At 41.8% G+C, this 144,179-nt stretch overlaps 4 protein-coding genes across 4 annotated transcripts in view; 2 read left to right on the forward strand and 2 right to left on the reverse strand.

The window, feature by feature from the left end:
* Positions 1-5,965: 5,965 nt before the first annotated feature.
* LOC311036636 (striatin-3-like) lies at positions 5,966-21,967 on the forward strand. The gene is made up of 15 exons (XM_084045467.1): positions 5,966-6,066; positions 6,285-6,355; positions 7,405-7,486; positions 8,856-9,005; positions 9,285-9,414; positions 9,732-9,870; positions 10,792-10,934; positions 11,019-11,197; positions 12,091-12,138; positions 12,347-12,468; positions 13,400-13,567; positions 14,354-14,494; positions 15,070-15,168; positions 16,557-16,643; positions 19,531-21,967. Exons 1-15 carry the CDS (start codon positions 6,038-6,040, stop codon positions 19,698-19,700), a joined length of 1,758 nt encoding a protein of 585 aa, XP_083901593.1. The 5' UTR covers positions 5,966-6,037; the 3' UTR covers positions 19,701-21,967.
* A 24,182-nt stretch (positions 21,968-46,149) lies between these two features.
* LOC311036136 (ubiquitin-conjugating enzyme E2 N-like) lies at positions 46,150-58,188 on the reverse strand (the record flags this gene model as incomplete). Its single annotated transcript, XM_084044660.1, has 2 exons — positions 46,150-46,519; positions 57,734-58,188. The coding sequence occupies 2 exons, from the start codon at positions 58,186-58,188 to the stop codon at positions 46,150-46,152; spliced, it is 825 nt and encodes a 274-aa protein (XP_083900786.1).
* A 7,243-nt stretch (positions 58,189-65,431) lies between these two features.
* Positions 65,432-66,550, reverse strand: LOC311036137 (kelch domain-containing protein 3-like; the record flags this gene model as incomplete). Its single annotated transcript, XM_084044661.1, has 2 exons — positions 65,432-65,744; positions 65,901-66,550. 2 exons carry the CDS (start codon positions 66,548-66,550, stop codon positions 65,432-65,434), a joined length of 963 nt encoding a protein of 320 aa, XP_083900787.1.
* A 59,537-nt stretch (positions 66,551-126,087) lies between these two features.
* The window catches only part of LOC311036138 (proton-coupled folate transporter), a gene marked incomplete at both ends in the record, with an annotated part of 62,444 nt that continues 44,352 nt past the window's right edge, over positions 126,088-144,179 (forward strand). Inside the window, 5 exons of the mRNA XM_084044662.1 lie at positions 126,088-126,204; positions 133,681-133,879; positions 136,304-136,475; positions 140,153-140,268; positions 142,675-142,811. Coding sequence (XP_083900788.1) covers positions 126,088-126,204; positions 133,681-133,879; positions 136,304-136,475; positions 140,153-140,268; positions 142,675-142,811 — 741 coding nt within the window. The remainder of the gene's footprint in view (positions 126,205-133,680; positions 133,880-136,303; positions 136,476-140,152; positions 140,269-142,674; positions 142,812-144,179) is intronic.

Below are 144,179 nucleotides of genomic sequence, written 5' to 3' on the forward strand. Positions count from 1 at the left end.
TTTTATCGTCTACTCAGACACGTCCATTTTATCGTCTACTTATCAGACACGCCCCCTTCCTATACAAACCCATTGTAACTTCAAACTCCATTTTAACCATGTTAGTTGCATTTACTGTAAATTCAACAACCAAACAATTCAGAATGTATAGCACCGTATTATGCCAAATTAAAGTAAACAAAATTAGAATGATGTATAGTGAGACTATCTAAGCTAAACTAAACTTAAAAGGGGCATTTCACTTTAAAAGACTTCTGTCTGAAATGAGCAACTGAATATGGGCTCAATGTGAACATATAACAGAAAGTACAATTGTAGATTGGCTATTTTTGCTACTTCTGCCTGGCTGACACTATTGTACGACGAAGTAAGGGATTCAAAAACATACAATGTTGAAAAATAGAGGTGCAAGGTTTCTGCCAAAGGGCGAAATGATGAGCCTTGCAATCGTTCCAATACAGAGTGGACTGTAGTGTATTGGCATCTCCACCAAGTGGCAGTGTAACCGTGGGTATAAATGCTGGGTGTCCTGCGTTGTACTGTATCTTTAAAAACATAAACATAAACACACAGGATTCGTTGCTCTAGGTCAATATGCCAGCAAATCAAACTTGACAGAAACGGGTGAAAATCAGTTCTTAAAGAATTGCATTGTGATGACCCTTGCTGTCATTATATCCACTATTTTCAGATGTGGATATGTGAGGACCGTGAGAGGTCAAATTCAAGATGGCCCATAAAACAATTGAGAAAATGTGTTTAGATCAAGGTCAATGAACACATTTGTGTGTGTTGAATTCAGTGTTTTAGCTTGTCTTTGAGCCTGTGACAGATGTGGTGCATTTGATACTCAGCTTGATTTGACTGTAGAGAAACGGATTGACAACACCAGACTGAAAAACCATGTAGAGGTAGAGGTTTTGGTGCTGTGTGGGATTTTAGGCACTGAGAGAATGCTTTCTCTCTGGTGGGTGAAGAGACATAGAAGAGAGGGATTGACATTTCCACAGAGAGTTTATATAAATGAGACAAGATCTCACAAGGGTACCAGATCGTATAAACCTGATAGGAGAGATATACTGTATTTGAATTTAAGGATCTGAACCCGGGACCTCTCGCACGCGAAGTGAGGATCAAACCCCTAGACCATACATGGGCAACTGGCGGCCCGGGGGCCACATGCGGCCCCCACCTTCATTTAATGAGGGCCCGCAGGTTGATTTCGGAATACTGATATATCATTGATTTCAGCTGTTCCAATTCCAAACATGCAAACATGACCCGCTTCAATTACTTCACTATATATTAGTAGCTTAATGACTGGTATTACATTTCTATTGTCTTATTTATGTCCAATGTATTTGTATTTAAGTTCATAAAGTTAACATAAGTATAACTAAATGCATTTGAAATTGAATAAAAATGTAACTTTTCAGGATTCCAATTAAAAAGTAGCAAAAATAGCAGATTTACAACCTTTGTGTCATAGAATGGCAAAGTACGGCATTCATTTACGGAAAAAGTACGGAGATAAGAGGTGTCTGCCCAACAGTATATATGCAATGTGGCCCTCTGGAGTGAGTGTGGAAATATAGTGGCCCTCTCCATCATCAAAGTTGCCCACCGCTGCCCGAGACCAACAAGCCCCATCAGGACTATCAGTCACCAGAAGCAGGGCTGTGTGCATTCAAGGAGTCTAACATGGAGTTTGAAGTTCAATGGGCTTATAGGATGGAGGGAGGCGTGTCTGATGAAATGAATATGAAATATCTAAATATTGAATGAAGCAACTTAAAGACTGTGTGGGTGGGTCCACACAAAAACAGTCTGGTTGGATGTAAAAATTACCCCATAGGTATTTTAAATTCCCCATAACAGCCAAACATTTTCTCTCTCTCTCTCTCTCTCTCTCTCTCTCTCTCTCTCTCTCTCTCTCTCTCTCTCTCTCTCTCTCTCTCTCTCTCTCTCCACACATTGTCTCTCAGACACACTAAAGCCGTCAGAGTGATGGTGGTTTATTGGATCCTAAATGTGGTCGCTCAGTGAGGCTGTGATTATCGTGATTATACTCTGGTATACACGCACCCGCACACGCACACGCACACACACACACACACACACACACACACACACACACACACACACACACACACACACACAAAGTTTAATGCTCTGCTATTTAATTTGTCAGGCCATCAAGCAGAGACTGTTATCTGTACACCACAGCTCTTCTCTCTCTCTCTCTCTCTCTCTCTCTCTTGCTCTCTCTCTCGCTCTCCACGCACGCAAGCATTTTGTTATAATATTCAAAATCTCTCTAATAATCTCTCTTAGTAACTAAAGTTTCAAATAATTGTAGTAGAGTAAAAGTACAATATTTGCCTCTGAGATGTAGTGGCGTAGAAGTAAAAGCATTGAAAAATGGAAATACGTAAGTAAAGTAAAAAATCCTCTAACTTTTGCTATAGTACAGTACTTGAGTAAATGTACTTCATTACTTTACACCACTGGTCACAGAGAAGCCTCCTGTAGACACATTTTCCCCATATGTTTAAGTTCAGCAGCACACATTCATATTTCAATGTATTTCATGCTGCTTGTTACTTGTAGATTCCCAGTCACACAGAAGGTACACATTCTGTTGTGACTGGAATCTCTTTAATATCTTTTTGGTTTATCTGCACAGGAAGACGCTGTAATGGGGGAGCGGCCTGTTGAAGCCTAGCTGTGTAGTTGGGTGATTGGTGCCTGAAGATCTGATTGAGGAGGAGCCTGTTAATCCTGTTAGCTGATTGATTAGAACATATTGGCTGGAAGGTTCGAATACTGTGGTTGGTTGATTGGTAATAAGGGTGGAGTCTGCAGAGTATATACAGGAAACAGCTCAGTAGAAGAAGTGTGGGCTGCCATGAGGAGAGGGTGACACTTTGTTTTTCCCCATTCATTTGCAGTGTTTATTGATTGGTTGAATACTTTAACAGTTTACAAAAAGTACAGAGGTACAGTCATGCAATAATGCTAAAAGGATAACACAGAAAGCCCAGATTTCTGAGTTGCAAATTGTTTGCAGTTTCTTGTCCTGGCCTGGATCCAATAAAAAAATGTATATTTTTTGCTGATCCTGATCCATCTTTGAACTGGTTTTCACTGACTTTGTGCTGATCTACACTCCGAGTGCCACGCTATGAGCTTGTAGATCTGCCATTTTTGAAAAATCATAAATTTGTCCAAATCTCTGAATATCTATCTTATAATAAATGCACCGACTCTCTGTATGTATGTAGGTCTCAGGACTCAGTCGGATAGGCGGTTGTGCAGAACCAGCAGAAAAGGCTCTGGCTGTGGCCTAAATGAGCCAATTGATTGCCATGTCAACCCCAGCCCAAGCTTCATTTGCCAAATTCCCCACACCTGCCCAATTCCCCACACCTGCCCTTTGATTAGTTAGTCAGTCCACTTCTCAGTCAGTTTGCACTCTTCAGACATTCTCCACAGACGTTTTTACCACTCACTGCACAAGGACTTTCCACAACTGCTGGTCCCCCCCATATGCCCATAATAGAGAACATCAGGGATCTCCATATATGGCCATAAAAGGGATACAGGCAGACAGACAGGTGCAGAGATCTCGGGTATAACGGGTATTGCATAACAGGGTGGGGCATGCATTCCCTATTTCCATCGTTCCCAACTTGCATCGTTCCGAAGTAGGCCGGTGTCCGATGGGCACAGGTCTAGTATTTTTTAAAGCGAACATTTGTAACTCAAATCTTTGCTTCTGGGGGGTCCCTGGAACTAAATATTTTGAGATGGGGGTCCGCGGTCAAATGCATATCTAAAAATGTTTTCTAAATCCTAACCATATGTTGCCATGTCAGTGGTGCTCAAACTTTGTCATGTCAAGGACCCCCAAAATTATGACCAAGGCTGATTGACATGGCAGCCAGGAGAATGAGGCTGGTCGGTCACTGCCATTGACACCTGGAAGCTCCAAGCAGGGGAGGAAAGCACTGGAGAGCTAGCCAGATGTATGGAGGATGGAGATGACTGGAGACGGCGCTGGAGGGCTCATCTGAGGATGAATTAGAGATTGCGGGGCTCTATCTCTCTATCCAAAGTTTGACCCTGGCCATCACTTACACAACTGAATAAGTCAAGTAGAAGACGGCTCAAGGTAGGAACCTTTTTTTTCTTTCTTTATTTTTTAGATTTCTTTGGGTGATTCAAAAATAGCAGATCTACAAGCTCATAGCTATGAGCTTGTAGATCTGCTATTTTTGAAAAATCGTGAAAATTTGTGCAAATCTTTGAATATATATATATATATTTAAAGCGAACATTTTTAACTAAAATCTTTGCTTCTGAGGGGGAGGGGGGGGGGTCCCTGGAACAAAAGGTTTTCAGTTGGGGGTCCGCTGCCAAATACATATAATTTTGGGAGGTCCTTGACATGAAAAAGTTTGAGCACCACTGAATTTTTTTTTGATAGGATTTAGAAGACATTTGTAGAATCCCCAGGAGCAATAAGATTTGAGTTACAAATGTTTGCTTTGAAATATATATACATATTCAAAGATTTGCACATATTTTCACGATTTTTCCAAAATAGCAGATCTTGAAGAAGCTTTTCCACAGAGAGTTTATATAAATGAGACAAGATCTCACAAGGGTACCAGATCGTATAAACCTGATAGGAAGCTTGTATATCTGCTAATCTTTTAATAGCCAAAGAAATCTATTGAATCAACTGTAGTCGTGTGATTGTTGTTGTTTCGTAGGAAGATCTGTAGACGCTGATACAGTAACACGTCTACTTGAAGATGAATGCACTGACAAGTTTTTCTGCTGAAACATAAGTCCTTCAATATCTGTTGAAGCTGATAGAAGGCTGACTACTGTATGTGGTACCATTCTTGTGCCTTTGTATATCTTCATCCTTTGTTACTCTTATTTAACTATGTATAATAACTGCAATTTGTAGGAAGCTTGCTCAATTATTTCACCCAATCAAACGTTTATACCTGGTTTAAACTTGATGTAACAAGACTTCAATAACCTGAAGTTAACGTTGTTATTGGCCAACCATAATGGCCGTGTTATTATTGGTGCAACAACCCTACTGATTGTAGAGCCCCACCGATATATTGGCCAGTCGTTGGCCATATGTCGGTGTGTATTATTGATGTAATGACCTTTAAGCTGGTCATTATCAGCCGTAAAAGCACAGGGGTCCCAATCGTTTCCATGCCAACGACCCCTAAACAGGCATACATAGTCTCGATAGGCCCGCTATTACAGAAAGAGCTTTAAAAAAAGATACGAAAAAGAAAAATCTACAAGGTCACAGCGCATCACATCGCATCATTTTTTAAAGAGTCCGCAAATGTTATATTTTAATAGAGTCCAAGGTGAAGCATGCACATCCAAAAATAAAGCTGCACAGGTGCTGGACGACAACTTACACTGGAGAGAAGAAGCACACTGTACAACAGCTCCAAGGAGATAGCTTTATTGAGGACAACGTTTTCGACCCCGCACAGGTCTTCATCAGGTCTACATCTAACAAGCAATAGGCATTATTATCGTTGCTGTCGGGCAGAAAACTCCTTAATCTAACTTTTTGTTTTTCTCCCGTAAATAAATGCCCTACTAGGATCATTACTACAGCATCACACAAAAGTGTCAAAAGTAGCTCTAAACGCGGCACGTTTAGGGATGCCAGTTTGATGTAAGTGCAAACTGGGACAATAATCTTATGAATTGAATTTGAATTGAAACAAAAATTATTATTATTATTATTATTATTGTTATTATTATTCTCCCCCATTTTTCTTTCCTTCTGCCCTGGTTTGATAAAAAAAAGTTTGAAAACCTTTGAGCTAACTGTCTCTCACTGTCCATATGTCTGTCTGTCTGTCTGTCTGTCTGTCTGTCTGTCTGTCTGTCTGTCTGTCTGGTCCAGGCGAGGATAGCGTTCCTCCAGGGAGAGAGGAAAGGACAAGAGAACCTGAAGAATGATTTGGTCCGACGAATAAAAATGTTGGAATACGCTTTGAAACAAGAGAGGCAAGTTACAGTAACAAGCATTCATCATTATAACAATATATTGTTGTGACAGTGTCAGACATATTTCTGTAAATGTATTATATGAAGTGCTGCAATGTTATATATAGTATTTGTATGGATGTCCAGATACTATACATAAAAAATAATATGATTAATAATTATGATGATTAAAGGTGCTCTAATATTATTTATATGAACGTTTTGTGTTTTCCCCACAGAGCAAAATATCACAAATTAAAATATGGAACAGAGTTGAACCAGGGAGTCAAAACGTCCAGCTATCAGACAGGTAGGAGATCAGATCTACATAACTGTACAGAAAGTCTATGATGCTGACCTTGCTGGCAGCATGTACATTTTTCAGTGCAGTTGTTTGTGAGATTAGCCCCCGGTCAGACTCACAGACCCTCTTCTAGATGGCTTAGGAGACCTAAATGGCTTTTTGATTTTTAGTTTGTCTGTTCACGTTGTATACTTTTTGAAATGTTAAACTTTATACTTTTATAATGGAGTCATAAAGTGGCTCTGATCAGGCTGAAACCTTGCCCAAATTTGGAGTCATACGTCATAGATCATTGGTTCTCAAAGTGGGGTCCGGGGACCCCCAGGGACTCTTGGTGGGGTACCAGGGGGTCCCCAGCTAAATAGGTTAATGCATGTCACAATCATTTTAACCACTTTAACCATTATTGTATACTTTGGCTATTCAAAAATAGTACAGCTTGTAGAGCTGCTATTTTTGAAAAATCTTGAAAATTTTTGCATATCTTTGAATATATAATATATATTTAGCCAACATTTTTTACTCAAATATTTGCTTCTGGGGGTGGCAGGCCTATCGGGGAAACAATATTTTCTATCAACATTTATGAGTCAATGAGAAAATAACTTGGAGAATACTGAAGACAAACTGTATAGCTTAACACGGTGGTGTTCCCACCCGCTAAAATGTTTTTGGACCCCAGAAATTGTTCTGTGCACGTGCCCTATCTTGTCACCTTTTTCCACCCCTGCTCTGCTTGCATGCCTGCATAGTATTGATGTCATAGATGACTGACGTCTTAGTACTGACGTCATAGATGACTGATGTCTTAGTACTGACGTAATAGATGACTGAAGTCATAGTACTGATGTCATAGACTAGCCAATGAAGTCTCAGATCCACATGGAAGCCATGCCATTTCTTTTGGGGTAAACAACATTGTTTTTAAATAATAAAAAACGGAGGTCGGTTTATAGACCGTGTTTACATTACAAACAGTACAACACCATACATCCACATAAAATGTGCCCTCTCCTCTCCTCTCCTCTCCTCTCCTCTCCTCTCCTCTCCTCTAGAGGAATATAAAGACACAGAGGTGTCAGCAGTTCCTGCCAACAGTCAGCTGACATGGAAACAGGGAAGACAGCTTCTACGACAGTAAGAGACACACACACACACACACACACACACACACACACACACACACACACACACACACACACACTCTGTACACACGAAACCACTCTGGCGAATGGATAGGGTGAAACATGAATGACTCTAAGTGCAAAAGCTTGTTTTGTGCGTGTGTGTGTGTGTGTGTGTGTGTGTGTGTGTGTAAATAAATATGAATCATTAACCAATGTTCTACAGCATGTAGAGGTATTGTTTAACATGGAACAAGACACATTAGCACTAGAGCCTGAGCAATATATCAGTATATTACATTTTAGGACAATATCGATATCAGCAACTATGCAGCTGATGTGTCCCGATTTTTTGTTTGGCATTATAGGTGAACATTATGCAAATGTTCAAACATTATGGAAAGGTTTCACAATCTGTCGTGTTGTGAGCTTCTAGATGAGCTATTCTGTGTTTTTGTCGTTGTTTAAAACCAGGGGTCTTCAAAGTTTTTCAGGCCAAGGACCCCTTAGCTGAGAGAGAGATGAAGCAGCCCCCCCCCCACTACATTGTGTTGCAGATAAAACATTTTCATACATTTCATAGATAGCCCCATAGACTTGTTTGTCAGCACTATCATCAGTGTTTGTGTGTTTACACATCTTCTTTTCTAAAGCTGGAGTCCAAAACCTTTTGTGTGTTTGAAACATTACTATACTATACTGTACGTTTTATACCTCTCATGCCAGGAACACATCTGTGTCATTTTAGATGTTGCTATATATATATTTATTTATCATCCTCTGTAGCAGATATACACAAAAAAAACAAAAGAACATCCAAGCTTAAACCTTTGGCTATGACTGAAACTTATTTCCCCTTATGTTCATTAGAAATACATTGAAAATAATCAATCAATAGTCAAATAATCAAAGGAAATACAACAAATCATTATGAATTCTATAAATCTCTCTATATATATTTACTTTTTAATGAACTAGGCCAAATGAAAGTAATTTTCAGTAAAAGCCAAAAGGATTTTTTTTAAATTTCATGTTCCCATCTGCTACAGAGGCTGAGTTTTTCAGAAACGCATATGATTTTATTTTATTTTTAATCGGCTTCTGGTCTAAATTGGTTAACACAATATAACTGGTTCATGTGCAGTGTGGTCTCCCTACTCCTCCATTGACACGTTTAGATCCTATGGTCTGGTAGGACACCCACTGGTTGACAAGAGGTACTGCATGTTATACTGAGAGTCCAAAGAGAGTCTCAGTCACAGCTCAACAGTAGACATTTTGGCAGGAGATACACAGCTACACAGACACTATCCTAGACGTTAATGTCTCTCTCTCTCTCACTCTGTCCCTGTCTGTCTGTCTCTATGTCTCTCTCTCTGCAGGTATCTTCAGGAGGTAGGCTACACAGACACTATCCTAGACGTTCGTTGTCAGAGAGTTCGTTCTCTGTTGGGTTTGTCGTCCTCTCAGCACAACGGCGCCCTGCTCATCAACGGAAACGACGCCAAGAGGAAAGAGCAGGAGCTGAAGAGGTACACACGCACACACACACACACACACACACACACACACACACACACACACACACACACACACACACACACACACACACACACACACACACACACACACACACACACACTCCAGCCACTGAGGAGAATCGGGCAGAACAGATTTTTTCACACCACTACAGAGCTTTAATTAATTATAGGAGGATATCCCGGCCGTGATTACTGTAATATCTGTGAATATGTATTTATACACTGTGTGTGTGTGTGTGTGTGTGTGTGTGTGTGTGTGTGTGTGTGTAGGAGTCCTGACGTGTTGGAGACGTTTAACTTCCTAGAGAACGCCGACGACAGCGATGAAGACGAGGATGATGAGGGAGACATTATCGATGACATCACAGATAAACACAGACCAAAAAAACACAAAACAAAGGTACACACACACACACACACACACACACACACACACACACACACACACGCACACTATATGAATAGTCATGTGATTAAGAAATGATTCTTATTGTTTATTCATTTTGCAGCCGGTGTGTAAAGACCTTAAGTATAAAAAAAGCATTAGGTATAATGTGTATATAATATCGTTGTTCTCCATTTGAATCCTGAAATGTAACAGTTTTGGACATATGAGGTTGCCATCCTACAGAGACGATACGAATTGTGTAATACCGTGTGTGTGTGTGTGTGCGTGCGTGTGCGTGTGCGTGTGCGTGTGTGTGTGTGTGTGTGTAGATGTGTAATGAGGGTCTGGCTACGGAGCAGGGTGATGATGAGGAGGAGGAGGAGGAAGTGATGAAGGAGTTTGATTTTCTGGAGGGGGAGGGGGAGGGGGCTGGAGAGGCCCGCAGCTCTGGAGACGGAACGGAATGGGGTGAGACACACACACACACACACACACACACACACACACACACACACACACACACACACACACACACACACACACACACACACACACACACACACACACACACACACACACACACACACACACACACAAAACTGTATGCTATAACAGTACACAGGGGTAGGGAATCGGAAGGTTCCCTGTTTAATCCCCGGCTTCAAAAGGGTTACTATGTTACTAAAGTCAGTGGTTCTGGTTCTCAAACTTTTCCATGTCAAGTACCCCAAAATGTATATGTATTTGGCCAAGGACCCCCATCTCATCATCTTGTTCCAGGGACCCCCCAGAAGCAAAGATTTGAGTTACAAATGTTCGCTTGATAAATTATATAGTCAAAGATTTGCACACATTTTTTACGATTTCTCAAAAATAGCAGATCTACAAGCTCATAGCGCGGCACTCGGTGCCACGCTATGAGCTTGTAGATCTGCTATTTTTGAATAGCCAAAGTGTAAAATAATGCTTTTTAGCTAAAATCTGAAAATGACACAGATGCGTTCCAGGTCTTAAAACATTTACAAACAGTATTGGGCTTACAGTTTGGCCGAAATTAGCCGATCTACAAGCTCACAACGCGTCACAACGCTGACACTTTTTCATGTCAAGGACCCCCAACATTATATGTATTAAGGCCCTCCTTGACATGAAAAGGTTTGAGAACCACTGGTCCAGACTGTTTCACGGAAACGTTTGAAACTTGTGGGAGGCAACAGTCTGGCTCGAGAGACTAAAACCAGTGGTGTAGTGGAGAGTATATACATTGTTAGCCAACTGTTATACAGTCACTCAACTATCACAGTGACATCTCTGCTCTGTCACGTCAATGAGATCTCTCTCTCTCTCTCTCTCTCCCTCTCTCTCTCTCTCTCTCTCTCTCTCTCTCAGTGGAGCCGTTGTCCTTCCCAACAGGAAGTGGGAAGTCTTTCATGTTGGGGGCGGGGCCAGACGATGTCCTAGAGAGTGTCCTTGGATTGGGTGAACTCGCTGACCTCACCGTTACCAACGACGAAACAGACTACAGCTACGACGTAAGACACGCACCACACACACACACGCACATACGCGCACACTGTTCACTTACACACAACGTGTGACATCCTGCTCCTCTACAGCTGTTGTCCAATAAGGAGTCTTCGTTCCGTAAGACGTGGAGTCCTCAGTTCGTCCTGCGGAGTCACTTTGACGGAGTCCGGTGTCTAGCCTTCCATCCTGTAGAACCCTGCTTGATCACCGTCTCTGAAGACCACACGGTTAAGCTGTGGAACCTCACCAAAACGCTACCTACTAAAAAGTACGTAGGTACTAATGATACCGTTACTACCACTATTTATTACTACTACTACTACTATGACATCTATTCAGACAGTAGACTATACAATAGACCAGGGGTCTTCAACGTTTTCAGGCCAAGGACCCCCTAGCTGAGAGAGAGATGAAGCAAGGACCCCCTCTATATCGTATAAAATTGTGTTTCAGATTCAAAAAAAAATTGTTTACGTGGTCTGCTCTTTTTTACCTCTACACCTAAGCCTCTTTGCCAAAAATAGCCGATCTACAAGCTCACAACGCCTCGCAGTGTAGATCTGCTATTTTTGGCCAAAGTTCTCCTCAGAAAAGGGATGCTATGGGGTTCAAGTGGTTAAGGTAAAATAAAAAATCCTATCACACTAAGATTTGGCGGACCCCCTGTAGTAACTCTGAGCCTGTTGAAGACCCTTGCAATAGACACTACATTCATTCACATAGGGGCGTCTGGGTGGCGCAGGGATAGAGTTTCTGCCCTCCTATGTGGAAACTTGGATTCGATTCCTCTGCAGTTGCTTCCGCTTCCAGCGAACATAATTGAAGCCAGCAGGGGAGGGTGATCTCTGTCACTGCACCTGTCCTGCGGGGAACAGAACAGGGAGGGATGGCGTGTTCCTCCACATGCGTTACGCAGTCCTAGTGAGACTGGAGACTTCTAATGTGTTACCAGGGGGACTGGTGTGGTTGTCTGTGCCTTCCCCAACACCAACACTAGGGGTCAGCAGTGACAGGGACTTCACTATACACATGAGGGAGGGTTGGCATAACGACTAAATTGGGGAGAAAATGTAAACATTTAATTGTGGTCTGATGATTATAAGGATGATGTAATTTGTGCTAATGATGATGATATTCATGAAGGTGTCTGTGCTTTTATAGAAGTGCCTCATTCGATGTGGAACCCATCTATACGTTCAGAGCTCACAGGTATGCATCAACACACTCATAGTTTTTATTAGGCCATTTCCACGCACACGCACACGCACACGCGCACACACACACACACACACACACACACACACACACACACACACACACACACACACACACACACACACACAGAGCGACAATACACATGCAAAATCCTCCTAATGTGATAAGTGAGAACTGAATTTTAACCTTTGTGTTTTGCTAGCGGAGCAGTGTTGTCGTTAGCGGTTAGCTCCAGTGGAGCTCAGTGTTTCACTGGAGGAGTGGACTCTACCATCTGCTGCTGGAACGTACCAAGTTCTACTGTTGACCCATACCAGAACTACGGTAGGGTATACACACACACACGCACACACACGCACACGCACACACACACACACACACACACACACACACACACACACACACACACACACACACACACACACACACACACACACACACACACACACACACACACACACACACACACACACACACACACACGCACCTTAGTGGATCCAAGCACTCCATTTCAGCAGAAGATTGAACCCATTGGTTAATAATAAATCATATAAATGGGTCTGTTGTGGACTATTATTCTGGGGACGTATATGTTGGATCAAGCCTTTCCCAACATTCCAGACTACAAAATAAGTAATACAAACGTAAAGATATAAAAGTATGCTGCCTGCCTGATATCAGTCAGAATAGAGAGACAGAAATACATGCTGTTATCGGATTGATATCGGTATCGACCGATATAAAAAAAAACAACTAGGATCGGTATCAGACGAAAATCAAGGCTGCAGTTTCGGTATTGGAAGTGAAAAAGCTGAATCGGGACAGCCCTACACACGACACACACGCACACGCACACACTCTCACTCTCACTCTCTCTCTCTCTCTCTCCAATTTACGATTTAGGCATTTAGCAGATGCTCTTATCCAGAGCGACTTACAATAAGCAAGATAAACACATACATCAAATGCAGAGAGACAGTTAGTGTAGTGCCTCAGTTAACTAGGATCACAGGTAAGCCAGGAACCTAGCATCAGTCTGAACATTATACCGTCAAACTAATAATCTATACATTGAAACTATTGGATACCGGGTAAACAATGAAGCTAGCATCTCTCTCAGTACAAACAGTGAAATGTTAAAGGGGCCGTACTAACACAACAATACAATGTAACAACTTTGAAATATATGACAAAACATATGGCAAATGTAACCATTAAGTCAACCACGCCTCCCCTTTCTCTGTGGTCCAATCAGACCCCACGGTGCTGGCGGGCTCTTGGGCGGGCCACACAGACGCTGTGTGGGGATTGGCTTACAGCGGCATTAAGAACCGCCTCCTGTCGTGTTCTGCGGACGGAACGGTCAAGCTGTGGAACCCGGAGGAGAAGGACCCATGTATCAACACCTTCTCTGCTAACACAGGTTGGAACTTTGATTGATTGATTCATTGATTGAATATTTGATTGATTCTTTTTTTTAAATGACAAAAAAGCCAAAGCACTGTGGTCCAATAAACATTCAGCAGTCAAACAACTGCAACTAACGACACAAAATATCAAATATATATCAAATTTATATCAAAATATACAGTTAGAAACAATTCATGATCATATATTTTGTATATGTTGGTCAACTGAAATACAGAATTTCACACTTACAAATAAAAATAAAATGTACTGTTGATATGGTTGAACATTTTTAAAAGTGTAAATATACTGTATGTTTATGTGCATTGCATTTATATGTATAGGGTTTATGTGACTCCATATGTGTTGAATCTGATATAATCGCATCATATACTGTATTTTTGATGACAAAGAAGTTTGTGAACAGCCAAAAAAAGTAGAAAGAAACAGTTCATGATAAATCTGCACAACATCTGTAGAACATCTGTAGAATGTGACACTAAACACTAGAGAAGTGTTTCTCAAACTTTTTAATGTTTAATAAAATGCAGTTCAACTTTAAGTGTTGAAACTGTTCCTCATTTTGCTGCGGACCCCCTGGTCCCAGAACGAATGTCCTTAACCATTGATTACCAATATATTGAACCGATATTTTGTCAAAAAGTGCAGTTTTCTAATCAATTTAAAAAATGTAGATTTGATTGTCGATCTATAAGATCACAAAGCTTCAGGCTCGTAGATCTATTTTTACATTTTTTTGAATATTAGAAAAATGGCTCTAACTGTGTGTCTGTGTGTGTAGAACACGGCATCCCGACATCAGTAGATTTCATCGGCTGTGACCCCGGCCACATGGTGACGTCATTCAGCAGTGGAGATATCGTGACCTTTGACCTGGAGACCTCTCAGCCAACCCTGGTCCTCCACGGACAAGGAGACACAAGTACGAACACACACACACACACAGACACACACACACACTTTAGTGTTACTAAACTTTGAGGACACATCCTGAATCTTTTCCCAATTGTAAGTCTAAGTCTAACTTTAAACTAATTCTAACTAATTCTAAGTCTAACTTTAAAAATCATTTTGAACTATTGGGGGCGTTGTCCACATAGAACGCCTTTTGAGCTGGCAGCGCCAGTCTGCCATGTATGCATGTATTTCTATGGTGAAGACAGTCTGACATGTATTTCTATATTAAAGACGGTCTTCCATGTATTTCTATATTAAAGACGGTATTCCATGTATTTCTATGGTAAAGACAGTGTTCCATGTATTTCTATGGTAAACATATTGTGGCGGGTATAAACCATGTTGTGTGTGTCATGCTGTGTCAGGTATAAACCATGTTGTGTGTGTCATGTTGTGTCAGGTATAAACCATGTTGTGTGTGTCATGTTGTGTCAGGTATAAACCATGTTGTGTGTGTCATGTTGTGTCAGGTATAAACCATGTTGTGTGTGTCATGTTGTGTCAGGTATAAACCATGTTGTGTGTGTCATGTTGTGTCAGGTATCAACCACATCAACAGGGTGGTGAGTCACCCTACACTACCCATCACCATCACAGCTCACGAGGACAGACACATCAAGTTCTTTGATAACAAATCAGGTGAGACTTTGACTGCATTAATCACATACTATCTCGTTTCCACACAGCTGTGTGTGACAAAGGCTCAATTGACCCTTTTGTCAGTCTTCTGATTGGTCCCTGACCGACCAAAAAGCAGGCTCCATCCTCCTTGTTCTGCCCTCGTTCGGCCTCCTTCTGGTTGTTTATGCTGAGTTTGCTTAAAGGGCAAGACCACTTTGGTAGAGGTTTGGGTTGTGTAGTTACCTTGTCATGTCAAAACTCCAAAGGTGGACAAGAAATCTAAAATAATTGCTCCATTGGTTAGAAATTGATAATTCAAAATATGCTCCTCATTGACTTACATTATACGCTGAAACAGCCCTCAAAGTCACTCTTTTAGCAAGTAAACGAACACAAACAAAGTCGATTCAGTCAATATAGAACATCACCAAACCCAGTATTGTTTGTGTTTTTTAATAGAATTTGAACTTCCTGTTGATTTTGCTATTTTTATTAAGAAGAAAACTCGGACTGGATCCGTAGATCGGGATTTTCAAATAATAAGATCAGCAGAAAGTTAACACCTTTATTTAAAAAAACAGTTCTGGGTTTGGTGATGTTCTATATGGTCTGAATCAGCTTTGTTTGTGTTCGCACCCGAGATGTTCCTCTTTACTGAGGCCACGTTTAAAATAAGAATTGAATACATTTCAACTGAAAAAACACGTGGTAATGGATGGAAAGAGACGATTTCTGTCCAACCAAGCAACAGCAACTAATAATGGCTTTGACGGAGGGGCGAGACCACGGGCGGGTCTTGACAAAGGGTCAATAGAGCACCGAGGTCTGACGTAATTTACACATCCTAGGTTTGTCTACCTGGTTCGCGGTTTTCCACCCCCATTCTGAATCCCTATAGACGTATTTAATATCGCGTCAAATAAGAACTGTGTTCCAAAAATAAACAAATGACCCTGGCGGTTTTACTCTTATGGATATGAAGCATCAACTGACGGTGAGAAAACGCTAATGTTACTTCCGCCGAATTAGTTACATTTTCGCCAGAAACTGTATCAAATATAAGTGACTGACTATCATAAACGATACAGAACCTCCTCCCTGACAATGTCGCCAAGACAGTTTGTTTATTTTTGGACCACAATTCGTATATGAGATGATTCTATGATGACCCAATGTTATTCTCCATAGAGAAATTACTTTACGAACCTGGGGATGAACAAGTGGGACTTCTGTACTCTATTGGTGTAACAGAAAGAAAGAAAGAAAGAAAGGAACGGAAAGAAATGCTACATTTACGAAAATGAATGTGGTTAATAAGTGTGTGTGTGTGTGTGTGTGTGTGTGTGTGTGTGTGTGTGTGTGTGTGTGTCTGCGTGTGCGTGTGCGCGTGTGTGTGTGTTGTGCAGGGAAAGTGATCCATGCCATGGTGGCGCACTTGGATGCAGTGACCAGTCTGGCTGTGGACCCAAACGGCATCTATCTGATGTCAGGCAGTAAGTGACCAATCAGCACTGAGATCTATTCATTAATCTATTCATTGATCCGGGAACGCATCTGTGTCATTTTAGATTTCTTTTAGCTATAACCGTTATTTTATACTTTGGGCTATTCAAAAATAGCAGATATACAAGATCATAGCGCGGCACCGAGTGCCACGCTATGATCTTGTAGATCTGCTATTTTTTGAAAAATCTAGAAAATTTGTGCAAATCTATGAATATATATACATTTTTTAAAGCGAACATCTTTAACTCAAATCTTTGCTGTTTTCGATGCGTTCCCGAATTGAATGGATTAAAGCAGTGGTTCTCAAAGTGTGGTCCTTGAGGGGGTTCCTGGGGGTCCCCAGCTAAATGATTGATAGTTTAGTAACCAAATGGACCCTTACAGGTCCATTTGGTTCCATTTGTACACTCTCAGAGTTATGGGGGCTACCCCACTCCCCCCTTTGTTTACAAATTATCTTTGTTAATAATAAGTTGGATTCATGTTGAGATTTCAGTGGTGACATTTCTACCATAGAGTTAATAAGAATAAACCTTCTTAAATCAGAGGAGATGTTGAAGTTGGCCTTCCAGGCAGTACCACTTGTCAACCAGTAGGTGTCCTACCAGGCCACAGGATCTCAATAGAAGAGCAGAGAGTGTACTGTGTTCAAGTGTTCAATTTACTTTACTAGAGTATTTCCAATTTTCAATACTTTTACTTCTACTCCACTACATATCAGAGGCAAATATTGTGCTTTTTACTCCACTACAATTATTTGAAAACTTAAGTTACTTTGTAGATTTTGATTATCATTACAAAACATATATTAACCACTTCAGCCCGATGCATATTTAGGCTATTTGAAAATAGCCAAAGCGACGTGTTGTGAGCTTGTAGATCTGCTATATTCAAAGCATTTTCATACATCTGGAAACTTCTGAAATGGGACATTTTGCAAAATGAGTACTTTTACTTTCACCATCCTTACTAAAAGCAAACTGGGGACCATCACTATTGTGTCGGGTGGGTCCATCATAGACCCACCCCACACAATAGTGGTGGGGGGTTCATGCACCATTCCATGGGTTAAGATTCAGTTTCTTTTTCTTACTTGTTACTCACTAATCACAGTCATGGACATTTTTTTTTTCAAAGCATTTTTATTATCAGTAAAGAGCAGGGATATCATTTGGCAAGCACAACATTGTTGTTGGATATACTGACACATTTGAATGCATAAACAATTTACAAAAGTGTCTTCTCCCTGGACCAAGCAGGACAGCCCAAGTCCTCTCTCAAAATAAGTCCCTTTCAGTCAATCACACAATTGTGTGATGTGAGACAAATGTGCAACACTGAAGACACATTTCACAGCAGGCTTGACACGTTTCTCTTTTTTTTTCTTTTTTACATTTCTTTTTTTCTATCCACAAGTTTCCTAGGGCGTTGTGGGCATCACTTCCTGTCAATTTGATCCAATCAAATCCAATGAAATCGACAGGAAGTGATGCCCACCACAAGGAAACCCACTCTCACACAGGTAGGCTGTTGCAAAAGGTAACAACAGACACTTCATTGCTTTTGCTTTAAGCTCTGGGAATTCAGCCTTACAACTCATCCAGAACTTTGCAAGGGGCTGTGTTTCATACGTGTGCCTCCTAACAGAGTCTGTGGACATGTCAATGAGCTGATCCTCTTCTGTGGGAGTTAAGCTTGAAGCCTCTGCTGCTGCATCACTGAATGGGAGCAGGATCCACTTGCTGTCACAGCGTCACTGGTCAGACTCAGCAAAGTACTTTTCAAATTGAGAGACAAGCCTCCTCAAATGGCCACTGATAATGTCTTTAATGTCAGTACTGTCAGTATAATCCTCAAGTGATGGAAACATAGCCAGGTTTTGTGTCCGGGTAGCTCAGTCGGTAGAGCTCTCGCCTATAGACCACAAGGTCTTGGGTTCGATCCCGGGCACCGCCAACTCAGCGTATGAGTAGCACGGCTTGGCTTGGAGCTGATGGTAGGTGTGGAGCTCCACCTCAGCAATCCATCTCCCAGGGGTCTAGCGCATTGTACCGGGGACAGACTCCCGCGTGTTATGGGCTGTTACCGACAATAAGCCACTCCCGACCTACTTATATTACCACTCTCCACCTGCTGTATCCACCTTTTCATCTTTTTAATAAATCCCTCAAATTTTCCATACAGCTGTAAAACGTTTGAATCTTCCTTGCATGGAGCTGTTCAGCTTGTTGAGCTCAGCAAAAATATCTGTGAGATAAGTGTCCATAGACGCCTTAACAGACGACGTCACACTGATAAGAACCAGTATGCGCATGCAGGTCGGCAGCAAAAGAACCCAACCACTCATAAGATGCAATGTAAAAGTGGTCACAGCCTCACGTGTAAAAATGCATCCCATCAAACTTTCAGATGCTGTTTTTCTCCCAGTGTGGAGGAAGAATGCTTAGGATTTTTACTGTGATCTCTCGCTCTTGAAATATATAATCCTTGGTTTCTGTTGTGTGTAAACAATAATAGCATTTCAAAGCAGTTGTCCCCCAAACCCCACCTCCAGTGGCTGTCATAAGAACGGAGGGAGCGCTCTATGATTATGGCACCAGAACCGGCTCTTGCTCGCACAGCTGCAGCCCGTCAAGATTAATGTATGCTCCGTCCCGCGAAGGTGTCACGCGCAGAGAACAGCCGAGAATAGCAGACACACAAGAGTGGGTTGAATGAACTGAAACCAGCGCACCCCGAAACAGCAGGTTTGGGGATCTGTTGGGAATTGATTACATGAAACAGTCACCTGTGCATCCAGTCTCAATGTTTCTAAACAAATAATTGGTCTATAAGAGGTTGTAACTTCTTTGTTCTGTGTCGCCCCCCCCTCAGGCCACGACTGCTCGGTGCGCCTGTGGAACCTGGACAGCAAGACGTGCGTTCAGGAAATAACGGCGCACAGGAAGAAGAGCGAGGAGGCCATCTACGACGTGACCTTTCACCCCTCCAAAGCCTACATCGCCTCCGCGGGGGCTGACGCCCTCGCCAGGGTGTACGTGTAAAAGAGCGCTGGTTTCTCAACGTCCGGTCCGGGGGACCACCAGGGGGTCCTTAATGGACTCTTTAACACGGGGTCTGTAACTCTGGGAGCGTACAAAAGGAATGGGTTTCTAAGCGTTCCAAGAGTGAGATTAACACTGAGGATTTCTTACAGTATAGATATTAAAAAATTGTGGCGTGGGGGTCTAATGCAGTGGTTCTCAACCTGTGGCTCGGGACCCCCCGGGGTGGGTGGTCGCCAGATGACGGTAAAGTGACAATGTTGGGACGTTAAAGACCTTTTTAACGCCTCGAAAAGAAAAGAAAAAGTCAAGAAAAAGACCATTACTGCATCAAAAGTAATCAACAAACTATACTATAGAAACTGGTCAAACATTGGCCAAATTGTCAAATAATACAAAAAAGAGGAGGAGAAACAATTTGGAAATACATATCTACTGTGAGGCGTTGTGAGCTTGTAGATCTGCTATTTTCACTATTTATCTGTGGAACCGAGTCAAACTAAATGTAATGCCTCAACTCCTACAATTCCAAGTGCTTGTCAGGGTGGGGGCCCAGTTCAAATATGATTTTTTGGGGGTGGGGGTCACATCCTGAAAACGTTGAGAACCACTGGTCTAATGCATATCGAGCTGGGGGTCCTTGAAGTTTAAAAAAGTTGAGAATCACTGAACTAAACCATACTGGTATCCTAATCTATTCTGTAGACTTCATTTAACTCTGAGAGTGTGCAAATGGAACCAAATGGACCCGTCTTACGGGTCCATTTGGTTCCATTTGTACACTCTCAGAGTTACAGACCGACCGCAAGGGTCCATTTGGACCGCTGGTGGACCCCCCGGCCGGACGTTGAGACCCACTGGCGTAGAGGACAACACGAGGACCCTTCACAAAAACACTGCTGCTCCTGAAACGCTACAGCCTATGGGACGGGGAGGAGGACACGGTTACCACGGCCACGGTTCCATCCTCCGGGTGGGTGGGTGGGTGGGTGGGTGGTTGGGTGGCCCTGCGTTTTAAAGTCCCGCCCCTACTCGTCGTCAATGTAGCGGAAAATGAACTGTTTTGGCCAATCATTGTCATCCTTTTCAAGCATTATTTGCATATTTAACATATTAGTGTAAAATAAAGTGTTTTTTAAGAATCCTCTCTGCTATAGCCCCGCCCCCGCACATCTGCCTACACCTGTCTCACTCGCACTGCAGGACTGCGACCTGTCTCACACACTGCAGGACTGCGACCTGTCTCGCACACTGCAGGACTGCTAACTTTCTCACTGCAGGACTAACTGTCACATTGCAGGACTACAACCTGTCTCGCTCTAGGACTGACTGTCTCACTGTGGGACTGACTGTCTCACTGCGGGACTAAGACCTGTCTCATTGCAGAACTAAAACCTGTCTCACTACGTAACAAAAAACTGTCTCACTATAGAACTGTTTCACTGCAGAACTAAAACCTGTCTCACTTTAGGACTGAATCCTGTCTCACTGCAGGACTAAAACCTGTCTCACTTTAGGACTAAATCCTGTCTCACTACAGGGCCAACTGTCTCACTGCAGGACTAAAACCTGTCTCACTTTAGGACTAAATCCTGTCTGACTACAGGGCCAACTGTCTCACTGCAGGACTAAAACCTGTCTCACTACAGGGCCAACTGTCTCACTGCAGGACTAAAACCTGTCTCGCTACAGGGCCAACTGTCTCACTGCAGGACTAAAACCGCTCTCACTGCAGAATTAAAACCTGTCTCATCAGTCACAACCAAATAGTTACCATGGCAACAGTTGCCAGGTAACGGGCCAGTGTGTGTGTTGCTAGGGGGGCGTATTTTAAGGCTCGTACGGATTCATAAAACCTTTTGTTTTATTCTGTAAAACCATTTTATTTTCAAACATGCTAAGATGTGTGGTGTACCAAACTACATTTTTGTTTGTCTAATTGCATGATTAATACCACGATCAAAGAACCACCATTAGTACCATCAAAGTATTTTTTCAATCTTCCAAAACGAGGAGAAAAAAAAACATTCTGATCAGTTTGGTGTTTTGTACTTTTATTTGTTTTACAAACGACAGGTTTGAAAGATTGTGTCTCAAAGAAGCAAAACAAAAAAACGGCTGAAAAGAAATGTATATAAAATGTCTATAATATTAAATGTTGTAAACTGTACTCACAGCCTGTTCAGACTCTGGTTTGTTCTGGCTGATGAAGATGATGACATTTCCCTTTTAAAGGTTAATTATTAAACGGTTCTATTTTAACAGAATCATTCCAGAGTATTTTCAATACGTCGAGATCTCTTAATTCTTCAGTGTTTTGCTGTTTTACTGCTTTTTAAGTTGTTGTTCTGCTGTGATGTGCTTCTGTACCTTTTCTGATGAGTGTACTGGGAACAGATATGACTGAACCACTGTGTTTTATCCATCCAGGTTCTAGAGCCACACCCATATGCAGTGGTGTAAAGTAACTAAGTACATTTACTCAAGTGCTGCAATTTTTTTTGTTATTTTTACTTTACTGGAGTATTTCCAATTGTCTATACTTTTACTTCTACTCCACTACATCTCAGAGGTAAATATTGTACTTTTACTCCACTACAATTATTTGAAAACTTTAGTTACTAGTTACTTTGCAGATTTAAATTATTATAAAACATACATTAACCACTTCAGCCCTATTTTATACCAAGGCTATTTGAAAATAGCCGATCTACAAGCTCACAGCGTGTCGCATCGCGACGCGTTGTGAGCTTGTAGATCTGCTATTTTCAAATATTTTAGTACTTTTACTTTTGGTACTTTAAGTACATTTGGATACCAAGACTTTTGTACTTTTACTCAAGTAAATTCTTTATTTTGGACTTTTACTTGTAACAGAGTACTTCTACATTGTCAGTATTGATACTTTTACTTAAGTAAAACATTTGAGTACTTTTTCCACCACTGCCCATATGTCGGTTTGGCCGGTCTATCATAGCCTGGCATGGCCAGACTAATATTAGTCTGGAATCTCTGTGTGGAACCTGCATTTCCAAGGGGCCAATTCAACAGATGCCACTGGTGATAAGCCCGGCCCAAATGATTGGTCCCTCACTACTTCGGCGGGAGTGAAATCCAATCACAACTGAGCCGTGCCAGACCAAACCTGTCGAGGGCAACTTATTTTTTGCAATGGCAGATTAGTCTGGTTTCCAGGCTTGGTAAATCAGCCATACCATTATTTGACTTTTTGTTTTACAACAGCGGTATCATGCAGTTAATGTGTTCTGATGTTTAACCACTTTACGCCTGTCGTTCCTATTCTAGGCATGTCGTTAAAGACGGGGTGCCGTTTCCCCCCCCCCTAAAACATCATCAGGTATTATGGTTATGCTAGGAGGAAGATTTTTTTCAAAAAAGTGTACAGAAATTGTTAAAATTATGTTTTTATCTGGACACGCCTCCAGTTCATTAAGTATACCTGGTTCTCACCTTAGCACCTCCTCCACCACCTTAGCACCACCCACCTGTCCTAGTCCCTCCTCCTCCTCATGCCCACACCTGTTGTGTTATGATAATGAGGGGGAGGGTACATTTTGACTATGTCACTAAAGGGCTGTTTTTCTATTAGCACGTTTGACCCTCAAGGTTTCAGCCTCCAGGTAGAAACTCAAAATAGTCAGAGAAGACATAAAACACCATAAAAACATCACCAGGGGGCTTAATGAAGTTCTATCAACCTCATACACATGAAAAACAGAAAAAGTGCAAAACCATGGCACCACCTCTTTAAAGGAGAAAAAATAGCCGATCTGTTGCATTGTGAGCTTGTAGATCACAATGCTTGTAGATCACAATTTCATTTAATGTTTTGCTTTGAACTCTTTCTTTCTCCCACTTTTAGTCCTCATTGATTCCTCCCCACACCTTACTGTGTGTTGTCACTGCTGCTGTATCATACTGACTCACCTGCCAGTGAGGAGCCCCACGGGGAGGACGCAGAGCCTTCGTCTTACCTACTCCTCCCGCCCATCACTCCCCTGCTGACAGGCTCTGCTTGAGCTTGACAAAGCCGGAAGCACCGCGATGGATTCTAACCCCCAGACTCTACAGAGATCGTATATATGTTTTACATTTTTAAATGGGGCCTAAAGGGATAGTTCACACCCCCCCCCCAAAAAATCTATGGATTAGTCACCCCATGGAGACTTGAATTCATGGATATTTTTTAAAATTTATATTGCGTTCCTAAGGCAATAATTTGATGACCAGCGGACCGGTAGGCAGCGGTCCCGGTAGGAGACACAAAGGAGACACTTTTGTGTCCTACCGGAACCGCTGCTGGTCATCCAATTATTGGTTTAGGAACGCGATATAAAAATTAAAAAATATCCATGAATTCAAGTCTCCATGGGGTGACTAATCGATAGGAAAAAGAGTCATTTTGGGGGAGAACTAGTGGTTAAAGAAAAAGTGTTTTGTTTGTTCTATTGTATCTATTGTTCTGCTTATAAGTTCTGTAATAGAAACTTGAATCAAATCTAAGTTAACAAAATGTTGCTTCTTGACAAAATGTGGGTCAAATTTAGGACTCACACTCCAAATTCGGGATTGGCATCAGACCCAGAAATCTGGCATCGGTCGGGCTCTACTACTATGTTAATGATAATGATTGTCTTTATTTTCCCCTCAGGAACACTGATCTTCACAGCCTGTTCCAACAGAAAAACACATCACCATATAGCACAGAACAACATAACACCAAGACACAATACATGAAGTCCCCAGTATACACAAAAAACATCCCATATCAGCGAGGCAGTTTGTGTAATGCTGCAATGGCTGAAGGGACAAAACTCCTACAAAAACAAACTTTTTTTTTCCCATTTCAAAGTTCTGTATCTTCATCCAGATGGCCATGAGCAGTGACTATGTTGTAAGTAAGGGATGATCAGTGTCATTTTCTATTGAAAGTGCTAAACGTGTGATGGCCTTATTGTTCACATCAGAAAGTGTGGGTGTGGTAAGTCCAGTAATCTTGGAGGCAATACGGGTCATACTGTAAAGTCTGTCTCTGTTAGACATGGACAATATAGTGAAAAAGAATCATGGGGAACAATACAACAGATCAGGTTGAATAATGCTTTTGTACAGTAATAACAGAAGGTGAGGGGCAACAGGCAATGTTCTTAACTTAGGGATAACATGAAGACTATACGTTCCCTTTAACCCATTCACTCCGGGAAAGTATCTTTCGTCATTTTAGATGTCTTTGGCTATTAAAAAAATTGCAGATCTACAAGCTCATAGGTGCCACGCTATGAGCTTGTAGATCTGCTATTTTTGAAAATGTGTGCAAATCTTTGAATGCATATTTTTGGAAGCGAACATTTGTGAAATATTTTATTCCAGGGACCTCCAGAAGCAAAGATTTGAGTTACAAATGTTCACTTTGAAAATATAAGTATTCAAAGATTTGCACACATTTTCACGATTCTTCAAAAAATAGAAGATCTACAAGCTCATAGCGCGGCACTCGGTGCCGCGCTATGAGCTTGTATATCTGCTATTTTTGAATAGCCAAAGTATAAAATAATGGTTCTATAGCTCAAATCTAAAATGACACAGATGCGTTCCCGGATTGAATGGGTTCAGATGAGTGTTACTAGAGAAGTACAAACTCACCTGTCAGGTGAAAAGAAGCAGCCTTGATGACATGCTTATCGGAGGAGACGTGTGGTTGTCTCTACGGGAAAAAAAAACATATATTATATTCAAAGATTTGCACAATTTTCCAAAAATAGCAGGTATACAAGCTCAAATATCTGCTATTTTTGAATAGTCAAAGTATAAAATAATGGTTAAAGTGGTTACACAGATGCGTTCCCGTTTTTTAATGCGTTAATGTAGGTTTCAATGCTACTGTAAATACTCCAGAACGTCACGTCCTGTTATCTTCTCATGGACTTGTCTGCACTGACGTCTCATCAGCTTGTATGTTGAAACACTTAAACCCCATATACCGTACATAGGCTTCGTCCACACGTACACGGGTATTTTCATAAACGTAGCTTTTTATATGCGTTTTGGGGGGTTCGTCCACACGCAAACGCGTTTTTGCTCCATGTAAACGCATCTTTTGGAAAACTCCTGCCACAGTGTAGATTTTTAAAAACTCCGGCTATGTGTTCCCGTGTGGACACGGTAAACGGAGTTTTTGCATGGGTCGTGACTGACTTAGCCGTTGTCGTGTGGACAGAGAGATTTTTTTAAACAGGGCCGTGTAGACGCGGAGGTTTTCAAAAACGAAAACGAAATATCTACGTTTATGAAAATACCCGTGTACGTGTGGACGAAAGTTGACCGGAGTCCCCCAGGGCTCTATGCTAGGTCTGCTCCTTTTTCCCTCCACCAAATATCTTTAATAAAAACATGTTGTGAGCTTGTAGATCTGCCATTTTTTGATGATTGTTCACAACAGAATAACGATGTTCATGTGAAAATCTCGAATGTTCAGGTTCTTAAGAACTTCCTCCTCTTCCTGAACACTTCCAGAAGGCCTGTCACAGCCTGTCAGTAGGTGAGGAACACACACGCACGCACGCGCGCGCACACACACGCACACGCACACGCACACGCACACGCACACGCACACACGCATATAGCTGGACTGACCCAACTCCAAACAATGTCTCAGTTTTTGAGAGGCCAGTCCATCTCCTTTTTGTTTCTTTCCTTTGTTTTCACCTCAATATACACACTCCAGGTTAGGTCTTGTTGTGACACAAGAAGCACTTAAATCCCTAGACCAGGGGTCTTCAACAGGGGGTCCGGGACCCCTAGCGGGTCCTCAGAGCTACTACAGGGGGTCCGCCAAATCTTTGTGTGATATTTCTTTTTTTTTACCTTAACCACTTGAACCCTAGCATCCCTTTTTCTGAGGAGAACTTTAGCCAAAAATAGCAGATCTACAAGCTCTCAACGCCTCGAGCTGCGAGGCGTTGAGAGCTTGTAGATCTGCTATGTTTTGGCAAAGAGGTGTTTGGTGTAGAGGGAAACAAGAGCAGACCAAGTAAACAAAAAAAGTTAAATCTGAAACACAATTTTTATACAATATAGAGGAGGGGGTCCCTGCTTCATCTCTCTCTCAGCTCGGGGGTCCTTGGCCTGAAAACGTTGAAGACCCCTACCCCTGCCCTAGACCTTGTCTAGTCTGTAGCACCGGTTAGTTATATTTCATAGGGAAACCACACAAAGTTGGACATCATCCTTTTTGTCTCTTTATAGATTTCTACATAACAAAATGCCATCAGGCCTGCAGGACTGGAACATCTGGCCATTTCCACTGCGCTTTCTGCAGTAAAACAGTAATCAGAAGGGAGGATGCACAGAGGCACTTGGAAACGTGCCGGACACTGTCTGTCTCCCAGGTGCATATTAACCCTTCTTTCTTTCTTTTTCCCTTTATTTATTCAGGGAAGCCCATTGAGAGCAAGCTCTCTTTTTCAAGGACGCCCTGATAGCAGCATATAAAATACAATACATACATAATGAAAAACAATAACAAACATTTGAATCATATTACAGTGTCACAGATGCAAATACACATAGAGTTACATGAAGCAGGTGCAGTCACTATGTAGTGTGTCCTCGAGAAGCACCCTAAATGTCTCAATTGAGACCAATCGACACCAGTTTCAGAGAGTCCTGAAGTTTGTTCCATTTGTTTGGAGCATAATACATGAAAGCAGTCTTTCCTTGTTCACTGCTCTTACGAGGACTGGTATGTCTAATGTGGGTTTGTGAACATGTTGAATGTCCAGTAACCTTTTGGTTTCAGAAGCGAGGATAGGTACAAAGGAAGCTTTTGTTGCTCTCTACGCACTGCCAGAGATGGCCAACCCACTTTATCATATAAAATACAGTACATCTGGCACAGCTGGGTGTTTTTATTCCCCCACACTATTCACTTATTGTGTTGATCATTTTGCTGTGTCCAATCCATTCTGACAAGATGGTGCATTTTCTTTCATGTTAGATGTTCAAGCTCAGCTCCTGCAGTACGTCTAAAACACACTGTGCTGACACATAAGTTGCATTAACGAGGATTAAGGGTCGAACCAATGTACTATACATATAAACAAAAGATTGCACCTTGACCTTACACAAAAAATGCCGCGCTACGAGCTTGTAGATCTGCTATTTTTTGTAAAATCGTGAAAATTTGTGCAAATCTTTGAATACATATTTTTTTTTAAAGCGTTAGGATTTAGATTTTAATCGGCCTCAGGTCTTAATGGGTTAATTGTGCATTGAAAACCCTTGTCAGAGATTAAACTTTTTGACTGTTTTTGTCTCAGGTAGAAGAGAGACCTCGAAAAAACAAAAAGCTGAGTGATGATCCCATCCCTGGCGGACAGGACGACGCATCTGATGACCGCAGCGGACAGGAGGACGACCGCAGCGGACAGGAGGAGGACTGCAGCCCTGGCCTGGCCCTGGACAACCCTCCCCGCATAGTGCAGCGGGCAAAATCACGGACACACAGTAGCATTTGTCAATACTGCAATGTAGAGATGCTTACAAAAAACATGAAGTTACACATTTACAGGAAACACACGGACACTGCTGTCCGAGACATCAACGCCGTATGCAACGGCCGACCTGCCAGTGTCCCACCCTCTGCATCCCAGGCTGTGGGCCCACCCAGTGACGAGATCCCCGTCCAACCCTCTACCAAACGACCTTTGTATGTTGTATGTTGTAGTTGTATGCATTATACCCATTAGAACCGCAGGGAAAAGCATCTGTCATTTTTTGTTTTTAAGTTGGCTATTAAAAAATAGCAGATGTACAAGCTCACAGCGTGCCACTTCGTGTCACGCTGCGAGCTTGTACATCTGCTATTTTTGAACATTTTTGAAAAATCTTGAAAGTGTGAGAACTACTGATTTAGAAGACATTTGTAGAATCGACCTCAGGTCTTAATGGGTTAAAAACAATTACTGTCCATCTTTGTGTATTTTATTTTGAAAATTGCTACCGGAAGCCTGTTGTTTATTGCTGTCATGAGAGAGTTAACTTTACCATAACTTTATACTATGATAACAAACTCTATAGTGTTCAATGAAGCTACTGCTGTTATTTGGGTTTTAAAGGAACCAAAGGGTCTGGACAACGGTTAGAGAGATGCAGCAAGCCGCAATGTTGGAGCCAGTGGTCAAATTAAATTACACAGAATAGGTATGTAGTCTGTCTGTGTAGTCCATTCTGTCCACCTGCCTGCACTATTGCAAAGTCTCTGTGTCATCACAGTATCACACCCTGTGCTAATAAGGCAACAACACAATCACAGTGCCATTGCATCACATAATACACTGATATTTCTGACATGACAGTGTCAACACTATCATCAGATTGATTTAACATATCCAGGTTAAAGCGTAATCCATTGAGACTGGGAAAGCATCTGTGCCATTTTAGATTTGAGCTATATTTTAACCACTTAAACCATTATTTTATACTTTGCCTCTTAAAACATAGCAGATCTACAAGCTCATAGCTTGTTATGAGCTTGTAGATCTCCTATCGTGAAATCGTGAAAATTTGTGCAAATCTTTGAATATAATATATTTGAAAGCAACGTTTTTTTACTCAAATCTTTGCTTCTGTGGGTCCCTGAAACAAAACCTTTTTAAGATGGTGGGGTCGGCGGCCAAATACATATAATTTTGGGGGTCCTTGACATGAAACAGTTTGAGAACCACTGATATAGCAACATGGGTTTTTTTCAGAAAACTGTTGGGATTTAGAAGACATTTGTAGAATCGGGTCCTCAGTTCTTAATGGGTTAATCCGTGTGAGTGCAACCCACCCAAGAAATCATCACTTTAGGGAGTTTATTGAGAGAAAGTTGCTAAATAATTGAGGATTATTTGTGAAACCAAAGCTTGCAAAGACAAAGAGGATTTATTTACCCAAGCTTTCCATAGAGGTGCAACCTTTTTGGGTTTATCGTCGTTGAATACAACCAGATAGGACTAGAGCAGTGGTTCTCAAACTGTTTCATGTCAAGTACCCCCAAATTGATATGTATTTGGCCGCGGACCCCCATCTCAAATATTTTGTTCCATGGACCCCCAGGAGCTAAGATTTTTCAAAAATAGCAGATCTACAAGCTCATAGTGCGGCACTCGGTGCCGCACTATGAGCTTGTATATCTGCTATTTTTTAATAGCCAAAGTATAAAAGGTTAAAATTACTATGATGCTATATTAACACATTTGGCTGGGGACCCCCTGGAAACCCCCCAAGGACCCCTGGGGGTCCCCGGACCCCACTTTGAGAACCATTGGACTAGAGGATACCCTCTGAGTCGCTTGCAGCTACACTCACTGACATGCAGAATAAGTATGTTAGGGACAGTTTTACCATCTTCACTGTTAAAGCATGAGACTAAAGTTAATTTGATGCAGTGGCATTCTGGTACAGTTTTACTGTGTTAAATTCTGAAAACGGGTATGCCACGTTCAGGACACCTGGGACTACAGTACAGTTAATGCACAGAGCCTAGTGTAAGTCTGTAGTAAGGATGGCAGTTTTGGTCAGTTCAAACCACTTTGAGACGGTTGGGTGTAGCAGCTATGCAATGTTGTTCAAGTCCTTATTCAACCCTTAATTCCAGACCAGAGTGAGATATACGGACTGTGGTTGGAGGTGGAGAATACTCCGGACCCGGCCACAGGCGTTTCTGTTAAACAGGAGGAACTTGAAGGCCACCCGAGTAAGCCCTTTCCCCTACTTTATTTACAACTTTGACTTAAACACATTTTACTTCCAAACAAGAAATCTCAAAAACTACTACTGTCTAGGTTGCCATGTAATGCGCTGTGCACCTGCATGCTCAATAAAGGGTGCCGCGTTTCAAGCTTGTGCATCAGCTACTTTTGATGCTTTTGTGTGACGCTGTAGTATGATCAAGTCTGGCATTAATTTACGAAAAACACAAAAAGTTAAAATATGGAGATAAGAGGTTTCTGCCCGACACCAACGATATATAGCAATATTTTGAACATTTTGAAGAAAACTGTTCCAGGGGGTCCCCAGCTTAGTGATTCATAGTTATGAACCAAGTGGAACCATTGAATCGTCAACTAAAATGACGTGATCCTGACAAACCCTATAGGTCAGCAGGCTTGACTTGGACAAGGAGCCAGAGGACATCCAGGCCGTCGAGCCAGAACCGGTCTCACCACCAGCCACCGACTGCCATGGCTGCCTCGACTGCAGGGAGTTGTTCCGTACGATGGACAGAGAATCGTTGAGGCTGGTGAAGGTGAACGACCGGTTGAAGGAGGCATGCAGTGCCGCCCGAACGAAAGAACAGGAAGGGGTGAGTCTGTCCTTTTACGCTTGTGTTTGTTCAGTAACAGCGGTCTCCTCGTCTCTCCAGCACTTTAGTAAACAGAAAATACTTTCTCAGGAGAGACTATCCATATATCAGCTTAAATTGTATCATTATTTTATTTTTTTAAGTTTTTATTTTTTGTTTCATCTCCAATTTCACTTGTTTATCCTATTTTCTGTTTACTAACGAGCAGAGACGGGGAGACCCCTGTTACTGAACACTCCATAGCAATGATTACTATTAGAATACAGAGCTATTTAACACTTATTTTAACAAAAAAATTAAAAAAGTTACAAGGCAGGCACTCCGTCAGAAGTGGACTTTATCTCCGCCAGGTGTGTCTGAGCGAGTCACCAACTCAACACCCAAGCGAGCGCTCTCACTCTCACACCCACATCTGTCAACTCGGCACTGTTTTATTTGCATACCGATAGGGGGACACAGTTATCATACTCTAGTCTATGTCAGTGCTTCTCAAACTTTTTCATGCCAGGGACCCCCAAATTGATATATATTTGGCCGCTGACCCCCATCTGAAAATATGTTGTGCCAGAGACTCCCAGAAGCAAAAGATTTGTGTTAAAATGTTCGCTTTAAAAGAAATATATTCAAAGATTTGCGCTATGAGCTTGTATATCTGCTATTTTTGAATAGCCAAAGTATAAAAGGTTACAATTATTGTGATGCTATATTCACACATTTTGCTGGGGACCCCCTGGAACCCCCTCAAGGACCCCCGGACCCCACTTTGAGAACCAATGCTCTATGTCTTTGTCAACATGGGACGTGACAGGCTGTCCTTGGCGCAACCGACGCAAAATGGTTCCTTGTAACGAAGGTCAACGTATGGGGAGTTGACTGCAGTCAGTGCAGATACTTCTGCAGACAGGGTTCATACACCCAGGTGCATTCATTTAACCACTTGAACCTCAAGCTATTCTGGGGGGAACATTTGCCAATAATGGCCGATGTTCTAGCAGTGAGCTATTTATTTAAATTTTACGTCGCAGGACCACATTGGAAATAAGTGTTTCATTACGCTTTTATGTGTATATCCTGGGTTTAAGTTAAAGTGTGATTACTTGTATTTATTTTACCAAAATCAAATAAAATCAAACACAACAACATTGGTAAGCAGTGGAAGGAATTAATAAACCGGGAAAGCATCTGTCATTTTCGATTTTTGCGTTAGCTATTCAAAAATAGCAGATATGCAAATTCACAGCGCGTCACTTTGTGCCGCGCTGCGAACTTGTACATCAGCTATGTTTGAATATTTTTGAAAAATCTTGAACTACTGATTTAGAAGGACTTTGTAGAAGTGGCCTCAGGTCTAAATGGGTTAATTGGCACAACTAAAATTGGGGAGAAAAGGGGGGGGGAATGATTGGCTACTCTAAACACTAGTGCACTGTATATTAGTTCTTTAAGTATATAGTGTTTAAGTGGTTAATATTTGTCACTGACAGGAACACGTTGAGACGTCCTCCACATCAGCCCCGCCCACCTCTAAGGGGAAGCAACAGTCAGCTCCAGAGGAAGAGAAGGATGAGGTGAGTCTCTCTGTATTTATCCCTCTGTCTGTCAGTCAGTCTTTTTGTGTATATATTTAATATGTGTCACTTGGACAGGAACGTGTGATGATGCCCTCTCTTGCAACCACCTCCGGGAAGAGGAAGAGACAGCAGGCCTCACCCTCTCCTAGCACTCTCCCTCCTCCCTCTGTCTATCTTCTTATCTGTGGCCCATAGGGCATTGGTTCTGAAAGTGGGGTCCGGGGACCCCCAGGGGTACTTGAGGGAGGTCCATTTGGTTCCATTTGTACACTCTCAGAGTTAAATTAACATTGATTTTACAATATGAATTGGGGTTGGATTTTTTGGAATTTGGGAGTTTTGTTCCAGGGACCCCCCTGGAACAAAACAAACATTTAAGTTACAAATATTCGCTTTAAAAAGATATTTTCAAGATTTTTCAAAAATGGCAGATCTACAAGCTCATAGAGTGCCGTGCTAGGAGCTTGTATATCTGCTATTCTTGAATAGCCAAAACAATCTAAAAATGACACAGATGTGTTCCCGGATTGAATGGGTTAAAGCTGGAGTCCAAAACCTTTTGTGTGTTTGAAACATTACTATACTGTACGTTGTTGTACAACACGTCTGGGTCATTTGTTGCTATTATATACGATACGATACGATACGATAATACTTTATTGTGGCTGTCCAACAATCTTTGAACAAATGTTCAGTTGCTGCAGCAGTTGTGACTTTAAGGCTACAGACAGACATCCATACCAGGTGGTACTACAGTACTGGAGAACACTCATTATAACAGAAGTGAAAAACAAAAGAAGAATCTGTCTACTAGCACCAAAAGATCTCAAACGGCGAAGGAAATAGACTCTTTGCTTTGTCTTCTTACCCACTGATTCAATCTGTTCTTTCCATGACAGAAGGTGGTCAATTACTACTCCAAGGTATATATACGAACATACCTGGTTGATCTGTTCACTATGAATAGTTATGGGGGATCTGTGTATCTCTAGTGGGGCACCAAAAACAATCTCCTCTGTCTTTTTTGTGTTAATGATAAGAGCGTTGTTATCACTCCACTCCACCACCGTATTTACTCTGTGTTGGTGCAGTCCAGGATCACTGGAACTATCCAAAAGGGAAATCAAAACTGTACGTATCGTCAGAGTACTTTAGAATGTATTGGTCTGGTTTGTCAGTGCGACATTCAGACAGACATTCCTCAGTACGACAGCTGTCAGTATAAAGGGTGAAAAGTACAGCTGAGCTTACGCAACCCTGGGGAGCACCAACATTAGTAGTTAATGCTGCGGAGAGGGTTCTGTTCACTTTCACCCTCTGTACTCTGTTAGTAAGGAAGGAAGCATACCAGTGAATTAAGTATGGATTCAGTTCCAACTGTACCATCTTTGACACCAGAATATCAGACTGTATTGTATTGAAAGCTGAAGAGAAGTCTAAGAACAGCACCCTTGCATAATTCTTATTAGACTTATCTAGGTGTTTTGTAATGAAGTGGACCAATGTGACAACCGCATCCTCTGTACCGCAACCTTTCTTATAAGCAAACTGACAGGGGTCAAATTTGTCTTTAGTTATACTTACAAGATGTTGCAACAGTATTCTTTCCAGTGATTTCATGATCACTGAAGTGAGAGCTATGGGTCTATAATCCTTATGTTCTTTTGGACATTGGATTTTGGGTAGTGGTTTTATGTGTGAGGTTTTCCAACACAGAGGAATTGTGTGTGTGTCTACAGAGGTTTGAAAAATTGGTTGCCACACAGGAGCCAACTCAGATGCAAAGTTTTTGAGGAGAAAAGCACTGCACTCGTCCGGCCCATTAGCTTTCCTTGTGTTAGTACACCAAAACACTTTTCTGACATCCTCTTCAGTGATGACAATTCTGTCTGAGGGGGCAGGTGTTACAGCCTTGAGTATTTCAGTGCAGAGAGGAATCGCCTAATGATTCGAATCTGGCAAAGAAAGTATTTAGGTCATTAGAAAAGCCAAGTTCATTATCTGTCACAATAGGTTTGGTTGGGGATGACATTCCTGTCATGGATTTCATAGTATCCCACGCCTTTTTGTGATTTTTGGCTTTAAACGCATCCTCTAGATGCTGTCTATGTGTCAATTTTGCCTGCCTCATTTTTGTTTTTAGCTTTCTTTCCGTCAACTTAAGTGCACCGAAGTCTTTGTTTATGAAGGCTATTTTCCTTTCATTTATTACATCTTTTATGTCCTTGGTCACATATGATTTATTGTTCGGAAAGATTTTAATTTCCTTTGTAGGAACAACCAGCTGTACACAAAAATTAATATAATCATTTGTAACATTGGTTATTTTGTCCAATGAACCTTCTCTAAATGTGTCCCAATCTGTACAGTCCAGGGCTCCAGGCATGCTTTTAGTTGTTCCTTGCTTTCATTTGTCCATGTCCTAACTACTTTCTTACTTTTTTTCAGTTTTGACTTATAGACTGGAGTCAAGCACACGACATTATGATCAGAGGTCAATATAGGCGGCCCAACCGTGGCAACATATGCTTTTGGAATGTTCACATACTGTAACACTTGTCCAGAATGTTATTTTTCCTAGTCGCATCCTTAACATATTGTTCAAATCCTGGCAACACGGTGTCCAGATAGCACTGATTTAAGTCCCCAAGCACGATGGCTGGTGCCTCTGGATACTGCAGTTGCAGTCCGTGTACACAGTCAGCAATGGTTTTTGCTGCTTGTGCAGCTCTTCCTGGCCCTTTAGGAGGCACATATACTAGAAACAGTAACATGCACCCAAATTCGCGGGGAAGATAGAAAGGTCTTAAAGTCATGCCTAGGATCTCCACGTTGGGATCGTCGCATATCCTAAGTTTGACGGAGAAGGATCGACACCAGAGATCATTTATGTACACACATACACCACCGTAACCACTCCCTCCACCTCTGTCCAGTCGTACCATAGTGAAGTCCAGTCGTACTTCATAGAGTGAGTCTGGTTTTGATGGCTGTAACCAGCTCTCAGTGAAACATAACAGTGATGCCTCACGAAAATCATGATTGTACCTGGTGTATGTCCGTATCGTGCCTATTTTGTTGTGCAGAGAACGCACGTTGGCCAGAACGATAGAAGGGAGCGGGGGGCGGGTGAATCTCCTCCGTAGTCGGTTCCGAATTCCCCCTCTTTTCCCTCGTCTCCTCTTCCTCTTTCCTCGGATCAACTCCACGGGGATGTTATCAAACACGGGTAGGTGGACGTGGTTTGCCGTTGTGTTCGGCTCCGGCGGCCGTAATGCCAGCAGTGCAGCTCGGCTGTACACACAGGCAGTCCTGGTCGCGCCGTCTTCACGCCAGATGTTTGTGTTGAGTTGAGTCTGTTTGACCGACAAGCAGGAGTTGATAGTCCATAGGATCAGCAGCAGAGTTATTTCTACCGCTCTCATTTTGTATCTCATAACATGTAACGACATATAGGCACACGGACAATACAAATAACGAAACAATAAGGCATACAAGGCCCTCTGAGGTCGCGGTGCAGCCGCAGAGCAGCGCACACGGAAGCAGCAGCTCTGCAGAGCAGAGCAGAGCAGAGCAATATATATTTATTTATCATCCTCTGTAGCAGATATATACAAACAAACTAAAATAAACATTTGAGAGCTTAAACCTTTGGCTATCACTGAAAATTACTTTTCATTTGCCCTTATGTTCATTAAAAATACATTGAAAATCTAAATTATAATCAAAGGAAATACAACCAAATCATTGTGAATTCCATAAATGTCTCTTTATTTTATTTTTTTATTGATTTTAAATGTATTTCTTAATGAACATTAGGGCAAATGAAAGTCATTTTCAGTAAAATATGTTTTACATTTCATGTTTCCATCTGCTGCAGAGGCTGAGAAATATATATATTTTTAGTGTAAGTTGACAATTATATAAAGTTTTTCAGAAAATCTTTTGATTTAGAAAGTGTCATTAGAATGGGCTTCAGGTCTAAATTGGTTAACACAATATAACTGGTTCATGTGCAGTGTGGTCTCCCTACTCTTCCATTGACACGGTTAGATCCTATGGTCTGGTAGGACACCTACTGGTTGACAAGATGTACTGCATGTTATACTGAGAGTCCAAAGAGAGTCTCAGTCACAGCTCAACAGTAGACATTTTGGCACTAATGCAGGGAGATGTGGGTTTGAATCCCTAGCAGAACACAAATCTTACAGATTGCAGCTTTAAGCTCTATTTTATACTTCATCATAAGATGGTATTTGTATATCTGTTTTAATGGGTTAATGTAGGTTTCAAAGCTACAGTAAATACTCCAGAACGTCACATTAGTGTCCTGATGTAGAACACCTGGCATGTGAAAGTGTCGTCTCCTCTAGGACCGTCACGATTACACATTTTTGTTGACGATTAATTGTCACACAAATAATTGTGATTAACGATTTAATTGTGTTTTTGGCATTGGAACATATGAGTACAATTTTTTTTCTGTTTGGTTTTTAGGCTTCATAATCACAAATTGCACAGGAAAGAGTGTTTAGTTTAAAGTCTTCTCCATGATGTGCGTTTTGGTAAATATGGCCCCACTTGTTTTTAAATTCATTATGAACAGGCCGACATCCGGTCTCTACACAGGATCGTGGGTGGTGCCCCCAGAGGCAAATTGAAAGGATTTTTTGGGGGGGGTGCCCAGATGTTGTGTTGCTGACATCTGTCTTGCCTAAATATGGGGGGAGGGTGGAGCGTGTATCTGAGAGTATTTACAAATGGGGGTCTGCAGCCAACATACAACATACTAGTTTAAGAACCACTGACATTGACCCTTCAAGCTGAAGTGAAGATGTGACAACACACAGGTCTCAGCTCTGTACAGACAGGTGGGGGCTAATGACAGCATGTGGATCTCATGTGGATCTCATGTGGATCTCATGTGGATCTCATGTGGATCTCATGTGGATCTCAGACTTCATGTTGTCTTTCTATGACGTCAGTCATTTATGATGTACTGTATCTACGACGTTTGACTCCATATTTGGGCATGCTCCTGAGAGATCAGAGGATGTTGACCGTTGGCATTTTTTGCTGTGTCTGTCATACAAGCCCTCTGTCGTACATCAGGTACAATGGGTATTGAATGACCGGGTGAGGAATGTATTCTCAACTTGCATCGTTCCCGAGTGGGCCGGTGCCCAACAGTATAGTCTATTAACAAACTAGAAAAAGTGCTCCTTGGAGCACAGGTCTCCGCCAGGTCAGGTAGGTTATTGTGGCCTCCTGGTGGCGCTATAATAAGCCAACGTGAAAAGGGGTGCCACTTCTTCTTAGGCCTTGCATTCATGATTTGACATTGCGTTCATGATTTGAGGCAATTTGTTCCAAAAATGTGTTTTGCTAAATTAGACCTGCTGGTGGCGCTATAACAGGTCAATGTGAAAAGGGTGGCATTTCTTCCTCGGCATAGTGGGAATGTGCGTGCACAATTTCACGGAAATCGCATGCTGCGTTGATGATTTGAGGCATTTTGTTCAAAAAGGACCAATCCTGCAAACTTTGGAAGCCAATCTTAGCCAATCAGGATGGAATATGGAAAATCGGACAGATCCGTGTTGATCACATGACTATAGAGATACTGTGTACCAATTTGCGTTATGTTTGGATAAAATCTGTAGGAGTAATATAAAAAAAAATTGCACAAATCGGCCTCCTGGTGGCGCTATGACAGGCCCATGTGAAAGATTTGGGGCAGAGGTTCTGAATTGGCATTCAGTGTGTGTGCACAGTTTCGCAGGGAGCGGGCCAACGGTGCTAGAGATTAGCTGTTCACAGACAGATGGACACACGGACGGACGGACGGACGGACAGACGGACGGGTGCAAAACATACTCTCTCGCCATGCCTTTCGGCCTGGCGTAGACAATTATGCAAATCTTTGTGTGTGTGTGTGTGTGTGTGCATGCATGCGTGCATGTGTATCTGTCCTTCACGTATCTCGAGAACCATCAGACTCAGTACATGCATCGCTGAGTCCCAAGCAGGCCTGGAACTTTGTCATTTTGACAAATGCCATGCAGGGCAGGAAGGCCATCAAACAAAACAATGATTTTTAATTGCCAAAAATGTAATTTAGATTTAACTTATATATTTTTTAATACATTTACAAATGATATATTTTCTGTAGAGTCAAAGGTTCACTCATGCTCAACCCAGAATCAGAGTCACTGGACTCGTTTGAAGATGTGTATGGGGTAAGAATTCAAAAGACACTGGTGTTTAAAAACATATTGACAGGAATGAGGCAAAGGAGAAATGGTAGAATCAGGTGGGGCAGTGTGGGTCACTGTGGACTCAGGGGCAGATATTCTTTTGAGGGGCAGAAGGCTTTGACATGTTTATTCTCCATGTTGACAATTTGTTCTTTGATCTGTGCCCATGTGACACAACAGATATAGCTAAACTGCCAAATAGATGTTTGATTTATGTTAAACTCAAAGACCTTTTATTTGTGTTATTTATTTCAGATCAAATATATACAGTAACACCTATTATCACCCCCTGAAACTCCTGTATGCTGGACTTATTTCATTTACTAAATAACCCTCTGATATAAAGGACTCTCTGACACGAATCATTTCCATAGATTGCATACCAACCCATAATTAAGAGCTTACACTTAAAAAGTTGCATTTTATTTTAGTTCGTTTTTTATGTCATGGTAAACTCTTCATCCCACATCAAGTACATTAAAAGTAAACGACACAAGTACAAAGTACATACAGAGAGAGAGTTTTATTGACATATAGTTCAAACCCAGGACAGATACTGGTACACTGGTCAACGTTAAATTTGTCCCCCCCCCTCCCCAAAAAAGAAAATACAATGACATTTGGAAATACATTCCCCCCTCCCCCCCCTTTTTTTTATTTCTCCCTTCTGTACAGTTATTTTATTTTTTATTTTTTTTCTATACATTTTATTTGTGTTTTTTCCCCTATTTTTCCCCCTTCCCACCCTTCCCAAGGTCTGTCCACCCGTAGGCACAGAATATCAATAGTACTGATAATTTTGGCAATAATATCCACAGTACCCATAAGTCAGAGACATTGAAAAATGACATTTGAAAATAAAACAACATACTGACAGACATTTTAGAACAAATAAAAACATAACAAAAACAAACCCTGGCCACGTTTTACATGAATAAAAATAAATAAAATAAATTAAGATGAGGCTTTTTGTGTGTTTCTCTTTGGCATTTTTTTTCCTTTTTGTCCTCCTCTACCCCTTTTCTAACAACTATTGGCACCTGTTGCTAGGCAGAAAAAAAAAAAACGGGTCTCCCTCCGCCAGGAGCCCGGCCCCCGCCGGCCCGGTGCAGAGAGATCACCCATACAGCGCACAGGGAGGGCCCCCTCCCCTTTCATTAAATAAAAACAGGTAGACCAGGGTTTTCTACAAATGTCTTCTAAATCAGTAGTTCTCAAACTGTTTCGTGGCAAGGACCCCCAAAATCATATGTATTTGGCTGCGGACCCCCCCATCTCAATTTTTTTTTGTGCCAGGGACCCCCCCCCCCAGAGGAGAGGGTTTGTGTAAAAAAAAAAATCAAGATTTTTCACTTTTTTTTCTAAAATATCAGATGTACAAGCTGCAGCGCGGCACGAAGTGACGCGCTGTGAGCTTGTAGATCTGCTATTTTTGTGGATCTGTAGATCTCCTTTTTTGTAGATTTTTGTAGATTTTTTAGTAGATTGTAGATTTTTGTCGATCTGTAGATCTCCTTTTTTTGTAGATTTTTTTGTAGAGAGACAGGTGCACCAGGGTTGAAGAGGTTAACTCATCTGTGTGTGTGTGAGATGTTTCTCAGAGGTGCACCTGTCCTGCAAACTCAATTATTAACCATCAACTCTCTTAAAGCAGACTTGGCGGCTGGCGTCGTCTGCTGTGATGATCTGGTTCATCCACCCGGCCATCGAGGTGACGTTGCCGTACAGAGAAGGATGTCTGTTCAAACCCGAGTAGATGATACCATTCAGCGTCCAGGAGGCATCGTCATTCTCACACATCAGTGGTCCTCCCCCGTCATGCTGAAACAAAAAGAAGTTGTGTTTTTCAATGTGTGTTTCTATGTGTAAATAAATAATAATAAATATAATAAATAAATATCATGTTAATGTTTTCATCTCTGTGTTACTCACCACGGAGGGATAGGACTTAGAGGCTGCAGTACAGAACGTAGTGTTGGTGATCCATTTGTCTGGTTTAGTCCAGTCACGTCTGCATTGATCATTGGTGATGATGGTGGCAGAAGTCTCATGGAGCAGGTCAGTGTGGTATGATGGTTCTGGAGGGAAAAAACACACAGGATTCAAAGTTGAGGACTTTGTACACACTCATCTATAAATACAGAGGAAAATTCTATTCCATTACAAAATACATATTTTAACCACTTTTTAACCCTTTTTTTTTGGCATGTCATTATAGGAAAAAAAACGTACGTATGTATTTATTTATTCTTCACATATTTTCAAAAATAGTGAAAATAGCGATCTACAAGCTCACAACATGCTGTGATGTGAGCTTGTAGATCATCTATTAACACGCTGAATATAATATTGAGATTATGAATTGCCAGTGAAGTCTCTAAGCAGAAGTACAGGAAGTCCCGCCCTAAAGCCCTCAAGGAAGTTACGTTAATGCTGTGCAGATCTGTTTACATCCCAGGACATGAATGTGTCTTTATGTTGTTTCCTCACCTGGGTATCTGTCCCGTCCCCATCCAGTGAACATGCAGGTCTTGCCAGCAGGGGGGAAGTCACCAGCCTCAGGGACACACACAGGTTTAACATTCTTGTTAAACTTCACAGGGCTGGACAGTTTGGCCAACCACATGCCATACTGAGGCCAGTTGGAGTCGGTGTAGTTGGGGTGGTAGAAGACCTATCAGAGAAATGACAGACACATGTTTAGATTAACCACATAAGATAAAATATTGATAAAACCATCTGATTCCATCCAGAGAGCCCAAACATCAGATTTGGTGTGTCAGTGTGTACATAGTGTTAGTTGTGTAATATGTTCTGACACATGTTTGATGTAATTACCTGTTCAACCTTGATCCTCTGAGTGTCCTCAGTGGTAGAGGAAAGGTCATGAGCTCCCAACACCACAAACTCACCAGGACTGGAGAAGACAACAGGAACAAATGATTATTTCACTTTCATTCCATTATCAATAAGTAACTATATTAATATGTGTCCATAAGTAGCAGAGCTACTGGTTGGTTGTTACATTTGACATATTTAACCACTTTAGCCCTACATACTGTACTTCATTGTACAATGAATAGCGAAAATAGCCGATCTACAAGATCAAAACGCGTTGCTGTGGCACATTGTGAACTTGTAGATCAGCTATTTTCGCTATTCGTTTGAATGTTTTTGTCCATTTTGTGACATCTTGCACCTATAATGACTAATGACCAGAATAGTGAGGCCAGGTTGAAAGAGATGAAGAGACAGTTAGAGTGATAATAAACTGTGTTTACTTATATGTCATGAATATGTATGTTTGTATTACCTGGCCGAGAAGGTTGCAACAAAATACTGATTAATCAGTGATCCACCCCCACGAAAGCGTCCATCGGACCTCTGAAAGATAAAAGGTAATGTGTGAATCAAAGGAAGACATATTATGGAGCATAAATGAAGCACTTCTCCAAGATATGACCTTGTTCTATTAGCTCAGTGGTTCTCAAAGAGGGGTCCGGGGATCCCCCTGGGTCTCTGAGGGGGGTTCCAGGGGGTCCCCATCCAAATGTGTTACTATAGTATGAAAATTAGCTCCAACACTTTATATACATTCTGAAAATAGCTGATCTACAAGCTCTCAACACGTTGTATAAAGTATATTTATATGTATAATGTATATTTACCTGGAGAGCCACCATCCAGGGCCAGGAATGTGGAGCAGCCACTTGACCGTTCTCGATACGTACATCTGCAGCCTCGTCTCGAGCCTCGTCCTCGTCCTTGTCTTGTCCAACTGCAGGCGGCCGAGTCCCGCACTCTGGAAGTGGATCTCTCATCTCTACACATGATAAAACACACCAGGACAGCTCTAAATACATACAATTAAATTGCTTACATTTAATGACACACACACACACACACACACACACACACACACACGCACACACACACACACACACACACACACACACACACACGGCATTGCTTCAATTGACAGTGTGCCAGGACGTTAAAACATGAACACACCTTCAATGGCAGAGGTGATGAACTCCTTGCTGAGCGTCCAGTAAACGGTGGGCACGCCTGGAACGCCACAAGTTCGAGGTCCACGTATCACAAACCCTGCCATCACCGAATCATCTCCCTGTTTGACGATGAGAGCACCTCCAGCGTCCCCCTGATAAAACACAAGTAAAGCATTGCTAACTCTCCTAGCGCTCAGTTACTGTTGAAGCACACTGTTACATTCTTACAATGTAAAGTCTTTACAATATCTTACATTTATTGACTCTATTTCAGCGTACTAACTTTCCAGGAAGAGAGAAAGGCTGTAGTAATTGTGAAGTGCTCCATTAACCCATTAGGACCGGGGACGCATCTGTGTCATTTTAGATTTCTTTGGCTATTCAAAAATAGCAGATATACAAGCTCGTAGCGCGGCACCGAGTGCCGCGCTACGAGCTTGTAGATCTGCTATTTTTGAAAAATCGTGAACATTTGTAACTCAAATCTTTGCTTCGATCTGGGGGTCCCTGGAACTAAATATTTTGAGATGGGGATCCGCGGCCTCAGGTCTTACTGGGTTAAGATTTGAATGGCATTCTTACTTTGCACGTGTCCTGGCCTCCTTTCAGGTTTCCTGCGCAGATCATGTTGCGATCCACCCGTCCGCCGTAGATTCGCTTGCAATCTCTATGGTCGGTTACGGTAACGTTGACGCCTTGAAGCGCTCTAGGTGGTGGCAGTTCTCCTATAAATATGAACAAACAACTTTCAACCCTGCGACCCTATTTTGGGCATGTTATGATTGCAAAAACATTTTCAGAAAATAGCAGATCTACAAGCTCACATTGTGTGACAATGGCTTAAGTGTTTACCTACAGTGAACAGTGGAACCATTTAAAAATGGAGACCTTGAAAAATGTCATTATTTATGCGATTATTGTAGATCTGCTGTTTTCACCTAAATGTTGGCCTATTATAACATGGTGCCATTTTGGGGGTCCCGTGCTTACCTGATTCGATGTCACCCCAGCCGTACACGATTCCTTTGGTGCCTGTAGGAAACAAGCTGCCGTCGTCTGCCAGGCATACAGGTTGGATGTCTTCAGTGAAGACGACCGGAGACGCCATTTTCAGCAGAGCTTGGTCGTTGCGCCACCGTCCGCTATAGGAAGATGAGAATAATCCGAGGTAAATATACATTATACATATAAATATACTTTATACAACGCGTTGTGAGCTTGTAGATCGGCTATTTTCAGAATGTATAGAAAGTGTTGGAACTGATATAGTTATTAATAGCACAATAACAACTTTGATTTTGATTAGCCGTGCACATCCTTACTTTTCATCCCACTTTGGGTGGATCCTGAAATCATTAACGCGTCTGGTCTCACCGCCCTCGTCATCCAGGTTGGTCCTTCCAAACTGGACTATCAGGTCAGTCGTTGGGTTGAGTTCCCTGCAAGAAAAAACAAATATGCCATTTAGTGATTGTCTTTTTTGCCAGACCCAGGGGGTCGGCCTACATGAGGCTTTGTCGGTCGGTCAGTCGGTCTGTCCCTCTTTTCCTCTGCACGCACGTCATGCGAAGTGTGTGGCCATTCAGATTTCAACCACTAGGGGTCTGGCAGTACCAGGTCTCCTTGTTCAATTGTTCAATTTAGACGGCTTTAATCCATGCCATGCATCTATTATATTAATTAAAGATAGCTGAATGAACTTACTTGAGGCATTGTGCAGGAAGGTAAATGTGCTGGCTGTCGACGACGTTCCCACTGCAAATATGATTTCTAGATCCTCCACGGACTCGTTGAACGCTGACAGCAGACGGAAGCTTTGCTGGTATTCCGCCAACAATGAATACGTCCTGATTCGTAGTTACACCTGCAGCCACCGCACACACTGGAACAGAGATCAGACATATAATTAAATTAACCACTACCTACGATTAGGCTATTCTTTGTTAAAAAAAGAACAAAATTAGAAGTGGAATATTAGATTTGCCTTACCGCCGAGTGCAAATGACACACCAACGATGATGATCAGAATGGCAGCAGCCACGATGTGAGGACGGCTCCACCATTTGGACTGGGCTCCTGACAGACACACACACACACACACACACACACACACACACACACACACACAGGGAGAAAGAAAGTAAGTGGGTTTCACAAGCTCACGATGCTCTCCAAATGTTATATATATATTATATTATATATATATAATTATTAAATTAATAAATAATTGTACAGGGGCTTACCTCCATTTTCAGCTTCCTGTTGGTTGAATGGCTGGTCAGCCATCTTGGCACAGAGGACAGCAGATATCTGAAATAACAAGGACACTTTGCTTCGCTCTTAGAGGTAGTTGATGTCTTTGGTATCACAGATGAAAGAGAATTAACTATTGGATTTCATTTCATTTATACTCTTGGCTGTGGTGCTATGTCATTTGGGTGATGTCAGTCATATCCATATATGGAGCCCCAATGTCAGTAATGCCCAAATAGGGTTTGTGAGGTCAGGCTGACACTTGTGTTCTTTCGGTTAGCTCCATATATGGGGCTCTAGGAGGGGGTCTCTGATGGCAGAGCTTGGTATGTCAGTTATCTCCATATATAGAGTTCCTGGAGAGATTCTGTGATTTCAGACTTGGGTAGGTCAGTTATCTCCATATATGGGCTGCCGGACCACCATCGAGGAGCCTAGGAGCCAGCTTCACACGATACACCACCTCCCCCACTCTGTCGACCACATAGCAGGGCCCAATCCGTGCGCTGTCCAACTTGGGACAGCGGCCCTTCACTCTCTTGGGCCCATTCACCCAGACCAAGTCCCCAGCCTGGAAGTCCTGACCTTTGACGAATGCGTCATGGCCGCGCTTCTGACGGGCTCCCGCCTGTTCTGCCTGCTGCCTGGCGAAGCCATGGGCCAGTTCCATCTGGTCCTGTAACTTTCTGGCATATTCCGACCCAGCTAAAGCGTCTGGCGCATCGGGTTGCCGTCCATAGGCCAGGTCAGGTGGCGTCCTCAGCTCCCTGCCCAACATCAACAAGGCAGGAGTACAACCAGTGGACTCTTGGACAGCACTTCGACACGCCATGAGGATAAGTGGTATCTGCAAGTACCAATGACTCTGATCAGCGGCAGCGGAGATAGTCAACTGGGCATTTAGGGTCCGCATGAAACGCTTCAAGAGGCCATCGACCTGTGGATGAAGTGGAGTGGTCCTAGTCAGATCTCCCCACCCTCTCTCTCTCACTGGTAACAAGGCCTGACAGACAACCTCGCCAGCTTGTAGGTTTTCCGCTTCACGTTGTTCAGCTTGGTCACAGTGGCCACAGCCTGGGGCACACGGTCGGCGTGAGAGACTTGTCTGCATTTGCGTGGCTCACACCCGCTCTGTGCTGTATGGTGAACTGAAAGGCCTGTAGCTGCTCCATCCATCTGGCAGCTTGTCCCTCTGTCTCCTTGAATGATACGAGCCACTTCAAACGCAGCATGGTCAGTACGGATGGTCAATGGAAGGCCACAGAGGATGTGCTTGAAGTGCTCCACTGCATCGATCACCGCCAACAGTTCTCTGCGAGTGACACAGTAGTTCTTCGCCGTTTTGTTGAAGGTGCGACTGTGATAGGCAATAACATTTTCCCCCTCCGGCGTCAGATGCCAGCTCCACTGACTCTTTGACTTAAGAAGGAGACCTCTTGTTGCACTTCGCAGGGTGAAGTTTCAGGCCTGCGCACTTGATCCGCTCTAGCATCTCTCTCAGGTTCTCAAGTGCTGACTCGAAACTGGGGCACAGACATTTACGTTTCGTTTGGATATAAGGACATAATAGACACTCTCGGAACCGCGGATACAAGAGGCCGTTCGGACCTTAAAGAGGGGCTGTTTATTATTGTTTGTAATGCGAGTAAGCGACCGTCCGTGATAGCGCCCTGAATATGTAACTGATGTTGTGTCTTTTGTTTGTTACCTGTTTATATAATGTCATTTGAAATGTATTTGACCCCTCATTTATAAGATATATAAATGTAAAATCAAATATGAAATAATAAAAAAGAAACGTAATAGAGTATGTGTCCCTTTTATGCCCATATATGGAGATCTCTGTATCTGTCAGTCCATGTACCTTTTAAGCCTATATGGAGATTGGAGATCCCTGATGTCATCAGTATATACCCATAAATTGTCATGCCCATATATGGGCATATAAGTCAGATCGGAAGTTCTGGACAACTGGATATCCATAATGCCTAATAATGGACATTTCGGGGGCGTGGCAGCTAAAATGAATATCAAATATCTAAATAGTAAATACAAGCAACTTAAAGGGATATTTCACTTTCCCCCAAAAAATTGGTAATTTGTAACTTCAAACTCCATTTTAACCATGTTAGTTGCATTTACTGTAAATTCAACAACCAAACAATTCATAATGTATAGCACCGTATTATGGCAAATTAAAGTAAACAAAATTAGAATGATGTATAGTGAGACTATCTAAGCTAAACTAAACGTAAAAGGGGCATTTCACTTTAAAAGACTTCTGTCTGAAATGAGCAACTGAATATGGGCTCAATGTGAACATATAACAGAAAGTACAATTGTAGATTGGCTATTTTTGCTACTTCTGCCTGGCTGACACTATTGTACGACGAAGTAAGGGATTCAAAAACATACAATGTTGAAAAATAGAGATGCAAGGTTTCTGCCAAAGGGCGAAATGATGAGCCTTGCAATTGTTCCAATACAGAGTGGACTGTAGTGTATTGGCATATCCACCAAGTGGCAGTGTAACCGTGGGTATAAATGCTGGGTGTCCTGCGTTGTACTGTATCTTTAAAAACATAAGCATAAACACACAGTATTCGTTGCTCTCTAGGTCAATATGCCAGCAAATAAAACTTGACAGAAACGGGTGAAAATCAGTTCTTAAAGAATTGCATTGTGATGACCCTTGCTGTCATTATATCCACTATTTTCAGATGTGGATATGTGAGGACCGTGAGAGGTCAAATTCAAGATGGCCCATAAAACAATTGAGAAAATGTGTTTAGGTCAAGGTCAATGAACACATTTGCCAAAAAATAAGCAATCATTGGAAATGTGCAAATGGCAGGTGGTGTCCGTGTGTTGAATTCAGTGTTTTAGCTTGTCTTTGAGCCTGTGACAGATGTGGTGCAGACACCAGACTGAAAAACCATGTAGAGGTAGAGGTTTTGGTGCTGTGTGGGATTTTAGGCACTGAGAGAATGCTTTCTCTCTGGTGGGTGAAGAGACATAGAAGATGAGGGATTGACACAGAGAGTTTATATAAATGAGACAAGATCGCACAAGGGTTCCAGATCGTATAAACCTGATAGGAGAGATATACTGTATTTGAAGTTAAGGATCTGAACCCGGGACCTCTCGCACGCGAAGTGAGGATCAAACCCCTAGACCATACATGGGCAACTGGCGGCCCGGGGGCCACATGCGGCCCCCACCTTCACTTAATGAGGCCCGCAGGTTAATATCGGAATACTGATATATCATTGATTTCAGCTGTTCCAATTCCAAACATGCAAACATGACCCGCTTCAATTACTTCAGTATATATTAGTAGCTTAATGACTGGTATTACATTTCTATTGTCTTATTTATGTCCAATGTATTTGTATTTAAGTTCATAAAGTTAACATAAGTATAACTAAATGCATTTGAAATTGAATAAAAATGTAACTTTTCAGGATTCCAATTAAAAAGTAGCAAAAATAGCAGATTTACAACCTTTGTGTCATAGAATGGCAAAGTACGGCATTCATTTACGGAAAAAGTACGGAGATAAGAGGTGTCTGCCCAACAGTATATGCAATGTGGCCCTCTGGAGTGAGTGTGGAAATATAGTGGCCCTCTCCATCATCAAAGTTGCCCACCGCTGCCCGAGACCAACAAGCCCCATCAGGACTGTCAGTCACCAGAAGCAGGGCTGTGTGCATTCAAGGAGTCTAACATGGAGTTTGAAGTTCAATGGGCTTATAGGATAGAGGGAGGCGTGTCTGATCAAATTAATATGAAATATCTAAATATTGAATGAAGCAACTTAAAGACTGTGTGTGTGGGTCCACACAAAAACATTCTGGTTGGATGTAAAAATTACCTCTCTCTCTCTCTCTCTCTCTCTCTCTCTCTCTCTCTCTCTCTCTCTCTCCACACATTGTCTCTCAGACACACTAAAGCCGTCAGAGTGATGGTGGTTTATTGGATCCTAAATGTGGTCGCTCAATGAGGCTGTGATTATCGTGATTATACTCTGGTATACATGCACACGCACGCACACACACACACACACACACACACACACACACACACACACACACACACACACACACACACACACACACACACACACACACACACACACACAAAGTTTAATGCGCTGCTATTTAATTTGTCAGGCCATCAAGCAGAGACTGTTATCTGTACACCACAGCTCTTCTCTCTCTCTCTCTCTCTCTCTCTTGCTCTCTCTCTCGCTCTCCACGCACGCAAGCATTTTGTTATAATATTCAAAATCTCTCTAATAATCTCTCTTAGTAACTAAAGTTTTCAAATAATTGTAGTGGAGTAAAAGTACAATATTTGCCTCTGAGATGTAGTGGCGTAGAAGTAAAAGCATTGAAAAATTGAAATACTTAAGTAAAGTAAAAATTCCTCTAACTTTTGCTATAGTATAGTACTTGAGTAAATGTACTTCATTACTTTACACCACTGGTCACAGAGAAGCCTCCTGTAGACACATTTTCCCCATATGTTTAAGTTCAGCAGCACACATTCATATTTCAATGTATTTTATGCTGCTTGTTACTTGTAGATTCCCAGTCACACAGAAGGTGCACATTCTGTTGTGACTGGAATCTCTTTAATATCTTTTTGGTTTATCTGCACAGGAAGACGCTGTAATGGGGGAGCGGCCTGTTGAAGCCTAGCTGTGTAGTTGGGTGATTGGTGCCTGAAGATCTGATTGAGGAGGAGCCTGTTAATCCTGTTAGCTGATTGATTAGAACATATTGGCTGGATGGTTCGAATACTGTGGTTGGTTGATTGGTAATGGAAGGGTGGAGTCTGCAGAGTATATACAGGAAACAGCTCAGTAGAAGTGTGGGCTGCCTTGAGGAGAGGTTGACACTTTCTTTTCCATTAAGTTGCAGTGTTTTTTGATTGGTTGAATACTTTAACAGTTTACAAAAAGTACAGCGGTACAGTCATGCAATAATGCTAAAAGGATAACACAGAAAGGCCAGATTTCTGAGTTGCAAATTGTTTGCAGTTTCTTGTCCTGGCCTGGATCCAATCAAAAAATTTATATTTTTTGCTGATCCTGATCCATCTTTGAACTGGTTTTCACTGACTTTGTGCTGATCTACACTCCGAGTGCCACGCTATGAGCTTGTAGATCTGCCATCTTTGAAAAATCATAAATTTGTCCAAATCTCTGAATATCTATCTTATAATAAATGCACCGAATCTCTGTATGTATGTAGGTCTCAGGACTCAGTCGGATAGGCGGTTGTCCAGAACCAGCAGAAAAGGCTCTGGCTGTGGCCTAAATGAGCCAATTGATTGCCATGTCAACCCCAGCCCAAGCTTCATTTGCCAAATTCCCCACACCTGCCAAATTCCCCACACCTGCCCAATTCCCCACACCTGCCATTTGATTAGTTAGTCAGTCCACTTCTCAGTCAGTTTGCACTCTTCAGACATTCTCCACAGACATTTTTACCACTCACTGCACAAGGACTTTCCACAACTGCTGGTCCCCCCCATATGCCCATAATAGAGAACATCAGGGATCTCCATATATGGCCATAAAAGGGATACAGGCAGACAGACAGGTGCAGAGATCTCGGGTATAACGGGTATTGCATAACAGGGTGGGGCATGCATTCCCTATTTCCATCGTTCCCAACTTGCATCGTTCCAAAGTAGGCCGGTGTCCGATGGGCACAGGTCTAGTATTTTTTAAAGCGAACATTTGTAACTCAAATCTTTGCTTCTGGGGGGTCCCTGGAACTAAATATTTTGAGATGGGGGTCCGCGGTCAAATACATTTCTAAAATTGTTTTCTAAATCCTAACCGTATGTTGCCATGTCAGTGGTGCTCAAACTTTGTCATGTCAAGGACCCCCAAAATTATGACCAAGGCTGAGTGAGATGGCAGCCAGGAGAATGAGGCTGGTCGGTCACTGCCATTGACACCTGGAAGCTCCAAGCAGGGGAGGAAAGCACTGGAGAGCTAGTCAGATGTATGGAGGATGGAGATGACTGGAGACTCCGCTGGAGGGCTCATCTGAGGATGAATTAGAGATTGCGGGGCTCTATCTCTCTATCCAAAGTTTGACCCTGGCCATCACTTACACAACTGAAGAAGTCAAGTAGAAGACGGCTCAAGGTAGGAACCTTTCTTTCTTTCTTTCTTTCTTTCTTTGCTGCTGCTGCTTGTGTTGTCTGCTGTTTGTATACTAATGTGATTCAAGCTGTTGCACCATTGCTGTCATTTTGAGACATTTTGGGACCCAATGACCGGGTGGCAATGAAACATGTTCAGTGACTGCCGTTGTCAAGGCAGTGAGTTGTAACAGGAAACAGTATATGTGTGTGTGTGTGTGTGTGTGTGTGTGTGTGTGTGTGTGTGTGTGTGTGGCTCTTGGTCATTTCAATTATTCTATGAGTGAGTTTGCAATTTCCTTTTAAGTTCAAGCTAGAGGTTTTGACATAACAGCCATCATTTCAAAGATGTTCATTTGGAATAGGCTCTTTGCACATCAGCCATATTGGAAACAATTTGGGCCTCTTTCTTCTCAGGTCTTACCAATTATACAAACTGCTTCTTTCTTTCTTTCTTTCCTTTGCAGTTCCAACTTATTGTGTCCTTCACTCGTGCTAAAACAGAATTGCATAACTGTTAAAAAACACAACCTTTCCATCTACTGTCTGTGTATTTGCAGCTTGTATGGTCATGGTGCCCTATAGGCCAGTGGTTCTCAAACCTTCTCACGTACAGCACCCCCAAATGAATGTTGGACAATGCTGTGGAACCCCTTCAAGGACCCGTGGGGGTCCCCAGACCCCACTTTGAGAACCACTGCCCCTAGACCAGTGGTTCTCAAAGTGGGGTTTAGAGACCCCTCAGGGTTCCTTGGGGTGGATGATCCAAATGGACCCTTGCAGGTCTGTAACTCTGAGAGTGTGCAAATGGAACAAAGTGGACCCTTACAGTATACCATTTGTACTCTCTCAGAGCTATGGGAAATGCCTTGAAATTGAAATCTTTGAGAACTACTGCCCTATAGAGGTATTTGTATTTCTGGGTATTGCCTTTCAAAATAACCACACACATGAACCAATTGATCAAACACAAGACACTTTAGGTGCTTAAATCTATATAGTCGCTGTCGGACACAAACCTTCGTATTTCCGTCTGTCTGTGGGTTTTACAAATATTGAACCAATGAAAAGTATTACAAAGCGCTTCTGACTAAACCTCCTAACTCCATTGGATCCTCAAACTGTCGGCCAAACCACCTAACTCCAACTCCAGGTCATTCATTCATTCTAATCAATGATGAACATGACTATCTCCACATTAATGTTCAAAAACCTCCTAACTCCACTTGAGATGGATGTGGGAAAAGTGGTGATAATATAATGAAACTGTCAGAATACCAACTTTGATGAGATGGTATTGTGTTGTTTTAAAAACATGTTCTTTTCTTTTTTCATTTCCTGAAAAGTTAATATTTTGGACATAGTTGGTTTCTGCCCGACAGCAGAGATATAATATGTAATGCCCTAGATTCAAAAACGGGTTCCCTGTGCTGTGCGGGGGAAATGTTCAGAAGGGAAAGGTTTCAGCTCTTGCGTTTTCTTTTCCCTCATCTAACAGGGTACACATTATTATTATTATCATTATGACCTTCAGTCAGTACCACTTGTCAACCAGTAGGTGTCCCACCAGACCACACGATTGACATTTCTCAATAGAAGAGCAGTTTCCTTTTTTGTCCTTTTCTCTTATTCTGTTTTTCTTTGACATTGTCAGTCTTGTTCTTTATTCTGACCTTTGGTTGGTGTGAATGTGCTTTATAAAGTTTGAGTTGAGAGGGAGACCAAATACAACCAACAGTTGTGTATTGTATTAACATACTCCTAACATGTTATTCACAACAAACAAAACTAAAACATAGTGGAACTTTAATTGTGAACTAAATCATGCTTAAGCACAATAACAGAGGCAACAGGTGCATCTGTCCTCCACATGTCATACCAACATACGTAGGTCCATATAACTAACTAACAGACAGACAGACAGACAGACAGACAGACAGACAGACAGACAGACAGACAGACAGACAGACAGACAGACAGACAGACCGACCGACCGACCGACAGAGGTCCATATGATAGACAGATATAGACAGACAGTCATACCAACATACAGTAGGTCCATATAATATAATATACAGTGATTCACATTTTAATTTCGAGGACCTCTGTTTGTTATGCATAATTAGGCCACAGCAGTGTGGAGAAAGGTTCTGTCCAAGGTGTTTTGGAGCCTCGGAGGCTCAGAGCATGTAGGCTGTCTGGCGTACGGTGGAGGGAACATATCCTGTAGGTCAGTGCGTGGGACAGTGGTGGGTGTGCATTTTGTACAGCAGTGGTTCTCAACCTTGTCAGGCTGCGACCCCCCAAAATCAACATGTTTGAACTGGGGACCCCCCAAAATAATCATATTTGAACTGGGGACCCCCCAAAATAATCATATTTGAACTGGGGACCCCCCCCCAAATAATCATATTTGAACTGAGGACCCCCCAAAATAATCATATTTGAACTGGGGACCCCCCAAAATAATCATATTTGAACTGGGGACCCCACGAAATAATCATATTTGAACCGGGGACCCCCCAACATAATATATATAATATAATATTTGAGTTGAGGCATTACATTTAGTTTGACTCGGTAGATGTTGTGAAAATAGCCGATCTACAAGCACACAACGCCTTGCGTTGTGTGCTTGAGACACACAGGTCTCAGCTCTATACAGACAGGTGGGGTCTAATGACAGCATGTGGATCTCATGTGGATCTCAGACTTCATGTTGTCTCTCTATGACGTCAGTCATTTATGATGTACTGTATCTACGACGTTTGACTCCATATTTGGACATGCCCTCTGTCGTACATCAGGTACAATGGGTATTGAATGACCAGGTGGGGAATGCATTCTCAACTTGCATCGTTCCCGAGTAGGCCAGTGCCCAACAGTATAGTCCATTTAAACAATTATTATGCACATTTTGTGTGTGTGTGTGTGTGTGTGTGTGTGTGTGTGCACGCATGCGTATCTGTCCTTCGCGTATCTCGAGACCCGTCTGACCGATTGACTTCAAACTCAGCGCATGCATCGCTGAGTCCCAAGCAGGCCTGGAACTTTGTCATTTTAAGGGCAAGGCCACTTGACTTTTGGTGTTGTTTGTTTTTTGAGCCAAATGCCAGGGCAGGAAGGCCATCAAACAAAACAATGATTTTTTTAATTGACGGAAATGAAAAAATGTAATTGAACTTATAGATTCTTTAGTACCTTTACAAATTACACATTTTTGTAGGGTCAAAGGTTCACACATGCTCAACCCAGGACTAATCAGAGTCACTGGACTCATTTGAAGATGTGTATGGGTAAGAATTCAAAAGACACTGGTGTTTAAAAACATTAACGAGAATGAGGCAATGGAGAAATGGTTGGGGCAGTGTGGGTCACTGTGGACTGAGGGGCAGATCTTCTTTTGAGGGGCAGAAGGCCAAACTGAAGGGCCGTGGCTTTCATGACCTCTGTGAAATTCCTGCCCTGGTCCCAAGGGAGAGCTGTCCCCGGTGTAAAGTTGGTCAGATCCAACCAATATGCCCATATATAGGCATATATCAGGGATCTCCACGTATGCCCATACGTGGAGATCCCTGATATATGCCTATATATGGACATATTGGATATCGTCACCTTATTAAACTAATGGCCTAAGTCATTTTTTGAGGAAATGATATTTTTGCCTAAGTCAGGTCCTCATGACACTGGCCACCTCTGGTAAAATCGCCCAACTCCTAATTGAAAAGGATCATGCTGTTCACGCCCCTTTTAGCATAATGGCCTAACTCCCTAGTGTGACTTAGGACAAAATAGGCCTTTTGTTTGGCCTAAGTCACATGTTTTTGTGACTTAAGCCAAATTATTTACTGATTTAGGCCATTTTGTAATTTGTTTTGCTTTTTATTTTGGCCTAAGTCAGATTTAATCCTATTTAAACCTATTTCAATCTCTTATGTTACATAACTGACAGACAGTGTTATTTCTATTTAAATAGTCATAATTTGTTATAAACATTTTGGGTGAAATGATTAAGAAATATCATATAGTTTTGTTCCGGATCAGTTTTTTATTTTTCCTGAAAACCTTGAAAAAATGACTTAGGCCATTAGTTTAATAAGGTGACGATATGCCTATATATGGGCATATCGTTTCATGCCCATGAAACGGACACATACAGACAGGCGTGTACAACATATACTCTGACACTGGGTATGTTGTATTTTCTGTCTACACCGAATCTCTGCGGCACCAAATATGGCCAGAAGGAGTTCATCTGACCTTGTTCCCCCAAGATTCGGCTCAAACATGGGACAAAATGCATTCTATATGCTGCCACTAACATGTGGATTGATTGATTTAAAACTTTATTAGAGACATTTGAGCTAAAACGATAACACAAAAAAGTCCTGGGACTTTCCATTGTGGTCCTCCTATGTATTCAATTCATCAACATGAAAATAACACCAAAATACAATATCATCAACAAATATAAAACACTATATGTACAGAGAAGAAAAAAAGGTTAAAGGAAAAGAACTGTAGGCAGTGAGTGCCATCATCACCTTTCTATGGGGGAAGTGAGTTTACCTCCTTCTTTGGCCTCCTGAGAGATGGATTTTTAGGCCTGATTTGAAGGGAGCCAGAGATGCAATTTTTTTTAAGGGACGGGGTCAGGGCATTCCACACTTTGGTGGCAGTGCAGTAGAAAGATAATTTACCGTGTTTGTTCTATTGGAGGGTGGTATCAGATCGTTGTTGTCGCTCCCTCTATTATTGTGGCTGTGGATGTCGCTCACTTTAGTGAGATAGTTAGTCAGGTATTGAGGGTAGAGCCTCTTCGGCTATCTTGAAAACAAATCCCATTTTTAATTGACCCATTGTCAGCCTTCTGATTGGTCCCTGTCTGACTAACCAGCAGGCTCTTTCTGCCTTGTTCCAGCCTGGTTCCTTCCTGTGGTTGTTTATGTGGAATTTGCTAAAACTTTTAAAAACATCATTTATGCCCAGTCACTATACTGCACCTGAGATGTTCCTTTTTACTCAGTTGCTTCGTATATCAATACGAAGCAACTGAAAAAGCCGTTATTTCAATGGTAGCAGATGGAGAGAAAGGGTTTTTGTCCAACCAATAAACGGCAACCAATGGGTGCGAAGAGGGGCACAACCACGGGCGGGACTTGACAAAGGTTCAATTGCTTAACCCTGTCTGCTACTCTGAGCCATGCCAGACTAGCAAAATGACTTTGAATTATGTCTTTTTTATGTCTTCCAAAAGACATACAGATTCTCGACTCCCTAACCTCAAAACTAACCTAAAATAATTCCTGTTCTCAACATACAAGTGGACATGGATAAACCCCTTGAACATCCTGATAGTAGAATCCACCGCTTTCTCTGCAAATATACCATATGATTCTACTGAGCGTTATCCCAATATGTTTTTTACTCTATTGTATGTATTACATGTATTATTACTGGTGAATTGAGTACAATGGACCACAATGTGAACAAGCCCCTAGGGAGTTTTTTAGCATATCTTTTGACTGTACTTCCTGTACAGTACTGTTAATAAATAATCTTGTTAAGGTGTTCAATCAATAAATTCAATCAACCGACCAAAAAAAAAAGAAGCTGAGGCTAATGTTCCCCCCAAAATATAGATGCTTGGGTTCGAGTGGTTAAACCCTATACTCCTCTGCCTGGTGTCCCCCATGGGGAAATAAGAGGAGGCCAGGTTTAGGCCCCATGGGGCCTAAACCTGGCTCCCTCCTTTCCCCTCTACACCAAAACCTTTCACCGAAATCGATCTACAAGCTCACAACACATCTCAGGGAAAAAAAAGGGGGGAAAAGGTGGGAAATAACATGACATCCAGTTATTCGTCTTTTCCAAAAGCACTCATTGAAGCAAAGTCCCCGGGACTGCGAGGAGTATTAGAGCAATAGAATTATTCATTGAAATGAATAGGTGGGGGCGGGCCGACCGTCCTCTAGGTATATTATAACTCTATGATTGAAGCAGGTTGGCAGTTGCCTCCCAAAAGCCATGGACAAAGAAGGCCAAGTAGAGTAGATTCAAAACTAACTGCCCATGCATTTAAACAGTAGTGAATTAGTACAAAGACACGTCTCTTTTTGTAATGCACATTTGAAGTCATCCCCTCATGTCTTTAAAACAGTGTCATTTAACCACATGGAACCCTAGCATCCATATTCTAGGGAGAACATCTGGCAAAAATAGCCTATTTTCGGCAGAGAGTTTTGGTGTAGTCGGCCTATTATAAACCCCTGGGGGGGATCCAGTCAACAGAGTATATAGGCCTTTAAGTGGTTAAGAGCAAATGAAGTAAGAAGAGGTCGTGGGAGAACATGAGAAGCTGTTGTCACTCGGCCTCCCCATGTTTCCCCCACTTGTTGCGGCAATTTACAGTTTGATATTGTTTCCAGCATAAATCCTGGTCCATGCCTTGGCTGTCTCTATGGCTTGAGCTTCATTGGTCTTCCACTGCTCCGCGACATCGTTGGCCAGGGGATCGTCGGGGTTGGGTGCGTTTAGTAGCGCTTGGATGGACAGCAGCACCGTGCGTATCTGCAAGGCCGGAGACCACTTGTCTTTCAAAATGTCCAGGCATATTCTTCCCAGCTTGTCTACGTTGGGATGATATATTTTGGTCATGAAGCGTACCTTGGGAGCAGCCATGGGGTATTCCTCTGGGAGAAAGAGTTCGAGTTTGAATATCCCCCCCGCGAAGGGTGAGTCCTGGGGTCCAGCAATGACCACATGGAAGTAGCGGGCGTTCCCTTCGTCCGGCTCTGCTTTGATACCCGGGACGGGCTCTGCGAGCAAACGCTGCGTCTCCTTGATAATTCTGCGATCTGCCATCATGGATCTACCTTGGCCCTTAGCAGTGACTGTAACTGCTTCTTGCTCTCACCAACGTTTTATTTATAACCCAAAGTCTTCAACGTCAGAACGTCACAGCTGCACACTGATTGGACAGGGTACTTTGATGGTATCACGGTTGCTACGGTAGCAGAGATAGAATCTGTCTGAACCAAGCCCCCAGAACTCAGCGGTTGCATTGAAGCGCATTGGACATGCTGGCCATTCATAGGTACTACAGCTTAAAGCGGCCTGGGGCCACTGCACATGAGCGAGCGAAAACGGTTTCGACCAATGGGCTCGACTCACAAGCTTGCACACGGGGCTGCGCACCTCTGTGACGCAAAACGCGTCACCGAGGTGACGCAGAACGTGTCACAGTGGCCCCAAATAGGCCACGGCCATCACATTATTTTCCAACCCGGAAGAAGCGGTGATTTCGCCTCGTGCGCTGGGTGAGCAACTCCATGCAAGTGGATGGGAGGGAGGTGATTTCCGGTGCCCTCTCTATTCTTTTTTGCCAGACCCAAGGCGTCGGGCTTACATGAGGCTTTGTATCTGTTTTCTCCATACATGGGCATGGTCACTTTGTACCCCGGCCCCAGCCAAAAAAGTCTGTGCCCCTTTCGTCATAGAAGGGACATAGAAGGGACACACGTCATGCGAAGCCCGGCCATTCAGATTTCAACCACTATGGGTCTGGCAGTACCAGGTCTCCTGGTTCCCTTGTTAACTCTATGGTCTGAACGCGGCTCCGGAGGAGGATACACTGAATGTATTGTTGATGCGTACATTATGGCTTCCCTGACTGGCCAACCAAAACCATCGGCTTAAATGATCGGCCAAGCCTCGCGTAGCGTTTATGCCACATGGTCGATATAAGTGACAGCGAATGCAATGGAACATAAAACAGCATCAATAGGCTTCACGGGTTGGTGAAGTGTCATGTCTGTTTGTGCCGCTTGGTCTGTATAAGTCCCTGATTGGCCAACCCCAGCCGTCGGCTTAACCGATTGGCCGGGCTTTGCATGCCGTTTGCGCTGCATAGCCAATATAAGTGACAATGGGGCTAGGATTGCCCACATTTAGGCACAGATCAAATCAAATGTATTAATAAAGCACAAAGTTAAAAAAAAAAAGACAACTGTCATTGGCCAAAGTGCTTTACAAGGAGACATACAGCAGCATAAACAGTAGGACATAAAGCTAAGGGAACAATAAACAATCATCAATAATCGGAGTAAGAACATAAGTAAACATTAAAAGCAACAAAAGCAACCAACGGTGTGGTCTGCTACATCAAGAGGATTTATAAGCTAGTAGCGAGTCTTGAGCCTGGACTTAAACGATTTCAACAGAGGAGGAAGGCAGACGTGATGGGAATGCAAAGGCATGGTCACCCCTGAGCCTGAGTTTATGGGCTCTCTCTTCCTAGTAGCCTACACGTCAACAGCCTGGCTGCAGAACTTTGGCCCAGTGGTAGACGGGACAGGGAGGCACGCCAAGGTGATGGATGGGGCCTGAGATGAAGCCTTGAGGAGAGACACCACAGGAGAGACTAGCTGGGGGAGAAGAAAACATGCCCATATTGACAGAGAAGGTTCTGTTGTTGAGATAAGAGGTGAACCAAAAGGCTCTATGGACAGTAGCCATTTTGGAAATAAAGTTGGCCTCTTCCTTACTTCCTTCACAGGTGTTACCAATTAAGGCTCTGTTCCATTTAGTGTAACACAGTGGTTCTCAAACATTTTATCTTCAAGGACCCCCCATATCTCTGAGTGTACAAATGGAACCAAATGGACCCGTAAGGGTCCATTTGGTTCCATTTGTACCCGAGCCAGACTCGGGTGCTATGATATGCCTTGAAACATGACTGAAATCTTACTGTGATTCTATATTGGTATAATAATGTCTTTATTGTCCCCTCAGGGACATTCATCTTCACACTCTGTTCAACAGAAAAACACATATTCAAAGCAAAGAACAGAACAGAACAGAACAACATAACACATAACAACATAACACCAAGACAGTTCATGAAGTCCCCAGTATACACAAACACATACTGTATGCAGGGCATTAACTGATTCAGGATTACATTTCCGAGACCTTTGATAAGAATGGCATCTTAGAAATTGGTCTATTGGGCAGGGAAGGTTCTGGAGGTTTGGGTGTCTTCAGGAGGGGCCGTACCACGGCATGCTTGAAGCAGAACAGTGCCAGGGAGCTGATGATTGATGATGGAGAGACTGCTGGGATCAGGACATCTTTCAGGAGGGCAGTGGTGATAATGTCAAGTGGACAAGTTGCACGTTTCATGGCGGAGACCAGCTTTATGAGGGAGGGTAGTGTAATGGGCAGTAGTTCAATGTGGCAGACCAGTGGGACAGTTAGGTTACAGGTGGTGATTTTAACAAAGAATAATAATAACTAGAAAAAGTGCTCCTCGGAGCACAACTCTCCGCCAGAAGACTTGTGTTGGTTCGAAGGTCGCGAAGGTCGCTATCCCTCTTGTATATGTAAGTGTCCTATCCATCCTGTCTGGGTAAGTGTCCTCTTCCGTCCTGTCTGTGTAAGTGTCCTATCCCTCCTGTCCTATCCGTCCTGTCTATGTAAGTGTCATATCCCTCCTGTCTATATAAGTGTCCTATCTGTCCTATCTGTCCAATAAGACAGATAGGAACAATTGACCGCGACTACTTGACTACTTCCGGTTCGAAGTGGCCGGATTTTCGGTATTGGAATCTGGCTTATCACAGTGACACATGTATTTATAGGTCGCTATCCCTCTTGTATATGTAAGTGTCCTATCCAACCTGTCTGGGTAAGTGTCCTCTTCCGTTCTGTCTGTGTGAGTGTCCTATCCCTCCTGTCTGTATAAGTGTCCTATGTCATATCCCTCCTGTCTATATAAATGTCCTATATGTCCTATCTGCCAATTATGTATCAGCCATGCAGCCATTTCATGGTTCCCGTCTTACCTCACTCTGACAGTGGCGGAGACACTGTCAGAGTGATGCCATGTATATGTCACGTGAGGCTTGACCAATCGGTGTGTCATGTTTAGAAAGTGAAAACGCAGTGATAACAATACTCTCCTTGCGGAGAGTAAAAAATCACACCCAGTGTGAAGTGGGCGGTGTGTGGTCATCACAACATGACTCACTTTAAAAAAAGGTTTAATTACTTTTTTTAAAGTCCATACTGCTATTCATAGGGCTGCACATGTGTCATGTGTTTCGCTAGCCAATCACAGTCCTGAATTTGCGAATTTGCAAAGTCAGCCAATCACATTACAGTTAGTGGTGATGACACTAGCAGTAATGTGATTGGCTGACTTGCAAAAGTATCGATTTGCATTAACAATGGTAGGGTTAGGGGTATACAATGCGTTGTAGACTATTGGCCAATCACGGTGCAGGATTGGTCGGTGTCCAAAACTCACTTATAGGGGGCGGCTACACCGCTTCAAAAATGTCATGCATGGGATGCATTCATCAGAAAATCCTGCGATCAGGGGAGTTGGTGGAAATGATATCAGAAGTATTTTGCTCTCGCTGTCTTAACGACTTCCTGGTATTTGTTAAGGTTATTCAAGACAAGGTATTTCAAATAACATTTGCAGCTTATCAAATTCATAACTTCATATGAAACTTTGGATGTCAGTCATAGCCAATGATAATGGAATATGAAATATCTCATTGATAGCTCTTGATCACATGACTCCAGAGAGATTATTTTTTATTTGGACATAAAAGTAGTAGCAGCAAAAGTTTTTTCAAAATTAAATTCATAGGAAATTATTGACCAAAACGCAAATTGGCCTGTTATAGCACCACCATGAGACCGATTTAAAAATAATTTGGGGCTGAGGTTTTTCCTTGGTCTCCTGGGTGAGTGTTCGTGCAAAATTTCATGCCAAGCTGTTCAACGTTGCCGGAGATTAGCTGCTCACAGACGAGACACGCACACGCCTGCCGGAGACAATAAGTCAATGGTGCTTGGGGCGGGCTGAAACCATGCCCAAATGTGGAAGCTGATTGGCGTCATCGTTATGATAAATAATAATAAGTTAAATAAAAGAAATAAAAGCTGAACACAAGTGCCTTTACTGTCATAACGGCGTGAATCTGTAAAAGGTGCGTTCACGCCGGAGGAAAATATATCGCTTGATTCTGGTCGCCAAGACATATGTATTCAATAACAAATGCAGTCAATAACTACACACATACTAAGGCGACTGTAACACAACTACATATTCTAAGATCATCCAGAGTCATAGATCATTTACTGTCAAGCTGTCCTCCTCCAGCTCTCCTGCCCGTGATGACTGATTGTGGATGTCAGATGTCAAGAGTAAAAAGAAACCAGTTTGTTGACTAAGACCAATATGGGGGCTTGTTTTTGTTTGCAGACACATCAAACAGATAGAAACTGTGTGCAGGGACTCCAGCGTTTGGTTGCACACTCCCTATTCACCCTTCTATTGCGGAAAATACCAAGTCCTTTCTTTTTGCCAACCATGCAGATATCACCTAGCCCATGGTTCCAGATCATAGACCCCGCCCACTCTCGGTCTGGTGTTGTAATGTGAACCTAGGATTTATTCAGTACAAAATGTATTGTCCAATGAGAGTCGGAGGTGGGGGTGGGTCTAACGACAAGCCAATCAGCGAATATCTGCTAAAACAAGCGGTACGACGACATCAGATGTAGGCGGATCCGTGGACCTCTTGTGATTGGTTTAGGGAAATTCGAATCCCCCCCCCTTGTAATCGCCTACACTGGAGCCTACACTGGAGCCAATAGAAGATATTCATATGGTGGCCATGTTGGCATTTTGCATTGAAAAAACGGGGTGGCAACGGGGTGGCATTTCATTAACTTAATAGCAACATGGCCGCGTGAATATGGTCTATGTCAGACTGAAGCTCCAAGCAGCTTCAGTATGATAATCAGGCTAGATATCACCACCATCATCTACATTGTTGTGGAAGTCCCAGACTCTACGTGAACCCAAACGAGTTTGGTGTGCGGTTGGCTAGTGTCGGTGTCAGGATAGCTCTGGTTAGATACAAACTACTGGCGTTTCATCCCAGCTGCAGAGAACATGTCTATATGTCTCTGTTAAGTTGTAGTTTCATTATCGGTGTGTCAAAGGCACGCTGACTGCTTGTTTTTGAGGCAGACGTTTCACTGAAGTTGAAATGTTTCAACTTGAGCGAAGACGTGGAAGAAGCAAGATTTCACACATTCGCGTCTTTGTGCTTTTGTCCGGTTCAGTTCATTCATGCCGGCTGATGCAAACTTGCATTGACTTTGAATGCAAACACGTTGCATGAGAAAATATCCTCGCCTCCGGTGTGAACACACCCTAAGAGCTCATAAGCTCACGTCTCTCCATGTTTGGGAAACGTTCATTTAATCATATGAACGAATCAATATGGCTAGTCCACGACACAAAGTGACGCGCTGTGAGCTTGTATATCTTCTATTTTTGAATGGCCAACGCAAAAATATCAAATTACACAGATGCTTTCCCGTTCATAATGGATTAAACTCCCCCTAGATCCATGGTTCTCAAAGTGGGGTCCGGGGACCCCCAGGGGTCCTTGAGGGAGTTCCAAGGGGTCCCCAGCTAAATGATGGATTAGGCACCAAATGGACCCTTATGGGTCTGTAACTCTGAGAGAGTACAAATGGAACCAAATGGACCCTAACGGGTCCATTTGGTTCCATTTGTACACTCTCAGAGTTAAATTGACATAGATTTTACAATATAAATTGCGGTCCAAGTGATAGAAATGCCATTAAATGGGGGTCCGTAGCCCTAATGCATGTCAAACTGGGGGTCCTTGAAATTAAAATGGTTGAAATCACTTCTAGAGAGCCATAAAAATCTTCTATTATGGGGGTCCCTGGCTTATCTTTTCAAATGGGGGTCCGCGGTCTAATGAGTGTCTATTTGGGGGTCCTTGGCACGAAAGAGTCTGAGAACCACTGCCCTAGATGGGCTATATAAAAAAATGTTTTTATACGGTATGTCACATAGCCAATAAACAAAATGATTAAAAGAAACGGGGGGGGGGGGGGGGGGGAAGAGAAAGTAACATTATGGAAACAATTAACAAGTAAAAATATACATAACATAATAACATTAGACTATCAATCAAAGCACTAGCAGACACATTGAGGTGCAAAACAATTATTCTAGTCTTCAAACAAAACATATAATTGCAAAGAAAGCTGTCATCCATACAGAAAACACAACTAACACAGTGATTGATGAATATCATCCGTCGCCACCTCCACGGTGGGCGGAAAATGAAACAAACAAACAAAACAAACAAAACAAACAAAAAAGTGTCCCCACAGCAGAAGTGAGTGACGATTCCAGGACCATGGCCAGTTCCACGGCACTCAGACAAATTCACTGGATCACGACAGAGCAGAAACAAGAAATACGACTCTGCACTAATTGTAGGCCTGTATTAGCCTCTAGTTTTAACCCATGAAATTAATACTTTTATAATATGACTAATGTATATGTTAACCATTATGAATAAATACATACAATAAATGAATAAATACATACTTACATACATAAATAAACACACCAGAATGTCACTTCCATAATGCACACTCGGCATTTTTGGGAGCTACATACCGTTGTCCATAACTCATGGTGTTTGTCACATTAAAAACGACGCAAAGGCAATCCAACTGCACTGCAGTTAGCATCCATTTTACCCTGTCCCTGGAGTCTGCCTCAGTAAACAGAGACCTCCAGCTGACTGCTTTAGCTACGGCTCGTCAACTCAAAAATAATAAATCATTTAAAGGGGGATTGCCCGCATTCCCGTTCATCTGGGCTATGGAACCGCGACCGCGACCGCGACTGCGACTACACATCCCATAGCCTGTAACAAAAATGGCAATAAACAGCTTAATCACATGAATCCTAGCGTTCCTATTCTGTGGTGATCGCAAATAGCGGATGTACAAGCTCACAACGCGTTGCAACGTGTTGCGTTGTGAGCTTGTAGATTGGCTATTTTCGGTGAAGGGATTCGCTATTGGTATAGATCCCTGGGGGCCACTGGTCAATGAAGCATATCTATTTTGGGAAAAGTGAAACAATCGACTTCCTCGCTGCCTGCGCCTCATGTGCAAGTTCGGATTGATTGGTCAAGCCACTGAGAAAAATTAATGAGGGACGGACGGACGCATGGGAGCCCGGCCCTTATTGGGCCGTGTGGTCTATGATGCTCTTTCTTTTTCTTTTTCTGGTGGCAGTCATGGCTTCCAGTTCCCACCGGAGGTCGTGTGGGAGCTCCGACTGCTCCAGACGGTACCGAATAACTGTTACCTTGCATAATGTCTTCAGGCTCGGACACAAGTCTAGGATGTACAGGTGATCGGACTTCGCCGTGTGCCTGTGTCTGTTTCCTCCGAAGAGGACGACGCGATCGCCCACCATGCAACATACTACCTTGGAGATCCTGCACGGACCTTTCCCCTTGGGCTCGACCTTCTTCCAGATGCTGGTCTCTGGACTGAATTTCCACAGATCATTGGAGGTGTAGCCCAGTATGTATCCGCCGAATATGTACAGCTCTCCATTGTAGGCTATGGCCGAATGACACCTGCTACCTCCCGAACGAGGATGTGCCGACGGCATGCTCAGCCAGCAGTTGGTTTCCGTGTCAAACACTCTGATGTTGTTGTCCTGGTCCTCGTGGCGCAGGACAACATGCCCCCCAAACACAAGCATCCTTGTGCCGATCATGGTTGCAGAGTGACATTCTAAAACGGGGCCTGGAGTGCCTCTGGTGTTAATTAAGGACCAGGTCACCGACCATGTCATCGTGGCCGCGTCAAACTTGTAGATGTCATTATTGCATTGAGTCACATTGCATCCGCCATAAATGTACATGATCTTCCCAGAGACGCAGGCCGAGTGGTAGCCCTTCCCCTGTGGGACGGTCCCAGAAACCTTGGGCTTGAACCACCTGTGGGCGTCCACGTCGAACGCATAAAGCACGTTGCAGTACCCCCCTGTGTACTTTACCCCTCCCCATATGTAGATGACGTTGTCAATAAGCACGGCTGTGTGGCCGTAGCGCTTGGAGGGAACCTCCAGTGATCTTTCTCCTCTGCCGGTTGTCACCGGGTACAGCTTCATCCAGCGCATGGACACCGTGTTGAGGATGCGCACCACGATCTGGACGTCTGCGTCCTTCTGGTACAATTTGTTTGTGTAGTGTAAGGAGTACACCTTGTCGCCTACTGCCACGGCAATGACAACATGCCTGTAACTGTCTGTCTTTCGTATGACGTTCTTATGCACCGTCCACTGCATCTATCTCCGTATGTCTGTCTCCAAATCTATATCTATATATGCCTGTATTTAACACTCTCACTCTCTCAACATCTTATAGTCGTCTTCAACAATTGAAACGCCGTATATATATGAGCTGGTCTGTCGTCACGTACAATACAAACCATTGTCACACATGCCCAACAACGGCAATTTGTGCAGGCGCTCTTATCTGTGCATTCCTTTACAGTTTTACCAAGACAATTGTAATAATGGCAAAAACCTAGACTGCTTACAAATAAATTCCCAGGTATTTCTTTATTTGCTTTTTAAATAGTGATTTACGAGTCGATTTGGTCATTAGCAGTGGCAAGAAATTCCATGTTTTCATTGCTCTGTATTCTACAGTGCGTTTTTTTTTTAAAGTGTTTGCCTTGGGAAGTGAAAGCCGGCCTTGTGTTGCATGACTGGTGAAATATGTATATGACTTGTGTTTCAGCTGACTGTGCCGAAATGGAGTTTTGGATTGTAAAACCTTCCGTGTTGAAATTGGCTGTGCAGCAGTCATTTTGTCTTTAACTTTTAGCCATTCTAAATGGATGGTGTTGATGTTGGTTCTAAATGGACACTGGAAAGCAAGACATGCTGCATGACAAAGTCAGCATGATGTGACCAAGTGCCTCATGTGGAATCAGGATAGGATGAGATTTATACCTTTATTGATCCTGTAGGGGAAATGCAGCTGCCATGGAATTGATAAAACAACAGCAAAGGAAAAATTCAGCCAGGCAAGAAAATACAAAAATATATGCCTATGTACTTGGCCCTTCTCGCCAGAAGGGCCAAGTACAAAAAAAGAGTACATCGACATTCGTCTGCCATTAATCACATTCATTTGTTTGTCTTTAAAGTCTGCGGGCCATGTGGAACGCCTGGTAGCGGAGCGTTATCAGGCAAAAAATATAGATATTTGCAGTGGTGTAATGTTACTAAGTACATTTATTCAAGTACGTACAATACTTAAGTACAATTTTGAGGTACTTTTACTTTAGTGGAGTATTTCCGATTGTCTATACTTTTACTTCTACTCCACTACATCTCAGAGGCAAATATTGCACTTTTACTCCACTACAATTATTTGAAAACTTTAGTTACTAGTTACTTTGCAGATATAAATTATTATATTATAAAAAAACATACATTAACCACTTTAGCCCGATTTTATACCTAGGCTATTTGAAAATAGCAGATCTACAAGCTCACAACGCGTCGCAATGCGACGCGTTGTGAGCTTGTAGATCTGCTATTTTCAAACTATTTAGTACTTTTACTTTTAGTACTTTAAGTACATTTTGATGCCAATACTTTTGTACTTTTACTCAAGTGAATTTTCAATTCCTGACTTTTAGCTGTAACAGAGTACTTCTACATTGCAGTATTGATACCTTTACTTTAATTTGAGCACTTTTCCCACCACTGGATATTTGCCTGATGAAGTCGAAACGTTGCGCCACAAATAACATACGTTTTGTGGTCTTTAAACCAGTGTGCGGATGTTTTACCTTCTCCTTGATGTTGGTGTTGGTGCCTTGAAGCCTGCAAACGCTAATCTACATGATGATGGAATGTTTTAATTTGTCAATTTAAAGAGGAAAATGAGGAAATGTATAAATATTATCTGTAAACCAAATATAAAGGATTTTTTTGGCCCCAGGCTCCTACAACCTCTCTCTCTCTCTCTCTGTGTGAGGCATGAGATCAAGGTGCTGCTCACCATCAACGGTTCATCCTCCACTACTCTGCTAGAGATCATAAACTCTGTTGTCACAGTCGGTCACGTCCCACTCAGGCATACAGTGGAGGTTGTGTGTCGTCAGTCAGTCAGCCCTCCTGTATACTTACGGCTGTCTCCTGTGTGTTGGCACAGCAGTTAGCATCCATTCTGCCCCTGTCTGTCCCCTGGAGTCTGCCTCGGTGGACTGAAACCTCCGGCTGACTGCTTCAGCTCTACGGCTCGTCAACTCGACTATTACCTTCACTCTGGTTGACTCGCCCCGGCTGTGCACTTTTCTTTTTTCTTGGTGGATGATCCGTTTGGCTTGTAATCACATCACAACGGTGGATAAATAGACATAACCCATTAAGACCGGGAACGCATCTGTGTGTCATTTTAAGATTTCTTTGGGCTAGCTATTTTTTTTAAATCGTGAAGATTTGTGCAAATCTTTGAATATATATATATATATTTTTTTTTTTTCAAAGCGATAATTCTTTTACTCAAATCTTTGAATATATATATATATATATATATTTTTTTCAAAGCGATAATTCTTTTACTCAAATCTTTGCTTCTGGGGATTCTACAAATGTCTTCTAAATTCTACAGTTTTTTGAAAAAACGTATGTTTCTATATCAGTGGTGCTCAAACTTTTTCATGTCAAGGACCCCCAAAAATGATATATGAATTTGGCCGCGGACCCCCAAAATATGCTGTTCAAGGGACCCCCAGAAGCAAAGATTTGAGTGAAAAGATTTAGCTTAAAAAAAATATATATATAAAGATTTGAAAAAAATGTACGATTCTTTGAATAGCTCAAAGAAATCTAAAATGACACAGATGCGTTCACGGTTTGAATGTGTTAAAGGGAAAAGTTGTGTAGTTCAGTGGTTCTCAAACTATTTTGTGCCAAGGACCCCCAAATTCATACATGTTTGTCCATGGACCCCTGTCTGAAAATATTTTGTGCCAGGGAACCCCAGAAGAGAAGATTTGTGTTAAAATATTTGAATACTTTCAAGACTTTTTTAAAGAAATGTTCAAAAATAGCAGATGTACTGTACAAGCACGCAGCACGGCACAAAGTGACGCACTGTGAGCTTGTATATCTGCTTGTATATCTACTCCACTACATCTCAGAGGAAAATATTGTACTTTTACCCCACTACAATTATTTGAAAACTTTAGTTACTTTGTAGATTTGATTATTATTACAAAACATGCATTAACCACTTCAGCCCTACAAACATTTCGCCATTTGAAAATAGCTCACAATGCGTCCCGGTGTGACACATTGTGAGCTTGTAGATCGCCTATTTTTAAACGCACACACACACGCACACACACACACACGCGTGTGTGTGTGTGTGTGTGTGTGTGTGTGTGTGTGTGTGTGTGTGTGTGTGTGTGTGTGTGTGTGTGTGTGTGTGTGTGTGTGTGTGTGTGTGTGTGTGTGTGTGTGTGTGTGTGTGTGTGTGTGTGTGTGTGTGTGTGTGTGTGTGTGTGTCCATTCCACAGCATTAGGCCTACATGTATATTTTTCATCACCTCAAGTGTCAGTCAACTGCACACATTTAGTCAGGGGATATTAGCAGAATATTTTCCAATCTTGGAATAAATTCCTTACCAAAAAGAATCTTCTGTTTGTAAAGGTGTCTAGTAACACATCTCACAAAGATTGAAATGCAGTCCCCCTAGGAGAATTTTTGACAGCTCCTTAAAGTTGGGGTACCCACCATAACCTTGGTTAAAAAAAAATCAAAAAAAACAATAAAAATGTAATTCTGTTTTAAGTAGCATGTGAGGGGTCAAACTAGGGTGTTTTTATGATTCTGAATCCATTGCAAGCATTTGTTTTGCACCAAAACCACTCCTCGTTTTTAGCCCAAGGAGTGGTTTTGGTGCAAAACAAATGCTTGCAATGGATTCAGAATCATAAAAACACCCTAGTTTGACACCTCACATGCTACTTAAAACAGAATTAAATTTTGATTTTTTTTTTGGGGGATTTTTTTTTAACCAAGGTTATGGTGGGTACCCCAACTTTAAGGAGCTGTCAAAAATTCTCCTAGGGGGACTGCATTTCAGTCTTTGTGAGATGTGTTACTAGACACCTTTACAAACACATTGGTGAAGATTTTTTTTGGTAAGGAATTTATTCCAAGATTTTTTTAATATCCCCTGACTAATTGTGTTTGCTGCACTTTGACTACATGAAACACTCGCTCAAATCCCACACTCGGCCACAGAAGGGCCATCCTCTGGACAACAAGCCATCCTGACACATGGCAGCTTTCCACCACCTATAGCTTTGGACGAGTCCGCCTCGGGCACACCAGCATTTGAGATCTAAAAGTTAAGTTGGTCCGCTGCATCCGATCCGTAGTCTCAACGATGAATGCTAAAACGTTTTAGTCTCCAGAATCGCAGCGAGGCTGCAGTGTCCCCTTGCATGTCCAGTAGAGCGCTGGTTCTCAAAGTGGGGTCCGAGGACCCCCAAGGTTTTTTTTTTTTTTTGGGGGGGGGGAGGCGGGGGGGGATTGTGATTTTTTTGGGGGCAAATCTTTTAATATATATATATTTTTAAAGCGAAAATGTTTAACTCAAATCTTTGCTTCTGGGGATTCTACAAATGTCTTCTTTTTAAACTTATGTTACTTTTATCTTACTTTTTTCATGTCAAGGACCCCCCAAAATGATATTTATTTGTCCGCGGACCTCCCCATCTCAAAATATTTTGTTCCAGGGACCCCCAGAAGCAAATATTTGAGTAAAAAAAATGTATATATATATATATGCAAAGATTTTCACACATTTTCATGATTTCTTCTCTCAAAAATAGCAGATCTATTTGGTGCCGCGATCCACTTGGTGCCGCGCTATGAGCTTGTATATCTGCTATTTTTCAATAGCCAAAGAAATCCCAAATGACACAGACTCGTTCCAGGAACACCTGGCATTATCCATGCACAAAGTCACAGATCTAAATTGCAAAGTGGCAATTTTTCTTTTTAGGGGAAATCCAGATATTTCCAAGTGTGTGAGATCAACAGAGGATAATCTTATGAACTGAATTTTTATTGAAATTATTTATTAATTTATGTATTTTATTTACAAAGAAAATGACAGATGGAGGGGGGTGCTAAACGGCAACGCAAAAAGGAAAATGACAGAAAAAGCTTTTTCAGAAGCGAAAAAAAAACAATCTCTTCTCACAAACCTTCACAAACCTGTACAGTGTTGTTTTCCCCCTCTATGCTGAGGACACATACAGTGTGTGGATGTTGGAGATGAAAGCGCCCACCACCACCACCCACCTATACTCAATGAGGAGCAGCGACAAGTCTCTGTGGATTTTCTCTCTCTAGCTTTGTTAAACAAAAGACACTCGTCTTCCCAGTCCTCAATAGGACGGCAAAGCAGATGAAAAAAACCTTGGACATAAAAGCTAAATAATGCTCTGAGAGAATGCATTGTTTACTGCATGCTCAGGTAACGACAGCACCGTAAAGTCCCCCAGCGCTGCCAAGGATGCCCGTGACCACATCTTCCCTATATATACTGTATGTATGCAAGATCAGACCTCATAAGCATATATTTGAAATGTCTGCCATTGGTGGAAAAAGTGCTACATTTCTTTACTTAAGTAAAAGTATCAATACTGCAATGCAGAATTTACTTGAGTAAAAGTACAAAAGTATTGGCATCTAAATGTAATTAAGTACCAAAAGTAGAAAGTACTCATTATACAGAATGTCCCTTTTCACAAGTTTTCAAATCTTTTGAAAATAGCAGCTCTACAAGCTCACAATGCGTCGCGTCGCGACGCATTGTGAGCTTGTAGATCGGCTATTTTCAAGTGGCCGAAATGTATAAAGGGCTGAAGTGGTTAATGTTATGTTTTGTGATAATAATCAAAATCTGCAAAGTAACTAGTAACTAAAGTTTTCAAATGATTGCAGTGGACCAAAAGTATAATATTTGCCTTTAAGATGTAGTGGAGTAGAAGTAAAATGACTCAACATTGGAAATACTCCAGTACAGTAAAAAATACCTCAAAATTGTACATAAGTACAGTACTTGAGTAAATGTACTTACTTACACCACTGATGTCTGCAGAAGAAGCTAGCGCTGCACTAGGCCTATATGCACATCTCAGATGTGTAACTTCATTAGACCATGTTGCAAAACGACACACCGCCTTTTCCTTTCTAGTCTCAAGAGATTGCAGCATCTAGCCGCTAGCGTGTCCTTTCTGAGGATGGAAAAATAAGAGCTTTTTGATGATGAACGCAACCCAATCCTCATTGAGTTTTGGTGGGTGGCAATTGTAAAAACTAGAAAAAAATATCCAGCCATATTGTAAGATTACAAAGGCTGTGCCAACCTCCTGTGTTGGAAAGTAACTAAGTGCATTTACTCAAGTACTGCACTTACTTAGTAAGTACAATTTTGAGGTATTTGTACTTTCCTTGAGTATTTCCAATTTCCAAAACTTTTATTTCTACTCCACTACATCTAAGAGGCAAATATTGTACTTTTGCCCCACTACGATTATTTGAAAGCTTTAGTTACTAGTTACTTTGTAGATTTTGATTATTATTACGAAACATACTTTAACCACTTCAGCCCTATATATATTTCGGCCATTTGAAAATAGCAGATCTACAAGCTTACAATGCGTCCCGATGCGATGCATTGTGAGCTTGTAGATCTGCTATTTTCAAAAGATTTGTATACATTTGAAAACGCGAAATAGGACATTCTGCTTTTGGCACTTTTGGCACTTTAATTAAATGTTGATGCCAATCCTTTTGTACTATTACACAAGTACATTTTGAATTCCTTTTACTTGTAGCAGAGTATTTCTATATTCCAGTATCGATACTTTTTCCACCACTGCCAAGCTGTTTCCTTTTAGTACTGAATGACTGATATATGACTGATATATATGAAAAGTCGTGCGGAATGAATATTGATACATTTTCTCAGCCACTGGAGAAGATGGGATTGTTTGAATATTTATTACAGTTTACAGCACAATATCTGTATATGCATGGCTCTATTGACCCATTCAATCATCTCTGTCATTTTAGATTAATTGGCTATTCAAAAATAGCAGATATTTGAAACATTTTTGAACATTTTTGCAATATATATTTATATTTTTTTAAATCAAACAAAATATTTTGAGATGGGGGTCCGCAGGCCAAATACATATCATGTTGGGGCTCCTTGACATGAAAAAAGTTTGATAACCACTGATATTATAGCAACAGAAGTTTGAAAAAAAAATAGGAGGCATTTGTAGAATCCCCCAGAAGCAAAGATTTGAGTTACAAATGTATATATTCAAAGATTTGCACACATTTTCAAGATTTTTCAAAAATAGCAGATCTACAAGTTCATGGCACGGCACCTGAGCTTGTATATCTGCTATTTTTGAATAGCCAAAGAAATCTAAAAATAACACACAGATACGTTTCCGGTCTTTTTCACACAAATTAGGTTGCTGGGGTGGGTCTGTTCTTACTTAGTAAAATGGACCTGAGTTGCATTGTACTTTGTGAGCTGTTTTTTTTTCTTCTTCTCTTCGATATACACCAAACCCAGCTATATGACTTTTACAGGGGCCAGTTTCAAATTGCAGCCACCTGAAGGTGTTCTTTTAGGGCAGTTTTGAGGGAGAGTAGGGTTTTACACTCCTTTACTCCTTTTGGTAGGGCATTCCGCATTTTTTGTTGCATAGCAGGAGAACGAATTCAACCCCTCGTTTGTGCCAAATCTGGGTTGAACGTGATCAGTGGAGCTGCCTCTGGTGTTGTGTTGGTGAACTTCATTTACGTTTTTGAAGTAATTTGACAGGTACATGGGTATCCCAACGTTGTGGTGTATCTTGTAGACCAGGCCCATTGCAAGTTGCTCTACTCTGTCCTCAACCCTGAGCCATCCGACCCTAGCAAAGTGAGCAAGGGTTAGATGAGTTGTAGGTGTAAGGCCAAGAAGTAGCCTTACCAGTTTGTTTTGGGATGTCTGGAGCCTTGTTTTTAAGGCCTTAGTGGTGTTGTGGTACCATGAGGAGCATGCATAGTCGAAGTCAGGGACGTGCATAGATAGACTCTAGGTGGTGCTAGAGCGCCTGCCTTTTGCCCTCTTGACCAGAAGTGCCCTTTTGATTTTTTCCCCCCAGTTTACAGCAGGGGTCTTCAAAAGGGGGTCCGGGACCCCTAGGGCGTCCTCAGAGTTACTACAGGGGGTCCGCCAAATCTTTATGTGGTATGATTTTTCTTTTTACCATAACCACTCGAAACCTAGCATCCCTTTTCTGAGGAGAACTTTAGCCAAAAATAGCAGATCTACAAGCCCACAACGCCTCGCGCTGTAGATCGGCTATTTTTGGCAAAGAGGTATAGGTGTGGAGGGAAAAAAGAGCAGACCAAGTAAACAAAAAAAAGTATAATCTTAAACACAATTTTATACAATATAGAGGGGCCCCTGCTTCATCTCTCTCTCAGCTAGGGGGTCCTTGGCCTGAAAAACGTTGAAGACCCCTGGTTTACAGTATGTAGCCCATGGTGACATCGATCAATTCTGGATTAAAAGCTTCTAATATATTAACAATTCCCCAAAATGTGCGTTGCAATTTTCTTCTATAAATCTCACACTACTAAGGCAGCCGGTGGTTCTGTGTGCCGCGCAAGGTGCCCTTTTTTTTTACTTGAGCACCTGCCCCTCAAAATGTCTGTGCACGCCACTGGTCGATGTGACCTTTGGATGGGGGCCCCTGTTAGAATCCTCAAAGTAGAGGTAGAAAGAACAGTTGGGACTGTTGGAGACATGCATGAGAGATGGAGACAAACGAGGACTGAGAAGAGACGGAACTGGTGCAGGCACATGAGAGCAAACATGGAGAGAAGGTGGAGAAGGAGACAAATTAAGGAGGAGAGAGGAGCGACTATTAACGGATACAGTATACAGCTGGGCAATCTTTTTGGGCACAAGAACACTTGGCTGTTTTCCCAGGTTGGCAAGATCTGCCAAGACAGTGACACTTCAAATAGTCATATTATTGTACAATAATACACAGTATATGGTTTGAATAAAAAAAACATTTGGCTGCTGTTTCATATTTCAGCAAGCTTATTTCCCTGTGCATATTATTATGTGCAGAAGAAAAACAAAATGAAGCGTACACAGGGACCCTGGGGTTCATTCACACTTTGTGTAGTCCTGGATACATTACTGTCACAAGGCAGATTTATAAGTGTGTGTGTGTGTGTGTGTGTGTGTGTGTGTGTGTGTGTGTGTGTGTGTGTGTGTGTGTGTGTGTGTGTGTGTGTGTGTGTGTGTGTGTGTGTGTGTGTGTGTGTGTGTGTGTGTGTGTGTGTGTGTGTGTGCCCGCCCGTGCGGTGGAGGGTTGCTTCTGCTCATGGTGTAAAGTAGCTAAGTACATTTATTCAAGTACTGTACTTAAGTACAATTTTGAGGTACTTTTACTTTACTGGAGTATTTCCAATTGTCTATACTTTTACTAGGCAAATATTGTACTTTTACTCCACTACAATTATTTGAAAACTTTAGTTACTTTGCAGATATCAATTATCACATTACAAGACATTAACCACTTTAGCTCTATTTTATACCTTGGCTATTAGGAAATAGACGATCTACAAGCTCACAACGGACGCGTTGTGAGCTTGTAGATCTGCTATTTTCAAACATTTTATAACTTTTACTTTTGATACTTTAAGTACATTTTGATACCAATACCTTTGTACTTTAACTCGAGTACATTTTGAATTCCAGACTTTTACTTGTAACAGAGTACTTCTACATGGCAGTATTGATACTTTTTACATAAGTAAAACATTTTGAGTACTTTTTCCACCCCTGCTTCTGCTTGAAGTTGCGAAATGTTGGGTCACTGAGTCACTGGAAGCAGCTTTAAAGTGATGTAATACCTGCAGCTTACCAGGGCCAGAGGTTCAACCGACACATCAGCCAGAGGATCAACTACAAAGCAGTGGAAACGGATGCTTTGCTGATGAAAATGTGATACATGCCGAGGTTATTATGGCTTTGAATTCCATTTTCCCTTTTCTCTTTCCCGTTTTGACTTCATGCTTTCAATTTCAATTAGTTTTAATTAGTTATTATGGTGGGTTTGCTAGTTTAGTTTAGTTTTTTATTCTGTGAAAAAGCTTAGTTTTAGTATAGTATTGTCTTATTGCTTTTAGTGTTTATTTATTGTAATAAGGGGCAATGTGAGCTTGAGCGTTTTTGGCCAAATTTTCGCTGCACCCCTAATTAAAATAGTTGTGTCAAACCAGATTATTTTGTCATCAATAGGACATTAGTAACACCAAGAACCACACATAGAATGCATGTTTTTCCATGGGAAACAGTCACTTTGTTACTTGTGATGGAAAAAATATAAATTATAACCATCACCATCTCAACCAGTGGCCCGGGGACCACCAGGGGTCCGTGGGGGGGGGGGGGGGGGGGGTGGTACCAGGGGGTCCCCAGCTAAATTAGTATAATAGCGTCACAATCATTTTAACCACTTAGCTTTGGCTATTAAAAAAATAGCAGATATACAAGCTCATAGCACGGCACCGAGTGCCGCGCTATGAGCTTGTAGATCTGCTATTTTTGAAAAATCTTGAATATGTGTGTTTATATCTTTGAATATATATATGTTTTTTAAAGCAACATTTTTAACTCAAATCTTTGCTTCTGGGGGGTCCCTGGCAGAAAACATTTTCAGATGGGGGTCCGTGGCCAACATGTATATCAATGTAGGGGTCCTTGGCATGAAAAAGGTTGAAAAACCACTGCTGTACAGGACTGTATAGTTTATCCCTATATGGATAATGGAACATGATGGAGCTTCAGCCACTTCCTTACCTGTAAACCTGGTGATGTAACGATACAGCTGATCCTATGGACGGATCCTTCAGCTCATGTTGGTGCCCTGTGCTATGAATGGATCATAACATCCTGGCTGAGCGGATTTTATAGAAACTAACAACTCCACAAGGTTTGTGATGATTCTGTTTCCCAGGGTTTTCTCTCTCTCTCTCTCTCTCTCTCTCTCTCTCTCTCTCTCTCTCTCTCTCTCTCCTTGAATCTTCTTTATCTCTCTTCTTGCGTCTCTCTCACTCTCTCTCTCTTCTCGCATCTCTGTCTCTCTCTGTCTCAACTCTCGTGTGTCTAAGCTGTGATCCTGGAGAGCTAATTGGATTCTCCCTCAGGGCTGTGTGGGCTTCACACACACACACACACACACACACACACACACACACACACACACACACACACACACACACACACACACACACACACACACACACACACACACACACACACACACACACACACACACACACACACACACACACACACACACACACACACACACACACCCCATACCACACACCACACACCACACACCACACACCACACACCACACACACACACACACACACAATGGGACAGTTTAGGGTGATGGCACAGTTAATGCATACTGTAAATGTCACAGTTAAGTTAAGTGTGACTTTACATCCAAACATACAGTAAAGTACAGATAGTGTTTATATGTGCAGTAGGTCTGTGTCAGAGGTCTACACTCTGTACAGATAGTGTTTATATAGTAAACATATATATATAAACCTTGTGTTCATTGTCTCCGCCAGGCCGTAAGGCATGGCGAGAGAGTATGTTTTACCCTCCGTCCGTGTGTCCGTCCGTGTGTCCGTGTGTCCGTCCGTCCGTCCGCGTGTTACCACCAAATCTCCGGCACCGTTGGCCCGGTCGCTGCGAAACTGTGCACACACACTCCCTGGATGCCAATTCAGAACCTCTGCCTCAAATTTTTCACATGGGCCTGTTATAGCGCCACCAGGAGGCCGATTTGTGCAAAACCCATTTTTTTCACATTATTCCTACAGTTTTTAACCAAACGTCATGCAAATCGGTACACAGTATCTCTATAGTCATGTGATCAACCCTGATCTGTCCGATTTCCCATATTCCATCCTTATTGGTTAAGGTTGCCATCCAAAGTTTGCAGGATTGGTCCGTTTTGAACAAACTGCCTCAAACCATGAACGCAGCGTGCGATTTCCGTGAAATTTCACACGCACATTCCCACTAGGCCGAGGAAGAAATGCCACCCTTTTCACATTGGCCTGTTATAGCGCCACCAGCAGGTCTAATTTAGCAAAACACATTTTTGGAACAAAATGCTTCAAATCATGAATGCAGTGTCCGATTGCCGTGAACGACCTAAGAATAAATGGCACCCTTTTCACATTGGCCTATTATAGCGCCACCAGGAGGCCACAATAACGTATCTGACCTGGCGGAGACCTGTGCTCCGAGGAGCACTTTATCTAGTTGGGTCATGTTTTCAAACTCACTTTGGGTGTGTGTAATCTGTGGGAACGGAAGTACAGTATGTGTCTCTGATGTCTTGGTATAGTGGGCAGGTGGTTAGAAATTGTAGCTTTTTCCACCACATTCTCTCTCTCTCTCTCTCTCTCTTGTTGGTGTCTCTCTCTCTCTCTCTCTCTCTCTCTCTCTCTCTCTGAATCCCATCTCATAATTATAATGTCATTCATAAATGTAATCCTCCAAATAGTTTTTTTATGAACAGAATCAAAGGTTCCACAGTCATGTTTCACCAGGAGCCTGGATGGGTCGATTCCAGGCTTAAAAATCCCTCAATATAAGGCTTTTCTGAAACGTCCATGGAGAAATGAGTGAATGGGATTTCAATCTGTGGAAACTTCTGCCACAACCACTACGCTCTATAGGGACGCGAGGGTTCAAGTGGTTAAAGAGAGAGCATGTCGTCTCCGTGGAAAGCTCATATGTCCAAAACCGGTACTTTGCAGGATTCAAATTCAAAAGTAGCAGATCTGCAAGCTCGAAACGCGTCGCTTCGCGCCGCGTTTCGAGCTTGTAGATCTGCTACGTTTGATGCTTTTGTGTGACGCTTGTAGTGTGATCAAGTAGGGCGTTAATTTACGGGGGGAAAAAAACACAAAAAGTTAGAATACAGAGATGAGTTTTCTGCCGCGACAGCAACGATTTGTTTATTCCATTTAAAAGGAGTGAGAAAAGTCTGAGTGATTGATGAATGGATCAGACAACGGTAAATTGGAGGGAGAGAGCGAGTCAGTCAGTCGGGGGCGAGCCTTCGGGGAAAACAATGAGGCTCACCTGTGCTTGATTAATCCTTAAACCTTTGTTTGAAGAGGTTCACACAGGGGCTGAGGACAGAACCCCAGACAAACGCCTTTGAAATTGCTTTGAAAATCCTTTTGAACCGCAGGCATGCATTCCACACATGCAGTGCTGGAAAGAACAATTTTAAAAGGTACTTTTACTTGAGTATTTCCATACATCAATACTTTATGCTTTATACCCCACTACATCTCGGAGGCAGATATTGTACGTTTTTACTCCGCCACGGTTATTTGAAAATAGTTACACGTTACTTTGAGGATTATTGGCCCTATCTTGCCCTTATGCCTAAACTTTTTAGGCATTTTTCACTTTAAAAAAACATTTAAAAAATAGTTCTAATAGCTGATCAAGCTACGTAGGTGTGTGACTACTAGTGATGCGCGGGTTGACCCGTAACCCGCGGGACCCGCGGGTCAACCCGCGGCACGGGTGGGTCAAGTCAGAATTTCGGAGAAAATGATGCGGGCTGAGGGTGAGCGGGTCACGCGCTCTCACACGCAAAAAAAATAAAAATAATAACATGCTCTTGTTTTGTCTTTATTCCTAATAAGAGTAAGAATAAGAATAATAACAATAAAACAGTTTGAATACACTTGGGGATTATTTTCTAACCATAATTTTACAGAATAAAAAAAAAATCGCGGGTCGCGGGCGGGTTGAGCCATAGATTTATATATGGGTTCGCGGGGCGGGCTGAGGCGGGTTGCGTTCTGTGGCGGGGCGGGGCGGGGCGGGTCATGAAAAAACCCGACCCGCGCATCACTAGTGACTACGTACGTGTGATGTGTCAATGTAGTAGCTATTCAGCTATTTTCACGATTTTAACCCATTAAGACCGGGAATGCATCTGTGCCATTTTAAGATTTCTTTGGCCATTCAAAAATAGCAGATATACAAGCTCATAGCACGGCATCAAGTGCCGTGCCACGAGCTTGTGGATCTGCTATTTTTGAAAAATCGTGAACATTTGCTTCTGGGGGATTCTACAAATGTTGTCCTAGCAATTAAAACAAAAAAAACTTATGCCGCTATATATCGGTACCTCTCAAACTTTGGCATGTCAAGGACCCCCAAAATTAAAAGCATTTGGCCGTGGACCCCCATCTCAAAATATTTTGTTCCAGGGACCCCTATAGAAGCAAAGATTTGAGTTACAAATGTTCGCTTTAAAATATATATATTTATATTTGCATCTTTGGCAAACAGATGAGAGAGATCTCTCTGACGAGACATCCTGTCACAACAAAGTGGGACAGCACTGCTCATGAAGCATGCAGTTATGCCACTGATATATGCATACTTTGTCTTAAACATCCCAGTCAACCAGCGCTTTTGTCAATTGATGGACCAATTAAAGGAACCCCTGCAGCGATGTGCATGATGTGCATGTATTGAATTACAGGAGATATAAATATATGCGTCCGCGTGGAATGACAGCCTGCTGTCGCAGATGTGGCCGGTCCTTCAATTATTGCGATGTATGACAACAGAATCTGGTGACTGTGCAGTTTTATGAATCTTGAGAGGGGGGGGGGTGTTTCTTGTAAGCACTTTTATATCTGGGGTTTTGATGCCTAAACGTTAGTCTCAGCTTCATAATTGAAGAAGAAACAAACAAAAGAAAACACAAGTTTGTGTTGCAAATGCATGAAATGTGTCCTGATCTAGGAGTAGTGGGAAGTGTCTTTAGGGGTTAAGTGTCTTGCCTCAGGCCAGTGGTGGAAAAAGTACTCACATTTCTTACATAAGTAAAAGTATCAATACTGCAATGTATAGAAATACTCTGTTAAGAGTACAAGTCTGAGTAATCAAACTTACTTGAGTAATAGTACAAAAGTATTGGAAATATACTTAATGTACTCATTATGCAGAATGGCCCATTTCACAAGTTTTCAAATGTATAAAATGTATAAAAATCTTTTGAAAATAGCAGATCTACAAGCTGCACAACGCACTGTGAGCTTGTAGATCTGCTATTTTCAAATGGCCGAAATGTATATAGGGCTGAAGCGGGGTGTAATAATAATCAAAAGGTACAAAGTAACTAGTAACTAAAGTTTTCAAATAATTGTAGTGGAGTATAAAGTACAATATTACCAAAAATACCTAAAAAGTGTACTTAAGTACAGTACTTGAGTAAATGAACTTTGTTACTTTACACCACTGGCTCAGGAATACCTGTAAAAGTGGCAAAAATATGACGCATGATGAGAGCATTTGCCCTAAAGCTGTGCTTCAGGTATATGAAACTGAGACACAAAAAAGCTGCTTTTATTTTGGTATCTGTATTCCTGCTTCATTTCTCATAGTGACTGTGAGAGAGACGGGAAAGGCAGTATAAGACAGAGGGATAGCATGCATCAAAGAGCCTTAGGATGGATTCAAACCGAGCCAGGTGTGGGAAGGACTAATAGCCTTAGGCCATATTTCCACCAAAGCATTTTTGTTTGTTTTTTATTTTTGGGTTTTCCCATCTGAAAACAGATGGTGCTCTCATACAAACGGCCAGAGTTGAAAGATTTTTTTTGTGGGGGTGTTTTGGACGAGAGCACATAAAGAAACGGCAGACTTGAGTGTGTAGCGCAGAACAGACACTCATCGCCTCATCATCACGCTGTTGGCGTTTCCAGCATAGTGTAAATAATTACGCATACACTGCCATTGGAAATCATTCAAAACACATTGTTGTTGTCGGGGAGAAGCTCTTATCTCCATTATTCAAACTTTTTTTCTCATAAATTAACGCCCTACTTGATCATACTACTACAGCCTCACACAAAAGCATCAAAAGTAGCAGATCCACAAGCTCGAAACACTGCGCGAAGAGACGCGCTTTGAGCTTGTAGATCTGTTACATTTGCAATTCTTTTTAATTTTAATCCTGAAAAGTCACAGTTCTGGACATATGAGGTTTACACACAGACGATATGCTGGGCTCAGGGAAAGGAAAAAATAACCACAGACCACATGATCACAGTCATTTTAACCACTTAAACCATATTTTATACTTTGGCTATTCAAAAATAGCAGATCTACAAGCTCATACCGAGTGCTGCGCTATGAGCTTGTAGATCTGCTATTTTTTTGAAGAATCCCTGGCAGAAAATGTTTTTGAGATGGGGGTCCGCAGCCAAATACATACCCAAAATGATATGTATTTGGCCGCTGACCCCCACCTCAAACATTTTGTTCCAGGGACCCCCCAGAAGAAATTTGGGGGTACCTTAATAGGCACAAAAAAGTTAGAGAACCACTGCCCTAGACTTTTTTTTTGCGAGAAAAGGGAGCCATAGGGCATACTTTGGGAAAAATGGTGTAAACATTAAATAATGATGCCCAAAACTGTTGAGTTATGTATAAAATAGATTCACAACACCTGAGGCTGTCTGTGCCTCTGTTGTTGATAGATTAAACGTGGGTGGGGGGTATCGACTTTGTCTGAGGGGGGTGCTTGTTTTTGACTGTGTAAGTTTATGTAATACTGAATACAATCGGAGGATCAGTCTTCTAGAAGTTTAGCCATTAAAAAACCTAATTATGTATCATTTACAGGGACGTGCACAGATAGACTCTAGGTGGTGCTAGAGCACCTGCCCTTTGCCCTCTTGAACAGAAGTGCCCCTTTTCAATTTACAGCAGGGGTCTTCAACAGGGGGTCTGGGACCCCTAGTGGGGTCCTCAGAGTTACTACAGGGGGTCCGCCAAATCTTTGTGTGATATGATTTTTCTTTTTACCATAACCACTCGAAACCTAGCATCCCTTTTCTGAGGAGAACTTTAGCCAAAAATAGCAGATCTACAAGCCCACAACGCCTCGCGCTGCGAGGCGTTGTGGGCTTGTAGATCTGCTATTTTTGGCAAAGAGGTATAGGTGTAGAGGGAAAAAAGAGCAGACCAATGCAACAAAAAAAAGTATAATTCACTTGAGCACCTGCCCCTCAAAATGTCTGTGCACGCCACTGATCATTTATGTACTGTATGTAACCAACGTTTTTAAAAACGTTGTTTTGTTTCATCCAGTGGGCCCTGGCCAAGAAATAAATACAAACAAAGGCGAGAAAATGTCTTGTAGTTTTTGTAAAAGATTCCTGGAGAATATGGTGGCGCATAATGGCAAAAAAAATATGTTTCCTAATTTTAGTTCTCACAGTGATAACATGATAGCCCAGTGGTTCTCAAACCCTTTTACGTCAAGGACCCCTAAATTAATATGCATTAGGCCAGCTGACCCCCATCTCAATACATGTTGTGCCAAAGACCTCCATACAAGATTTGTGTTGATAACAGTATTTCAAAAATGTTCAAAATTCATGTTCAAAAGTGTAGACGGTTTTAACACAAATCTTCTCTTCTGTGGACCAGGAAATGTGTCCTCACACCAATGCCTGTTTCTCAAATTCTTACTATAGTTATGGGGGACATTTGGCCCTCACACACATCAAGCGCAAGCACGTGCGCGCCCCCCCCCCACCTCGTGCGCATGCACCCCCACCTTGTGTTTTTGCGTGTCAGCACATCCCGGGGAAGAGGCTCATCAGTCAAAAAGGGGTTTCGCCGGCAGCAACATTTTTACACCCATTACTATCAGTTACACATAGAGAGAAAAGCCTCTTTCTGCTGTCGTCCCTCCTTCCTCCTCTTCGCTGCGATGTGCGTTTCCACACTGCTTTACCCCCAACGCACCCAGTTAGACCTCTGCTACAAACTATTAACCCTTTAAGACCGGGAAAGCATCTATGTCGATTTTAGATTTCTTTGGCTATTCGGAAAAAATAGCAGATCTACAAGAACTCGACGAGCTTGTAGATCTGCTATTTTTGAAAAATCGTGAACATTTGTGCAAATCTTTGAATATATTATATTTATATATATATTTTTAAGCGAACATTTTTAACTCTTTAGTCTTCTAAATCCTGTTTTTTGAAAAAACTTGTTGCTATATATATCAGTGGTTCTCAAACTTTTTTCACGTCAAAGACCCCCTAAATGATATGTATTTGGTCGCGGACCCCCCCATCTCAAAATATGTTGTTCCAGGAACCCCCCCCCAGAAGCAAAGATTTTGAGTTAAAAAATGTAAAAAACATATATATATATATATGCTCAAAGATTTGCACACATTTTCAAGATAAAAAAAAAATCTTGTAGATCTGATATTTTTGAATAGCCCAAAGAAATCAAAAAAACGACACGGATGCTCGTCCGGGGTCTTATTGGGTTAATCTCACACAGTTCCGTTCTCCAGACTCTTATCACTTTCATTTGTTATATTTTCTATACCTCTACCGCTCTTCTGTCTCTTCTACTGACTATTCTTCTGCTTTTCTCCTCGTGTCCGTTTGGAGGCAGTCCAGCATTTTAAACATGTTGCACTAAATCATAACCTGCTTCCATCCAGCTAATGTGATTTCAGTCCAAGTCGCCATAATAGAAAAAAAAGTTTCAAAAGTAGCTACAAAAGTAGCTAACCTGTGGGCGGTGCATGTGGTATAGAGTGCCTTCACATGCACCGTCGCACAGGGTTTTGGGTTCAAATCCACCGTGGTGCAACCGTAAAACGCTTTACTGGAGTATTTCCAATTTTCCGATTTCATAGCCTTGTGTAGCGTTGTGTTGGATTCATGTTAATGTGTACTTTCAGACAGTTAACCACTTAAACCCTCAATACTTGGAAGACTTGTACATGGTCTGCTCTTTTTTCCCCCCATACACCAAACTTCTTTGCAGAAAATAGCCGATCGACAAGCTCACAACGCCTCGCAGCGCGAGGCGTTGTGAGCTTGTAGATCTGGTATTTCCGGCTAATGTTCCCCTCAGAAAAAGAATGCCATAGGTTTCAAGTGGTAAATGTAAAAAAAACAAAGTTCCTATCACACAAAGATTTGGCGGCCTCCCTGTAGTAACTCTGAGGACCCTCGGCCACTAGGGGGTCCAGGACCCCCTGTTGAAGACCCATGACATAGAGGCCAGATATAGTATGACGTCATATTGGTGACATCAGGGATCTCCATACACGGGCATACAAAGGACACAGACAGAAAGACAGACAGACAGAGATATTTCTCCAAAAACCTATAGCATTCTTTTTTCTGAGGGGACATTATCCGGAAATAGCAGATCTACAGATCTACTTGTAGATCGGCTATTTTCTGCAAAGAAGATTGGTGTATAGGGAAAAAAGAGCAGACCAAGAACAAGTCTCCAAGTATTGAGGGTTTAAGTGGTTAACTGTCTGAAAATACACATTAACATGAATCCAACACAACGCTACACAAGTCTATGAAATCAATGGAAAAGAGTGTGTGCGTGTGCACGCGTGCTGCATTGCCAGGGGCCATGTCAACCCCACTATGTCTGTGTGTTAACTCACGCAGACACCTGTACTGAGCCGGGTGTAATTCCTGGTGTGGATTTAGACGGGATGAAGAGTGATTCTAGAAGTGCAGCGTTGCAGGGAGGGGTCAGCATGGAGGTCCTTATTAAAGTCCAGGCTTTTTTCAAGGATAGCCTACATCATGATGTCTATTTCCTAGTGAAACAGGGTCTGGGTGCGTCTCAGCCAGTGGATTTAGAAGTGTTCCATTCAGGTCAAACAGAGGGCGCTGCTATTACCGTATGTATGTTGGCAAAGAACTGGAAATTGGAAAGACTGTGCTACACTAAATGGAACAGAGCCACTATGTAACTTTCCTCCTCTACCCCAGATTTGAGCCCGGTTTCATGCGCAAGTGCTGACATTTTCACCATTGAGCCAATAGAGCCATGCCTGCTTGCTCGGGGGATAAATTGAAAAATTGTGTCAGATCCTGTGTCTAGGTGAGAGTGAGACATGACTGACGATCTAAATGTCTCAATAGAAGAGCAGGGAGACTAAATACAACCACCCCAATTATATAAGTTATATTGTATATTCTGTGAAAAAAGATGTAATGATATGATATACTATATTTAATGAATACCCTTTGTTTTTGCAGTTCTCATTTTCTTTTCTTCACAGAATCAAACGTTTTGTGGTCATGAATCACCAGGATCCTGGATGGCTTGATTATAGGTTTAAAATAATTTATATACATTTTTGGATGGGAAAAATGAAAGGGGTCTGGAACAATGGAACCAGAAAATGGCCTCCACTGCTGTGCCCTATTGAATTGCATGGTTTCCTCCGCCGTAGATGTGTTGACTGTGTGTGTGTGTGTGAATGGGTGAATGTAATGCACATTGTAAAGAGCTTTGGATAAAAGGCACTGAATGAATGCAGCATTTATAGCATTCGTTCTCTGTTGCTTCTAAGTAGGACAAATATGACATGACACGTATACTGTATGTCCGCGTGATATTAACCCATTCACACCGCAAACGCGTCTGTATCCATATTTTGATATACTTTGGCTATTCAAAAATAGCAGATATACAAGCTCATAGCTATATAAGCTTGTAGATCTGCTATTTATTTGTTTAAATCATGCATGTGTGTGTGCAACAATTGTGCAAATCTTTGAATATTATATTTTTTAAAACAAACATTTGTAACTCAAATCTTTGCTTCTGGAGGTCCCTGGAACAAAATAGTTTACAAATGTTCGCTTTAAAAAATTACATATTCAAAGATGTGCACACATTTTCACAATTTAACGCTTTCACGCTATGACCTTGTAGATCTGCTATTTTTGAATAGCCAAAGTATAAAATAATGGTTATGGCTAAAAATCTAAAACGACACAGATTGCCCGGATTGAATGGATTAATTTATCAGAGCATTCGCATTTTGAAGGAATTCAGTCCTATCATAGCACTGGGGACGTGGGGTGGGGCGGGAGACATAAGACAAGACTGGTGGAATGAGAGAGAGAGAGCGAGAGAGAGAGGTGGGGGAGAAAGATGGAGAGAAGGGAGGAATGGGAGCAATGGAGGGATGGGAGCAATGGAGAGAGAGGGGGGGGTAATAAGAGAAAGAGATGGAGAACAGAAAGGGAAAGCGACAAGCTGCTCCAATTTTCCCTTCAGTTTTCATGTTTACAAGGAGGGAAGCTGAATGATTTATCAAGTGCGACACACACACACACACACACACACACACACACACACACACACACACACACACACACACACACACACACACACACACACACACACACACACACACACTCGCGCTCTCTCCCTCCCCTCCTTTCTGACTCTCAGAGAATGTTATTGATAATGAAAAGAATAAAACATGCCGGTATGGGTAATAATGTATGATGGCGTATTCTAACTAATGTATGATAGTATATTCAGCCCTAAACTGCCTTGTGCGGTTACGGCGACGATAAATATTAATGTGGTGACATAAGCTGGAGAGGCTGCAGAGAGACGTGCGTTCATAAAACAGGGTCATGTGGAAAACTGGGAGAAAAAAAGATGGATGCTAGAAACCGGGTTATGAAAACCCGTCACGCTGTTGGTTTTATCAAGACAAAAACAAACAAACCCAAAAAAATGGTGTTGAACCGTGTTCTATTGGTTGCCAAGATGTCCCATGACAAATAATAACAATGATGATAATAAAGTGATGCAATACGAGGGTGCGGACTAGTCCAGGCGTTCTCAAAGTGGGGTCTTGGGACCCCCAGGGGTCCCTGAGGGTTTTCCAGGGGGTTACCATTATAAATTAGTTAACCTATAGCATCAAAATGAGTTTAACCACCCTATATCCTACATAAAATTTTAGGAATGTCAGTCCTCAGTCAGTCTTGCTTAGTTCTCCTCATTGGCTTAAAGACGGGGTGCCGTCAATGATTTTTTTCTCCCCTTAAAACATGATCATCAGGTATTATGGTTATACCCCTGAGCCACTGGGGCGGCAGTCGCTCAGGGGTAGAGTGGCCGGGTAGAGTGAACTGGAAAACCGCAAGGTTCCCAGTTCGATCCCGGGCTGGGGCGCTCCCCTAGAGTTAGTGTCGAAGTGTCCTTGAGCAAGACGCTGAACCCCTAATTGCTCCCGATGAGCAGGTTGGTGCCTTGCATGGTTTCCTCCGCCATCGGTGTATGAATGTGTGTGTGAATGGGTTAATGGCACAATCAATGTAAAGCGCTTCGGATAGAAGCGCTATATAAATGCACCATTTACCATTTATTTTACCATACAAGGAGGAAGATTTTTTTTATTTTATTTTTTACAAAAAGTGTTAAAATTATGTTTTTATGTGCATATGCCTCCAGTTCATTAAGTAGCCTATACCTGGTTCTCACCTTAGCACCTCCCACCTGAACCAGTCCCTCCGCCTCCTCCTACAAGACCACCTACCTGTCCTAGTTAGAGTTCTCAACGGGCCTGAAAATTAAAGCCCGGCTCTAACTGGGCCCGACTGGGCCAACCCGAGGCCCGGCTCGGCCCGAACAGTTCTCATCATTTTAAGCCCGAAAACCCGACAAAACCCGAGAGGAAAACAAAAAGAAAAAAGATTGCCAGTGTGCGCATGCAGGCAGCGCCATGTTGCGACTCGCGAGTGAGAGAGAGAATGGAGTCAACGGACGTTATAATAGTTTTCTAAATGGAAACATCACAATCATGTTCAGTTGTTCATAAAACATCATGCTAACTTAATAAGTTCTCTTCTGCGCGAAATAGGTTATAGTACGAAATAGGTAGCTATTGTACTAGAATGTTAAATCCCCGTTGTATCTCTCATTCTCTCTCTCTCTCTCTCTCTCTCTCTCCCTGACGGCGATGCCGCTGTCCTTGTAATTTATATTTTATCAGCAAAGCAGAGATCTATTCTAGTCTACAAAGTTAAACAAAGTTACAAACCCAAAACGTGTTCTACTGCAGTCGCAGACCTGTTATGTTCGGTGAGCGACAGACGCCACTGACCATGCATGCACTTGCATAGTAGCAGTAGTACAAAACAAATCATCTTCTAGTATGAGAACAAGGCAAGCACAAGCAGACCTTGTATTTTGAACTTTAGCCTACTGTCTTGCGCTTGCATGTAAACTGCTAATAAAGTATTCAGTCAATCAATCAATGCTTTATCTGTCTGTCTGTCTCTGTCTGCCTTGAATCCGTGCGTCTGCTCTGCTGCGTGCTGCTGAGCACCGCCGAGCCGCGGCTGTAAGTGTAAAACCTTTAGTTTAAACCTTTAGTTTAAAAAAAACGATCTACAAGTTAAAAAAGTGTTAGCTCATGATGCATTGTGGACTTCAGTGGGTTTGTAGATTGAATGTCTATTTTGTGCGCAACACCAGATTGCAATGAAGTATAAATCAGGCGCCCCTCAGCCTCACTCACTCTCAGTCTGACAGACTTTATGCTGCGCGAGCAGCGCAACGCGTGCTCTTCTCTCTCTCTCTCCAAAAGTTTTACATTCCAAATTCCCAATGCAGTCCAGTCACTGTCAGCGCATGCACAACACAACACTGACAGCACTGCTGTTCATTATTAATAAATAAATACACAAAGACAGATTGACAGAACAGAATAATTGAAAAAAAGAAAATAATAATAAAAAAAAACAGCAGCAGTGCCAACCCGAGAGCTCGGTCCGGCCCTACCAATTAGCATATATTTCAGCCCGGCTCGGCCCAAAACTGTCGGGTCGGGTACCCTCGGGTTCGGGCAGAATTTGAGAACTAGTCCTAGTCCCTCCTCCTCCTCATGCCCACACCTGTTGTGTTATGATAATGAGGGGGAGGGTATATTTCTACTGTGTCATTAAAGCGCTGTTTTTCTATTGGCACGTTTGACCCTCAAGGTTTCAGCCATAAAAACACCACCAGGGGGCTTAATGAAGTTCTATCAACCTCATAGACACATGAAAGACAGAAAAAGTGCAAAACCATGGCACCACCTCTTTAAGCAATTGCTCTGTACTTGCGCATGGCCATTGATCATTAGCATATGCATTGATCATTCGTGAGGAAGCCCCTTTTTCGCTTCGCCACAATTTAACATGTTTGTTTGCGTTTTGCTGTAAAACAACGGACATTCTGAGTTTGGTGATGGGACTGTCGTCATGGTTACAGCCCCCCTCCCCAAACTATGGGATGAATGCATTTTTTACTGCCAGATCTCGCGAGAGAAACAAGCAACCAGGTCTATGAAAACAAGCCCAAACGAAGAGAGCCCAAGTCGCTTATAATAAGCGGACATGGCAACACAACGATCATCTGCAGCCGCGTGTCTGTTTGCTCGGGTCCACGGCCGTGTATGCGTGGCGTGCATGTGACAGATGTGCGCGTGGACGTTGGGATGGCATGTGTCGGAAAGTAGGGCGGCAGTGGCTCAGGGGTAGAGTGGCCGGGTAGAGTGAACTGGAAAACCGCAAGGTTCCCAGTTCGATTCCGGGCTGGGGCGCTCCCCTAGAGTTAGTGTCGAAGTGTCCTTGAGCAAGACGCTGAAAAACCCTAATTGCTCCCGATTAGCAGGTTGGTGCCTTGCATGGTTTCCTCCGCCATCGGTGTATGAACGCGTGTGTGAATGGGTTAATGGCACAATCAATGTAAAGCCCTTCGGATAGTAGCGCTATATGAATGCACCATTTACCATTTTACCATTTACATTATTTGAGTTTGCGACGGCCGTGTGTGTGTGTGTGTGTGTGTGTGTGTGTGTGTGTGTGTGTGTGTGTGTGTGTGTGTGTGTGTGTGTGTGTGTGTGTGTGTGTGTGTGTGTGTGTGTGTGTGTGTGTGTGTGTGTGTGTGTGTGTGTGTGTGTGTGTGTGTGTGTGTGTGTGTGTGTGTGCGTGCGTGCGTGCGTGCGCCGGGGGGGGCGGGGGCGGCTCCGGCTGTTGGAACTGTTTATGCGCAGGTGTTTGTGTGTGTTCTCTGTGGCTCCACGGCGCGGCGACGAGACGCGCACGTGTGTGTGTGTGTGTGTGTGTGTGTGTGTGTGTGATGGAAGTGTTGCAGGTGCCAAGTATAAAGTCACTTTCCATCCCTGATACTATATACCGTCTGTGCACAGCGCTTACCCCAAACTGCACATACTTTGGATGCTCATATCCCCCCGACGGGTATGCTCTAGTACATGTTAATTTGGGGGCCCAGGTGTGAAAATGTTTGAGAACTACACTGGGCAGCGCCAACTCGGGACTCCTGGATCGCTGCACTCTAATCCTTCCTGTCCAGCATCATGGCTGTGGAGCTTTGCAGTGTTGTTAGCTCTGCTGTCACGCCGCAGTGTGTCTACGTAGGTGGTTCACCTCTTTCCCCTCCTAGCTGTGTGTTGAGCAGTGGTGGGAAAAGTACTAATTTTTTTTTTACTCAAGTAAAAGGATCAATACTGTAATATAAAAACACACAAAAGTATTGGCATCAAAATGTACTTAAAGTACTCATTATGCAGAATGTCCCATTTCAAGTTTTCAATGTTTTCTATCTTTTGAAAATTGCAGGTCTACAAGCCCACAATGCGTCGCATTGTGGGCTTGTAGATCGGCTGTTTTCAAATGGCTGAAATGTATATAGGACTGAAGTGGTAAACGTATGTTTTGTAATAATCAAAATCTACAAAGTAACTAGTAACTAAAGTTTTCAAATAATTGTTAGTGGAGTAAAAGTATAATATTTGCCTCTGAGATGTAGTGGAGTAGAAGTAAAAGTACAGTACATGAGTAAATGTACTTAGTAACTTGACACCACTGGTCTTGAGGTGGCTCCCAGAGTGTCGGTTTGCACGCCATCAGGCCAAATGATCGGACCAGCGGTGGCCGAGATTAGCCGTTTACAGACGGACAGACGGACGGCGGAGACGAGTGAAAATAGCCTATATCTGAGGGAAAATGTGAGGGTGGCCGTAGTCTAGTGGATAGAGAGGCCATATGGTCATCAGAAGGTCACCGGTTTGCCTCTAGACCTCAGTGTACCCTGAACAAGACACTAACCCCCTCCCCAGTACTCACCATCTGTGTAGCCAACAGCTGGGTGAAGTTGAAATTTCCCCCATGCTACTAATAAGGTAAAAGGGGAGTCCCGCACACTTCTTCGCTTATTTATTTATTTTGATAGGGATACAACGTTTCCGTCACTCGGACCTTCATCAGGCACTAATAAGGCAATCACATCAAATGCCTAGATTGGCTATCTTTGCGCTATTTAAAAAAATAAGTGACGCTTTTTGACATTAATGAGCTGTGACCTATTGCTTTCAGTGGCCTCAAAAGGTCTCACGCTGAGTCGGCTCATTACAGAATAAGATGGTAAATCATGAAAGAAAAAGAAAGCACTAAACGGCGGTTATTTTTCAGACGCTATCTTCCGAGCACGTCTGCCAGAGCCATAAATACACAAAATGAGAAAAGAAAAACACTGTCAGACAGATAATCAGCCCTGAAATCTCAGCGAGCAAAGCAATTATATACAGTACGCGTCCGCATATCATCTGAATTCAAAGAGGAGTTGCTGTTGTTGTGTCTGTCTGCTGCTCTCTCTCTCTCTCTCTCTCTCTCTCTCTCTCTCTCTCTCTGCACTTCTCTAGAATGGCAATACTTTTGCTGTGAATGACTGCATCCGATAGTGTCCAATTATGAGTGAGATCTAACTGCGAAGGCTTACGAGTTGAAAACGTTGTTGGTATTATTATTATAACTTTTATAATTGGCCGATTTGCTGATGGTGCGATACTGTAAACAAGACGGCATCTTGGGATTTTAAAAAGCACGTATAGCAGCTTCCAGGTAATGCTCTGGTCTCAGTTTGCAATCCTTTCCTTAAGTCATTCTGTGTAACCTTTTTTCAATTAAACTTTGATATAATCTTTCACTGGTGTATTTTTCAAAATAACAATTCCACATAAATGTTGTTATTGTGCTAGGGGGTGAGGTGGAGTCTGAAGAGGTGAGTGCTAGGGGGTGAGGTGGAGTCTGAAGAGGTGAGTGCTAGGGGGTGAGGTGGAGTCTGAAGAGGTGAGTGCTAGGGGGTGAGGTGGAGTCTGAAGAGGTGAGTGCTAGGGGGTGAGGTGGAGTCTGAAGAGGTGAGTGCTAGGGGGTGAGGGTGAGTGCTAGGGGGTGAGGTGGAGTCTGAAGAGGTGAGTGCTAGGGAGTGAGGGTGAGTGCTAGGGGGTGAGGTGGCGTCTAGAGTGAGTCTGCAATTCTGACTGCAAGCTGGAGTTTATTCCACAGCCTGGGAGCACTCCACAACCTTGTACTTAATTGTAGACCACACTGAGATGTGAAGAGTAAATGGTAAGCACTGCAATCAGAGGCACACCGAGTGTTCAACCAGTTCATTAAAAATGATTCATCAGTTCATTAAAAAAGATTCCCTTCTAATGAGCAGACACTAATTAGTAGATTAGTTATGCTACCATAGATGTTTTTTTGGGGGATCAGCGTACAAAAGAATCATCATGGGAATGTGTCTAATTGGGAGATAAACCATTACTCTTAATGACACTTGATTGATCAGTTACATTAGAATGAAATGGTTTTGTTTAATGTATTTAATTAATGCTGGCTGCTCTTCTGAGACTTGAAAGTCTAAACAAGAATTATTCCCTGAATGATGAATTAAGCTGTGTGTGTGTGTGTGTGTGTGTGTGTGTGTGTGTGTGTGTGTGTGTGTGTGTGTGTGTGTGTGTGTGTGTGTGTGTGTGTGTGTGTGTGTGTGTGTGTGTGTGTGTGTGTGTGTGTGTGTGTGTGGGTGGGTGGGTGGGTGGGTGGGTGTGCGCGTGCCCCAGTAGTGAAAGAAGAGGTTTACTTAAGTAAAATGCATGTATTCAAAATATTTTTTGAGTACAAGAACAAAACTATTGTTCTTGTACTACCTTGCAGTACCAAACTAAAAGTACCGTACAGTATGATTTACTATTTTTATAGATGCCAATCATTTTCAAAAATAGTGTTGACACATTGTGAGCTTGTAGAAGTATAAAAATAGGGCTGAGTGGTTAATAGGTGCTTTTGTATTAATATTCTAGTAACTAAAGTCCACTCCGTAGTGGAATAAAACTAAAAAGTACAATAGAAGTATAAATTACCAAACAACAATTGACACAAGTAAAAGTTCCTCAAAATTGTACTGAAGTACAGTACTTCAGTACATACAGTATGTACTACTAAGTTACTTTGATCCACTGGTGGGTGGGTGGGTGGGTGGGTGTGTGTGTGTGTGTGTGTGTGTGTGTGTGTGTGTGTGTGTGTGTGTGTGTGTGTGTGTGTGTGTGTGTGTGTGTGTGTGTGTGTGTGTGTGTGTGTGTGTGTGTGTGTGTGTGTGTGTGTGCGTGCGTGTGCGTGAGCGTGCACGCACACCAGGGACCCCCAGGGGTCCTTTAGGGGGTTCCAGGGGGTCCCCAGCTAAATATGTTCATCACAATCATTTTACCCTTTATGCATATTTCGTGCCACCCTGCGAGCTATTTGTTAACATTTTTTAAATATCTTGAAAGTGTTTTGAATATCTTTAAATTTTCTTTAAAGCAAATCTTCACATATGGGGGGTCCCTATAGCACAAAACATTTTTTAGATGGGGGGTCCGCGGCCAAATACATATTAATTTAGGGGTTCTTGGCACAAAAAAGTTTGATAACTATATACTGTCTTAGAGAAGGACTCCATTCTCCTGCCCCGTCAGTCACACAGCTCAGTCTTAGATTTATGGCATACCTTCAGCAGTGCTACCTGACTGACACCATTTACAGTTAAACACCCAGTCCCTGCGGAATAAAGTGCAAGAGAGGAAACCCTGTAGTTTGTCAGGTAAATATCAGCAATATGCCAGCGAGGTGGCAGAGCACCCTGCCAGTATACAGTTAAAAGAACAAGTTCTCTTTGGCATTTACATCACTCTCCCTGACTTTTATCATGTGCCGTCGCTCCCCCTTAACTTCCCTGTCCTTGTCTGTTTCTGCTATTTATTGGTAGCAGTCGTGACTGGTTCAGTCACACTCCTGGCTGCCAATGCAGCTGTCCTGCTCAACTTAAAAGGCAGTGTAAGGTGATTTTTTTTTTTTTTTGGTTAAAATAAATGTTAAATAGCTCTATATGCTGATCGTATTCATTGCTATATAGAGCAGTGGTTCTCAACCAGTGGTCCGGGAGCCACCAGTGGTCCTTGAGGGGGTTCCAGGTGGTCCCCAGCTAAATGATGGAGAGTTGGTGACCAAATGGACCCTTATAGATCTTTAACTCTTCATGGAGTTGGTCATCTTCTTCTTTTGTATCATCAGATGACCAACTCCATGTCGTGCAGCCATGCCCTCGTCTCCGGTCCTAAGTCGAAGAGGCCGGCTTCTGAGTGTGGGCTGTATAGAGTACAGCAGTCCTAACGTCACTCGTCCATCCCCTGGTTCGTAAAGTATTTTCTCTATGGAGAATAACATTAACATAGAATCGTCTCATATAAGAATTGTGGTCCAAAAATAAACAAACTGTCTCGGCGATATTGTCAGGGAGGAGGCTCTGTATCGTTTATGATAGTCAGTCACTCATATTTAATACATTTTCTGGCGAAAATTTTACGAATTTGGCGGAAGTAACATTATCGTTTTCTCACTGTCAGTTGATGCTTCATATCCATAAGAGTCAAACCACACTTGCATGCCGCACTGTCCGATAGGCCCCACGTCTTCATAGATGACTTGAAGCGGCCGACCCCAGTGCGCCGTAGACGGTTCAGAGAGGTCCATAGATGGCGTGGTATAGGTCTTGTGCCGCCTGGCTTGTTGTAGGGATGTCGAGACTTGAGCCTGCATGGTGGCGCCGGTGTTGTTGTGGCTTTTGCGCTTTGTGCCAGTTGAACTTCAGGGCTATTCGCGCCAGGGCGAGGGTGGCCGCATCCCGTCGGAGACTGGCCGGAGCGATTCCAACGAGGACTGGCAGGTCAGACACAGGGGTGGGTTTCAGGCAACCGGTCACTGTCCTCATAGTCACTCATAGTTTTTTAACCATAAAACAGACATTTCTCTTGTGAGCACCAGGGAAATCAAAAGTACAGCCGACCTCGAGAATGAACACCTCCCTATGGTTTTCATTAACAACAATGACATCAGGGGTGTTAGCTGAAATGTTAGAGAACACAGAATCATCGCTACACAGGTTAAACATGCTCGTCTTCACAGTAGAATGCTTATACAGCATGATGGAGGACCTGAAAATAGAAGTGATATCTTTTGACATCAAATCCACTATTCTGTCATGCCTACTTATGTAGAGTCCCCTGTATACATGGCACCCGTTTAGGATGTGGAACATGGTTTCAGCTATTTGTTCATGACCATGATGTATACAGTGAGGAGCATGGTTGCCTGGAAACACACACACACACACACACACACACACACACACACACACACACACACACACACACACACACACACACACACACACACACACACACACACACACACACACACACACACACACACACACACGTTTGTCCATTAGATTTCCTTTGCACCACCCACCGTCTTCTCTTGTCCTTCCCTTTTTCACGTGTGTGTGTGTGTGTGTGTGTGTGTGTGTGTGTGTGTGTATGTATGCACTCTATGGACCCCCTGAGTGTCTGGAATAACGATTGAATTGAATTTGAATTGAAATACAAAGTGAAAAATTGTTGTCAATGTCATGTTTATACTAGGTGTTTCTGCTTGATGCCGGGTGTGTGTGTGTGTGTGTGTGTGTGTGTGTGTGTGTGTGTGTGTGTGTGTGTGTGTGTGTGTGTGTGTGTGTGTGTGTGTGTGTGTGTGTGTGTGTGTGTGTGGGCTTGTGTCTGCGCAAAAGACAGAGTCTAGTATGTGTGTCTGAGAGCGTGCGTGGGGGGGGGGGGGGGGGGCGATTTGGGGCTGGTGTGTGCGTCTGGGCTGGTGTGTGTGTGTGTGTGTGTGTGTGTGTGTGTGTGTGTGTGTGTGTGTGTGTGTGTGATGGATTGCTGAGACTTTTGCTGTCTCCGCCTGTCAAACGTTTGAATTAGAAAGATGGTGAAACTGCTGACACACACACACACACACACACACACACACACACACACACACACACACACACACACACACACACACACACACACACACACACACACAGATGTGCATGTGTGTGCGTTTTTGTCCTTCCAGTGAAGGGCCCGTTTTGATTGAAACCTCTCTGATAGATAGAAGCTGTGTAATAGATGCGTAGACACACACACACACACACACACACACACACACACACACACACACACACACACACACACACACACACACACACACACACACACACACACACACACACACACACACACACACACACACACACACACTGATAGATAGAAGCGGGCTAATAGATGCATAGAGGCTGTCTCTACTTCCTTTAGTAGCTGATAGATGATTGTAGTTCTCTGTGATACAGCATCCTGCTTCATCTATTAATAGAATACAACACTTTATACTATGTTACAGCAAGGCATGCTCTGGTTCTGTGTTTCTCAAACGTTTTCGTATCAAGGACCCCCCAAATTGATATGCATTTGTGCCCCCACCCATCTGAAAATGTTTCTGTGCCCGGGACCCCCAGAAGATGAGAAAATTCTATTTAATTTAAACTTTTCTTTTTTTGAAAAATCTTGAAAGATTTGAAGATTTTGTAATAATTTGGCTGCTGTTCATGTTCTCAGTGGTCAGATGGGCGACCGCATGCATTTTCATGTTCATGTTCTAAGTGGTCAGGTGGGCGACCGCATGCATTTTCAGAGCACGTTTATTTTCATGATCAATCGACTGTGGTTCGGCTCGGATCAATGGAACTAATGCAGTATACATTTAAAGGTATAGGGTAAGTGATTTTCTTTGGTTAAAATACGTGTTAAATAGCTCTATATTGTGATAGTACTCATAGAGTGTTTGTTCAGTAACAGGAGTCTCCATGTCTCTCCTGCTCTTTATTAAACAGAAAATTGCGTTTTCAGGTCGGAATACCAATTTTATCAGGATAGAGAACTCAATCACGATACAGATTAAACATGTGAAATTGGAAGTGATGACACAAAGAAATGAGCAGACCTTTTAACAAAAAAACACTTTTGTTTCAACCCCAAAATATCACTTACCCTATCAGAATGAAAACTCATTTGTATATAAAATAAAATGACATGATTTCATTTTAATTTAATGTTATATTATCAATCTTTTGCTAATTATTTGGGGGCCCCCTTTTCAACATCCTCAGGGCTTACCTGTACCAGTGGGCCCTGATCCACTGGTGGGCCCCTGTCATACCTAAAGTCAAACGGTGCAAATCATATTTTGTCCAAAGTGATCTATCATTGTGACAGCAATGGTAACGGCTGAGGTTGAATGTGTGCCAAATCGCCGTGCATTCAGCATCAGCAGTGCCAGTGTGCTGTCACAGTGATGGCTGGCTTGTTTTTCCAAGCGTGCTTGCTACTGTCATTTGCCTTGTAGATGATCGGTACCGGATGTTGCTCTATCTTAAAGACCCTAAGTCCCTAACTCCCCATGACGCCACAAAAAAAGAAAAAAAAATCCCTTAAACCCTATATACTTCTTTGTGTGACAATTATCCTCTGATCTGTTGACCTGCTTAGCTTGTGAGCTTGTAGATCTGCTATTTCTGCTATTTATAGTAACGTGAGGTTTGAATGTGTTTTAGCATACATATTCTCACTCCAAAACGAGGTAACCTCTCTGTCTCTCTGTCTATCCCTCTCTGCAGGAGCAGTGGTGGAAAAAGCGCTCACATTTCTTACTTAAGTAAAAGTATCAATACTGCAATGTAGAAATACTCTACAGTTACAAGTAAAGTCCGGTAAAAGTACAAAAGTATTGGCATTAAAATATCATTTAAAATACCAAAAGTAGAAAGTACTCATTATGCAGAATGACCCATTTCACAAGCTATTCATTTATTTTTCTTTGGCTATTTTTTAAAAAATCGTGAAAATGTGTGAAAATCTTCGAATATCTGTTTTTAACTCTGTTACAACTCCTGGGGGTCCCTGGAAGTTGTAACAGCCAAAATTAATTTAATTCTGGGCGTCCTTGACATGAAAAAGTTGGAGAACCACAGATTATAGCAACAGTATTTTTTTTCTTCAAAAAACTAGGATTTACAGTAGAAGACATTTGTAGAATCCCCCAGAAGCAAAGATTTGAGTTACAAATGTTTGCTTTAAAAAAATATATAAATATTCAAAGATTTGCTCAAATTTTCACGATTTTTCAAAAATAGCAGATCTACAAGCTCATAGCGTGGCACTCGGTGCCGCGCTATGAGCTTGTAGATCTGCTATTTTTTAATAGCCAAAGAAATCTTAAAGTGACACAGATATGTTCCCGGTCTTAATGGGTTAAAGGTCTCTCTCTCTCTCGCTCTCGCTTTACCTCTACCTCTCTCTCTCTCTCCACACAATAGACCATATTAGTGCAGGAACCAAAAGCCCAAAAGTTGACTATACCCCTCCCCGGAGTAGAACAAAACGGGACATAGTTTTTTTCATATCTTTAGGATGTCCCCTTCGTGAAATGGATTGTCCCAAGTTTTACTTTTACTGCAAAAGTCATGAAATTGATCCATGAAGTGACTCACCACATAGGCAAAAAACGCCTATGCTGAAAGTGGGAGATCCAAGTAAATCCTCTTTCATTTTCTACCTGCTGGTTGTTTTTAGATCATACTTGCACAGATGGTCTACAGGTAGTGTCCCTACATCCCAAAACAATCAGAATGCCAATATGTGGTTCTATTGTGAATCAGCAGCCTTTTATATAAGGCCTTAAATAGGCGGAAATAGCAACAAGTTTACTTTTCTGAGCAATATGTACTTGTAACTTTGGTCCAGCTCTTTATCAGGGGTAGAATAGATGTGACATTGTCTTTAAGATGTCCACTTCCTGAAATGGATGGTCAGAAGTTTTACTTTTACTGCAAAAGTCATGAAATTCATCCACAAAGTGACTCACCAAAACACGCCTACCCTGAAAAAGGTCAATCCTTTCTCATTTTCTACCTGATGTTTTTTGTTTTTCATCATACTTAAACAGATGGTCTACAGGTAGTGTCCCTACATCCTAAAGCAATCAGAATGCCAATATTTGGTTCTATTGTGAATCAGCAGCCTTTTATACAAGGCCTTATTATAGGCGGAAATAGCAAAAAGTGGACTTTTCTTAGAAATATTCACATGGAATACTGGTCCTACCCTTCTATCAGGGGTAGAAAAAAACTTCACCTTGTTTTTCCATAACTTTGACTTGTCCTCTTCATGAAATGGATTGTCCCAAATTTTACTTTTACTGCAAAAGTCATGAAATTCATCCATGAAGTGGCTCACCACTGCAAAAACACATACCTACCCTGAAATAGGGAGTTCTACACGCTGGTTGTTTTCACATTGTACTTATACACAGATGGTCTACAGGTAGTGCCCAGCAGCCCTTTATATAATATAAGGCCTTATTCAAGGCAGAAATAGGAATATTCACTTGTGATTTTGGTCAGAGGTAGAACAAAACCTGACCTTGTTTTTTCATAACTTTGACTTGTCATCTAACTATCAATCATCAAACTATTTACATTGACTGCAAAGGTCATGACATTCTTAAATAAAGTTTCTGCACCAAGAAAGTGCAGAACTTCCCCCACCTTGCATGAAAAAGGGATCATACTTGCCCAGATTGTCTACAGGTAAGACCCCTACACCCCAAAGCCACCAGACAAATATGTTAAAATTGGCTTGTATTGTGAATTGGGTTTTATAGGCTCTTGGGCCTGGTTAAAGGCATTAAAAACAATCTGAATTACTTTTATCCTGATCTATTAATTCTGTAAAATGCCTACAAATACAACAAAATGACTGCTTCAGGGAATACAATTTGATACCATGTTTTTACCCTGCCACTTCATATTCATATGGAATCTATGATTCTCAGGTAGGCCTAATATCTCCACACCTCAAAGCCTCAGGAATGACAAAATATATTTCTATAAGCCCATACAACCTAAATGCAGTATGGCTTAAATACATGCTGTAGAATACACTTGTTGTGTGCCATTCTTAATGAATAATCATCAATCAGCAGCTTATGGTTTGGCCCCAGTCAGTCAGTTCCCCCCACACTGCTCAGAAAAGTAAATAAATATATGAAATTGAGAATAAGCTGCTGATTGATGTATTCTACTTAGCCCATACTGCATTTGAAGTCTGGCTACCATAGAAGGCTTATACTGTAGAACTATATGTTGTCATTCCATCTGTTTTGAGGCATCAGGATATTAGGCCTACCTGAGAAACATCCTTAGATTCCACATGAATAGGAAGTGGGTAAAAACATGGTATCAGAATACATGTCCTGTTATTAAGCAGTCATTTTGTTTGCAGGCATTTTACAGTAATACATCAGGATTAGAAGTAACTCTGAAAAAAATAACATAATAGAATATTTAACAAGGCCTACAGTAGGAGCCTAAAATCCTGCTGATTCACAATACAGCATATTTTGACATATCTTTCTGGTTGTTTTGGGTGTTGGGGTCCTACCTGTAGACAATCTGTGCAAATATGATGTAAATCCAACCATTAGGTGGTCAATGAAGCAGGATTAACTAGGTAGGTAGGGACTTTTCTGCATTATTTTTTTCTTTTTGCAAATGTTCATGAATACATTTCATGAATTTTGACATCTAAGAAAAACTTCTGACCATCCATTTCATGAAGAGGACAAGTCAAAGTTATGGAAAAACAAGGTGAAGTTTTTTTCTACCCCTGATAGAAGGGTAGGACCAGTATTCCATGTGAATATTTCTAAGAAAAGTCCACTTTTTGCTATTTCCGCCTATAATAAGGCCTTGTATAAAAGGCTGCTGATTCACAATAGAACCAAATATTGGCATTCTGATTGCTTTAGGATGTAGGGACACTACCTGTAGACCATCTGTTTAAGTATGATGTAAAACCAAAAACATCAGGTAGAAAATGAGAAAGGATTGACCTTTTTCAGGGTAGGCGTGTTTTTGGTGAGTCACTTTGTGGATGAATTTCATGACTTTTGCAGTAAAAGTAAAACTTCTGACCATCCATTTCAGGAAGTGGACATCTTAAAGACAATGTCACATCTATTCTACCCCTGATAAAGAGCTGGACCAAAGTTACAAGTACATATTGCTCAGAAAAGTCAACTTGTTGCCATTTCCGCCTATTTAAGGCCTTATATAAAAGGCTGCTGATTCACAATAGAACCACATATTGGCATTCTGATTGTTTTGGGATGTAGGGACACTACCTGTAGACCATCTGTGCAAGTATGATCTAAAAACAACCAGCAGGTAGAAAATGAAAGAGGATTTACTTGGAGCTCCCACTTTCAGCATAGGCGTTTTTTTTTGCCTATGTGGTGAGTCACTTCATGGATCAATTTCATGACTTTTGCAGTAAAAGTAAAACTCGGGACAATCCATTTCATGAAGGGGACATCCTAAAGATATGAAAAAAATGTCCCGTTTTGTTCTACTCCGGGGAGGGGTATCTCAAAAACTAAGGCTCTTTTTGAGGGTTTGTTCCTGCACTATATTCACACGGCGGCCATATTGCCATTAAGTCAAAGAAACGCAATGTTAAATTCCAAAATGGCCGCCGTGTGAATATGGACTATTGTGTGTGAGAGCCCAGGTACAGCATGCTACCATCAAGAGGACGGCACAATTAGAACAATTGGAAACTCTTGCTGATCAATTGACCCTGACCCTGCTCTCTGGGTCACTGCCCTTTCTCTGCCCACAGCACAGTCTGTATTTATTGAGTGAGAGAGGTCACACATAACATCTCAGAAATGCTACGGTAGTAAACGGCTTAAATGTGTGGGGAAGATGAAGGGACGTCTTTCTCACTCCCTGCACGATGCCAACGGTCATCGCCCATGTGCAAGTTCAGATCGATTGGTCAACCCACTGAGGAGAACATTGGATTAGGCCAGACAGAAGGACAGAAGTAGGATTATGGGGAAAAAAATGCATTTTTTAGTCTTTCAGCTCTTCATCACAGTATCTTTCTTTTAACCCATTAAGACCTGGGGCCGATTCTACTAATGCCTTCTATTTTAAATCAGTAGTTCTCAAACATTTTCATATCAAGGACCCCCAAAATCATACATAATGTAATTGGCTGTGGAACCCCATCTGAAAATGTTTTGTGCCAGGGACCCCCAGAAGAGCAGATTTCTGGGGAAAAAAGAAAAATCCAACACTTTCAACATTTTTCAAAATGTCTAAATAGCAGATGTACAAGCTTGCAGTGCGGCACGAAGTGCTGAGCTTGTATATCTGCTATTTTACCTCTCTCTCTCTCTCTCAAGCAGTTTAATGATGTGATGATTACATTTGAAATTGTACCCTTTGAGTGGTGATAAAAACGTAATTGACACAGTGGATTAATACGGGATTACAGATACGTTTTAATGACATCGTTCTGTTCAGACTGGAGGGAGATCTTGTTGGGGAGCAGGCAGACTAATGTGACCCTTTATGATTTATGTCAGGTTGTGTTCACACATTATTGTTGAATCCCTCAAATGAATCAAATGACTGACAACAAGAAGTAATGCCTATGATTCTCTCAACGCCTCCTGGGACACTGGAAACACATGGTTTTTCTGTTGTCCTCACAGAAAGGCCTTGGTTTTTTCTCTAAATATGTAGATAATTTGTTAGTTTTGTATGGATCTCTCTTCGCCCTTGTCCCCCTTCTTCTTCTTCCCTTTCGCTTATGGGAATTACAAAAACTAATTTCACACACTGTTTTACACCTGTAAACCAGTGGTTTACAGGTGTAAAACCACATACAGCAAATATCTTTAAACAGATGATGAACAATACAGCAAAAGTCAAAACGGATGAAAAACAATACAAGAATCTAAACGGATTAAAACAACTACAGTATACAACAACTTACCACAGACAGACAGACAGACAGACAGACAGACAGACAGACAGACAGACAGACAGACAGACAGACAGACAGACAGACCATGGTCTGCCTCCTCAGATGGGGCGCTATAGCTAGCATCACCGTGAGAACCTTGAACTGTCCCATGGACATCCTAAAATACACCTGGAACCGGCCGTGGTGGAGACTCAGCTCCTTTATGAGGCTGTGAAACTCCTTCTGTCTCTCTCTGTCTTGTAAAACTGGTGCCGTCAGGTGGAAACCTCGTATGGCCAAAACCGTTCCTATTTTGTATTACTTAACCCATTAAAACCGGGAAAGCACCTGTGTCATTTTAGATTTCTTCGTTGGCTATTCAAAAATAGCATATACAAGATCACAGCGCGCCACTTCGTGCCGTGCTGTGTGCTTGTAGATCTGCTATTTTTTGAAAGATCCTGCACATTTTTTGCTCATATCTTTGCTTCTGGTGGGTCCCTGGAACAACATATTTTGAGATGAAGGTTTGCGGCCAAATGGAAACATGAAAACGTTTTGAGAACCACTGATATCCTATAGCAACATAAGTTTTTCAGAAAACTGTTTTGTGAAAAAGAAATGTTTAGAATCGGCCTCAGGCAGGGGCCGACTAACTCGGCTCGGTGCCCCCCGGGACCGTTTTGTCAACGGGGGCGGGGGGGGCGGGGGGGGGGTGCTGCCCGGAGCCCTGCTTGTAAACTTCGCTGGTTTTCGCCATTTTTTTCCTCCTTCACGTCGTTTGGTGCCCCCCCAGGTTGGTGCCCTGTGCTTCAGCACCTCAAATACCGTTGGATAAGCCACCACTGGCCTCAGGTCTTAATGGGTTAAATAAATAATATTAATGTGGTGCATTGTGAGCTTGTAGATTTTCAATTTTTTTGGTGCGACACTTGTATGACGAAGCAGGGAATTCATTTATAAAAATATATAAAAAGTTGAAATGTGGAGATACAAGGTTTCTGCCCGACAGCAATTAAATGGAACGCAGCCCAAATCTCCTCTTCTTTTAACGAGTGAGGAGGAGGAGGAGAACACAATCTTCCTCACTGGATTATGTTGGATCTTATCATTGTTGCTAGAATGAACAATTAATGCGAAACTTAGTGAACGAGTACATTTGCATCGCTGCCGCCGGTCATGTTAAATAGTTTTAATGCAAAACATTGGCTGACTGGTGTTCCGGATTTTTGCATTGTTTATTTGTCGAGGCCCTTTAGAACCTCCCGGCAGCTTTAAAGTGAAATAAAAGGATATCAAACAAAAAAGCTACAAAGTCGACTTTTTGGGGATAAGGGTGGTGCCAGAGGAAAAGCCATGCGAGTCACTAAAATTGGGTTCGTCGTGCCTGTAAGATTATTTCGTATACAAAGTTAAAGGGATTGTAGGGAACATTAAGCCTAAATTTAAAAAATATGTATATATATATTTTTTGCATTTTCTCCCCTCTATCAGCCACTATATAATGATGCTGGGGTGTTTTCCTTCATTGAAACACAGTCCTCTGTCTGAAATCCGTATTTTCCCTTCTGTTTATGTTCATGTTGTTTATGTCCGGGCCGTAAATTAACGCACGCATGTGCGTGTCCGTGCGCGTCCGTGCCCGTATCAACTTTTTACTTTCGGTTTTAAAACGCTCTCAAACTTCTTTTTTGAGGCACATAATTTACTTTTAAAAAATCGTTTGGATAGAATTTAGTTGTTTAGCTTCATATATGTGGTCAATTTATCATGAAAGAGCCTATTTAAAAATATAAATTCAGAGAACCGTAGGGTCGGGCATTTCCGCGAATTGTATCCGCATAAGGCAACCTATTTTGGGCATGACTCATTTAAAAAGTCCCCCCTGCGTCACCCCCTGGTGGTCGGGGAAAAGAACTGCTGGAGGGGCGGTGTTTGACAACAGTTTTTTTCTTTGATTACGTCTGAACTCCCTACAATGCCTTTAAGGCAGAAGCAATACAAAAAAAAGACGTCTGCTTCTTCTTAGTGAGAAGCAGTGGAGGATGGAGTAAGATTCAGTTTAAATGGAATTAAAGGTTTAGAGTAATACATATTAATCTATTCATCCCTCCCTCCCTCCATCCATTCTGCTCCTATAAACCCAATCCAGAGATGAAATGGTTTGGAAGCCAGAGAGTGACAAAACATGAACACGTAACAGTTTAACCCATTAAAGCCGGGAACGCATCTCTGTCATTTTAAGATGTCTTTGGCTATTTTTTTGAAAAATCTTGGAAATGTTGTGCAAATATTTTGAATTATATATTTTTTAAAACGAACATTTGTAACTCAAATCTTCGCTTCTGGGGGATTCTACAAAATGTCTTCTAAATCCAAGGACCACCCAAAATGTTACGTATTTGGCCATGGACCCCCATTTCAAAATCTTTTGTTCCAGGGACCCCCAGAAGTTGTAACGGAGTTAAAAAATGTTGCTTAAAAACAAATACATATATTCAAAGATCTGCACAAATGTTCACGATGTTTCTAAAATAGCAGATCTACAAGCTCATAGCGCGGCACTCGGTGCCGCGCTATGAGCTTGTATATCTGCTATTTTTGAGTAGCCCAAAAAAATACAAATAAAAACGGTCTAAATGGGTTAACAAGCAAACCAAAGGAGAAAAAAAGGAAGAGGAGATGAGCAGGTATAAATCTGCCCGTGTGCCTCTCTCTGTCCTTCCTCATCTGTCATCCAGCGTATGTCGAGCGGAGTGATACCGAACGACAAGCACTAAATCACACCAGACACACACACACACGAATGGACGCACGCACGCACGCACGCACGCACGCAGCCAAAAGTATCAATACTGCAATGTAGAAGTACTTTACTAGTAAAAGTCCGGAATTTAAAATTTACTTGAGTAAAAGTGTTGGTATCCAAATGTAGGCCTACTTAAAGTACCAAAAGTACTTAAAAGTTTGAAAATAGCAGATCTACAAGTTCACAGCGCGTCGCGATGCGACGCGTTGTGAGCTTGTATATCGGCTATTTTCAAATAGCCAAGGTATAAATTAGGGCTGAAGTGGTTAACTTAATGTGTTTCATAATGTAATATTTTATATCTGTCAGTTTTCAAATAATTGTAGTGGAGTACAAGTATAATATTTGCCACTGAGATGTGGTGGAGTAGAAGTAAAAGTAAAAGTACCTCAAAATTGTACTTAAGTACAGTACTTGAGTAAATGTAGTTACTTTACACCACTGCGCGTGCAGGCAGACACACACACACACACACACACACACACACACACACACACACACACACACACACACACACACACACACACACACACACACACACACACAGAGAGAGAGAGCTATCAAGTGAAATTTTGGCAACAACTTGTGATGGCAAATGAGCTTCAGAGCTAATTCTTTCGAGACAATTAAACGCTGCAGTTAGTTTGTTTGTGACCTACGGGGTTAGTTAGGTTCACGTTCAAGAGACAGACAAACAGTTTTGCGATCAGGTGACGTAATTAACTTTGTTTCCCTGCTAATTAAAGCCGTTTCTTGGTGTTTGTTTCCCTGGAGAGAAAGTAGCACAATTGAAGTAGTGGTGGGTCCTGGCACATTCAGTGCACTAATAGGCCAGTGATTATTAACCCCTTAAAGGGATAGTTCACCCCAAAAAATAATTTTAAAAATCCTATGGATTAGTCACCCCATGGAGACTGGAATTCATGGATATTTCTTTTGGTTTTGTTGCATTGCTAAGCCAATAAATTGACGACCAGCGGACCGGTAGGCAGCGGTCCCGGTAGGAGACACAAAGGAGACTATTTGTGTCTCCAACCGGAACCACTGCCGGTCATCAAATGATTGGCTTAGAAAAAAGTCATTTTGGGGGGGGGGTGAACTATCTCTTTAAACCCCAGCATTGGGGAGAAAGCTTTCACAGAAAATAGCAAAAGCAATTTGACAAGCTCACAACGCGTGTTAGCTAGTAACAGTGCGTCGCGTTGTTAGCTTTCTGACAGTACAAAACTGAAAATACACTAGTATAGAGCCCTGAGGGTCTCCGGTCAACCATGTAGGGTTTAATTGGTTAAGTGTTGTGTTTACAGTCAAGACACTGGTGAACCGTAGGACAACCGGGTGTGTCTTGGGATTCGATTCTGTGATAACCACAATCAATTGCAGTGGTGGGAAAAGTACTCGAATGTCTTCCTTAAGTAAAAGTATCAATACTGCAATGTAGAAGTACTCTGTCACAAGTAAAAGTCCGGAATTAAAAATTGACTTGAGTAAAAGTGCAAAAGTATTGATTGAAAATGTACCAAAAGTACTAACATTTTTTAAATAACAGATCTACAAGCTCACAACGCGTCACGATGTGACGCGTTGTGAGGGACAAATACAAGTTTGAGGGACTGAATCTTTCTGAAACCACTTAAACCCTATTATTATCCGTATTGTGGGGAAAGCTTCCGCAGAAAATAGCAGATCGACAAGCTCAAAACGTACGTTGTGAGCTTGTCGATCGGCTACATTAAAGAAAGGAATACTGTATATATAAATATATATTTGCCTCTGTAATGTAATGGAGTAGAAGTATTGAAGTATTGAAGTATTGATTGAAGTGGAAATAAATACTCAAGTAAAAAGTACATAACAAATATACCTAAGTACGGTATTTGAGTAAATGTACTTAATTACTCTCTGCCCCTGCCTGACAGTGTGGGCCCTGCCCCCTGTTGACGGGCCCATCACATGTAAATAGTGGTGAGTGGTAATACTTGACATCTAATTTGTACTTGAACTGATGGGCTGCTGTGCTGGAATTAATTTCTACTTGTATTTGAACTGATGGGCTGCTGTGCAGGTTTTTTTTTCCTAAACATTCCAGCTTTTGCTAATTTACAGTATTGCTCATTTAGTTGAAGTGGGTTCCAAAATGGCTCCATCGCTGTCCATGGTGCTGAAGTCTGATAGGGTTGAGTGTGTGAGCACGTAATGAAGCATCAATTAAATGATTTGAATTTGTGTGAGAAAAAAGTAGGATGGCGTGTAAAGCCCTGTAGTTACGGGCATGTGTCTGTTTATTGTTTAAGCGTTTTCCCTTAAACGAAAAGAAAAAGAAAATTGTTCATTAATCGTAATCAAGGTGAAAGTCTGAAATAATCATGATATGGATTTTAAGTCATATCGCCCAGCTCTACTTGATGCTATTCAGTATTTGTCCACATTTGTAATCAGTCGGTAATTGATGAGGCTGGAGGAGACAGACAATATTCAAGTTAGTGATGGATATGATTTAATACACATGATATGAAGGGGGAAAAGTATGTTAACACTCAGATAGGTGGCAAGGCAGCTCTGCCAACAAACACAGGGATCAGACCATAGTTATACTAGCTGCTACAAGGTTGAACCATAACGAGACGGGCTGTACCAAAACAATAGCCATCAGGCCTAGCGGAGACATCTTGTACTTTAGTACTTTACAAGTAAAAGTCCGGAATTAGAAACACTACCTCTTTGTCTGGCTTACTTGTTGTTAACTAGTTGTACGAACTCTTGTTTTATTGTTGTACTGTTTTATTGGATCTTGTTTAGTCGATACACTTTTTGTATTAGCTCGTGCTCATTTGATTTTGCTATTTTGTCTCATCTGTTTAAGAAAGTAGGTAGCTGATATATTAGCACTTTCACCTTAGCGCTAGGTATACTCTTGGTTGCTTGTTTTTGCAGGAAATGCACTTAAGACTTCTGGTGATGACTTACAATAAGTGCATTCAACATAGGTAGGGAACGAAACTACGTTCCCTACCTATGTTGAATGCACTTATTGTAAGTCGCTTTGGGTAAAAGCGTCTGCTAAATGACTGTAATGTAATGTAATGTAATGTAACAACATTATGGTACATATATGATCAGCCAGTGGTTCTCAACCTTTTTCCTGCCATAGCCCCCCAAAATAATCATATTTGAACTGGGGGGACCCCCCATCCTGATAAGCACTTGGAATTGTAGATGTTGAGGCATTACCTCCATAAAATCCCATATCTCCTCAGCTGTGAATTAATTGATGGTTAGGAACCAAATGGACGCTTACAGATCTGTAACTCTGAGAGCGTACCCCTTTTTAATTGCACGTTTTTCTTTTTTTCGCCACAACCACCGTGTGTGTGTGTGTGTGTGTGTGTGTGTGTGTGTGTGTGTGTGTGTGTGTGTGTGTGTGTGTGTGTGTGTGTGTGTGTGTGTGTGTGTGTGTGTGTGTGTGTGTGTGTGTGTGTGTGTGTGTGTGTGTGTGTGTGTGTGTGTGTGTGTGTGTGTGCGCGCGCGTGTGTTTCACAGTGAACGTGTCAAAGTGGTAAATGTTAACTTTTCCCAGCGGGGTGGGAAAAGGTTAACATTTCCCAACAGACCGAGAAATGTATCCGGGGGGAAAGAAGCAAATAAGCCAGTTGACACATAGTGTCAGCCCCCAGAGAGACTGTCACAATGCTCTGAGGCGCTTACTGCTAGACTGGAGGTTTTTTCTCTCTGTCTTTCTTTTTTCCCCTTTTCTAGCTTTTTTTTTTGCAATTTAGTCGTTATGCTAATTGGTTCCGCCCCACCAAGGGGCTAGCATCTGAATTGTAAATTGAGGCTATATAGGAAGTGTGACAGTTCATATGAATGGCCTGTAGTCTCACTGTTTCACCGCTGTTTCACCCCTGCTGGTTGCAGAAGCAATTAGGCTCTATTCAAGCAGATGGGTCACTTGCTTTTATTACCTTAATAAACATTGTCATAAATACTATATGCTTCCAGACGCTAGTTTAAAGTCATTTTGGAGGTGAACTATCCCTTTAACCAGAGTTGATCTATCAGACTGAGAATGTCCCAGGGGAACAAATAAGGGAACGGTACCGGAACAGACTTTTGTTATATAATTATTCCAAGTGCGCAGGGTAGAAAACTTAAAAGAGCAGCTTCTCTGAGGTCTGTGGAGACACACAGGACCTCAAGCAGCAGACAGCCCTGGGAGGGTGTGTGTGTGTGTGTGTGTGTGTGTACTCCAGTGCAGAAGAGAATTTAACCACATAAACCATTAAGACTGGGAACGCATCTGTGTCATTTTAAGATTTCTTTGGGTATTCAAAAATAGCAGATCTACAAGCTCATGTGCTATTTTTTTTTTTATATTGAAAATTTGTGTAAATCTTTGAATATATATATTTTGTAAAGCGAACATTTGTAACTCAAATCTTTGCTTCTGGGGGTCCCTGGAACAAAACATTTTGAGATGGGGGGGGTCTGCGGCCAAATGCATATAATTTTTTTTTCTTCTAAATCCTAACAGTATGTTTCTATATCAGTGGTGCTCCAACTTTTCCATGTCAAGGAACCCCAAAATTATATGTATTTGGCCGCGGATCCCCATTTAAAAAATGTTGTTCCAGGGACCCCCAGAAGCACGTACAGATCAGAGTAAAAAACGATTCGCAGACTAAAAAATGATCGCAGAAAAATAGCAGATCTACAAGCTCATAGCGCGGCACCGAGTGCTGCGCTATGAGCTTGTATATATGCTATTTTTGAATAGCCAAAGAAATCTTAAGATGTCAAAGCTTTGTAAATAAATTAGAACCAATGCTGATCTCTCCTAATAGGGCCAGCCTTGTTATAGAGCTGTGTTTCAGATCAACATTTTCAGGTCAAGGACCCCCAAATTGATACGTATTTTGCCATGACCCATTTGATAGGATTTCATGCCAGGGAACCCCATTTGAATCTTTTTTTAAATAGATATAAAAGCTTACAATGCGTCACTTTTGTGACACGTTGTAAGCTTGTAGTAGATTACCTATTTTCAAATGGCAGAAAAATGTAATAGGGCTTAAGTGGTTAAACTGTTCCTCATGTTCTGGGGGACCCCCTGGAACCCCGCAAAATGACCCCTGGGGGTCCCCGGATCCAACTTTGAGAGTGTTATAGAGGATGCAATAATGTAACTATCGCCTGCTGCAAATCTGACAGCTGAGTGACAAACTGAATCTAATGGATTAGGTGTGCTTCAATTCTTGTAGGCCATGGAAAGCATGATCTGTTAAGATAATAAACTAAGCTTCATTGGCACTCCGTTATAATGTCAATGTGTGATTTCAGTTACAGCACAGCCTCTGGGGGGCGCTAATGGGGCTTTTAGATGATTTACTCTTGTTTATTTCTAAAACCAATACCTGATGGCTTTGACCTTTGACCTTTTAATGGATGCAATTTGCAATTTTCAAACATCTCAGTTCAAGTCACAGAATGTAGCCGTGGTTACTGTATGTACAGTAAACAGGTTCAACTGTGAGTGCTGGAGGAGAGTGGAGGCGCGTTCACTTCCTTCTGATGTGACTGACCCCTCTGTACGCCACTGGGGAGGGAACAGGTATGAGTGGGAGGACGTACGTGTGTGTGTGTGTGTGTGTGTGTGTGTGTGTGTGTGTGTGTGTGTGTGTGTGTGTGTGTGTGTGTGTGTGTGTGTGTGTGTGTGTGTGTGTGTGTGTGTGTGTGTGTGTGTGTGTGTGTGTGTGGTGGTGGTGGAAAAAGTACTCGCATTTTTTACTTAAGTAAAAGTATCAATTCTGCGATATAGAAATACTCTGTTACAAGTTAAAGTCCGGAATTCAACATTTACTTGAGTAAAAGTACAAAAGTATTACCATCAAAATGTACTTAAAGTACCAGAAGTTAAAGTACTCATTATGCAGAATGTCTCGTTTCAAGTTTTCAAGTGTATACAAATCTTTTGAAAATAGCAGATCCACAAGCTCACAATACGTCGCGATTCGATGCATTGTGAGCTTGTAGATCGGCTATTTTCAAATGGCCGCAATATATATAGGGCTGAAGTGGTTAATGTATGTTTTGTAATAATAATCAAAATCTACAAAGTAACTAGTAACTAAAGTGTTCAAATACTTGTAGTGGAGTAAAAGTATAAAATTTGCCTCTGAGATGTAGTGGAGTGGAAGTAAAAGTACTGCAAATTGGAAATACTCCAGTACTGTACAGTACTTGAGTTAATGTACTTAGTTACTGTGTGTGTGTGTGTGTGTGTGTGTGTGTGTGTGTGTGTGTGTGTGTGTGTGTGTGTGTGTGTGTGTGTGTGTGTGTGTGTGTGTGTGTGTGTGTGTGTGTGTGTGTGTGTGCTGCTATTCTTGTGAGGGCCAAATGTCCCCCCAAGCATGGATCTTGAGGACATGTACCATTCAAAGCCACAGAACAGAACAGGGCCGTGGAGTTCAATAGATAAGTGGCACCATGTTCTATTCACTTCCTCAAGCTATAGAGTATGAGAAATAGACATGTGTGAGGAGGACCATCTTCTCCTCACAAGAGAAAGAGTTGTTTAAAAACGTTTTTTTTTTTTCATTCAGAATGAGGTTTATAGACATTTAGAGCAGGGGTCTTCAATGTTTTCAGGCCAAGGACCCCCTAGCTGAGAGACAGATGAATCAGGGACCCTCTCTATGTTGCATAAAATTGTGTTTCAGATTATACTTTTTTGTTTACTTTGTCTGCTCTTTTTTCCCTCTACACCTTTACCTCTTTGCCAAAAATAGCCGATCTACAAGTTCACAACGCCTCGCAGCGCGAGGCGTTGTGAACTAGATCTGCTATTTTTGGCAAAAGTTTTCCTCAGAAAAGGGACGCTAGGGTTTAAGTGGTTATGGTAAAACAAATAATCATATTACACAAAGATTTGGCGGACCCTTTCACTGTACTTTCTCTCATCATACAAGTGTTGCTGTTTCTGCTACTCTTGTGTGACACTGTTGTACGATGAAGTATAGGGCGTAAAAATAAAAATCACACCCTGTGTGAAGGTAGCGGCGCCTTTGATACATTTTGTCATCGATATGTGTTTATAATGTGTTGATAGCCATGTGTCACGTGAAGCTTGACAAATCACTTTGTTGACGGGTCCGACCAATCAGAACGTTGACGGGTCTGACCAATCAGAACGTTGACGGTGAACACGGACAAAGTCAGGTATAGAGCAGGATCCGCTCTATACCTAAAGGTATAGAGCGGCTAGCGCCGCTAAAAAAACATAAAAAGCTGAAATATGGAAATTCAAGGTTTCTGCCCGACAGCAACGACCGGATGCCTTTCAGATAGGAACAGGGAGCATGGAAAGTCATGAAAAAAGGCTTAAACAGAAACGGTTTATAATTGAAGCTTTCGAACGAGCACAGCTTTCACCACAGACCTTTTGCTTGACTTATGGCCCAGGCTCTGCACGGCAAATTGTGCCTCACATCCAGAGTTAGAGACCACTCCACAGGCCCTCTGTACGCACTGAAGAGCCCCCTATACTCTGTCTCTGCAGCCTGCAGCTAGCCGTCCAGCCTCCACAGACACTGTTGCCAGATTGCCAGAGAAACAAGCAACCATGTCTATGAAAAAACAAGCCCAAAAGAAGCGACCAGTTTTACCACTCCCCCCACGTCGTATCGAGGGGGGACGACGACAAATCCATATTAATTTTGGCATGGAAATATTTGAGAACCACTAGTTTAAAACTACATTATAGGAAGCAAGCCCAAATAAGCAATACACTTTAGAAACAAGCCCAAAAACAAGCAACATGCAACTGCCAATTTACAGAAAAACAAGCCCAAAGTCACTTCTAATAAGCAGACTTGGCAACACTGATTCTAAGCACTAAAGCGTTGCCGCGCTATGAGCTTGTATATCTGCTATTTTTGAATAGCCAAAGAAATCTAAAATGACAGAGATGTGTTCCCCGATTGAATGGGTTAATTAGCAAGTCTGAGAAAAGCACAAACGATGCAAACATACATTTAAAATAATACAGTCGGAAAGTGACCGAGGGGAACAAGCGAGCTGTACTTATCAAACCGTCTAAGAGGTGTTGCAGGTATGCGGGGCACAAAACAACTGAAAATAACAGATCTACAAGCGTCACCATGTGATCTTGTAGATCTGCTATCTATTTTTGCTATACTCTTGAACGAAACAAATATAAATTTACGAAAGAAAACCTGGAACAAGGTGAAACATGGAGATACGAGGTTTCAGCACCATCGGTGTCAACACGACCCGACACAGCCTGCAGGGTTCTCCGCGGACATCCTGAAATGGACCTCTCTTTGGAACGATAACGCCCCAAATTCAATTAAATACAGTTGAATGTCAGACGGATGGATGAAGCCCAAGGCAAGTTTATATATCTGAGCTGTCTTACATCAGCATGGGACCCCGAGAGGTAATTTAGTACAAAACCATGACATTTATAATGTTACTAGCCTGCTCTTACACCTTGCTCTTTTTTCCTTGTTTTTTTTAAGAGGGAAAGAGAGGTTATGCCAATTAATTCTTCCCCACACACATTTCTGTGTTGTGTTACTGCTGTTGTAGGCTGCACTAGCCTTCCTGCTTTCGTGTATAGAGGGGCGGGTTTAAAATCAGCGCGGAGAGAATGCGCCTGATCCCATTGGTTCACCGATCTGTCCGTCAGCCCCCGCCCCGCCATTACGAGCGACGCCCACTGCACTCTGGTTGGTTGGGGAAATTAAACACTTCCTATACCGGTACACCGACGTGCTGGTCCAGGCTTTTATTTTTTAGCAAAACTAAACAATAAAAGCCTGGAGATTGAGGCTACTGCTGTTGTAACCATACTGGCTCACCTGCCATTGAGGAGCCCCCACCAGGAGGACGAAGACCATCTTCGTCCTACTCCTCCCGCCCAACACTCCCATGCTGACAGGTACTACCACTCCAGCCCGTAGGAGGACAGTATACGTGCGATGACAAATATCAAATAAAACTAATATTTGAACCCCCAGCTTCCCCCACCCGAGTGCCCTGCAGTGTTGTAAATAAGTAACTAAGTGCATTTACTCAAGCTCTGTACTTCAGTACAATTTTGACTTGAGTATTTCCAATTTTTAGTACTTTTACTTCTACTCCATTACATCTCAGAGGCAAATATTGTACTTTTACAACTTTTACATTATTTCACAATTTTAGTTACTAGTTAGTTTGCAGATTTAGAATATTATCACAAAAGCGATCAAAATTCATTGATATACAGTAGCTTCACAACCATTTTAACCACTTTAACCATATTTTATACTTTGGCTATTCAAAAATAGCAGATCTACAAGCTCTACGAGTGTGCAAATCTTTAAATTAAATATTTATATATATTTTTAAAGCGAACATTTGTAACTCAAACCTTTGCTGCGGGGTCCCTGGAACGGGGCCAAATGCATTTAATTTTGGGGGTCCTTGACATGAAAAAGTTTGAGATCCTCTTATATATAAGGTTCAAGACGCACATTTATATAAGGAGGTTTCAAGACACACATTTATATAAGGCGGTTTCAAGACGCACATTTATATAAGGCGGTTTAAAGACGCACATTTATATAAGGCGGTTTCAAGACACACATTTATATAAGACGGTTTCAAGACACACATTTATATAAGACGGTTTCAAGACACACATTTATATAAGGCGGTTTCAAGACACACATTTATATAAGGCGGTTTCGAGACACACATTTATATAAGACGGTTTCAAGACACACATTTATATAAGACGGTTTCAAGACACACATTTATATAAGACGGTTTCAAGACACACATTTATATAAGACGGTTTCAAGACACACATTTATATAAGACGGTTTCAAGACACACATTTATATAAGGCGGTTTCAAGACACACATTTATATAAGACGGTTTCAAGACACACATTTATATAAGGCGGTTTCAAGACACACATTTATATAAGGCGGTTTCAAGACACACATTTATATAAGGCAGTTTCAAGACGCACATTTATATAAGGCGGTTTCAAGACACACATTTATATAAGACGGTTTCAAGACACACATTTATATAAGGCGGTTTCAAGACACACATTTATATAAGGCAGTTTCAAGACGCACATTTATATAAGGCGGTTTCAAGACGCACATTTATATAAGGCAGTTTCAAGACGCACATTTATATAAGGCGGTTTCAAGACACACATTTATATAAGGCAGTTTCAAGACGCACATTTATATAAGACGGTTTCAAGACACACATTTATATAAGGCAGTTTCAAGACACACATTTATATAAGGCGGTTTCAAGACACACATTTATATAAGGCAGTTTCAAGACGCACATTTATATAAGGCGGTTTCAAGACACACATTTATATAAGGCAGTTTCAAGACACACATTTATATAAGGCGGTTTCAAGACACACATTTATATAAGGCAGTTTCAAGACACACATTTATATAAGGCGGTTTCAAGACACACATTTATATAAGGCAGTTTCAAGACGCACATTTATATAAGGCAGTTTCAAGACACACATTTATATAAGACGGTTTCAAGACACACATTTATATAAGGCGGTTTCAAGACACACATTTATATAAGGCGGTTTCAAGACACACATTTATATAAGACGGTTTCAAGACACACATTTATATAAGGCGGTTTCAAGACACACATTTATATAAGGCGGTTTCAAGACACACATTTATATAAGGCGGTTTCAAGACACACATTTATATAAGGCGGTTTCAAGACACACATTTATATAAGGCGGTTTCAAGACGCACATTTATATAAGGCGGTTTCAAGACACACATTTATATAAGGCGGTTTCAAGACGCACATTTATATAAGGCGGTTTCAAGACACACATTTATATAAGGCGGTTTCAAGACACACATTTATATAAGGCGGTTTCAAGACGCACATTTATATAAGGCGGTTTCAAGACACACATTTATATAAGGCGGTTTCAAGACGCACATTTATATAAGGCGGTTTCAAGACACACATTTATATAAGGCGGTTTCAAGACGCACATTTATATAAGGCGGTTTCAAGACACACATTTATATAAGACGGTTTCAAGACACACATTTATATAAGGCGGTTTCAAGACGCACATTTATATAAGGCGGTTTCAAGACACACATTTATATAAGACGGTTTCAAGACACACATTTATATAAGGCGGTTTCAAGACACACATTTATATAAGGCGGTTTCAAGACACACATTTATATAAGGCGGTTTCAAGACACACATTTATATAAGGCGGTTTCAAGACGCACATTTATATAAGGCGGTTTCAAGACACACATTTATATAAGGCGGTTTCAAGACGCACATTTATATAAGGCGGTTTCAAGACACACATTTATATAAGGCGGTTTCAAGACACACATTTATATAAGGCGGTTTCAAGACACACATTTATATAAGGCAGTTTCAAGACACACATTTATATAAGGCGGTTTCAAGACACACATTTATATAAGGCAGTTTCAAGACACACATTTATATAAGGCGGTTTCAAGACACACATTTATATAAGACGGTTTCAAGACACACATTTATATAAGGCGGTTTCAAGACACACATTTATATAAGGCGGTTTCAAGACGCACATTTATATAAGGCGGTTTCAAGACACACATTTATATAAGGCGGTTTCAAGACGCACATTTATATAAGGCGGTTTCAAGACACACATTTATATAAGACGGTTTCAAGACACACATTTATATAAGGCGGTTTCAAGACGCACATTTATATAAGGCGGTTTCAAGACACACATTTATATAAGACGGTTTCAAGACACACATTTATATAAGGCGGTTTCAAGACACACATTTATATAAGGCGGTTTCAAGACACACATTTATATAAGGCGGTTTCAAGACACACATTTATATAAGGCGGTTTCAAGACGCACATTTATATAAGGCGGTTTCAAGACACACATTTATATAAGGCGGTTTCAAGACACACATTTATATAAGGCGGTTTCAAGACGCACATTTATATAAGGCGGTTTCAAGACACACATTTATATAAGGCGGTTTCAAGACACACATTTATATAAGGCGGTTTCAAGACACACATTTATATAAGGCAGTTTCAAGACACACATTTATATAAGGCGGTTTCAAGACACACATTTATATAAGGCAGTTTCAAGACACACATTTATATAAGGCGGTTTCAAGACACACATTTATATAAGACGGTTTCAAGACACACATTTATATAAGGCGGTTTCAAGACACACATTTATATAAGGCAGTTTCAAGACACACATTTATATAAGACGGTTTCAAGACACACATTTATATAAGGCGGTTTCAAGACACATTTATATAAGGCGGTTTCAAGACACACATTTATATAAGACGGTTTCAAGACACACATTTATATAAGACGGTTTCAAGACACACATTTATATAAGGCGGTTTCAAGACACATTTATATAAGGCGGTTTCAAGACACACATTTATATAAGGCGGTTTCAAGACACACATTTATATAAGGCGGTTTCAAGACACACATTTATATAAGGCGGTTTCAAGACACACATTTATATAAGGCAGTTTCAAGACACACATTTATATAAGACGGTTTCAAGACACACATTTATATAAGGCGGTTTCAAGACACATTTATATAAGGCGGTTTCAAGACACACATTTATATAAGGCAGTTTCAAGACACACATTTATATAAGGCGGTTTCAAGACACATTTATATAAGGCGGTTTCAAGACACACATTTATATAAGGCGATTTCAAGACGCACATTTACATAAGGCGGTTTCAAGACACACATTTATATAAGGCGGTTTCAAGACACACATTTATATAAGGCGGTTTCAAGACACACATTTATATAAGGCGGTTTCAAGACACATTTATATAAGGCGGTTTCAAGACACACATTTATATAAGGCGGTTTCAAGACACACATTTATATAAGGCGGTTTCAAGACACACATTTATATAAGGCGGTTTCAAGACACACATTTATATAAGGCGGTTTCAAGACACACATTTATATAAGGCGGTTTCAAGACACACATTTATATAAGGCGGTTTCAAGACACACATTTATATAAGGCGGTTTCAAGACACACATTTATATAAGGCGGTTTCAAGACGCACATTTATATAAGGCGGTTTCAAGACACACATTTATATAAGGCGGTTTCAAGACACACATTTATATAAGGCGGTTTCAAGACACACATTTATATAAGGCGGTTTCAAGACACACATTTATATAAGGCGGTTTCAAGACGCACATTTATATAAGGCGGTTTCAAGACACACATTTATATAAGGCGGTTTCAAGACACACATTTATATAAGGCGGTTTCGAGACGCACATTTATATAAGGCGGTTTCAAGACACACATTTATATAAGGCTGCTTCTCATGATGTACCTGTAAGCTGTGGATAAATGCCTCTCTCTCTCTCTTTCTCTCTCTCTCTCTCTCTCTCTCTCTCTCTCTCTCTCTCTCTCTTTGTCCTCCATACTCTGAGCAGTGGTGTGTATTAAAGAGCCTATATGTCGCTGACTTCGGGTGGAAACCTCTTATGTCCAAAACTCTTACTTTTCAGGAAAAAAAAGAAAGAAAACCTGTGTTACAATCAAGGGGCTAGCATCAGGCTTGTAAATTGAGGCTATACAGGAAGTGTGACAGTTCATATTGAATGGCCTGTAGTCTCGCTGTTTCACCCCTGCTGGTTAAAGAAGCAATTAGGCTCTATTCAAACTGATGGGTTTTTGGACAAACTTTACACTTGATTTTATTACAGTACCTTAATAAACATTGTCATAAATACTATATGCTACCAGTCGCTAGTTTAAAGTCTTCTTTAAATCACCATGATATGCGTTTTGGTAAATCATGGTCGCATTTATTTAAAAATGTATGATAAAGTAGGGTATGTTTCTAGGGTTTCTACTGGTTCTACCGAGTGAAGACCCGCCCTCGCTGCGGTTCATTTACGTTTGCATCTCGGACCGGGTATCAACCGGATATAGAAAGATGGCGGATTTGAAATCGCTGCAAAATAGGCTTCATTTACTCAGATTGGACAAAAATGACATTTATTCATAAAAAAAGGCAATGGCAAAAAAATTAATCAGATCTACAAGCTCAAAACGTGGCACGATGTGACACGTTTTGAGCTTGTAGATCGGCTATTTTTGCTATTCTTTCGTGCGGGGCTGTAGCATGGCGAAGTAGAGCATTCATTTATGAAGAAAAAAAACATAAAAAGGTTGAATTATGGAGATAGGAGGTTTTCTGCCATCAGAGTGAATTAAAGTGCATGCAGCAGCCGTCGTACGCCGTCTCTCTCCCTGCCGCCTCCAATCACTCTGTCTCTCAGTAATAGCATATACTTAACAGACTAGCACAGGCATTTAAAGTGAATGTGATGGCCTTAAGCCATTAAGCACGGGAACGCATCTGTGTGTCATTTTAAGATTTCTTTGGCTATTCAAAAATAGCAGATCTACAAGCTCATGGCGCGGCACCGAGTGCCGTGCCATGAGCTTGTAGATCTGCTATTTTTTAGATTCAATATTTTTTTTAATATATTTGGCCGCAGACCCCCATCTTAAAATGTTTTGTTCCAGGGACCCCCAGAAGCAAAGATTTGAGTTACAAATGTTCACTTTAAAAAATAGATATTCAAAGATTTGCAAAAAAAAAAAGAATGCAGATATACAAGTACCCAGTGCCGCGCTATGAGCTTTTATATCTGCTATTCTTTTAATAGCCAAATAAATCTTAAAATGACACAGATGCGTTCCCGGATTGAATGGGTTAAAGTGAATGTGATGTGGCTTTAAAACACTGCCTGTCTGATCTTTCTCGGTAACCCCACCCCCCCTCCCCCCTCTCACCTTTTTTTTTACTTCTCTACATGTGTTCTCAACCTTTTCAGGCTGTGACCTCCCAAAATAACCATATTTGAACTGGGGACGGCCCCCCATCCTGATGATGTGCCATGCTCTCTGAAACCAAGACAACGTAGGCCTAGGGAACAAAAGCGTGTTCTCTTTCGTCATCCTTTGCAGAAGGTGAGTTATTAATCTAATGCTGGCTAAAGGGCCCCTGAAAACGTCAGCTTTTCTTGGAGCCCCCAACTTGTTGAATCCGCCACTGACTCACTAGACTACTGGTCTACAGATTGTGGCTGGTGTTTAGAACCCCCCTCCCAGCCCTCTCCTCTCTGTTTGCCTGCACACTGTCACCAGTGGTGTAAAGTAACTAAGTACATTGTACATACTTAAGTACTGTACTTAAGTACAATTTTAAGGTATTTGTAGACCTACTTTACTGGAGTATTTCCAATTTCCAATACTTTTACTTCTACTCCACTACATCTCAGAGGCAAATATTGTTCTTTTACTCCACTACAATTATTTGAAAACTTTAGTTACTAGTTACTTTTCAGATATAAATTATTATATTATAAAACATACCACTTTAGCCCTATTTTATACCTAGGCTATTTTCAAACATTTTAGTACTTTTACTTTCGGTACTGTAAGTACATTTTGATACCAATGCTTTTGTGCTTTTACACAAGTATTTTTCTTATTCTGGACTTTCACTTGTAACAGAGTATTTCTATATTTCAGTATTGGTACTTTTACTTAAGTAAAGAATTTGAGTACCTTTTCCACCACTGACTGTCATATTTCATCAGGTCGGTCCCCCCAGGACCCACTTTGAGAACTAATGCCTTCTTATATAATTCCTTTAACGACAAATAGCAAAAAACTAAAAAACAGCCGTTCTACAAGCTCACACAGTGGGGTGGGTGCGATGCGTTATGCACTGGTAGATCTAAAAATGAATTAAAAAAGTGACAGTGTTTAACAATTGTCACGTATAATGACATGCCCAAAACAGGGAAGCCAGGTTGAAAGCCATCTGGGAACCCATTTGTTTTTTGTTGTTGTTGTTTTTGCCTGTAGGGGCACCACCTCCTTTTTTGTGTAGAAACAGGAACTTGGTTTGGCTCCTCCCCTTTCTTAGTCCACTTCCTCCCGGGTGCTTAACTGTGTTTGTTCCCACTAAAAACAACAGTATATGTTTAGGGCGGTGGTGCTGACAGAATCTGTCTTGAGAGATTAGCTTGAAAGTGGTTAATTAATGGAATCCATCGCGGTGCATCCGGCTTGACCGAGTGTCTATAGCAGAGGGTCTCAAACTATGGGTTTGAGACCACGACCCCAAGTGGGGTCGTGGAAGGTGACAGTGGGGTCACACTTTAAGCTTGTATGTAATTTGTCTGCTTGTAGATCTGCTATTTTCAAAAGATTTTTTTAATGCATTTTAGACATTATGATAACTTGTGAAATGGCTTTCTGCATACTTTTACTTTTGGTACTTTAAGTATATTTTGATGCCAAATACTTTAGTACTTTCACTCAAGTGCATTTTTATTACCAGACTTTCACTGGTAACAGAGTATTTCTACATTGCAGTATTGATACTTTTACTTAAAACGTTAAATAAAACTGGAGTACTTTTTCCACCACGGTTCAAATGTGATTTTAATGAACTATAAGGCCTTGTGTGGCTCCATCATGAATAAAAGCAGCCTTATACTTCAAGGTGCGTTGGATCTGCAGACCGAGGTCGTTCAGCTGTCCCTCCGTCTCAAAAGGAGACCGAGCGCATCGCCGCCGTCGAGAAGAAACCTCGTTTCTCCATATTTCAACATTTTATGTTTACATGTTACGTAAACTAATACCCTATTTTGTCATAAAAAGGTTGTCGCGCACAAGTAGCAAAAGATTACCGATCTACAAGCAGCAAGCAAGTTGTGAGCTTGTAGAGCAGCTATTTGTTTTGTGAAAAAAAGTGAAAGTGATTATAATTCTGTCTGTGGGTCTTTATGAACATTGAACCAATGAAAATTATAAACAATAGCTTGTGACTGAGCAATAATAACTACATGGATCCATTGGAACACATGGTTCTGTTTTACATTTTGTGAAAAATGTCGTCTGTCGGGTAGAAACCTTATATTTCCAAAACTGTTGCTTTTCAGGATTCAAATTCAAAAGCATCAAAAGCATCAGATCTACAAGCTCGAAACGCGTCGCTTCGCGCCGCGTTTCGAGCTTGTAGATCTGCTACTTCAGATGCTTTTGTGTGACGCTGTAGTATGATCAAGTAGGGTGTTAATTTTACCCAGAAAGTACAAACAGTTCAAGTATGGAGCTCTCTGCCCGACAGCAACGCTGGCCATTTTTAGACTTTCTAACCTTCCACCTCATATATTGCAGTTCTGGCCCTGAAGCTATGGAACTGCTTATGCTGTATAAGCTACCTCAAAGTCACTATAATGGCTGAGTCACCGGATCTTTTAAAATCACCTGTGAACTTGAAAAAAAACTATTTTTCACGTGTGTGTGTGTGTGTGTGTGTGTGTGTGTGTGTGTGTGTGTGTGTGTGTGTGTGTGTGTGTGTGTGTGTGTGTGTGTGTGTGTGTGTGTGACTGTGTGTGTGTGTGTGTGTGTGTCGTAAGATCTATTTCACATTTTTGTAGTATATTTAAAGCCTCATTTTATCGTATCCCATTGCACTGTTCAGCGCTTTGTAAACTTTAGTTTATGAAACATGAATAGATTCATCACTTAAACCCTACTTAAAAATAGCCGATCTACAAGCTCATACTTGTATCTTATTCTAGTACATCAGCATTGTGTTAATTTGTATGGTCTCCTATACAGTGAAAAGCCCAAAATAGGCATGCCAGGGTTAACAGGTTTAATTATTATTATTGTATTATATTGAGTATAGTTTATAGCAGTACAACTATATGACCTGCCTATGACCCATGGTCCATATAATTCAACTGACTTCATCAGAGGAGGCTTTTTATTGGCTGCTGAGGGCCTGTGTGGCCAAAGATCTGAGTGGCAGCTGCGATTGGCTACTGCAGCTTTACAACCAGGAAGTGTGGCTGCCGACCAAGCACTTCTCAGCACTTCTCTTTACTCTGTATTCCGCTTGTGACTCATGACGTACATACTGTACGTGTGTGTGTGTGTGTGTGTGTGTGTGTGTGTGTGTGTGTGTGTGTGTGTGTGTGTGTGTGGGTGTGTGGGTGGGTGGGTGGGTGGGTGGGTGGGTGGGTGTGTGTGTGACAACAAAGGAACCATCACTTTCACAGCACACTGTTGTCAGGCGAGTTCCACTAAGAGCCTGGGAGTTATGGACAGTTTAATGTGCTTGTGGAACAGTTTATAATCTGTAAACTACTATACTCACTTCAGTTGTAGTTTACTTGCAACTTTCACTGCAGGCGACAGTGACAGGTAGGGCTACACCTATCGATTTGTATATTATATTGATCACTTTATCGATTAATGGAGAAACACCTATTTCATAATTTGTTTTTATTATACTGTATACTGTATTTGAATAGATTTTTTTAAATAATCAAATTGATTGAAAAAATGTATTTGTCTGATTAACTTTGTTGTACAGCAGTGTCAATAAAATAGTGAAAATAGCAGATCTACAAGCTCATGACATGTTGTGACCTTTTAGATCTTTTTGATATTTAAAAAAAAACTTTGAAAGCTACAGTTCAATCGCCGTCCCGAAAAAAAGATTTATATAATTGTTTGTAAAAATCTATTATCAATGTTTTTGTTTAATAATTGAATAATGAATTAAATTGATTAGTTTGATTAACTACCTACAGTATAACTACCTATAATTTGTCACTCTTGGTGATAAGGGCTTTTTGCTTGATTGCAGGTAAAGTTTGCTTTTTTTGTTCAACCAGCTTCGCGGGTCCGGTGTTCAGGGGTACAGGGTCAGGGTGGACCGGACCTGCGTTGTCATGGAAACACGCCTGCAGCATCTGAGGAGCATTTTCACTGTCGAGCCAATTATCTTCCTCTATATGACTGCAACCTTCCTGGTAACACCATGCTATCAACAACTCATCATCACCAAGGTAACCACACATCTGACTGGTTGGCATGGCCGTCCGTCCGTCCGTCCGTCCGTCCGTCCGTCCGTCCGTTCCCCTTTAGGCTAGTGGATAAGATGTTGGCTTTGCATTCGGGAGACCCAGGTCTGAATCTCAGACGTTACTTACACATACTTACGTATACTATGCACACACACACACACACACACACACACACACACACACACACACACACACACACACACACACACACACACACACACACACACACACACACACTATTGATTGGTATATGCAGTCAATAAACAATGTGCATAATGACTAATGAGCGGAATGTAATTAGTTATAACCTCTATGCATAGTGAAATACTACAGTACTTCACAGTTTGCATCCCAGTTAATTATTCCTCAATGCAAGGACAGAACGTAACGTAATGTGTCAGGACTGCGCTTGTTAAAAGCAGCTGACTGACTGTACAGTAGTTCCTCTTTTATGGTTGTTTTTTCTCTGTCATGACATGTAACAGTCCTTTGGCCTTATGGGTTGGTCAAGTCACCGTTCTACTCTACAACAAAAGAAGGTTAAAGGTTCAAATGTCATTTAGATCAGTGGTTCTCAAACTTTTTCATGTCAAGGACCCCCAAATTGACACTTGTTAGCCCGCGGACCCCTATTTGAAAAGATGTGCCAAGGACCCCCATAAGAGAAGATTTTATTACGGCTCTAGCAGTGATTTTCAACCATTTTTATTTCAAGGACCCCCAGTTTGACATGCATTTTAGGCTACGGACCCCCATTTAATGGCATTTCTATCTCTGGGACCCCCATTTATATTGTAAAATCAATGTTAATTTAACTCTGAGAGTGTGCAAATGGAACCAAATGGACCCTAACGGGTCCATTTGGTTCCATTTGTACACTCTCAGAGTTACAGACCCATAAGGCTGCATTTGGTTCCTAACAATCTATCATTTAGCTGGGGACCCCCTGGAATTCCCCCAAGGACCCCTGGGGGTCCCCGGACCCCACTTTGAGAACCAACGATTTAGATAGCATGTTATTTAGACAGTTAGGTTCATTGTTTACCTGGCATCGTATGGTTTCAATGAACATTGAGTGCTGTATATTGCTTAGACCAGGGGTCTTCAATGTTTTTCAGGCTAAGGACCCCTTAGCTGAGAGAGAGATGAAGCAGGGACCCCCCCACTACATTGTATAAAAGTGTGTTGCAGATTTAAACTTTTTCATAGCTTCATATACACACTTTTTCATACTTTGGATTCATGTTGATGTGTATTTTCCAGACATGTAACCACTTATAAACCCATACTTAGTAAACTTGACATTTGGCTCTGTACTTGGTACTTGGCTCTGTACGTTTTTTGCCTCTACACCAAACTTCTTCACCAAAAATAGCAGATCTACAAGCTGACAACTCGTCACGCTGCGACGTGTTGTCAGCTTGTAGATCGGTTATTTTTGGTGAATGGTTCCCCCCAGAATAGGGATGGTGGGGTTCAAGTGGTTAGTGTAAAAAACCTAAATGTTTTTGGCGGACCCCCTGTAAGTAACTCTGAGGACCTCCTAGGGGTCCCGGACCCCCTGTTGAAGACCGCTGGTTTAGACTGATGCTATAGGTTCTTTGTTTACTTGGTCGTCATTCTGCTTTACTGAGGCACTACACTTGTGACATTTGATTGAAGGCGTTTGCCTTGCTTATTGTACTGTAAGTCGCTCTGGATAAGAGCGTCTGCTAAATGCCTAAAATTATGAAATTCCAAGGCAATAAAGTTTAAAAAGCCTTTATTGAGCGGCTGTTTCACTTCAACTTCAACACTTCATCGGCTATCAGCTGTTTTCAAAAAAATATTCAATACAACACAACTCTGGGGGTCCGCAGCCAAATGCATATCAATGTGGGGGTCCTTGACATGAAAATGTTTGAGAAACACTGCTCTACATGATAGAGCCGGACTGATTTTTTTCATTCCGATGCCGATACCGATCTTGGACAGTCCTATGGACCACCGATTACTGATGTTTTGATCAATATTTTCAGAAAACGTTTAAAGTTGATATTTAAACGAAAAGCAAGCAAATAAATACAAATAAACATAAATATTAAAGAAAGAAAAAACGGTGCGCTTCCTCTGGATGCCTCCTTAGTTTAGGCAGTGGGTGCTCAGCTATGTATACAACTCAAATCAAAAACCACCTACGTGGAAAAAGCGGCACTCCAAAATAAATACTGCAAGACAGTGGCTCAGTTTCTCATTTTATTGCGAGAACGCTAAAGCGTTTCGGCCGCAGCCTTCCTCAGAGCAGATTAAAAAGAAAAAACATGAATAATGTTTTGATGGATAAAACGGTGGCAAAACTGCCAATGTCTATGTCCTAAAAAATGGCTGAAAAATCGGTCTCACCGAAAAATCGGGCAGGCTTTACTACATAATGAGTGGTGTTTAGGAGTGACATTCATTCAGTCATCGTTAGGGTTCTGTAAGCCTGGGACACAAATGATCAGACTACTAATTACTAAATGTGTATTACTTTAAATTGCAGACATCTCCCTATAGCCCTATTATCAGCCTAATTAAATCATTGTGGCCTTTTGGTCCCAAAGTTTGACCGGTGCAAAGAAAGCTAAACATGGTTATTATCAGTGGTGTATTGGGGATACGTGTGTGTGTGTGTGTGTGTGTGTGTGTGTGTGTGTGTGTGTGTGTGTGTGTGCGTGTGCGTGTGTGAGAGCATTATGTTAATGACATGCGCTCACTTGTGTGTCCTCGCTCGCATGCATGCACAGATGCACACGCACATACAAAGACTTAACATAATCACCAGACAGACGACATGTTTACTTCAGCAAAACTAATACGTTTGCTTTGGACAAACAAAGTCATGGTCATTAGCTACAGTATAGTATAGCCCTTGTTTATGCATTCTTTATACTGTGTGTGTGTGTGTGTGTGTGTGTGTGTGTGTGTGTGTGTGTGTGTGTGTGTGTGTGTGTGGGGGGGGGGGGGGGGCGGGGGTTTTACATTACTGGAGTATTTCCAATTTTCAATACTTCTACTCCACTACATCTTAGAGGCAAATATTGTACTTTTACTACACTATAATTATTTTAAAACTTTAGTTACTACTACTAGTGACTTTGCAGATATAAATTATTACATCATAAACTAGAAAATGTGCTCCTCGGAGCACAGGTCTCCGCCAGTACTGTTCCTGTCTACATATTGTCACGTGTCACTTGACCAATGTTAGCTTAGCTTCAAAAAATCACACCCAGTGTGAAGTGGGCGGTGTGGTCACAGTGGTCATCACAGTGATGGAAGTGATTCACTTAAAAAAAACATAAAACTGTTTTTTTTAAGTCCATACTGCTATTCATAGGGCTGCACATGTGTCATGTGTTTCGCTAGCCAATCACAGTCCTGAATTTGCAAAAGTATAGATTTGCATTGACTGTGGAAGGGTTAGCGTTGTAGACTGCGTTGTAGACTATTGGCCAATCATGGTGCAGGATTGGTCAGTGTCCAAACCTCACTTATAGGGGGCGGTTACACCGCCCCAAAAATATAAATGATTTTTTGAAGCACATTTGCTATTTATAGATTTTTATGTCTCGCTAGCCAATCAAAGCATTGGTGACAACATATTGTCACGTGTCACGTGAAGCTTGACCAATGTTAGCTTGGCTGAGACGGACGGACACACGGAAGGACGGAGACGAAAACATACTCTCCACCTCTGGCGGAGACAAACATACATTAACCACTTTAGCCCTATTTTGTGCATAGGCTACTTGAATATAGCTGATCTACAAGCTCACAACGCGTTGAATCAATCGCGTTGTGAACTTGTAGATCGGCTATTTTCAAACATTTTAGTACTCTAAGTACATTTTGATGCCGATACTTTTGTACTTTTACTCAAGTAACATTTTGAACACAGGCCTTTTACTTGTAATAGAGTATTTCTACGCCCACTGGACTCCTCCTGCCTTATCATCTTTTCTCACTCAGTTATGATGGCTTTGACATTTCCCTGTGTCAGTCTAGAAACCTTTCGGTCATGATAGCTGTTGATCAGTATACTATTTAACTCTGTGGTTCTCAGACTTTTTAATTTCAAAGCCCCTCCCCCCCTTCATAACGGGTCCATTTGGTTCCATTTGTACACTCTCGAAACCAGGTCAGTGACCTTGTGGTTAGAGCGTCTGCCCTGAAATTGGGAGGCCATGCTTGGCACTCAACATCAAGGGTTGGATTAGGGGGTAAGTCCCTATGACATACAATACTAATAATAATAACTAGAAAAAGTGCTCCTCGGAGCACAAGTCTCCGCCAGCAGACTTGTGTTGGGAATGTTGGGAATGTTCTAATTCTTATGTTCTAACTGTCCTATCCATCCTGTCTGTATAAGTGTCCGATCCGTCCTGTCTGTATAAGTGTCCTATCCGTCCTGTCTGTATAAGTGTCCTATCCGTCCTGTCTGTATAAGTGTCCTATCCGTCCTGTCTATGTAAGTGTCCTATCCGTCCTGTCTGTGTAAGTGTCCTATCTGTCCTGTCTGTGTAAGTGTCCTATCCAATTGTTACAGTATCCGCCATTTCTCAGCCATTTCGTGATTGTTCCTGTCTTACCTCACTTTGAAAGAGGCACAGACTCTTTCAAAGTGACACATGTATTTATAGGCCGTTATACGTCACTAGCCAATTAGATCACACTATTTCACCGTATTGTCAAGTGTCACGTGAGGCTCGACCAATGTTTGCTTGGCTGACGGAAAGTGAAAACAAACTCTCCTGGCGGAGACAATAATACACTTTATTTGTATAGCACCTTTCATGACATCAAATGCAGCCCAAACGGCTTTACATAAAAAAAAGAGATCAACAAAAGAAAAATAACACAATATCAAACAATCAAAGATCAAAAACATGATTAAGAAAACATTTTAAGGAGGCCAGATCAAAATTAAAACAATACAAGAAAATAGCAAGAACAAAACATCACTAACCTGACTCTGTCAAATGGAAGAAGCTTCCGGAGAGAGCGGAGTTTACCAGGCTAAAACATCACTACATCACTTTAGAAGGATTCCAGGACCACTCAGACTACCTGTCACCTATTTAGGTACACCCTTCAATAAGGAACCACACAGACTCTACCTATTGAAAGATATACTAAATCTACATTTACAGAGAACCACTAAAAGCAGGCGTCATGTCCAGGGGGTGTACTTGTACACCAAGCCGCCTCAACGCTACACAAACAGGAGATAGGCTCCTATGGGCCTCATGGCTCTGCAAGGCCTGCTGTCACAAAGACATTTTAAATACATTGCTCGCAATATTTTCTCAAGTGAACACCGCACAATATCTCCCACAAACCCACAGGGACTTGGAAATAATTATGTCTTTTTTTACAGGGCCAGGTTGCCATTTTGGATAACGTTTGAATAATTATACTTTACTTTGCCTTAAGAGGGATTTTATCACTCAATTTACTGACTAGCCGGTGAACGAGAGAGCTGTCTAAAATGTTTTTAGTTTCATTCTGTCCCGCTGTGCTGTGAGATTTTCAAAGCAACTGGAAAGCTTGCCAATGTTCTGCATAATCTTTTTTTATTCTCTCACTCACAAAGAAGTTCATGAATACGGGAATAATTTGCTTAAATCACTTGACAATAGAATGTAACAAATAAGGCTCTAACTAGCTCAATTTGAACGGTCTGAATCAATAATTCATTTGCCGCCTGCGGGGATGCAAAAAGCAGTGGACTAATTTGCCAGTAACTTTACTGCTAGTTGTTCATCTCACAGTGAATCAGAAACATTACATGTTCAGACAGTAGACTATACATTAGACAGTAGACTATACATTAGACAGTAGACTATACATTAGACAGTAGACTATACATTAGACACAACGTCCATTCAGACAGTAGACTATACATTAGACACAACGTCCATTCACACAGTAGACTATACCTACATTAGACACAACATCCATTCAGTCTTTATGTTTTTTCCTGTCCGTCTGTGAGCAGCTAATCTCAGGCACTGCTGGACCGATCGGTGTTAAACTTTGCGCACACACTCCCAGTAGGCCAAGGAAGAACCCCAGAATGTTCAACCATACTGTATACAGTAGGCCTCATGCTGTAACAGGGCCATTCACGTTTTGGCCTATAACTCTTGAGCATCCATTCAGACGGCACTGTGGCAGAGTGTATTAGACCAGTGGTTCTCAAAGTGGGGTCCTGGGACTCCCAGGGGTCCTTGAGGAGGTTCCAGGGGGTCCCCGGCTAAATTATTGATATGAACTAAATGGACCCTTACATGTCTGCAACTCTGAGAGTAACTGGGGGTCCTTGAAATGAAAGAAGTTTGAGAACCACTTTATTAATCTCAACAATTACACAGTCTTTAAATAGCAAAACTAACTTTTTTAAAACTATGTCTCTTTCTGTGTCACTCTCTCTGTCTCTCGCTGTCTCTCTTTCTGTATCTCTTTCGGTCTCTCTTTCTGTCTGTCTCTCTCTGTCTCTCTGTCTGTCTCTCTCTCGGTTCAATTTAATGTGTCATTGCCGTTAACAAGTTTATCTCTATGATCAATCCCACAGTCCCAAGTAAATGCCCTTTTTGTGAAGAAGTAGAGACAATTTTTCATTGTTTTTACGAATGCAAAATACTTTGTGATGTTCTTTATGTACTGGAAAATGTGTTTCAATTGTTTGGTGAAGAGTGGTCTAAAATTGCCTTTATTTTGGGAGCAGGTTACAGAAAATCTGACTGTGTCAAATGGCAATTATTGAATTTGATTGTAGGAGAAGCCAATGTCCATCTACTGTACTGTAGTAGAACGAATAAAGTGGACGACAGGATGCAGTTCCTGTTTTCTTTTCACTTATAAAAGCCAGAGTATGGGTTGATTAAGGGATGAGCAATATTGATGAGTTCATGAGAATATGGTGTTATAATGATGCAATTTGTTCTGTGGATGAAGAATTAATATTTAATATCCTTTTTAGGTAAGGTATTGGCTTGGTTTGAGGTTCAATTTATATAGTTGTTAAATAAAGGTTTTTGTAAAAGTAAAAAAAGGTCTGTCTCTCTCTCTCTCTCTCTCTCTCTCTTTCTCTCTTTCTCTCTCTCTCTGTCGCTCTCTCTCTCTCTCTCTCTCTCTCTCTCTCTGTCTCTCTCTCTGTGTCTCTCTCTCTCTGTCTGTCTCTCTGTCTCTCTCTGTCTCTGTCTCTCTCTGTCTCTGTCTCTGTCTCTGTCTCTGTCTCTGTCTCTCTCTCTCTCTCTCTCTCTCTCTCTCTCTCTGTCTCTCTCTCTCTGTCTGTCTCTCTCTCTCACTCTCTCTCTCTCTCTCTCTCTCTCTCTCTCTCTGTCTCTGTCTCTGTCTCTATGTCTCTCTCTCTCTCTCTCTCTCTCTCTGTCTCTGTCTCTGTCTCTGTCTCTATGTCTCTCTCTCTCTCTCTAGGAGTGTGCCAGGCTGTATGGAGGCTCCAGTGAGGTGTGCTCAGACCTCCTCAGACATCCAGAGGAGCAGAAGGAGGTGCAGACCTCCTCCTCCATGGTGGTTCTCCTCTACACCGCCGTGCTGTCGCTCATCTCTGTTCCTCCTGCCTTGCTGCTGGGCTCCTGGTCTGACCGGCAGGAGAACCGGCACACCACTGCTGGTACGTACCTTAAAGCAGGGGTTCTCAACCTTTTCAGGCCGCGACCCCCAAAATAATGATATTATTTCCCGCGACCCCCCGCGTGCACGCGTGCGAGCGGTCCCGTTCGCGCACGCGAAGGTTATTTAATTATAATAGGTTATTTGATAATTGTTTATTATCAAAACATTTTTGCAAAAAGTGGGTAAATTGAGTAAATTAACTGATAAAACATGAATTTTTTTTTTTCAAATTCACCAAAAAATCTGGCGACCCCCCCAAATTATTTGGCGACCCCCCTGGGGGTCGCGACCCCCAGGTTGAGAACCACTGCCTTAAAGGTTCTCAGTCGCCACGGCCAGTGGTGGAAAGTAACTAATTACATCTACTCAAGTACTGTACTTAAGTACTATTTTGAGGTTACAATTTCCAATACTTTTACTTCTACTCCACTACATCTCAGAGGCAAAGGTCCTCACGCTCATGCCACTATGACTCAGCCATAACCATAGCCACGCCCAAATATGGAGTGTTGCCTAACATCAATGTGTCGTCATGGCATCTGGTGCAAACAAATCAGTCAGCTCCATATATGGGCACAAAAGGGGGCATTGCCCATATATGGGCATATACTGATGACATCAGCGATCTCCATATATGGGTATAAAAGGGACAAGGACTGACAGTTACAGAGATCCGGGTGTCCAGAGCCACAGATCCGACCGCTATGCCCATATATGGTCATGTGCATATGGGACCGACCGACTTGGCAGCGGCAAGGACTCGAGGGGGTTCAGATATCCAGTTGTCCAGAACCGCCAATCCAACTAATATGTCCACATAGGGACATACAAGTATATGGGCATACACTATACCGATGACATGACAGATCTCCATATATGGGCATAAAAGGGACATGGACTGACAGATACAGATATCTCCATATAAGGCCACAAAACGGACACAGACAGACGGGTACAACAGGTACTAGGATTATTGATTCTGAATTTAACTCTTCTACGGGCCGACGGCGTGGAATAAACTCCCATTACACCTAAGACAGGCAGCCTCTGTGGATAGCTTTAAAGCCCAGCTCAAGACCTACTAATCACTCTTGCTTTTAGTTGATTTCTAAATCTCTGTGTTGTTATTCAAATCATGTCCTCACTGTTTTGCTTGATGCACTGCCTTTTTTTCTTTTATTTTAATGTTGTTTTATGCTTTTGCTTTTCTTTTTTGCTTCATTGTTAACCTAGCTGTACTTTTTCTGTAATTGTATTCTTGCTCTGTAAAGCACTTTGAGCTGCATTTCATGTCATGAAAGGTGCTATGCAAGGGATAATGCATGGGGAGGTAGTCATTATTGAAATTTAAAGCCCGACAGGGCGATTAACCACCGCCTTTAAATTTCAATAATGACTACCTCCCCATGCATTATCCCGCTTATTACACGGCTACTTAATAAATACATAAATACATTTACCCAAAAGTAACAACAAAACGAAGTATTTCCTTGCTTACGGCAATGAAAGTATTCCATAAGTATTGGGCTGGGCGGACAAGTTCGCCTCGCAAAAACAAATGACGAAATGGAAAAAAACTCGCCCCAAAACACACTCGCCCCCCATTCTATTTACTGCCGATTTGCCTGTAATACCGCCGGATTTGCCCCGGGGCGACTGTGTTTTGGGGCGAGCGTTTTGGTATTCCCCCGTTGTTGTGCCACGATAAACAAGGAAGCGCAGTGGATCAAATAGAATGACTTCTCGGTTATTGCATCGTCTATTTCTCACTTCAAATGTTTTCAAAAACATTCTTGAGAGCAACGTTTAGTTGTAAATGACATTGTTTGTTTGTTTACATGGCTGTCATGTTGGATAAAGCATAAAACCAAGCAGCACAGGTTGACATGAGCAGGTGTTCTGAGTCTCTGATTACACAGCGGTCCGTTATAGAGCTCATCGGTCATTATCCAGAAATAATGACCGATGACTGACCAATCAGAATCGAGCATTCAACCAAGCCGTGTAATAAACAAATATATCTTATCTTATCTTATCTTAGTTCGTCCGGGATTCGCAAGCACAGGATCACTCCACATGCCTCCAAGACCCGCCACAGACTGTTGATCAGAGCTATGGCTATGATTTAGGCATCTTACCCCACCTCCATCAGTGATCAGACTCTCGGCTTGATTGATTCTCTGATTTGCGTATCAGACCCTCAGCCTGATCTGGCAGGTTGCCATAGCAACCAGATACAGGAAGTCTGACCTCTTTATCACATGACCGAGGTTGGGAGGTTGGGACTAGAGGTTAGGGCCGCAAAGCAAAGCGGGGAGGGAGGAGATGACGTGTGTGCAGAGTGACTAGGCCAGCGCTGTCTGGAAGCGGCCCTGACATCTAGTTATTATTATTAAGGTTATTGCGCTGTGTTGTGTGACAGGTGTGAAACCAGGTCGGCGTCGGGTGGTGCTTCTGCTGCCCGCAGTCCTCTCCCTGGCCAGCGGGGGGCTGATGATCGCAATGTCCCTCGTCCAGCAGATGGGGGCGCTGTGGTGTCTGATGTCTGCTGGGCTGGTGGGACTCTCTGGAGGCACAACCTGTTTGTTTCTGAGGTAGAACGCGCGCACACACGCACGCACACACACGCACGCGCACGCGCACGCGCACACACACACACACACACACACACACACACACACACACACACACACACACACACACACACACACACACACACACACACACACACACACGCACACATTTCTATTACTATACTTGCGAGGACATCAATATCCCATATGTCCCATATCTGTCATCTCGATATACTACCCACAATAAATATACTATAATATACTCCATCAGTATGTCAAAACCGCTAGCATCGGAGATCTAGAGTTTAAGTGGTCGCATGGTGTATACGTCACGGACGCATCCCTTGAGGTTTTCAATACCCAGAAAACTGGCGAAAGTGGCCGTTTTCATTATGTTTTGGTCATTATCTCTGGAACAGAAGGTCCAATCCAATTTTTTTAGGGGAGGCGAGATCTTAGTTGGGCAGGCGACCGCCTGTCCTGTCTCTACAGTGGGTACACCACTGGTTGGCTCGTAAAGACAGTGATATCACTGAAATGCGACAACTTGTCTGTCTGCCGTCTACCCTCTGCTGTGTTAACATTATGGGTAACTCGTTAGAGTGGCAAATTAAATGTGAAACACATCAACTATTAAGAAAACAAGAAGATATGTTGACAAAGACACTCCATACATTTGGAAACATACTTTTATTTAAATCAATATCATCTCCAGTTAATAATATTTAAAAGGAATATTTTAAAAGTAGGCTAATTCTCATACCCTCTCATAGAGATTGCATTGAGAGCTGCTGTTCATTGTCCTAACGGACCTCGAGTAGCGGCGCTATCTCTTTGCACTGTATCTCTTTCTGTCTCTCCTCTGTCTCTGTATCTCTTTCTGTCTCTCCTCTGTCTCTCCCTCTCTCTCTCTCTCTCTCTCTCTCCTCTTTCCCCCGACACGGTCGAGGCAGAAGGCCGCCACCCTAGAGCTAGGGTCTGCCTGACGTTTCTTCCAGTTAAGAGGGAGTTTTTCGTTGCCACTGTCGCAAAAATTGCTTGTTCAGGGTGGGATTGTCGGGTCTCTTCTCTACATGTAAAGTGTCTTGAGACAACTTGTTGTGATTTGACACTTTAATAAAATTGAATTGAATTGAATTGAAATCTCAAAAGTGGCCCTGAATTTGTAGGCCTTCCGCTTCCGGCCGTGTGTCTCTATGGACTGGACATTGGTCGGTGTGTTTATCAACGCAACAGGAAGCATGATATAGCCAGGAACGTCACGTTGTTACGTCACAGTCACTCCATCCATCATCCACGATGGCGCTGCTGCGCATGGTTTGCACTCTGGCGTTACGAACCGGGACGGATGTGGTAGTAGGGGTCAGTAATAATAACGCCAGGGTGTTTGGCACAACGGCTCTTGTTTCTTTGACATGTGAAAGTTTGAGAACCTTTTACATTTCTTTGACATGAGAAAGTTAGAGAACCTTTTACGTTTGTTTGACATGAGAAAGTTTGAGAACCTTTTACGTTTGTTTGACATGAGAAAGTTAGCGAGCCACTGCTCTGTATCATTGGAACATTGTGGAGGAGATGCTGTGTCTCGGGGGACTAACCCCAACATGATGAAACTACACTATAATCTAATCCATGGACACTCCCCCATGTGTCCCGACTTGACCCGCCGACCCCAATAAGACGCTTTCATGTCCAATATTTGTCTCCAAATGTGGCCTAGGTCAGACACACACACACACACACACGCACACACACACACACACACACACACACACACACACACACACACACACACACACACACACACACACACACACACACACACACACACACACACACACACACACACACACACACACACACACACACACAGGGGCTTTGGATTGGCCTTCCCTGTCACTGTGGAAACAGACCATTTATCAATGTTATTGAAAATACCAATGAAATACTCTCTCTCTCTCTCTCTCTCTCTCTCTCTCTCTCTCTCTCTCTCTCTGTCTGTGTCACTCTCTCTCTGTGTCCCTCTCTCTCTCTCTCTCTCTCTCTCTCTCTCTCTCTCTATGTGGGCCCTATCTTGGGCGCTGCCTTACCCCTTATCCCTAAACTTATTAGCCTTTTTTTCCCCTACTTTTAAAAACATTTTTAAATAGTTCAACTAGCCGATCTGCATCGAAACTTTGTGAGCTTGTAGATCGGCTATTTGAACTATTTGAAAATGTTTTTCAAAATAGTAAAACATGGCAAACACTCGCAGGTTTTTTAACCTCAGCTGTTTGTCTCCCTGTTTGGATTTGTATGTTCTGTATTTGATGCTTTTTTGGGTTTTAAATATGAGGTTTTGTGTGTTATTATAATGTTCATGCTCTGCAGCACTTTGGTCGGCCTTTGGTTGTTTTTAAATATGCTTTATAAATCAAATTGACTCTCTCTCCGTCTCTCTCCAGAGAGTGGACAGCGGTTACGGTACCAGATTGATGCTATAGTCTAAGTGGCTCTCTCCTCCTAAACAGTAAATGCAAGGGAGTTATAATGGCTCCCTTATCTGGTTGGTAACCCATAGCAACATAAACAATGATATCATGGGTGAGACACAGATGAGTTCCCGGGCGGCGGGCGCATGTGGACTCCTTCCATTGGTTGAGAGGGAAGATGATGAAGATGATGATGATGTGAACATCTTTGGTTTGTTTCCTTGGCAACCAATTTCCTTTATGCTTTAATCAACTCAAGTTCATGGTGACATCAAAAAGTCCAGAAAACCATCCCAGATTAACCTACTATCTGATAGTGTTATTACATTCCACGAGGCCAGCTGGACAAACACAAAGTTTAGTGGCAGAGATGAAGCCGGCAGTGACCTTGCATAGAGAGAGAAAATTGGGTTCAACTTCAAGGATTGAGAAGCAAATTGAACATGACTGAGTTAGGCCAAAGATGACACTAAAATATGATATGATGGCAGATACCAAGATCATACATAAAATGTATAGTTTATTAGATCTATCAATTATAGTAAATAATATATAAAAAAACATTTTGACTTGTGGCCTCTTGATATGTACTGTATGTCTTGATTAAGATCGAAAATCTCTCTCTCTAGTGTTGATTTTGACAGCAAATTTTGATATAGTTTTAGTCATAGTCTTTTGAATAAAATTCCATTTAGTTTAAGTCATATTTTAGACATTTGAAATGTTTTAGTTTTTGTCTAGTTTTAGTCGACTAAATATCGTAGGATTATAGTCGACTAAATCTAGAGTTGATTTAGTCGACTAAAATGTATGTTGGCGGTGCCTTGATGGCGTCGTAATGGCTGATTTTACACTTGGTTGCATGCTGAAAATAGCCGATCTACAAGCTCACAACGCGTCGCAGTGTGACGCGTTGTGAGCTTGTAGATTTTCAGAGCGCAACACCCGAGCGCAACCAAACATAAAATTACTCGTCCTTTAGTTCTACTGGATCTCTTCTCAACATTAAACTAAGATTTAAGTCTAGTTTTTATTGTTGACGAAATTGTCAATATATTTTTAGTCTAGTTTTAGTCATCATAGCTTAGTTTTTATTTAGTTTTCGTCAGTGAAAAAAGGTAGTCGACGAACATTTTTCGTCTTAGTTTTAGTTGACAAAATCAACTCTCTCTCTCTCTGTCTCTCTCTGTCTCTCTCTCTCTCTCTGTCTCTGTGTCTCTCTCTCAGTTCATTCAGCTACATAGCAGACCTCACAGCCAGTAAAGGAGGAGAGAACAGAACACTGCGCATGGCCATTGCTGAGGCCATGGTGTATGTGGGCGGTACTGTCGGCTACCTGCTGGGTAAGATGACTTTATATTTCATTATTCATTACTTAACCACTTAAGCCCTATTATACTTTGTCGTACATGCCGATTAGAAAAAAAATAACCGATCTACAAGATCAATGCATTGCGATGCAATGTGTTGAGATCAATAATCCGAAAATGTTTGAAGTTTGAAAATAATTGCCATTTTTTAGGGGATTATTTTTTATTTTGGTGGCACTCAGTGCCGTGCTATGGGCTTGTTTAGCTGCTATTTTTGAATAGCCAAAGAAATCTAAAATGACACGGATGCGTTCCTGCGTCTTTTTTGTTTTCTGTTATTGTGGGCAAGGCTTTTGCTGAAAATAGAGTGTGAGCTTGTCAATCGTCTATTTTTTCTGTGAAAGCTTTCCCCACACCACGGATGCTGGTGTTTAAGTAGTTAAAGTCTGTGCAGTCATTTCTCCTTTGACCAGTGACCTGGACACATATATATATATATATATATATATATATATATATATATAATCCTATAAACCTCACACACTATTCATCATATCCCTGCTGTATAGTCATACAACCATAACACTGATTAATCATTTAACAATCACATTTCATTTACTTTCTACAATTGGGTTGCTGGCCTTATTATTTAATACAAGCTCCCGTTGGTTGATTTCATTATAGTTCACACAGTCCTGGCTGTAAGGATGATATTTAATTAACCCATTAAGACCTGAGGCCCATTCTACTGAATGTCTTCTAAATCCTGACAGTGTCCTGAAAAACTTGTGTTGCTATAATATCAGTGGTGCTCAAAACCTTTTCATGTGAAGGACCCCCAAAATGATATGTATTTGGCCGTGGACCCCCATCTCAAAATATGCTGTTCCAGAGACCCCCCAGAAGAAAATATTTGAGTTAAAAAAAATATTTAAAGATGTTCAATATTTTTCAAAAATAACAGAGTAACTATGAGCTTTTAGATCTGCTATTTTTGAATAGCCCAAAGAATGAAATATGGCTAAAATCTAAAGTGACACTGATGCTCTTAATGGGTTTAAAAAAAAAATCTACATCAATGGTTCTTCTCAACCTTTTGTGGATGATCACGGTCCACTTGAGCGTTCACGGCCCACCCATCCATCTGACCCCGTGTTAAGTGGTCAGATGGGTGGGCAGCGTGCATGTTCAGAGCATGTTTATTTTAATAATCGATCAATAGATTGTTCCATTGATTCCGGCTTGGATCAGTGGAACCAACATAGTATAACGTTGCCCTGTGTTTACATGACAAAACAAAACAAGGTGTAACCCATGTGAACCACAGGGCTCCTAAGAGTGGGCCTATCTATGTGATTTAGAGGTGTAGTTGCATTTCGTTTCCACCGGAGGGCGCACTACACAAGTCCCTGCAATTTGAGGTGTAGAGGTAGAATTACATCCTGGTACTTCCTCCTCAGAAACCATTTCTTGCTAAAGAGGTCTGAGAATCTGCTGTGACAACTCCTCAAAATAACAATTCACTGTTGATTATATCAATAATATATGATAGCTAATAAGCACTTTTCTTATTAGAGCCCAACTGTGATCCTGAAGGAGAAATAATTCAGTCAAGTAGGCCTATTGTGTGTTGAGAACCCTGGTGAGTGAACTAGCGTGTATTTCACCAGGCCTAGGGGTTAGCTTCAAGCCTTTTGCTAGCATGTCCAGTAACATACTTTGTTTACTATTTGAGTCCAGATACCTTTCTTAAAAACCAACCAGGAAGTACCAGGATGTAATTCTACCTCTACACCTCAAATTGCAGGGACTTGTGTAGTGCGCCCTCCGGTGGAAACGAAATGCAACTACACCTCTAAATCACATAGCCAGGCCCATTCTTAGGAGGCCTGTCCTGTGGTTCACATGGGTTTCACCAACAATATATACTGTACATATTTTTTACCTAGCATTTCCAGTGCTGTAAAGTAACTGAGTACATTTACTCAAGTACTGTACTTAAGTACAATTTTGAGGTACTTTTACTTCACTGGAGTATTTCCAATTGTTTATTACTTCTACTCCACTACATCTCAGAGGCAAATATTGTACTTTTACTCCACTACAATTATTTGAAAACTTTAGTTTCTTGTTACTAAGTCATAATATAATAACAATATATATAATAATTATCATGTTATTATTATCATTATTATATTATCTAAGTGTTTTGCCAATTATTTGGTTGTGAATCATTGATGTATCATGTAAATGTATGTACTGTGTATTTTTGTTATATATTTATACTGTTTTTGCAGGGGCTTATATTTATTTTATAGTTATATTCATACTGTATGTATATTTGCAGGGGCTTATATTTATTTTATAGTTATATTCATACTGTATGTATATTTGCAGGGGGTTATATTTATTGTTATATTTATAATGTATATTTTGCAGGAGGTTATCTGGAGCAACACACTGGTTTACTGTCGGCGTTCATTTGCTACTGCTGTTGTCACTTCCTGTCCATCGTCTACAACCTGGTTTGGTTGCGAGACCCCGCCCCTCCACCACTGACCACGCCCACAGACGAGGTAATGTCAATCCTACAGTTATCCTACTGTCAAAGCAGCAGCCGACATGGCTTTTCCAGACCACATGGTGACATATTTAGACCTGCTGTGGGTGGGGTGGGCCGGTATAGGCACCGCTGCCTGCCGGTCATCAAATTATTGGCTTAGGAATGCGGCAAAAACTAAAAAAATACCCATGAATTCAAGTCTCCATGGGGTGACTAATCGATAGAGGAAAAAAAAGTCATTTTGGGGGTGAACTATCCCTTTAACAATCTGGGAACCCATTCGGTAAAAATAGGGTAGAAACAGTATCTTGGTTTGGCTCCATCCCTTTTTGCTTTGGGGCGGCAGTGGGGTCGAGTGGCCGGGTAGAGTGAACTGGAAACCGCAAGGTTCCCAGTTCGATCCCGGGCTGGGGGGCTCCCCCAGAGTTAGTGTGGAAGTGTCCTTGAGCAAGACGCTGAACCCCTAATTGCTCCCGATGAGCAGGTTGATGCCTTGCATGGTTTCCTCCACCATCAGTGTATGAATGTGTGTGTGAATGTGTGTGTGAATGGGTGAATGTAATGCACAATCTATGTAAAGCGCTTTGGATAAAAGCGCTATATATAAATGCACTATTTACCATTTTTTGCTTCTGTGTTTATTCCTACTAGTCTCACGTAGTCAGACAACTATTCCACAATCTCTGAATGCTACATAGAGTCTGGAACTACACCTCCCCAAATCCGAGAGAGGAAGCTGGCACTTCTGTTCACAAAAATATATTAAAAAAAATATCTTACATTTTATAATTTTATTTCAAAATCTGCTAAGCAGCAAGCTATTATTATATGCTTTAGATGATTTTGATTTATATTAGGATACATTTGCGCGACTGTAAAGACGAAACAGGAGTGGGGAGGAGGGTTCACATCCCCTTTATAATCTAATCATGATCAGAGCTTCAGAGTCCCAGACTGTATGACCGAAAACATTTGGAAATTGTGGGAGGCAACAGTCTGGCCACGCGAGACTATAGTCCTACAGTAACAGGGGCGCCGATTTATGTCAGTGCTACGCATGCACTGCGTAGCGCGCGCCAAAAACATTTGTTTTTACGGGTTTGTTACCTTTTTGTTTTGTTTTTGTTACTTTAATGCGGTTAATTCGGTTAATTTGGTAAAATAAAATGTACTCCATGAAGTGTAGATGTCAGAGGTTTTTCCTTTTTATTTTTTTGTGATGAGTTTGTGATGGGTGCTCGTCATTTCTCCTGGGTGCTTTAGCCCCGAGGCACCCACAGTATCGGCGCCCTTGCCTTCTAAGAACAACACTACATGTTTATGGCAGTGGTGCTGATAGATTGAGAGATTAGTGACTATATAAACTACTTTTGGATCCATG

The sequence above is a fragment of the Gymnoscopelus microlampas genome (genome assembly GCF_963454915.1).
Source record: "Gymnoscopelus microlampas genome assembly, chromosome: 20".
Classification (NCBI taxonomy): domain Eukaryota; kingdom Metazoa; phylum Chordata; class Actinopteri; order Myctophiformes; family Myctophidae; genus Gymnoscopelus; species Gymnoscopelus microlampas.

Coding starts and splice junctions, on each gene's coding strand:
- LOC311036636 (XM_084045467.1), top strand. CDS start 6,038: ATGTTGGAATACGCTTTGAAACAAGAGAG. Junction 12,139..12,346: donor TATACGTTCAGAGCTCACAG/GTATGCATCAAC, acceptor GTGTTTTGCTAG/CGGAGCAGTGTTGTCGTTAG. Junction 15,169..16,556: donor GTTCTTTGATAACAAATCAG/GTGAGACTTTGA, acceptor TGTGTTGTGCAG/GGAAAGTGATCCATGCCATG.